Source organism: Pituophis catenifer, unplaced genomic scaffold (genome assembly GCF_029215685.1).
Source record: "Pituophis catenifer annectens isolate HBS135680 unplaced genomic scaffold, rPitCat1.0.hap2 SCAF_9, whole genome shotgun sequence".
Lineage (NCBI taxonomy): Eukaryota > Metazoa > Chordata > Lepidosauria > Squamata > Colubridae > Pituophis > Pituophis catenifer.
In genome coordinates this window covers 10,336,768-10,480,228 of record NW_027256889.1, presented here as the reverse complement: position 1 = coordinate 10,480,228, position 143,461 = coordinate 10,336,768, and the positions used below count along the sequence as shown (strand labels likewise).

General features: G+C 44.6%; 3 protein-coding genes across 4 annotated transcripts; 2 read left to right on the top strand and 1 right to left on the bottom strand.

The window, feature by feature from the left end:
- Positions 1–16,273: 16,273 nt before the first annotated feature.
- Positions 16,274–44,454, bottom strand: LOC139321467 (synaptophysin-like protein 1). The gene is made up of 5 exons (XM_070950191.1): positions 44,338–44,454; positions 29,715–29,833; positions 27,493–27,703; positions 25,079–25,267; positions 16,274–21,879 (listed from the first exon to the last, which is right to left on the bottom strand). The coding sequence occupies exons 1-5, from the start codon at positions 44,404–44,406 to the stop codon at positions 21,748–21,750; spliced, it is 720 nt and encodes a 239-aa protein (XP_070806292.1). The 5' UTR covers positions 44,407–44,454; the 3' UTR covers positions 16,274–21,747.
- Positions 44,455–49,908: 5,454 nt separating this feature from the next.
- KMT2B (lysine methyltransferase 2B) lies at positions 49,909–129,717 on the top strand. Of its 2 annotated transcripts, XM_070950124.1 has the most exons (37): positions 49,909–50,259; positions 62,559–62,634; positions 64,192–66,368; positions 68,260–68,370; positions 68,635–68,797; positions 71,798–72,038; positions 75,905–75,960; positions 82,533–82,778; positions 83,250–83,344; positions 83,703–83,801; positions 84,783–84,896; positions 85,122–85,268; positions 88,697–88,792; positions 89,059–89,176; positions 90,272–90,385; positions 98,881–99,065; positions 101,440–101,532; positions 101,618–101,704; positions 102,037–102,110; positions 103,221–103,345; positions 104,576–104,679; positions 107,046–107,183; positions 108,887–109,045; positions 109,356–109,476; positions 111,526–111,604; positions 113,421–113,581; positions 115,440–115,655; positions 116,755–118,276; positions 121,154–121,249; positions 121,343–121,449; positions 122,964–123,101; positions 124,209–124,283; positions 124,455–124,632; positions 125,816–125,923; positions 127,209–127,292; positions 127,887–128,016; positions 128,778–129,717. In XM_070950124.1, exons 1-37 carry the CDS (start codon positions 49,909–49,911, stop codon positions 129,051–129,053), a joined length of 8,460 nt encoding a protein of 2,819 aa, XP_070806225.1. In that variant the 3' UTR covers positions 129,054–129,717. The 2 variants fall into 2 exon arrangements, with proteins under 2 accessions (XP_070806225.1, XP_070806226.1); XM_070950125.1 differs by lacking the exon at positions 121,154–121,249.
- A 5,510-nt stretch (positions 129,718–135,227) lies between these two features.
- Positions 135,228–141,614, top strand: PSENEN (presenilin enhancer, gamma-secretase subunit). The gene is made up of 3 exons (XM_070949666.1): positions 135,228–135,444; positions 139,209–139,313; positions 141,242–141,614. The coding sequence occupies exons 1-3, from the start codon at positions 135,384–135,386 to the stop codon at positions 141,379–141,381; spliced, it is 306 nt and encodes a 101-aa protein (XP_070805767.1). The 5' UTR covers positions 135,228–135,383; the 3' UTR covers positions 141,382–141,614.
- The last annotated feature ends 1,847 nt before the right edge of the window (positions 141,615–143,461 follow it).

Sequence of the window (143,461 nt, the reverse complement as noted above, 5' to 3'; positions counted from 1 at the left end):
GCATTACTATTAATCTTCTCATCATTCCTATCACTCATCTCCTCCCACTTATGACTGTATGACTGTAATTTTGTTGCTTGTATCCTTACGATTTATATTGATATTGTTTCTTGATTGCTTATTTGTATCCTATGACTATCATTAAGTGTTGTACCTTATGATTCTTGATGAACGTATCTTTTCTTTTATGTACACTGAGGGGATATGCACCAAGACAAATTCCTTGTGTGTCCAACCACACTTGGCCAATAAAAAATTCTATTCTATTCTATTCTATTCTATTCTATTCTATTCTATTCTATTCTATTCTATTCTATTCTATTCTATTCTATTCTATTCTATATAGCATCTATAAAAGTATTGCAGGAAAGGAGGAAATAAAAACTTAATACACATACCTACATCCAATGTCTGTTTAGGATTGGATACTGTAGTAGGAATTATATGTGTAAATATCAATATATAGTATATGCATACAAATTAGCATATTATGTACATATACATATGCTGTTTTCTCTGGACTGACTAGCCCTCAACACTGGTCAAAGATGCTCCCCAACAATACTTTCATTTTTCTTGACTTCACTTTTGTGATGCATGACAGACCAAACTTGAATATTTTTCCTGCAAAGACAATGTCCTAGAGGAGGATTTCATGTGTTGTTTGGTGTAGTGCGGGCAGGGGTGGGCTTCAAAAATTTTAGCAAGGGATTCTCTGCCTGGTTGCTGGGTGGGCGTGGCCATGGTGGGTATGTCCTACTCAGCCTCCTGCACCACAGTGTGGGGGGGAGGGCGTTTTTGCCCTCCCTGGTCCCTGGAGGCTTTCCTCAAGTCTCCAGGAGGGCGAAAATGGCCTCCCCAGGCTCCGGAGGCCCTCTGGAGGCTAGAAATAGGCCCGTTTCCGGCCTTCACGAACATCTGGTAGGCCCGTTTTTCACCCTCCCCGAGCCTCTGTGTGCGCCCTGCTGTTGTGGCCCGCCAGCGGCCTGCGCAGATCGTGGCTGATCCCAACGAAGAGGAGGCTGGTGTGGTATCACGCCAGCAGCCTGCGCAGCCAGCGCTCGCATCGGACAGCAAGGAGGCTGAAGAGGATGTGGTGCCAGAGGCAGAGACTCAGCCAGGACCTTCAGAACCTCCAGAGGTTCCTTCAAGTGAAGAGACTGAAGTGGAGGAGCCTCTCCTCAATGCTCGAGCACGCAGGGCTGCCAAAAGGCAGGAGTGGCTACTCAGGAGGAGGAGGTCTACTCGAGAGTAGGGCTTGAGGATAATTGGTCACTCCCTTAGCCTATTTAAATCACATGCAGCTAGTGCGTTCTTGTTGGAAACAACTCGTATTATTATCAGAGTATTTTGGTTTATCATATCTTGTTTTCTGGGCTGGTTGCCAACCTTTGCCGGTCTTGTTTATTCTTGCTATTTAATAAATTTGATAAGGACCGTAGGTGTGTGTCAATATCCTCGGAAATCCGGAGCTGGGGCAGAACACCTGCACTTACCTCCATCCAAAACGGGAGGGCCAGGGTTGTAAAATTGGATGTGATTCACTTTACAATTTAGCAATAGAAATTCTGGTCCCTAATTGGGTAAATCAAGGACAACCTGCATTGGAAGAGGAAAGGTTCCTCCCCAACCTCCTCACTGCTGGCTGGGGGATTCTGGGAGTTGAAGTCCACCCATCTTCAAGCTACCAAGGTTGAGAAACACTGGTCTTAGGGCAATAAGAAAGGTTTGATCTGATTTGATTTGACCGGATCTATAAATCTAGATGTGCCCTTTTTACAATAGTCATAAAAAGATCATTGATAGAGACTCGATCCTCAAGAATATTAGAGGCACTGTACTGTTTTTCTTTTTCTTTTTAAAAAAAAGTTTTTTATTTTTATTTTTAAACAGGTGGTACATCGTTATTCAATCAGTGTGTCATCTGAGTACAAAATTTTGTGTCATCATATTCAACATTTACCACCATGATACATATACATCTTTGCTTTTACATTTCAATATGGTTTATTACAACATATTCTTTCTTAATTTTTTAAATTTTATTCTGCTTCTTGTCCATATTCAATCTCTATCCATCGATAAAATTGCTCTGTTTTTCTTTTTCTTTTTTTAAAAAAGAGTTTATTTATTATAACACAGTCAAACATAATATTATAACACAGTCAAACAATACAAGACATACAACACTTATATACAAAACTCTTTTTACAGCTCTTTCATAGTGGTCCTTCCTTATTATTTACTATTTCCACGAATTTTACTTTATCTTATTCCAAATTACTATCTGTCCCCATGATTTCATTTACAATATAATTCTCTTTTTCATTTCAATCGCTAAATTGTATGCTCTGTTTTTCTTTTTGGAACATCTATCCTTTGACTCATCAGGGTTGAAGGGAGAAACTGCAGGCAAAATGGAGTTTTTGAACTTCTGGGAAAATCTCTAACTTCCTCATGTGCCTTTGGCAGATGCGTTTTTTTTTTTTTTGAAGTGTAAACTCAGTATCAGCATTCCAAAATATAATTAAAGAAAAACTGGAAGCAGGTTTCGGGAACTGGTAAGGTAACCTTGTCAGTTTTTGGTGGTGCAGTCAGGGACACAATCCAAAAGTGGCTTGGCCTGAAGACATTTTAATCCTCTGCAAACAAAGCAGTAACAGGGGAGTGTAGACTTGTGCATTAGGCATAAAGTATGGTTAGAATTTTTCCACAATCAGTAACGCCAAGACAAACCAACCTTGGTATAATGTTGGGAAATCAACTGCATAGCAATGCAGATATGGGTTGCCCACAAACAGAGTCTTGTTCTTTAGTATACCTCTAAATGTAAGGGACGTGGTGGCTCAGGGGCTAAGACGCTGAGCTTGTCGATCGAAAAGGTCGGCAGTTCAGCAGTTCGAATCCCTAGAGCCACGTAACGGGATGAGCTCCCATTACTTGTCACAGCTTCTGCCAACCTAGCAGCTTGAAAGTACATTTTAAAAAAAGCAAGTAGAAAAAATAGGGACCACCTTTGGTGGGAAGGTAACAGTGTTCCGTGCGCCTTTCGTGTTTAGTCATACCGGCCACATGACCACGGAGATGTCATCGGACAGCGCTGGCTCTTCGGCTTTGAAACGGAGATGAGCACCGCCCCCTAGAGCCAGGAACGACTAGCACATATGTGCAAGGGGAACTTTTACCTTATACCTTTAAATAGAGAACTCTCTGCTATTAAATAAGAATACATGGTTACCCTAAATATAAATAACAGGAGGCACATCTGGTTGGAAACATTTGTCTTAAGTATTGCCTCCTCTCCAGGGGTGAAATCCAGCAGGTTCTGACAGGTTCTGGAGAACTGGTAGTGGAAAGTTTGAGCAGTTCGGAGAACCGGCAGAGGAAATTTTGAGTAGTTGAGTTGGAGAACTGGAAAATACTACCTCTGGCTGGCCCCAGTGTGGGGTGGGAATGGAGATTTTGCAGTATCCTTCCCCTGCCACACCCACCAAGCCACGCCCACAGAACCAGTAGTTTAAAAAAATTGGATTTCACCACCGCTCCTCTCCTCCTCCTCTTCTTCCTTCACCCTCAAATGTCAGTCTTGATCCTAGTGACTCCTTGAATTACTTCCTGCAATTTTCTTGGCAACATTTTTGGAAATGGTTTGCCATTACCTTCTTCCTAGGGTTGACAGAGAGTGACTGGCCCAAGTCACCCAGGTGGTTTCTTGCTTAAGGCGGGAGTAAAACTCAGTTTCCCAAGTCCTAGCCCGATGCCTTAACCTCTATACCAAACTCATGTTCCTTCTGACTCCCTCTCTGCCTTGTTTGCCAGCATAAAATAAACAATGCAAGTGTGACATGCAAATTCAGACAATGGCACTTTGTGCCTTTCATTCATGAATTCATTGCACAAAAGAAGAAACTGGGGCCCTGCCTGTATGACTAGACGCCCCTTTGTCAAATAGGGTTTCCTTTTGCAGACATTCCCTTCATGCAATCAATCTGTGATGGGATCAGGAAGGACTGTCTTGACACCTTCTCTGCAATTAGCGTACCCCAAAAGGGGACCAGCAAAGAAGCCCATAGGCCAGGCGTGTCAAACTCAATTTCATTGTGGGTCACATCAGGGCTGTGATTGACCTTGGGGGGGGCTGACTAGATGAATGTGGCCAACTGGGTGGGTGTGGCCAACTGGGTGGGCATGGCCAGCTTGATGCCACTCCCCAAACTGCTGGCACATTTCCTCTTCGCATTGAGTAGACCGGGCTGAAGCCACCTTGGCCCAATATTTCCTCTTAGCATTGAGTAGACCCGGCAGAAGCGACGTGGGCCAGCCCCTTACTTTTTCCAGGACAGTCCTGTGGGCCGGATCTGACCACATCACAGGCCAGATCCAGCCCGTGGGCCTTGTGTTTGACACCCCTGCCATAGGCAGTTTGTGACAGTCACATCCTGATTTCTGAGAGAAGAATGCAAATCGTGTCATTTATATGAAGTTACCTGCACACGCCTTCTTGCCCCTCCTCCCTCTGTAGAGGATTAAAGAGGAAGAAGGTTAAAAGGAAATCTGGATTTTTTTTCCAAGGATGTTCCTGGGTGAAGGTTGGAGCCAAATCCAGGAAATCCTTTGTCTTACAGGATCAGCTTGTCAGGCTTCAGTATCTTTCATTTATTAAGCACAACAATCTGTCCCCAATTATATTGTAGCCAACACTGGCTTCCTGACCCCAAACCTTCCCTTTCCATTCCCCAATTCTCTGCGTCTCATTGGCCATCTTCCCAATCACTCTCCCCATATCTACTACTTCAGCTCCCAGGAATGTCCCCCCTCCCATCTCATCTCCTAGGGGATATTATCTTCAGGGAAAATAAGTAGGTGAAAAGTCAAGCGTCCTCTTGCCAGCTGCCCCCCTCTTCTCCTCCTTATGTCAGCACTGGAACGAATGTAGTTTGGAGTGTTGACATAGCTATTGCATCTGTGGGAAGAGAGTTTTCCAGAATTAAAAAAAGCCACTATGCATGTTGTAGTTGCAACCTTCCTTCCATTTTTTGCTGTACTGGAGGAAGCGGAAGAAGAAAAGCACAACTGCATTTCTGCCTGATCACCCAACTAGCCTCGAAGGAACAAAGCAGGCATTCTGCATTTTTGCTCAGATACTCTTAAATATCCTGCTATTTGCTCCAAGCAGTATTAGCACATGGTAATTCTTTCCTGGACATGAAAACAGGAGATACCATAATTCCTAGGAAATATGCCTCCAGCGACAGGCTCATTCTGGGAACCTGGTTTCACCCAACAATCAAGACCTGCCTGTCCATGTCAACTGTAGCACCCCATGCTGAATGCAGAGACTGCGTTGGCTGCAACTTCTCCTCTGCTTCCAGTATCAGCAGGTGTCATGGATTGTAAGAATAACCTTGGAAGACAGAAGGAAGAGCTGCAGCTTAAGCCAACAGCCCATAAACGAAAACTTGAGTCCGAAGGAGGAGGAGTGAAGGGATATCTCCATCTCCCTGAGAAGGCATCTCAGACAGGACATCCCTCCCTGGTTTTCAGGAGCATAAAAATAAGGGGCAGGACAGGAGGGTATTTTCAGACTTGCAAGAGTTTGGATAGTCTGGTAGGCAGGAAGAACGAAATACAGACCCACCCTAGCAGTTCACAGATAATAGATCCGTGATGGCGAACCTATGGCACACGTGCCACAGGTGGCACACGGAGCCATTTCTGCAGGCACGCAAGCCGTCGCCCTAAGTCAGCTCAACCTTGCACGCATGTGTGCCTCCCGCTGGCCAGCTGATTTTCAGGTCTCTGCCATGCATATGGGAGACATGCACACATGCCGATGCTGCCCTGCCCCTCCCAGTGGCCAAGCGGCTCATTTTGGATGCCGGGTAAGTACAGGGCTTGCGCGGAGGCCCTGGGAGGGCGAAAAACGGGCCTACCGGAAGTCCGGAAACAGGCTGTTTCTGGCCTCCAGAGGCTTCAGGGAGGCCTGCTATGTGCAAAATGGGGCATGGGGGAAGGGTCGCACGCACATGCATGGGGGAGTGGGGGAGCTCAGGGGGTCGCATGCACCTACGCAGGGGGGCAGGGCAGCGTGGGGGGTTGTGTGCACATGCACAGGGGGCATCATATATAGGGGAGCATTGCATTATGGGTGTGCGCTTTTGGCACCCAAGGAAAAAAAAGCTTAGCCATCACTGTTATAGATTCATTGTCATGCTTCTGGTCTGGACTATTTCAAAGGGCTAACATGACCAGTGACTTTTGGGGGGGGGAAGGTGTCAGGATTTCTAATGAAATCCAAATGAATTTGTTTGATTACTAAATGCTTGGCAAACCAGCAGTTAAGGGAAGAAATGATTTCCACGCCTTTTTTCATGCATTACTGTCTTTGGTTTTGTTTTATGCTCAACTTTCTCCTAGTCTTTCCCGCAGGGTGCTCTCCAAAGTACTGAAAAACTTTTCTGATCCAAACCTCGTCTACCTGTTGTAACAATACTGGGTGTGTGTGATATGTGCACACGTACATGAACTTTCCTCCCATAATTTTGCCTTACAGTCACTATTGGGCCTCACCAAGAAGTACCTTAAGGATTAGTTACTAACCCTAACCCTAACCCTAACCTTAATGCTAAACCCTAACCCTAATCTGTTGTGACCCAGGCCCAAGTAAGTAGTAGGAAAATCAGTCAATGAAAAAAACAAACTTTATTTGAACAGCTGAGAATTACTTCATTCCCAGCGTCGTTCAACTAAATTAAAGCAAATTCCTCCCAACACAAATTCCTCAGTCCTATCGCAAATCTTGGTCCAATTAGGCAAACTCCCAAAGGCCCTTGTTGGCAAACGTTCAGAAGTCACAGATACAAAAATAAATACAAGACATAGACGAAGAAGAAGAAAATGAAGCTACCAACGTTGTTTTCTGGCAAAGCCCAAACGCCGTTGCTGGTCTGTTTGAAGCCTTATGGGAGGGACCAATCATCTCTTGGCCCTACTCCTGAGTTGTCCTCTTTGCTTGAGCTGCTCTTGCCTTCTGGCAGCTCTTCTCATGCGTGCATTAGGAACAGGCTCCTCCTGTTCCTCTGCCTCACTCCTATCAGTCTCTGGAGGCTCCGGAGTCCGCACATCACTCCCAGATGGCCCTGGCCCCATCTCTGCCTCTGACGCAGAGCCCTCATCCGGGCCTTCCCCAGCCTCCAGGACTGGCCCATGTTCTTCCTCAGCCTCATCACTGTCCGACTCGCTGCCAGCTCTTCAGGCTGCTGGCGGACCACAACATAACCCTAAACCCTCACCCTAACCCTTTTTTTTTTCCAAAAAAGTTTTTATTTTTATTTCTCATAAACTTATTTACATGTACAGTCATTTATCCACCATTTTTCATTCATCTTATTTTTTAACTTTCATTTTTAATTTTTACTTATTCGGGGCTGCTCTTTTACCATTTACCCTTCTTTATTTTGCCACAACCTTTCTTCTTCTCCTCCCCTTCTCTTCCTTCCTCTAGCTCCTCCTACTTTCTTTGTTCTTCCTCTCGTTCTCTTTCCTACTTCCCCTTCCCTTCCCCCACTCCTCTCTTCTTCCCTTCTAACCTTCTCTCCTACTCCTCTTTCCCCTCCCTTTTCTTCCTCTCCTTTTCCCTTTCTTCTTTCTCTCCCTCTCCTCTCCTCTCTTCTCCCTTCCTCTCTCTCTTGTTGTTTCCCTTTTCAGTTCAATCTAGAATGGTATTCGAGCAGCCCCAATTTTCTATCTATCTCTATTCTCATTTCAATTTCTTATTTGATTAATATTTATATCTGTTTCATCATTTGTGTACATTTTTATAATAATCTCATTTTTTCCCTTTTACTCCCCCCTCCCCTTTCTCCTTTTACCTAGGCATCATCTGGGTTTCTATTTTTCTGATTATTTTCTCCCATCTTTTCTCTATCTATTTTATCTCTATACCCTTATTCATATTTCCTTTCTAACCAATCGTAAAATTTATCCCATGTCCTGAAATACATCGACTCCTCTTTATCTTTTATTCTCAATGTTAATCTATTCATTTCTGCACATTCTAAAATTTTCTTTATAATTTCTCCTTCCAACGGGATTTTATCTGCTTTCCAATTTTGTCCAAATACAATTCTAGCTACTGTTATTATATGAATAATCAAATAAGTATCTTCTTTACTATAATTCTCCAGTAAAATTCCCAATAAGAATATCTCTGGTTTTAACTCTATATGTTGCTGCAACATTCCCTCTAACCATGCATTTCCAACACTTAGCTGATTTATCTTTAAACATCTTAGCTAATCTTTCTGATGGCATATGCCATCTATAAAACATCTTATACAAATTTTCTCTATAAACTGGTACCATTGTTAATTTATAGTTTCTTTCCCAAAGTTGTTGCCATTTCTCCAGTTCTATAGTATATTCAAAATTCTTTGCCCATGCTATCTTTGTTTCTTCTACTTCTTCATCTTCTAGTCTAATCCACAATAGATAATTATATAATTTCATTATCTTGTTTGATAATGTGAATTGGCAATTTATGATAAAACAGTTGAAAATGATGGATTTTGGGGACAGATTCATAAATATGATCCAAACTATATATATAGATCAAGCGGCAAAGGTGATGGTGAAATGGTGAAATGACAGAGAAAAGAGATATCAGAAAAGAGACAAGACAAGGATGTCCTTTGTCTCCATTACTATTTATATTGACATTAGAGGTTCTATATAGAAAAGTGAGACAGGAAAAGGAAATAAAAGGAATGAAAATCAAAAAAGAAGAATACAAACTGCAAGCATTTGCAGATGATTTGGTGTTTATCATGGAAGATCCAATAGAGACAGTGCCAAAACTATTACAGCAAATAGAAGAATATGGGAAAGTAGCAGGACTGAAAATTAATAAAGATAAGACAAAAATATTAGTTAAAAATATGAGAGTAAATAAAAAAAGGGAGATAATGCAGAAACTGGACATCCAAAATGTGAAGAAAGTGAAATATGTGAGCATTCATTTGACATCAAGATGTGTAACGCTCAAGAAAGATAATTATTATAAACTGAAAAAACAAATTGAAATAGACCTGGAGAAATGGAGAAACTTGCAACTATTATTAATGGGAAGAATAGCATTAATAAAAATGAATGTATTACCAAAACTATTACTATTTCAAACTATACCAATAAAACTGGAGAAAAAATACTTTAAAGAGCTCCAGCCATCACAGCTGCTAGAAAAATCAGTTATAAAATAGGCAACTATTGCCATCTTATGGACAAATATTATATTATGTTTTAAATAGAGAACGTTAACTTCAAATAAAGAACATTAACAAGGACGGTCACTGGAGAACCTCTGGCTTGGCATAAGCATTTTATAATTATAAAAACGAGCATTAAAAAAATATATATGTTGTCCTTCGGTTTGCTATTTTCCCTCCATTTTGTGTGGAAAAAGCATTAATTCTGGGAAAGAAGCCTCAGAGGCAGAGCCATTAATTTCAACAGAGCCAGTTGTGGTTATGGTTACTGACCTCATTTCCTTGCAGAGGTCTTAGATCAGTGTTTCTCAACCTTGGAAGCTTGAAGATGGGTGGACTTCAACTCCCAGAAACCCCCAGCCAGCGCTGCTGGCTGGGGGATTCTGGGAGTTGAAGTCCACCCATCTTCAAGCTACCAAGGTTGAGAAATACTGTCTTAGATGAATAATGTACATCATGTGAACTCCTTTCTTTGAAAGGCACAAATTTGCCTATGATTTTTTAGGCAATATGCATGAAACAGGTATGCAATATGACTGTTGTGGCCCGCCAGTGACCAGTGGAGCTGGTAGCAGATTCAGACAGTGAGGAGGTTGGGGAGGAACGTGGGCCAGTCCTGGAGTCTGGGGAAGGCTCTGATGAGGGGTCTGTGTTGGAGGCAGAGAGAGGGCCAGGGCCGTATGCCAGTTATCAGCTGCCTTCAGAGTCAGGCATCAATGAGGCAGACGAACAGCTGGAGCCTGTTCCCAGTGTGTGCATGCACAGAGTTGTCAGATGAAGGAAATAGCTAAGGAACAAGGGTCGACTTGGGAGTAAGGCCACAGGTGGATGATGAATGGCCCCTCCCAGAGGGAATAAAAGAGGAGCGAAAGGGGAGTGGAGTTTGCAGGAGACAATTAGTTCACTTAATTGGTTCGTGACTCTCCGAGACTCCTTGCCAAGTTTTGAAGGTATCGGCCTGCCAACTTTCCAAGCCAGATAAGGTCTGTGACTGTAAATTCACCCTTGAAAGATTTTGCTGAATGTGAATGAGAGAAATTCACAGTAACTTAATAAAAAGGGATTTTTGTCGGGATAAAGAGTCTGCTTCGTGGTTTGGAGAAGAACAATGCTTACCCACTGCTTCATTTAACAACCGTTCAAAGTCATGATCGTTTTTTAGCCAATCAATCCTTGCATTTATGACCCTCGCAACATCCTGCCATCACCGGATCAAAAGTTATGCGCTTTACTTCCAACAAATAGCGTTGATGGAGAATGAAGAACTAAAGTCACAAGTCATGGTCGCATATTGTATTGCTTAATGACCGAATGAGAAGTGAGGTCATAAACCACTCTGTATCATACTTAGCAACAGGGTTGCTGGTCCCAATGTAGTCGCTAACCAAACAACCTTTGCTTTAACAAAACAATAAAAGCTGTATCAGCAATTGCTGGATTTAATCACCCCCAATTTCCATGACTTTGTTTAAAAGTTCATTGCAGTTGATTTGCAACACTCCAGGGCAATGACGTGTTAGGTGTCATTTTAGATGCTACCACAAGAAGGAGCAGCACACATGTAGGTTTGTCATATATGGAGCATCCTGGTTAGGAAAGCAGGCAAGAAAAATGTCTCTAAGTGTCCACAGTGAAATAGACACACAAATCTTGGATAGCAGCACATCTGGTTGTTTTCTTCAACTCTGCAACTTTCCTACTTTTCTTTTTTTATCAGCAAGACTTTGAACAAATTTCCTTTTTAAATTTCAAATCAAAAGCAGGTTGCTGCTTAGAGGTATTTTTTGCTTATTGGAAGCAGGAAAATCTCATTGGATCAGTCCAGAGATGGTGTTTGCATGATTAAGCAATAGGCCTTTCGTGAGGAAGAGGTTCAGCACAGGGGTGGGTTCTAAATTTTTTTACTACCGGTTCTGTGGGCGTAGCTTATTTTTATTTATTTATTTATTTATTTATTATATTTCTATACCGCCTTTCTCCCGTAGGACTCAAAGCGGTGTACAGTCAAGAAAAATATAGACACACAAACAACATAAAATTGCTAATTAAAATTGTTACTTAGTTTGGTCAATTAAATAAAACCCAGAATTAGATAACATTTAAAAAATCATTTGCATGTTTGTATGTTTAGCCCTGCCTGTTGGAACATCAGGGTCTTGAGGGCACGGCGGAAAGCACGGAGATCAGGGATATTCCGTATCTCCGGGGGCAGTTCATTCCAAAGGGTTGGAGCCCCCACGGAGAAGGCCCTCCCCCTGGGAGTCGCCAGTCGACATAATTTGACTGACGGTACCCTGAGTAGTCCCTCCCTGTGAGAACGAACTGGTCGGTGGGAGGCTATTGGTGGCAAAAGACGGTCTCGTAGGTACCCAGGTCCTAAGCCATGGAGCGCTTTAAAGGTGATAAATTTTGTGGGTGTGGCTTGGAGGTCATGTGACTAGATGGGCGTGGCTAACTGGTCAGAGTCATTTCTGGAAGGTCCTCACACTTACGACCAGTCCTCGCACTTACGACCCGACTCATTTGTTTGCTTTTAACACTGATCAGCTGTAGGACGGCCCTTTGAAGCCCCCCGGCAAGAGTTTAAACAGTTTTTTTCCCTCTAGTCATCAGCTGGGACTCAGGAGGCAGCAACGGATTGGGGGTGGGACCAAATAAAAGGTAAGAATAACGTGGGGGGGGGGGGAGAACTGGTTCGGTGACGTGTCGGCTCAGCCAAACCAGACCGAACCGGGAGGAACCCACCACTGGTTCAGCAGTGGTGGGATTCAGCCAGTTCGCACCACTTCAGGAGAACCGGTTGTTAACTTTCTGGCACCCTGGTTGTTGGAAGAAATCATTAGGGCAGAGAACCGATTGTTAAATTACCTGAATCTCACCACTGAGGTTCAGGCCAGAGGTGGGTTTCAGCAGGTTCTGACCAGTTCTGGAGAACCGGTAGCAGAAATTTTGAGTAGTTCGGAGAACCGGTAGTAAAAATTCTGACTAGCCCCGCCCCCATCTATTCTCTGCCTCCCAAGTCCCAGCTGATTGGGAGGAAATGGAGATTTTACAGTATCCTTCCCCTGCCACGCCCACCAAGCCACGCCCACCAAGCCATGCCACGCCCACCAAGCTACACCCACAGAACCGGGAGTAAAAAATTTTGAAACCCACCACTGGTTTAAAGCATAAGCCATGAGCTATATGCTACTTAAGCTAAGTTTAGGCCCCACCTGCTAGCTTTTGCGTACTGTGTGGGTCCCACATGGACTGGATTCTTCAATAAGGAACTTTCCTGTCCTTCCTAGATCTACCTTGCACTGAATCTGGGATTCTGCATGACACATTGAATGGCAAATTAACCACATATGCTAGGGGAAGATCAGCAGTGGGTTTCACACTTTGTTGCTACCGGTTTGCTGCGTGTGTGCATGCTTGCTTTGCACACGCACCTTCCAGTCTCCCACGCATGTGTTTTGCTTGCGCGCGCATCTTTCGCACATGTATCCAGCCTCAAAAACCGTGCCTAAATAGGACGGCATAGATCCGGGGCAGGTGGGCGGGCCCACTTGCGATTTCCGCTACCAGTTCGTCAAAACTGGTACAAACCGGCTGAATACCACCTCTGGGGAAGATGCAATTGGCCAGGAAGGACTAACACGTTGCATGGCAGCTTCACATCTGTCAAAACTCTCTTGCAGCTATAGCCAAATCGTAAGGCTGTACCTTCCTCCTGTGCTTACTCCTGTATTCCTTGTAGCAAGGAAACAATTTTTCCTCTTCTCTGCCGTCATTTCTCTCCCACGCAAAAGCTGGGCAATCCTTATAACCTGAAAGACCAGTCAGACAACTCGCTTGTTCTTTTAGACTTTAAAGAAAAGCAGAGTGCATGCGTCAGAAAGGAAGAGTCGTTAGGATCTGATAGAAAATGCGACCCCAAAATTCTTCAAGGCTCGGGACTTAAGAGAGGATGGAAGTTGCAGTCCCACGCTTCTGGTGAATACCAGGTCAAGTGAAGTTTCTCCAAGGCAACATGCCTTCCTCCATGCAAGGTTATTGGCTCTTCCAATGTCCAAGGGCGTGAGGGATTCCCAAGGGCATGTTCCAATCACTTTAGCTTCAGACGCATCTGGCTCAAGCATCACTTTCACTTTCCAAATGTGCCATTGAACATAGAATAATAAGAGTTGGAAGGGACCTCGGAGGTCTTCTAGTCCAACCCCCTGCTCAAGCAGGAGACTTTAAATCATTTCAGACAAACAGCTGTCCATCCTCTCTCTCTCTCTCTTTTTTTTTAAATTAGATTTATATGCCGCCCTTCTCCGGAGACTCAGGGCGGCTTACAATGCGTTAAGCAATAGCCTTCATACTTTTGTATATTTTATACAAAGTCAGCTTATTGCCCCCACAAACTGGGTCCTCAATTTACCTACCTTAGAAAGGATGGAAGGCTGAGTCAACCTTGAGCCTGGGGAGATTCGAACATGCAATAATTGCAGACAGCTCAATGTTAATAACAGGCTTTTAGTCTGTTGAGCTATCCAAGCCCTCTTTTTTTGAAAGCCTTCAGTGATGGAGCACCCATCACTTCTGAAGGCAAGCGATTCCATTGGTTAATGGCTCTCACTGTTGGGAAATTTCTCCTTAGTTCTAGGTTGCTTCTCTCCTTGACGAGTTTGCAACCATTGTGTCTTGTGTTTGTATTGCTTTGCAAAATACGTTTGACCCCATTGTTACCACCATCATCTTCCTAATTTTGGTAGGCAGCCTGTCTCTTTTGCTCGGGGAAAAAAGGGCCAGTAGCTGAGCTATACACAGACTGCTTTTGCATACCACAGCCACAGGATTTGCAGCTGACATTTAACATAGCAGATGGTGCAGGAAGTGTGGGATCAACATCCTACCAACACAGCTGATTTTTCTCCAGCAGCTGGCAGAGTGATTGTCGTGGCTCAGGACTCAGCTCTGATTCTGAAGAAGCTGCTCCAGCTGAACCTGTGGAATGTCAGCTTCGGGACGCCTGAAACCAGGAATCACCTCGATCCAGGCACCATCAAACAGCTAGAGCGATCAGATGGTGTAAGGACTCCTCAGTGAGTGGCGAGCGGAGCCAAGACATTGAATGAGGCTCAAGCAAGGGAGAAACTCTCTTGGGTAAAGGAAGAAGGGAGAGCAGAATATAGTCAAGAGATGACAGAATTAATTAAGGACTGCTTATACATGGAGCTCGAGGGATGCGGTGGCTCAGTGGCTAAGATGCTGAGCTTGTTGATCGAAAGATCGACAGTTTGAATCCCTAGTGCCGCGTAATGGGGTGAGCTCCCGTCACTTGTCCCAGCTTCTGCCAACCTAGCAGTTCGAAAGCACGTAAAAAATGCAAGTAGAGAAATAAGGATCACCTTTGGTAGGAAGGTAGCAGTGTTCTGTGCACCTTTGGCATTTAGTCATGCTGGTCACATGATCACGGAGACGTCTTCGGATAGCGCTGGCTCTTCAGCTTTGAATGGAGATGAGCACCGCCCCCTAGAGTCGGGAACGACTAGCACATATGTGCAAGGGGAACTTTTACCTTTACCTTTATACATGGAGCTCAGCCCAGGTAGCAAGAAAACTGGGAAGCAGCATTTGAAATCATTTCAAATTTACCTTAATGAATTCTCACCTTTTACATGCTGGCTGGGGCATTCTGGGAGTTGAAGTCCACACATCTTAAAATTGCCAAGTTTGAAAAACACTGCTTTAGGTTGCTGTTTTTCAGCTAAGCCTACCCGTAGTGAAATTAAATGGGGAAGCAGCCCAGATGCCACTCTCAGTTCTTCTTACCAGAAGTTTACTTCTCACCCATGGACCGCCTTTTCCCCCAAAGGGTTCAACATGTCTGAAAAGGACTTGCCTGCCATGTTAGATCTCTGCAACTTCAGTTACACCAGTGGGTCTCAGTGCCAGGACTGTCTGGAGTAAAAGTGCAGACTCAGTGCTAGGACTGTAGCAGAGGTGGGTTTTAGCAAGTTCTGACCAGTTCTGGAGAACCGGTAGCGGAAATTTTGAATAGTTCAGAGAACTGGTAGTAAAAATTCTGACTGGCCCCGGCCCCATCTATTCTCTGCCTCCCAAGTCCCAGATGATCAGGAGGAAATGGATCCTTCCCCTGGAGTGGGGTGGGAATGGAGATTTTACAGTATCCTTCCCCTACCACGCCCACCAACCCACGCCCACAGAACCTGTAGTAAAAACAATTGAAACCCATCATTGGACTGTAGTATAACATCCCCTTGTCTTGGTCAAGGAGCAAATGATTTTGGGGAGCGGGGGGGCAGAGCGGGAAAAATTAAGCAGGAATACAAGTGGTCCTTGACTTACAACAGTTCCTTTAGGGACCGTTCAAAGTTACAACCGCACTGAAAAAAGGACTCATGTGCAATGGCCCCATGATCCATGTGATCAAAATTCAGACGCTTGGCAACTGAGTCACATTTATGACGGTTGCAGTGTCCCGGGGTCATGCGAAGCTCTCTTGTGACCTTCTGACAAACAAAATCCATGGGGGATCCAGATTCACTGAACAACTGGGTTATGCACTGAGTGAGGAAGCTCTATGGTCCAGATCATTCTTAACTTGGGGGTTACTTTGGCCCCTGTTCAGTTCTCTCTTCTAGGCAAGCCAACTAAAGATAATTATAGAAATGTTCACATATATTTCCCCGTCTCTGCTATTCATAGACCTACACATGAATCAAATCCTCCCCCCCCCCTTCCACCCTCTTTGGCTTCAGGTTTACATTTAAACCTTGCCTACACGCTATCAAATATATCACCATTCCCCTCCCCCCCCCATTTTTCTTTAATGCATTTTTTGTGTTCAGATACTTTAGGAACAAGCACTTCCTTATCTGCTTTCAAACAAAATCAGATAACTGGCAGATCAAAAAAGGGCACAGAAGTGCGATGAAAGAGAAATGTTAAAACCAAATTGTGCCAATTCTTTGAACTAGAAAGCAAGAGCAACTGAAGACGTTTGATCAGTGAGCAAAGTATGTTTATTAAACCAGTTGTGCACAGACACACATACATTTTCCAAATAATTCGGATGAGACGGCGGGAAACTCTCAAGGTGTACATGAACTTCTTTAATATATATATATATGTAACAAAGCATTTGGCCTCTGTCTCCAATATAACAAGATGCAAAAGGCATATATTGGCACATCAACTGCAATTCCAAATGTGTTCAAGCTGATCAGGAATATAAGGCCATAGTTGCAAAACATGGAATTCCCTGCAAATGAATGAATAGGGCAGACAGCTTTATATACAGGGAAGGGAAAACATATACAGTAGTGGCCAAAATTGTGGAAACCTTTTGGGAAAAATGTATTTTTGAGGTTTGATGGTTAATAACACCACTTTTTTTTTTTTTTTGGAGTTTTACGATAATCCTATTCCACTGCTGGAATGGCCTGGGAATAGCCCAGACCTTAACCTAATTGAAAATCTATGGAACCGACTAAAGAAACTTGTTAGTCAGAAGCGACCCAGCAAAAAAAACCCAGTTAATAGAAGCCATCATTCAATCTTGGTTTTACATTATAACAGCTGCAGAACTCAAAAGACTTGGTTCACTCCATGGGAAGATGTTGTAAGGCCGTAATTCATGCTAAAGGTTACCCAACTAAGTATTAACTGACGTGATAATTTTTGTATACCTCGTTTTTTCTACGTGTTTCACTTTTCTTCTTTATACTGTAACTGCTATTCTAATAGCAAATCCTTCATAAAAGTTATTGCATTACATTCTTGATTAAATTATCTTTCCATTGATATATAATTTTATGCTATTACTCTCTCTCTCCCTCTATATATATGCATTATTAGCTAGTTTTAGAAAATACACTTTTTCCAAAAAGTTTCCACAATTTTGGCCAGTACCGTAAAATGAGCTTTTATTTGTGTTACTTACAGGGATTTTGGAGAGGGCTCTGCTTATCAAGTGATTAAAATATACAGTAGAGAAAGCTCTATTTTATTGAAGCATTATTTTCCTTCCAAATATTCTTGCTTTCAGCATTTCAAAGTAAAGCAGCAGCAAATCTGCACAGCTAAATGGGATTTTAATTGCATCCAGTGTCTGAACTGCCTGTACAAGACCTGAATCTAGATGGAGGGTCTCTCTCGTGGTTAGCTTTTGCTCTATACACTGAGTTGTAACTAGCACTTTTTTTTTTGTTTTTGTCATTTCCGTTTGGTGGTAGAAAAACTGCAAGGTATTTTAACAAATAGAGCAGAAAATGGAATTAGCTGAAAAAGAGGACAAGCCAGTTATAATTTTGACATTCCCATAATCCTGCCCCTGAAAAGTGCTGCACCGGGATGACTCATAGGGGAATTATGGGAAGGAAAGTCAACCCGACATCCTAAATCAGTGATTCTCTCAACCTTAGCAACTTTTTATGATGTGTGCACTTCAATTCCCTGAATTCCTCAGCTAGGAGTTGAAGTCCATTCATCTTGAAGTTGCCAAGGTTGAGAGACATTGTCCTAGAGTAGACCAAGATTCTAAATGTCCCCTCACGTCTGCAATGTAATAGGAGATGCAATTTCACCCACCCGTTGGTATTTGCCTTCCAAATTTAGGCCAAAGGGTCTCTTTCAGAGGTGGAATTCAGCCGGTTCAGACTGGTTCACCCAAACCAGTAGCAGAGATCACGGGTGGCCACGCCCACCTGCCCGTTTCTATGTCATCCTATTTAGCCACGTTTTCGAGGCTGGGCGCATGTGCAGAAGTTGCGTGTGTGAGCGAACTGGTGGTAACAATATCTGAAACCCACCTCTGGTCTCTTTGGGATACTTTCACCCAACCCTCAAGAAGATTCATTCAATGTTGGTCAGGGATTTGTGTGAGAAGAGGTCAGTTTTCACAGCTAGGATGGTCACGACCAACAATGTTGTCAACATCCACTTCCTTTAGCACCACCAACTGGCCAAAGAAAGAATTGCAGATATCCAGGAAAACATAGGATGGGTCAGGGAAGATTACTTACATGTAGATCTTACTTAATGACTGTCCTGTTTAGAGACCTTTTGAAGATTACTTACAGGCAGATCTCACTTAATGACTGTCCTGTTTAGAGGCCTTTTGAAGTTTCAGCGGCACTGAAAAAGTCACTTTACACCAGTCCTTGAATCTACAACTGCTGCAATTTCCCATAGTCACCTGCACACTTCACTGCTGGCTTCCAATAAGCAGAAACCAGCGGTAAAATTGCAAGTTGTTCATCATATCATGTTTCGCTTAACCACTGAACAGAAAGCGACACTGTAAGCCCATTGCAGTCACATGATGTTTCGCTTAGCAAATGTAATGGCAAGTGGGAATGACTTTGGGAGAGGGGATGGGCTGGAGAGAGATGCAGCCTTGAGAACCACCAGATAAGAGGGTACAGCCCTCAGCTGCATAACGGGCAGAGAAAGAAACTCAGAAAGGATCCTTCTTAACTTCCCAAGCTGTAAAAGAGACGGCGGGCGAGTTGTCCTTTCAGACTTGCAAGATTCTGTTAACGGAGCCTTATAATAAAGTAGAATTCACTCTCCTGGTTATGTTTCCTTGTCTGTTTTACCAGGAAGGCTGGCAATGACCTCCATTGTGGTCACTAAGTGAGGACTACTTGTAATAAGGTCTGACTTCTAAAAGAGGTCCAGAACTCTAGGGCCTGGTGGCTCAGCAGACTGATAGCATTGTGATTAACACCAGCTGTCTGCAATTACTGTTAAGTTCGAATCTCGCCAAGGCTCAAGGTTGACTCAGCCTTCCATCCTTTCTAAGGTAGGTAAATTGAGGACCCAGTTGTGGGGGCAATAAGATGACTTTGTATAAATATACAAAAGGATGAAGGCTATTGCTGAGCACATTGTAAGCCGCCCTGAGTCTCCGGAGAAGGGCGGCATATAAATCAAATTAAAAAAAACAAAACAACAGGGGGGCAATTTGATTTTTAATGGGAGGTAATTTGAACCTTGTTTAAACCAAATTAATGGCCTTTTAGGCTTCCTCCGCGTGAGTAGAGTTCATTTTTTGAGTAAAGTAAGAATTATATGTCACGGGGGGAGGGGGCATCGGGATGTTAGAGATGCTTAGGTGGGACATGGCCCAAAAAAAGCTGGGAACCACTGGTATAGACTGTTGGGGGGGTGGGGAGATTAGGTGCTGTTCCTAACAAAATATAAAAATTGAAGGTTTAATTGCAACATCTTACTATGAAAACAACTGTAAATCCAATAAAGGCCATGAAGGAAGTAAATGCAAATTATATTAAAAGGGGAAAACTCATACAAGCACCCTAAGATCTAGGCATGAATAGGAATCAAGAGGAAAAATTGATACGTGGCTGATCGCATTGTCCATTACTTTAAGAATCAATCCAAAGAACACATACGTGTCCTTTACGTAAGTTTGCAATTGGAAACTTTTGTGGATTTCCACAACCACATACCTTGGCAAAAGCAAGTTGGTAGTAAAGACAACAACCAAGGCAACAGAAGAGCAGTGAATGGGGCAAATTCCTACACGGCAATGATAAAAGTTAGCATAAATGCATTGATAAGATTACCTAGTGTGGCAATGAAACGTTTACAAGAACATCATCATGCTGAGAGAGCACCAAGGACTCTTACAATTCAACCTTGAACTACAAATATTCTCTATCGATAGTTAGAATAAAAAATAAAAACCATGCAAGATACATTTTCACTTCCAGAGATCCTGCCTTCTCTGTTTCTGGTATTTGACATCGTGACAAACAGAACCTCAACTTCTAGCCAATTTTAAAAGGAAAATTAAGACCAAATATTTGGATGAGAGTTTTGAAACCAAGATCTCTGGAAAATTATGTCAGAAAAACCACCAGCCCCAAACCCAACACCAAATTCTGCAATCACAAAATGTACATTTACCCAGAAAATGTAGGAGATGGCCAGGCTGAGCCTGAGGGAGGGGTCAAACACATCATCAGTCTCGAGTCCTTTCGTGCCCACAAGAGATCTAAGTCCAGCCCAACTTGAATTCCTTCTATTCTTATCTCCCGCTAATTTCCCTTGGTCCTTAGTAGTTCAGATTCTTGTAATGAGCTCAAGCTTACAGTAAAACTTTATACCCATTTGAACTGTCTGGATCTCCTGAATCTCCTGGCGCTTGACAGAAAATAAGCAATTGCAAACTCCTTTGTGGTATGATATTTTTTTTTCATGCTTCTGTACAGTTTACATAAAGCCCTGAATTCTTTGGCATACAGATTTTGCTTTGGGTTGGATCGAACATATTTTAAGAGGAAGAAGCATAAATTCACAGCCTTGAGTGATGCTGATCCCTATTCTACAGGATGTCTTGACTGCCAGAAGGACTAGAAATTAAACTCTTTGTTTAGGGTTCCTTTCAACAAATTGGGAGCCGGGACCAGATATCACCTTTCCTGCAGGTTCCCTGAATTCATCAGCAGAATTAACTGCCTTCCTGCGTTAAGGTTGCACCGTTATTTTCGAATCACGCTAAGCCAGTGAGTGACATTTGAGGAGACCCCCTTCCAGCTTGTGAAAAGAAGCAGAGAAGTCCAGGCCAAGCTAAAACCTAATCTGAATTCAAGTGTCATTAAAAAGCTAATTAAATACAATCTGGAAGATTACTGCCCGTGGGTCTCACAATATTCAACAACATTCAGGATTACAATTTAAGTGGCCTCTTTTAGAACTGTTGCACCAAGGGAGGGAGGGAGGGGATGCAGGTGGCTGTGGAGCTTCAAGTTGTGCCATGTTAGCCAAGTCTTTGCAGGTGAGACTGGGGGGGAGGGAGGGGGGCAGGAAAACCAACTACTAGCATTCTACCTTTTCTAGAATTTTCAAGAGAGACAAATGTGAAGGTTAAGAGTTATTTGGAGTTCCACGTAAACTGACTGCAAAGCCCAGGCATTTTATGCATTCTGGACAGCAGTCACAGAAAGGCAAGATCTGTATAAAACTGGACACTTTAAATGCAACTCCCTTCTGGGGGAATCCAGAGGGGAGATCCTAAGCATGCTTACTTGACAGTCAGCCCCACTGAATTCAGGGGGGACGTCCTTCTAAGGAAGCATACACTGATAAAGAGGTGGCACTTCATAACCCGAGTGGGACAACTCAACTCTAATCACACACAAGACAAGCTGCCTTCAATCAATTGAAATGCTGCTCGCTCAACTTTTTATTATTAACATGGGGGTGGGGGAGCCTTCGAACCTGAGACACGAAACCCTCTTTTTTCCAATGCAGAGAACAAGCTTTTGTGCAGCGTAATGGTTCTCTCGTGTATGGTGTCACTTTTGGTTCTGGCCCCGGCGTGGGAGCGAAAACATGAAACCCATCGATTTTTCACACATCAATTACACAATGGAGGAGGGGAGGGGAGGGGAGGGAACAGCCGTGAGGATCATCCTGAGGTGAGAGGTGCTTTTCCATATCCAAGGCCTTTTCAGGCCCTTCACATCCCTGAAGGAGACTGGGAACTGGTTGCGTTCGGAGAAGCGCTGGAGGGAGGACTATGTAGGTGGGTTTCCTTGTAGACAAACCAAGCGCTGCCAGCCCACAGAATCAGGTTGAGGAAGCCAACGACCTAAGAGGAAACAGAAAGCGGGAAAGGTAAAAGATTTTTAGGTCTAAGCAGCCCAGTTCATTTCAAATGGAAGCACAAAATGTTTTAATGATGGCCAAGTTTTGTTTCTCTCAACAAAATATTGCCGGAGATATTTATTTATTTATTTATTGATTGACTGATTGATTCAATTTATATGCCGCCCTTTTCCAGAGACTCAGGGCGGCTTACAATGCATTAAGCAATAGCCTTCATACTTTTGTATATACCTGCTTAGTAGGGCTTTCGCCCCCCCCCCCAAGCAGTGTTCTTTTTTATACAAAGTCATCTTATTGCCCCCACAAACCGGGTCCTCATTTTACCTATCTCGAAAGGATGGAAGGCTGAGTCAACCTTGAGCCTGGTGAGATTTGAACTTGCAGTAATTGCAGGCAGCTGGTGTTACTTAACAGTGCTTTAGTCTGCTGCGCCACCAAGGCTTTGAGATATTATGTCTCAAAATTGCTGGAACCTCAGAGTCCTACTGTAGAAGGCTGCAGTATGGGAAATAACTATATCTCCGCAAGTACTGCAGTGGCACACGTAACACTTTACCAATGTTCATTGGGGGATGTGTGTGCATGTTCACACCAAATTTCATCGAAATCCGTGATGATCAAGCAGGGAACCCCCAGACCACTTGACATGGAATGACCCACTTTCTGTAATAACTGCCCGTGTATTTCCAGGGGGTGAGCAAATCATAGTTTGCACAAGGTCCCAGAAGCACCACAATGAGGCATCTTAATTCCCCCAGAACTGCATGACCGATATTTGAGTAATAGATGGTTAAAAACACGTGGCATGTTTGCCAGCTGTTTTCACATCAGGAAATGAAAGTAAGATACGCCCTCACCTTGCCCCAGGCTCAACCCATGGAAAGTAGCTAGCAATCAAAATGGAAAGGCTCAGAATATGCTCTTCCTAAAAATAAAATTGGCTCCCTTTATTTGCATGACATTTTGACAGCATGGCCCTCCTGAGTCTTTGCAAGAGCTGCTGGCATCCGTGCCAAAGAAAATGTGTCTCCAGTTACAAAACGTTGTGATGAATGTTATCTGCTTCAGCATTTCGGCATTTCATCGTGGCCACCTTCCTGAGAAATTGGCCTACCATTTTTCCCCTGAAATATTCCTGATTTTAACAAATAAACACATCCTAGATTTCTTTTCCAACTCCAAAGGGCTCTATGTCGAGCCCGAATTTGACATTTGTGTAGCCAATTTATTTAGCTCTCTAGTATACTCATTCATTCCTTTTCTTTCTCTTTACTATGTAGTGGGGGGGTGGGGGGGTTTCCGGGCTCGCTACATTCTTAAGGTGGGGGGAAGGAGCAAATAGATAGTGAGGATTGTTTTGGCTAGGTGACTTTCTTTCCCGTGGGAACAGAGGCTGCTCCTGGTGAGAATGGAAGGTGGAGTTTAACGACCAGGTCATTTGCTAATGACCATGGTAAAAAGCTCATAAAATTGTGACTCGACCCACATTACTTAGCGACAAAAGCTAAGTAAGTCAAAAGAACTACCTGCATATTTTTAAAGTTGTACTTCTTGGGATCACAACAGATACTGTATCGATGTTCTAAAACAATATTTTTCAAATTTGGCAATATTAAGATGCAAGGACTTCAACTCCCAGAATCCTCCAGCACTCACACCTTTAAAATTGCCAAGTCTGAAAAACACCAATATAAAAATACCGGTAGTCCTCCACTTACAACAGTTTGTTTAGTTGACTGTTCAAAGTTACAACAACTGAAACAAGTGATACCAAACATTAATGAACACTATGGGTGTTAAGTTAAACCCAATGTTCGCCGTGGGGCGTTTTTGCCAGAAACTGGAAGTAAATGCCAGTTTTCAGTAAAAATGTCACCAACTGCAGTCACGTGACTCAAGGACGACTGCAAATAGCCATAAATGGGAATGCCGAGTGCCTGAAATGCAATTACTGGCCTGCAGGGGGCAGAGCAGACATTGGAACTTCAAAACTGGGGAATAAGTACCTTTTTGGGGAGGGTGTGTCAATCATAATTTTTCAATGGTTACTAAGTGACCGGTCACAAGTTGAAGACTGCTTGTAGAGTACTTCCTACAAAACTCACGCCACCTTTCCAAAACCATAAAGTTCTAAAAAATTTTAGAACCCAAAAGTTTTTCAAGTTGTGCCTATGGAACCCATCCAATTTTCATATTCCTCACCATGTCCTAAAGAGTTGTGTATGAATTCAAATTTCAAGCATGCCCAAACACGCTCTAGTACAAAACACACCTCAGAGAGGCATGTTCCTAAATAAATACAGAGAACTCTTATTTCTGATGGTTTAGCTAGAGCCGCCTGGGCAACCTGAATAACTTGGTACCTGGAAGCGCCCTTTGCCCACTTCCCAAGCTCCCTCACCCTTTCAAAGAACACATCCCCCCCCGCCTTTTCTGAATTCAGAATTCTGCTCTCTGTTCCTTTCCCAGCAGCAGCTGCTTAGAAGATATATGATGGTCAAGAAAGTGAAAAACATGAAAAACAGGAGGTCAGAATTAAGAAAAAGTCAAAATAAGATAAGGTTCCTAAATTCGTGTTTAACTTCAACCCTACTGCTAGTTTTAGCTAGGGTTAGGGTCAGGGGTGGGCTTCAAAAATTTTAGCAAGGGGTTCTCTGCCCGGTTGCTGTGTGGGTGTGGCCATGTCGGCCTCCTGCACCATAGTGGGGGGGGGCGTGTTTTTGCCCTCCCCGGGCTCTGGAGACTTTCTTCAAGCCCGTGAGGGTGAAAATGGCCTCCCCAGGCTCCGGAGGCCCTTTGGAGGCCGGAAACGGGCCCGTTTCTGACCTTCCTGAACTTCCGGTAGGCCTGTTTTTTGCCTTCCCCGAGGCTCTGCGCGCACTCTGCACTTACCTGCATCCAAAACGGGCCACGTGGGGACTCCTGGAAGGGGAGGGGGCGGGGCCAGCCAGGAGTGGGATTTGGGGGTTCTCTGAACTGCAAAGAAAATTAGCTAGAGGTTCTCCCGAACCCCTGCGAACCCCCAGCAGCCCACCTCTGGTTAGGGTTAGGGTTTCAGCTGCATTATTAGCCTAGTATTCTATCTCCAACAGAGACTGACCAAGAATCTTTGGCAACCTCATATCAATGGCAGCCCTGCCCCTTCCCCGTTCCTTCCCCCCTGTACCCCATTGCCTACGTACCACAGACACATTCAAGGATCCCATCCTCCTGATTTCATTGAAATGGCAAAGCCCAGGTTGTGAAGTACAATAGTCATTTCCCGTAACTATGCTGGGGCCAGTGGATGCTTTGATATCGACAAGTGCCTTCGCCCAGGCCGATGTGCTGACCAACCACAGGAAAGCAATGATGACTGTAAAGATGAAGTCCTGGAGAAGGAGGAAAGATAAGAGGCTTCAGGAAAAAAAAAAAAAAAGATCAAGTAGATCGATTCTACCATTTCAAGGACTAACATTTACCATGTCATAACTCTGGGATCCATCAAAAACTTATTGACCAAAGAATGGCCCAAACTTTCTGAATGCAAAATTTGAGCGGGTGGGCATGCTAGCAAACATCTATCGCAGGCGCTGCCTTGTTGATCAGGATGCATTTTTGATCTACAGAAAAAAATGCCACTCACCACAGTTCCTGGAATCCGGCGGCAAGAGAAAGAGGAAGAAAGATTTACTATTATGGTTAGATATTTCTCTGAAGGATGCAGGATCTGTTCTTAGCATCAGAGTTAACTGTTCCATTGCACCCAGCTGCCTAGGCATAGAGCCTAGGCACACTCACAAAAGGCATAGAGCAAGGGACAGAGATAAGAGGAAAGCTAGGTTTTTACAAAATTCACCAAGAGTGAGCAAGTGAATCTTAAGGCTTAAAAAAAAATATCTTTTGTTGGGGAATTGCCAGTTATGCTGGAAGGAGGGGTAAAGCAAGGCCCTAGCTTGGAGTCCTTGCACAGCAATAAGCAGCATAAGTTTGACCTGCTCCAAGATCCATGAAGCCTTACTTGCTCATTCCCAGTGGAAGGCAAGCAGTCTGGTGAGATTCTTGTAACATAGGCAACAGGCAATAAAGTTGCTGACTTTAGCTATTTACAAGTGGCTCTGGTTGCTTGTACCTGACACTCTTCTTGCTTTTATTCAAAATAACTGTGTTCCCTATAACATTTATCTTCTAATAGAGGGAAATATACTGCTCAAAAAAATAAAGGGAACACAAGGAGAAGGCATCCGAGATCTGAATGAATGAAATAGCCTTATTAAATACTTTGTTCTTTACATACAGTAGTTTATATACTGCTCAAACAACTAAAGGGAACACAAAACTACTGTATGTAACGAACAAAGTATTTAATAAGGCTATTTCATTCATTCAGATCTCGGATGTCTTCTGCTTGTGTTCCCTTTATTTTTTTGAGCAGTGTATATTCGTACTGGAGAAATACCATTAGAATAATGGCTTTTAAAATGTACTTTTAAAAACAGGCTTTTAAAAAGAGACATGTGATTCAGTGGGGGGTAAATGAATGACGAAAGCCCAAGTTATGATAAATCCTTGGACTGCTCAAGATTAATAAAACAGCCTCAGTTAAATAATCATATGTTCGCTTTAATTACCCCACCTTTCCAGCAACAAAGGGCAGAAGCGGGGTGAAATCCGGCAGGTTCTGGAGAACCGGTAGTGGAAATTTTTATTAGTTCGGAGAACTGGCAAATACCACCTGTGGCTGTGTCCCAGAATGGGGTGGAAATGGAAGTTTTGCAGTATCCTTCCCCTGCCACGCCCACCAAACCACACCACACCCACCAAACCATGCCCACAGAACCGGCAGTAAAAAAATGTGGATTTCACCACTGGGCAGAAGCCTTGTTCGCTTTTGAAAGCTTGTTGACAAAAAGAAGGGAGACTAATCCCGCCTTAAGCAAGAAAGCCAGCTGGGTGACTTTGGGCCAGTCCCTCTGTCTCAGTCCAATAAACCTCACAGGATTCTTGTGGGGAAAAATAGGAGAAGGGAGTATTATGTATGCCTTGACTGTTCATAAAAATAAATAATTTGGGATATAAATTAAAAATAAATAAATAAAAATAAAAGAGTTACCTAGTTTGGGTAATGAAACCTCTGCAAGAAAACAAACAAACTCAGAGGTCACCAAGGATCCTGACCCTTATGTCAACCCTGAGCTACAAATATTCTCCTTTATTAGTAAAAAAACCCCCAAAACTATATGCTCAATAAATTAATCTTAGGGATAAAAGACACTCATGTTTTTTTTTTCCATCCGTGAAATATGCACATCAGAGCCACAGTGGTGCAGTGGTTAGAGGGCAGTACTCCAGACTACTTCTGCTGATTGCCGGCTGCCTGTAATTTGACAGTTCGAATCTCACCAGGCTCAAGGTTGACTCAGCCTTCCATCCTTCCGAGGTGGGTCAAATGAGGACCCAGATTGTTGGGGGCCATAGGCTGACTCTGTAAACTGCTTAGAGAGGGCTGTAAAAGCACTGTAAAGTGGTATATAAGTCTAAGTGCTATTGCTATACCTCCAGCCAGTGCTATAAATAACAGAAAAACAATGTAAAAAGCCAAATCATGTTGACTTACAACCATGGGGAGTTTTCCAGCACCTCGATACAAGTGCATGTAACCGAGGTACAGAATTAAGGCTGCAATGCAGTACAGGAACACGAGAACTGCAAAAGTGACGAAGAACTCCGCCGAGGAGGAGAAATCTCCCACCAAGTAGCTGGGCTTGGGCCAAGTATTGTTGCAATTTATTCCTGGGGCCAGAGGTCCAAAGGAAATTTTGTTCAACCTGGTGACAAGAAGAAAAAGCTGACACTTACATGTCTTTGCCCATGCAGAAATATTGCAATTTATTTCAAACATTTTTTTTTATTAAGTATTATAAAATACAAAATACAAAAGTAAATAAAAGAAAAACGAGGAGGGAAGGGAAAGGGGGAAGAGAAGCAAGGAAAGGTAGGGAAAAGAAAAGAAAAAGAAACACTGACCTCCGACTCCCTCTGTTGCAGTAAAATAAGGCATTAGCATCAAATCACAGCTTTTTGTTTTTCCATAATAACATGAACAAGCCATTTCTATAAAGATCTATCAATCTAATCTATAAAACCCAAAGTCAAAAGTACATTCTTTTCCACATCAAGCACGAAATTTCAGAAATGGTTTCCATGTGGAAACAAAAGTACTTATAGTGGTCAGTTTGGCCATTTCCACCAACTCCACCAACTTCTGCAACCATTCGTCCATGGTAGGTATCAAAGTGTCCTCCCATTTTTGCGCATACAATAGGTCTAACTGTTGTCAACATGTATAGTCACAAAGCTCCAAATTTTTTCTCCAGTTCTTTTTCCATTAGTCCCAAAAGGAAAAATTCTGGTTGCAACTTACATACCGGTACTTACCTCAGAGGTACAAAAGTGAGTATACAAGAGCAGGACTTGCAAAGTAATGGGTGTGTCATAATTTCAACATAATTTTGATTCGCTGGGAATGTCCACCTGTTTCTACCAGAATACGTTCCCACAAAGAGGGAAGCTTCTTTGTCTCCAGCAATTTTTTGTACTGATCCAAGTTTCTTTAAGTGTTTTCAGATCAGGTGTGTTTTTATGCAGAAGATTTTATATTTAAATCTGAAAATACTTGGGCAGGACACAGATAGTCCTCAGGTTACAACAGCAATTGGGACCAAGACTGCCGTCACTAAGAAATGCTGTCAGAAAGCACCACATCATGTGAATGCATCGCTTAGCCATGACAATCCTGGTTGCCATCATAATCCCAAGATATGCAGCTCATTAAGCAGGAAATGATGGGAATCCCAGGTAAGGAGCATCCACCGGCCGTTGGGGAGGGGGTGCTACAGGGGTGGGTGGGAGGCTTGCACAGGCCACTTGCAAACTGGGGGAGGCCAGGGGAAAGGATGGTGCTACAATACCGTTTGACCACAGTGATGCCAGGGAAATAAATGGCATCATGCCATGTGAGTGCAGGGAGCCCAGGGAAATGGATGGCATAACACTACACAAATGCAGCAAAGTTTGGGGTCTTATCAAAGTGGCTTGTGACTTCCTGGCTTCCCCATTGACTTTGCTTATGGGAAGATGGCAGGGAAGGGATTAAAGGCGATCCTGTGATTGTAATGTACCGCAACCGTTGTTTAAGTGCCCAAATCATGGGGATGGTGTGACGGCCAAAACTTTGAAGACCGGTTGTTAAGTCCCTCTCGTTCAGCACTGTCACAACTTTGAGTGATCGCTGAACAAGTAGTTGGTAAATGAGGACTCTCTGCATAGTACTCAGCCACTTGGGATCAAAAAGATTGGAAGCAATCCCCCCCCCCCCGATACCAAATGCTTTCCATATGCCAAATGCCACGAGGAAAAAGTGGCATTTGCTAAAAAGTGTTTGAAAATGGATGATGAAAGTTACACTTATTTTTTGGGGGGTTGTGCAACTGAGTTTGAGAATTATTTCCACGTATTCAGCTGCCACAGGATATTGTAACCATGTGTCTCCTGATTACTGTAACCTCTCCAACAAAAATATTTATGCGCTCATTTATCTGATTCAGATCCTGTCTTTCCACCAGGAACTCCAGATGGCTTAACCAAACCTCCAATTTTTCCCGAACAGCAACCACAGAAGGCAGATTGTGGGAAAGGGCAGGACTGGTCCAAGACCAGCTCTATCTCCATGTTGTTATCTTTAAAACTAACTGTCATCTTCCACAATTATTTTTCTTGATCACAGGCAGATACACCGAAGAACAAGCAACTGGATTTTAAAAAGCGGCATGCTCTCACCTGAAAGGATAGAAGAAATCCTGGCTCCAGGTGACATTTTCCTTATTTTTACAGGTGAGCAGTATAGATGTCTTCCCACTGTATCCACCACAGGTAGCGAAGGCAAAAATGGAGAATATCTATGAGAAATTGAGGGGGGGGGGGGAAGTGACATGTTAATGATGTTTTCCAGAGACAGAGGCAAACTTCAGTTCTTTTGAAAGCTTGGTTAGAGACCCATCCCTTGAATCACACTTCAGCAGAGATCTCTTAAGAACTTCAAGAGAGCAGGGAGTGGGTTCATACCTTGTATAGTTTGGCAAACTGATGAGGTTTGCACATGGTTAAGATATTTTTTTTTAATTTTATTTTGAATTTGTATACCGCCCTTCTCCCTGAGGACTCAGGGCGGTGAACAGCCAAGTAAAAACATCAAGTACAAATATTAAAATACAATTAAATATATATATAAATTTGGCCCCATTAATTAAATATAAGCTCCAATGGCTGGATTCACCCCATCATTTATGCCTCCCCCCAAAAAAAATATATAGTGGTACTTCGGTACTTATTGTTATTGATTCTGGGAAGTATGATGAATACCCAAAACGATGAGCACCAAATAATTTTTTCTCATAAGGAATAATGTAATGAGTCACAAGGAAGCTGACACCGACAAGTTGTAGCTTGTGAGTTGAGTACCAAACAAACGATCAGTACTGAGACAAAAATTTTGGGTCAAAATGCATTAAGTACTAAATTTGATGTGTTTCAAAGCAGTGGAGTACCAAGGTGCCACTGTCTTGAAGTTTGAGGCAAAATATTAATGTTTGCAGCATGACGAGGAAGAAAGTAATGTTCAATTGCGGAAGATGTTATCAAAAGCCCTTATCAAACCCAATACAATTGTAGTTCTATTTATGTTATCTATACCCCACCTGTATGATTTTTTTAAACAATTCAAATGTGATAAATATATTCCTCCTCCTATTTTCCCCATAATGACAACCGTGTGAAATGCTTTGGGTTTGTAAGACACAGAGCATGGAGTCCCTATCACTGCTAAAAGAGACTTATCTTTTAGTCCAATTTATCTCCAAGGTCTGTGAAGGCGAACCTATGGCACGCCCTCTCTGCCGCCACGCGAGCCGTTGCCCAGCTCAGCTCCACCCTGCATGCGTGTGCGCCTCCTGCTGTCCAGCTGATTGTCAGGTCTCTGCCTCACATGTGCGAGGGAGACATGTGCGCATGGCGAGACCTGCATGCGCATGTGTGGAAACGGAGCGTGGTGGTCGCCCCCCTCATGCAGCCCGTTTTGGGCCTGGCAGGCCTCCCTGCAGCCTCCTGGGACCAAAAACGGGCCACAGGGAGGGGTTACCGCATACCCTCCCACAGCCCGTTTTGGGCCTGGCAGGCCTCCCTGCAGCCTCCTGGGACCCAAAAGGCTGCAAGGAGGCCTGCTAGGCTGAAAACAGGGCGAGGGGGATGTCACGTGCGCATGCGTGGGAGGTTGTGGGGGGGAGTCATACACGCATTGCATTGTGGGTGCAGGCACAAGTGCGTGCTGTCATGTGCACACACTTTTGGCACACAATGACAAAAAGGTTAGCCATCACTGTCCTAGGTTATGCGTCGGATGCGTCACAAGCTGGCCACGCCCATGCCCGCTTTAGCGAAAGGGGGAAAAAAAGTCCTGATACGTCACGTGACGACGCTATGACATCACGAGTTTGACACCCGTCCTAGGTTTTTCAGTACTCTTAAGGACAGAGTCGAAACTACATGCCAGTTAAGGCAAGCCAAGCTACTCAGATTGACTGCAACCTATGTCATCTCTTCCACTATAAAGAATAACACCCAGAAAATAGTCTCCTGTTGACTAAGGCTGTGCAAGTCCAAAAGAGGTCTTTAAAACACTTTTTATAGCAATTTTCTTCAAATGGCTAAAGCAGCCGTGTTGTCAGCGTCTCACCACTGACATAGAAAGGAAGATTGTACAATTGCAATTACAAGACAAGCCCTGAACTTTTGCCTGCTAAATCCCTTTGAAGCTCGGTCACCGTGGAAATGAAGGGAGGGGGGACATTCCTGTGAAATGACGAGACAAGAAGTCAGGAGAGTGACTTGGAAGATAGCCAATGAGAAGCAGATAATTGGGGATCGGAAAGGGAGGGTTTGGAGGGCAAAAGGTCAGTCTTGTCCGCATCGAGTCATGATCCGGTTGCTGTGCTCGAATAAAGAAAAGATTTCCTTAAAGATTGGCAGTTTGGAAATTCATTTATTTTGAGATAGCATCGAAGTCTGACACGTGTTTTCTTCCGGTGAGCTTGGGAGACGACATGACTGCTTTAAATGACCAAAAAGGCTTCGTTGCACTTTTCCTTGGGTTCCAAATATAGTATGTTTTTCCAAATTATATATATATATATATGACCCTCCAGGCTAATTAAAGCAGGTCGTTTTCCTTTTAAATTCATGAGATTAGATCCAGAAGTTCCTGAAACACACATTTCATTCCTATAAAGAAAAGCCAAGGTTGCTATTTCAAGATCTTAGCCTGCCCCTTCCCTAAGTTATGATCGTGCTTAAAAGCCAGGAAACCTGTTGTGCAACATTTTACAACTTGCTTCAGCTATTGCTTTAGCGCAAAATCTTCCCTCCCCAAAAGGTTGCAGTTTGGAATTAAAACTGTGAAGGGCAACCAAAGAACAATGGAAAGTTGAATGAGTCAACCCAGGAACGGCTCATGATCTTGTATCTCCGCTCGGGATGTGCTACGGATTAAAGGGAGAAGGTAAAGAGAAGGATTTTCCCCGCTGGCTCTGTTGATTTCCTCGTACTATTACAAGCTTCCTCTCTCCACCACAGGCTTGCACAATTATTACCCAATGTGAATAGAAGCGCTGAAATCGAATACAACTAGCCACACCTTGGGCTGCAAAACTAGTGGAAAGACAAAAGGTCCATTTGGATGATCACACGTCAGAATAGCAAACCTAGAAATCTCCACTTACGGAGGCCTAAGGACCCACCCACGTTTTCTGTGAATAGCCCTGAAGTAGAGTAGAGTAGAGTAGAGTAGAGTAGAGTAGAGTAGAGTAGAGTAGAGTAGAGTAGAGTAGAGTAGAGTAGAGTAGAATAGAATTCTTTATTGGCCAAGTGTGATTGGAGACACAAGGAATTTGTCTTTGGTGCATAGGCTCTCAGTGTACATAAAGAAAAAATAAAATATATTCGGCAAGAATCATACGATACAACACTTAGTGATAGTCATAGGATACTGATAAGCAATCAGATCATACTAGCAAACAATAAAACAATATAAGAAGTAAAGAAACAAGCAACATAGATATATTTATTTATTTATTTATTATTTTATTAAATTTCTATACCGCCCTTCTCCCGAAGGACTCAGGGCGGTGAACAGCCACGAGATAAAACACATAAATACAAAAAGTTTAAAATGAATTAAAAACGAATTAAATAATTTGGCTGAATTTAAAATACCTAATAATTTAAAACAGATTAAAATTTACATTTAAAAATGTACATTTAAAAAGGGGAGAAAATTTAGGTCAGGCCAGTTTGATGGAATAGGAAAGTCTTAAGGGCGCGACGGAAGGTCCGTAGATATAGCCATAAGTGGGAAGAGATAGGTACTAGTAAGGATGAGAAGAATAGTAATATGGTCTTAGTAGTTAATTTGACAGTGTTGAGGGAATTATTTGTTTAGCAGAGTGATGGCGTTTGGGAAAAAACTGTCCTTGTGTCTTGTTGTTCTGGTGTGCAGAGCTCTATAGTGTCGTTTTGAGGGTAGAAGTCAAAACAATTTATGTCCAGGATGTGAGGGGTCTGTAGATATTTTCACAGTCCTCTTTTTGACTCGTGCAGTATACAGGTCCTCAGTGGAAGGCAGGTTGGTAGCAATGGTTTTTTCTGCAGTTCTGCAGTTCTAAATAACATTAGAGGGACTTCTAAATCTAGTTTCTAAAGGTAGTCCTCGACTTACAACAGTTCATTTAGTGTCCGTTCAACATTACAAACGGCATTGAAAAAAAGTGACGTTTTTCACTTACGACCATTGACCCATGGTCATGTGATCCAAATTCAGAGTCTTGGTCACTGACTCGTATTTATGACGGTTGCAGTGTGCCAGGGTTATGCAATCCCTTTTTTGCGACCTTCCTACAAGAAAAGTCAATAGGGTAGCCTGATTCACTTAACAACCATGTTCCTAACTTAGCAACTGCAGGGATTCACTTAACAACTGTGGCAAGAACGGGCGTAAAACAGAACAAAATTCACTTAACCAATGTTTCGCTTAGCAAAAGAGATTTTGGGTTCAATTGTGGTTGCAGGTCAAGGATTACCTGTATATAAGAACTCACCTAAGCAAATATCTCCTGGTTTCATTCTTTCTGAAATCTTTCTCTTGGGAACAAAAGGCTTCAGAGCACAGGAGAAAATACAGAACCAATCTGCATCCCTGTTGCATCTGCCCCAGATCTATTTTAAAAATTAATTTTGGCATCCAATCAAAGACAGTGTCATAAACTATTTTATGCTATTATTATTATTTTCATTTTTTAAATGTTATTCTCTCCCTGGAGTCATCCAGCGTAGCATGCAAAAAGAAAATAATGTTTCTATAAATACTGTTTCCCAAAAAAATAAGACATCCCCCGATAATAAGCCCAATCGGGCTTTTGAGTGCATGCAATAAAATAAGCCCTCCCTGAAAATAAGCCCTCTCCGCATGCACAGCCGGTCCCCGCCATTTCCTCTGGTTAGGGTTAGGGAGACAGAGCTGGAAATCAGGTAAGACGGCAAGAGGAGCCCCATCTTGCTCCACGCACCCCAAAATAATAAGATCTCCCTGAAAATAAGGCCAAGCGCTTATTTCGGGGTTCAAAATAATATAAGACAGGGTCTTATTTTCGGGAAAACATGGTAAATAAAATAAACAAAATGATCTATTATTTTTTTAAAAAGCCCAAGAATTAAAAGAAAAACAAAGTTCATTTTTAGAACAAGTCACAAGGGAGTCTGGTCCCCTAGTGTTCGGTGAATGTCTTTAGCTTCTGTTTAAAAGAAAACACAACCTTTGAAGAGGACAATTAATATTCCTTTCTTCCTCTATACTGCCCTCTGGATTTATTTTCTTTGCCATCATTGTTCCTTTGTCTTGTGATATTTTTGTGGGGTTTTTTTTGTCTCTGTTTTTAAAAGGTTTTAACCATTGTAAACCACCCAGAGTCACTAAGAGTTGGGCAGCCTATCCATTTGACAAATTATTATTGACCTATATTTTGCTAGAACAAATCAACGACATGTACAGGTGTACCTCAGAAATGTTGTGGGTTTGGTTCCAGACCACTGCAATAAAGCAATATCACTATAAGGCGAGTCACATAAATGTTTTGGTTTCCCATTGGCCAAACAAGTTATATTTATATTATACTGTAGTCTATTAAGCGTGCAATAGCATTATGACTAAGCATAATGTACATACCTTAATTAAAATGCTTTATTGCTAAAAAAATGCTAACCATCCAGAAGTCGTAATCTTTTTACTGGCGAAGGATCTTGTAAAAAAAACCCAACCCACAATATTGGTGAAGCGGCAATAAAACAAGATATGTGAGTACCTGTCATAAGCTATGATTTACAAATCAAAATACTTGGGTTCAAAGAACCTGTTAAGGTTGCACTGGAGATTTATGCAATGTGTGAGTCCACCTTTATATAGCTGAAAATGTAAAAGAGTATAGGAATAACAGCTGCATCCATATCCATTCCTTTCTTTGGTATGCTTGGAATGCCAAATGAACTCCTGTAGATGTCAACTTCTATTTTATTGAAATCCTGAAGAATTTGGTTGTTTACCTTTGAGCTGTTCACCATGATGTATAGATCATGGTGGATATTCCTGCCAAATGTTTAGACAACATCAAACCACAGGTAGGCCTTGACTTACAACCATTCATTTAGGGACTGTCCAAAGTTATAACAGCACTACAACCAGTCCTCATACTTACGACCATTGCAGTATTCCCCATGGTCATGTGATCAAAATTTGGATGCTTGGCAACCAGCATGTATTTACAATTATTGCAAGGACACTGTCAAGAGCGGGAAATCAGGAAATCCAAGTAGTTCAAATGAATGTAAAGGTTTATTGCAAGCTTAAGTTTTCTACAAGAATCTGAGCTACTAACGGTCCAAGCAAATTGGTGATATATAAGAGTCAAAGGAATTTAAGGTGGGCCGGACTTGTTGTGAATGCAAAGGGACTCGAGACTGATGACGCATTTGACTCCTCCTTCGGGCTCAGCCTGGTCATGTCCTACAGACCCATGGTCATGTCATCGCTATTTCTAACCTACCCAGCCAAGCAAAGCAATGGGGGAAGCCAGATTCACTTAACAGTTAAAGTGATTCACTTAACAATTATGGCCAAAAAAAAAAAAAAGGTTGTAAAATTGGACATGACTCACTTCACAACCTCCTTGCTTAGCAATGGAAATTCTGGTCCCAATTGTGGTCATAAATTGAGGACTACCTGTATTCAGAGTGGAGAAGTCAACTGTGATTGTGAAGAGCCAGAGAGGATCACCCAACAGCAAATTTCAGTTTAAGTGTAAAGCCATTGACGTTCAGGTGAGAACAAGGGATTGTGGGGTCTAACAAACTAGGAAAATGATACTGGGGTCACAGTGGGCAGCTCAGTTAAGAAATCAGCTCAATGCAGTAGTTGTTAGAAGAAGCAAATTCCATATTAGGTATCATTAGGGAAGGGATTACGAATAAAAATGCCAAGATAATGCTCTTACATTGTAGGATACACCCACAAATCTACAGTGCATACATAATCCTGAATAGTTTTCTTTGCCAAACCCTAAAAAACGAAGGAGGATAAAATACAACTGGGAAAAAGGGCAGCGGAAAGCAACCCAAATCACGCAAAACTCGAGTGCTTTCCGTTTCAGAAACGGTTAAAAATATTTTGTGAGACTCAATCCATGTTGAGGGCTGCAGGCTTCCAAATATCGGTTACCAAGCGAAGAATAACAACAGAGGGATTTGTTTCTCTCTTTCTCTCTCTCTCTCCATTGCCAGCAGCCAGAGGCCTCTGGTTGGTCAAATTGAGAGAAACGAAATGCTTGCCTGGAGGCCTCATCTAGCAAAATGATTCTTACATTACGTTCTTGGAAACATCTTGCCCAACATTATCATGTGGGAGATGTTGTCATCTCAGAATCACCGATTTCCTTGGGTTTTCTTCTCCCAGGCATTTCTACGCTATGGGCTCTGCACACCAGAACAACAAGACACAAGGACAATTTTTTTCCCAAATGCCATCACTCTGCTTAACAACTAATTCCCACAACACTGTCAAATTAACTACTAAGGCTGCATTACTATTCTTCTTCTCATACTTACTAGTACCTATCTCTTCCCACTATATACTGTATCCATTTTGCTTGTATCTTTACAACTTATATTGTTTTTATTGTTTCCTAGTATGATTTGATTGCTTATTAGTATCCTATGACTATCACTAAGTGTTGTATCTTACGATTCTTGACGAATGTATTTTATTTTTATTTTTATGCACACTGAGAGCTTATGCACCAAAGACGAATTCCATGTGTCTCCAATCACACTTGGCCAATAAAGAATTCTATTCTATTCATTTTATTCTATTCTATTCTACTGAAGCAACGTCTTTTGAGCTTGCTCCTCAAACTTCCAAGTGCAGGTACAGAATCTGTGCAGGCTATCTATCTATCTGCCCAATTTATATGGCTGCCCGTCTGACCAAGAGATTCTGGGCCTGTGAGGTTGTGCCATCTGGTGCCCGGTGCAAGAAGTTGGTGTAGAGACTCTGAAATGATCCAGACCATCCAAGGAGGTAACTTGGAGGTGGCCAATATAACATTCTATTATTCTGTTCTGTTCTGTAAGTCTGAGTCAAGCTTGAGCTGGCCAGAATCGAAGGAATCAAACTCCTGGCAATGTGAGCAGTTAGCCTGCAATACTACAGTCTAACCACTGCACCATTGCAAATACATGACAAGACTCAGAAATAAAACGAATCCCACAATAAGTGCATTTTTGCCTGGTACCATCAACTGTTGATGCCAGGGTGGATAAAAATCAATGATTTTTTTAAAAAAATCAAAAAAATCGGATTTTTTTTATTTTTATCAAATTTATTTTAATAAAAAAACTTTTGGGGTAAAAATCTATCGTAAGATAATTTTCTATTTAAGATACATAAATAATTTAGTTTATTCAGCATGAAATGGAGCTTAGTTATGTAGCATGAGGCTGTATATTCTGCAACACTGGGACTATCGGTGAGTCAACAGCGGGTCAAAGGAGTAGCAGAGATGACAGTTGCTCTTTAAAAATTATGATTTAAATTGAGTTGATTTAAATCAAGCCTTTTTACTAGTGATTTAAATCATGATTTAAATTGTGATTTAAATCAACTCGATTTAAATCAAATCCACCCCGGTTGATGCAGTTTATAATTTCAAGAGCAGAAGACCTGAAGTGTGAAAAAAAATTGTGCTTTTCACCCGTGGAGCCCCAAATAACTGGGGGTCACCACCCATATCTAATCAGTTACACTGCAGGAGTGAAACAATACAAGCCCAACTCAAACAAGCTTCCTGCTATGGAGTGACTTGTTTTTATGCACAGGAGATTTGATGAAGAGCAAAAACTCATAGAAAGCAGAGTAAAAATGCTATCAAACCACTCTGTCTTCCATTTCCTGTTCAGTGTTTTTAATTCCCCCCCGCTACAATTAATAATAAAGCAAAGGTCAGAACACTAACCCAATGTAAATCAATATTCATTAATTCATTCAATATCATGATTTAGAGCCGGTTTACTCTTGTGTTGGGCTCTAAATCGTGATACTGATTTAATGGACCATGTATTCATCTAAAAATGTTTAAGATCTTTCCCTGCCAAGATGCCAACCCTCCCTGGACAGGAAACAATCTCCCACTTCTAATCTGCTTCTAATTAGGCGTCTCCCATTTCCACCCCTTGGCAAAAATACAGGCAAACTCTCACTTAGAAAGAAAAACTGAAAGCAACTTTCTCTAGCCAAGCTGTATTTTAAATTCTCCTCATTATATTATTATTATTATTATTATTATTATTATTATTATTATTATTATTATTATTATTATTTCAATTTATATGCTGCCCTTCTCTGTAGACTCAGGGCGGCTTACAATGCACTTATAGCAATAGCCTTCATTCTTTTGTATATACCTGCTTATTAGGGCTTTTGCCCCCCCCCAAGCGGTGTTTCTACAAAGTCAGTTTATTGACCCCACAATCTGGGTCCTCAATTTACCTACCTCAGAAGGATGGAAGGCTGAGTCAACCTTGAGCCTGGTGAGATTTGAACTTGCACTAATTGCAGGCAGCTGGCAGCTAAGTGCTACATAACAGCACTTAGTCCGCTGCACCACCAAGGCTCTTAATAGTTCTTCTTTACAACACAAGACAAAGCCTTGGATGCGAGCATCTGCCCCACATCTCTAGCCAGAACAATCCCTGATTCAACAATAACATCTGATTCACAGCCTACCTCTATACCAGGGGTGTCAAACTCAATTTCATTGAGGGCCACATCAGGGTTGTGTTTGAACTTGGGGGGCCGGGGTGGGTGTGGCCAGCTCAATGTCACTTGTGTCGGGGGTACCTATGGTGGTCTGAGTGCTCTGCCAGCGAAAATAGGCTCCCAAGCTCCATTTTTGACTGTGATGGCCTCTTGCAACCCTCTGCCAGTGAAAACAGAGCTTGGGAAGGCCACATGCAGACTTCCCAAACTCCGTTTTCGCTGGCTGGTCCTTCGCTGTTTCCAGGGCAGCCCCACGGGCCAGATCTAAACACCCTGTGGGTCAAATCCAGCCTCCGGGTCTTGAGTTTGACACCACTGCTCTATACCTTTTCTAACCACGTACCCTCCAATTTATTGAAAAAGGCCATCCCCAGCATGACTTGGCCGTGGGAAATAAAGAAGGACCCTCATCATCCATGGTGAACTTCAGTTCTGATTATTATTCTCAGCCAGTTGAAAGTCCGCACCCACCAAAGGGGTTAGACTGCAATTCCCATTAACCCAGGGGTGGGTTCTAAATTTTTTTACTACCGGTTCTGTGGGCGTGGCTTATTTTGTGGGTGTGGTTTGATGGTCATGTGACAATTCTTTAGGATATAGCAGAGGTACTGGTCTACCAGGCTTTTAACTGCTTGCAGAGCTGTACCTGTCTATCCATTTGTTCTTGGAGCGTTCCGGTTTACCCATTTGTTTTTGGAGGCACCGGTCTACTCATTTGTTTTGGGAGGCACCGGTCTACCCATTTGTTTTTCGACCGCACTGGTCTACCACCACACTGCCTTTTAACACTGATCAGCTGTAGGGCGGCCCTTTGAAGCCCCCGACAAGAGTTTAAACAGTTTTTTTTCTTCTAGCCGATCAGCTGGGACTCAGGAGGCAGCTAATAGATTGGGGCGGGGCCTAATAAAAGGTAAGAATAACAGGGGGGGTGCGGAAGAGCCCAGCTCCCGAACAAAGAGAATCGGTTCGGTGACGTCATATCGTCACTGCTACCGGCTTGGCCGAACCGGGAGGAACCCACCACTGCATTTTTTTTAAAAAAAATTGATTTATATGCCGCCCTTCTTAAGCATTAGCCCCATTAACCCTATGAGATGGAGCTGAAAGCGACCTGAATTCACATCACGGAGGACCGTGCTCAACATAAATCTAGGCATCTCAGGCTTCCCTAAGATAGCACTTAACGAATCACCGCTTACAATCCCTACCCTGCTCTGTTTGAAAGGCTTGTGAAATTAATATAATATTAAAAACAGAATCCCATCAAAGCCATGATCAACAATCAGATACTGTACTCGGGTATTTGGGCGTATGATGCTCTTACTCATGCTCAAATGCTTCTCTTGCAAACCTTATTTGTACAGCTTTCCAAAGATGCTGCAAGGACATGTTAGGTTTTGCTGCATCTGTTTGTTGTTTTTACCCAGCATTCGAACATGTTACTCCATCTACTTTTGTCTGAAGTGGTGTAGAGTTTCTTGCCTAAACGGGGGGTTGGACTAGAAGACCTCCAAGGTCCCTTCCAACTCTTGTTATTCTAAATTCTAAATACTTTTCTGGAAGACTCCAGGCAGAATTGATCATTTTGAGAGTTCTTTCTCGTTAAAACAGCTTATCTGTAGGTAATCCTCGACTTACAACCACAATTAGAAATAGAATTTCTGTTGCTAAGCAAGGCGGTTATTAAGTGAATCCTCTAATTCTGCAACCTTTTTTTTTTTTGACACAGTTAAATGAATCAAGCAGTCATTAAGTGAATCTGGCATGGCATTGACTTTGCTTGTCGGAAGCCAGCTGGGAAAATCAGGAATAGCGATCACGACTCTGGTACCTTGCAGTCGTTCTAAATAAATGCCAATTGTCAAGTGCCTGAATTTTGATCATGTGACCGATCAGTCATAAATCCCTTTTTTTTCAGTGATTTCGAAATTTCATGTGGAGTTTAACTCCCAGAATTCCCCAATAAGCAGTTGAAATCCAGACATCTTAAAGTTGCCAAGTTTAAAAAAAACCCACTGGTTTAGAACAGGGGTCAGCAATCTGTGGCTCTGGAGCCGCATGTGACTCTGGAGCCCCTCTGCTGCGGCTCCCTGTCACTCAAAATATGCCGCCAATATGTGATACAATATCGCAATTTATTGAGCTTTTCAACCCCGATAGACCAATCACGGATAAATCCAAGAAAATAAAAGTTTCAGAAGAAATAGAATGTTTAATTCAACTACATATGCTAGTTTTGTGGCCGCTCAAGAAATAGTCAGGCACGGGAAGGGTTTTGTGGCTCCCGGTGTTTTCTTTTCTGTGGGAAACGGGTCCAAATGGCTCTTTGAGTGTTTAAGGTTGCAGACCCCTGGTTTAGAATATATTGTGGGGTCAGCAAATATTGTGGGCCCAATTGGCCAAAAGAAAGCTCAGGACCGTATTGGTTGGAAACATGCAGAAGAGGCCTTCGTCCTGCAGTGGATGCAAAATGGCTGAAATGATGATGATGATGATATTTGTGGGGTAAGATGACTGGTTTAATGTTTGTTTGTTTTTAATGATTTCCAGTGTCTGATTTCTGGGAAAGAAAGCATTTGAATATTAATGAAATCCCCAGAGTTTACTTTGTCGGAAATTTGGGAGTACCTTAAATGCAAAATGGATTGTTATCTCTGATGGAGCACAATTCACATCATCAGGTTCTTTAACATTCCACTGCATTTTCATTCGTAGTACAGTTAGTCCTCGACTTACAACAGTTCACTTAGTGACCTTTCAAAGTTACAACGGCACTGAAAAAAGTGACTTAGGACCATTTTTCACACTTATGACCGTTGCAGCGTCCCCTGTCCCCCCCCCATGGGTCACGGGATTTACATTGGGATGCTTGACAACTGACTCACATTTATGACGATTGCAGTGTCCTGGTGTGTGCGTGCGTGTGTATGAGTTCACATGATCCTTTTGCGACCTTCCCACGAGCCAAGTCAGTGGGGAAGCCGGATTCACTTAACAACCCGTGTTCCTAATTTAAGAACCACAGCGATTCGCTTAAACCAGGGGTCAGCAATCTGCGGCTCTGGAGCCGCATGTGGCTCTTTCACCCCTCTGCTGCGGCTCCCTATCATTCAAAATGTGCATCACAACCGCCAATATGTGATACCTGCTGGCACGCAATTTATTGAGCTTTTCAACCCCGATAGACCAACCACAAATAAATCCAAGAAAAGAAAAGCTTCAGAAGAAAACAGAACGTTTAATTCAACTACATATGCTAGTTTTGTGGCCGCTCAAGAAATAGTCAGGCATGGGGTTTTGTGGCTCCCGGTGTTTTCTTTTCTGTGGGAAACCGGCCCAAATGGCTCTTTTGAGTGTTTAAGGTTGCAGATCCCTGGCTTAAACAGGTCAAACTCACTTAAGAAATGGCTCACTTAAGACATTTTGGGCTCCATTGCAGTTGTACGTTGAGGACTGGCCTGTAGCAAGGACTCCACAATTCAAGCCTGAACTACAAATACTCTGTTTTCTGTTGTCTTAACTTGTTGCACCCTGCAGCCGAACCCGCCAGTCTTTTATCAATAAATCAGACTACGGTACAGAGGAAATACAAACAAGAGCCAGCATTCCCTTGAAAAGGGACACCATCTGGAAGCTGTAGAAACAGAGGTGCCATTTTGCTACTCTTCCCCAAGAATAAACTTACACAACAGCTTCTTCGGGGAAAGGCGCCCATTTCACTCCTCCACAACCCAGGGATCAGACACACAAACACACACACCACACACAGTCCTTTTTCCCCTTGCAAAAAAAAACACGACACAACCCTCTTCCCTAAAGATCCCATGTTAAGCTATTAACCCCAGATCGCTTATAAAACCCTCTCTGGATTCGATCAGACACACACACACACACACACACACACACACACACACGGTCCTTTTTTCCCTTGCAAAACCCCCAAACCAAAACACAACCCTCTTCGCTAAAGATCCCATGTTAAAGCTATTAACCCCCCCCAGATCGCTTAGAAGCCTCTCTGGATTCCCTCCAAGCAACGTATCGGGCGCTTTGGATCCGGTATGGGATTCGAAGGGAATCCCTGGGAAAGAGGCCAGTCGTAGAAAGGGTGGGGGGGGGAGGAAAGGGGGGGGGTGGAAAAACCCCACCCCAACCGATTCAGGTAGCGGATCTGAAAGCGATCCTTTCGAATCGCGGGACCTCTGGCGGGGGGCAGATTCCACGGCTTAGGCACGTGGCTCGCGGGGGGGGGGGGACACAGCACAACTATGGGAAGGGGGGGGAGAGAGAGAGAGAGAGAGAGGGAAAACTCCCAAAAATAGACCGCCGGAGGATTTTTAGGGTGTGGAAAAAGCCATAAGTTTCCTAGAAGGAATCCAAGCATTCAACTTTTGCAGCCCGGAGGCCACGCCTATGTTTATAAATCCGGCGGGCGAATGGCGGAGAGAGAGAGAGAGAGAGAGAGTGTGTGTGTGTGTGTGTGAGGGGGGGGGGAGAACAAGGGGAAGGAAAGGGTGGGAGATAAGGGGGGGAAAAATGCAGGCGGAGGCCCTGGACTGTGCAAGCAGGGCGGGAGAGAGGGAGGAAAAGTTCACCCGATCCTGGCTCGGGACAAGGGGTTGTTTGGGGGGGGGCAAAGGAACCGGCTGCAACCCCCCAAAAAACACCCTCAGGCAGGCGCGCGCGCGCGCGCGCGCGGTGGGGGGGGGGGCGGGAAAGAAAGCAGTGGGGAAATCGCAGAGCCCGGATTGCACCGCGCGCGCTCACTCGTGCCTTGCAATCGCGCGTGGCGTTGTCCCCCCCCCCCTCCCCGCAACCAGGTTTCCTCCTTTTCGCGTTCCGTTGTCGTTGCCTTCGGGTGGGAAGGGAGCGACGGGCCCTGCGCGGCATCCTGGCTCTGCGGTCCGCAGCCGCCCCCACACTCCCGGGACTCTGCCGCCTGGGGGAGCGGGGGGGGGGGAGCGCCTCCCCGTCTCCCACCGCTCAACTTACCCATTGCAGGAATTTGATGAAGCCGAGCGGCTCCTTGGCGGGCCCCAGATCCAAACTAAACCCGGACATTTCCAAGCGGGGAGCGAGCGGAGCGCAAGGGAGGGCGTCTCTTTCGGTTTCTCGCTCCGGGAAGGCGGAGCGGGGCAGGGCGGGGGAGAAAGGGGGCGGTTACGGCCCTAAGGGGCCGCCGGCCTCCTACCTGATTTACCCGCTCCGGGCTGGCGGGATGTCGTGGCTGCTGGCGCTCCGCCCCGCGGCTGCAAGGCGTCGGCCGGCCCCGCCGCTGGTGACAGTCGCCCTTGGAGCCGCGGGGTAAAAAGCGCGCTCTGGCTGGCCCGACAGGCTCCGTCAGGCCAAGTCCTCCCTTCTTTCAGGGCCCGATAGATTTTCTGAGCGCTCCGCTGGCCCCTGTTTTGGTGGGTCGGCCCTCTCAGCCTCTGAGGGCGGAAAAACAACCCTTTCTTTGGCTTGGTGGGCTGACTGTGATCCTTCATTTGCCTAACCCAGAGGTCAGCAATCTGCAGCTCTGGAGCCGCATGTGGCTCTTTTACCCCTCTGCTGCGGCTCCCTGTCACAAAATATGCCGCCAATATGTGATTTTTATTTTTTTTTTTATTATGTGATACCCGGAGGAGCGCTATTTATTGAGCTTTTCGACCCTGATAGGCCAACCACGAATAAATCCAAGAAAAGAAAAGTTTGGGAAGAAAACAGAACGTTTAATTCAACAATTATGTATTTTAATGTTTGGCCTTGAGTCCTTCGGGAGTAGGGCGGTATACAACTAAACTAAACTAAACTAAACTAAACTAAACTAAACTAAACTACATATGCTAGTTTTGTGGCCACTCAAGAAATAGGCAGGCAGGGGAAGGGTTTTGTGGCTCCGGGTATTTTCTTTTCTGTGGGAAACCGGCCCAAATGGCTCTTTGAGTGTTTAAAGTTGCAGAGCCCTGGCCTAACCTAACATTTTTCTTATTTTGGCCTTGTCAACTTGAGGGAATTCACTGGAGAAAGCAATTATATTTGAAAGCTGTCAAAGGAAACTAGGCCGTCAAAGAACTGGATGGGTGGACACCACCAAAGCTGACACCCGCCGGATTCCTTGCCCAAGCTATCATTTGTCCTTTGACTAGATTTTCAGCTAGGTCAAACTCTAATAAAAGTATTTATAAATCTTTGAAATCGAATTTCCATCTTTGGCTTCTAGTAGTTTGTCTAGTCGGTTGGGATTTATTTCAATTCCTCCGTCCTCATTGTCTTTATTATATCTAGTTTGTATTTGTATGTAGGGCCACCAATCTATTTCTATGCCTTGTTCCCTGAGTTCCTGCTGTGTTTTTAATCTTCCTTGGGGATCCAGTACTTCTTTATATCTGAATAATTTATGGGGATCTAATGTGTTGGGGTGTGTTGCCGCCTCCAATGCAGATATCCAGCTGGGAACCTTCATATAATGTTTGTTTTTAATTTCGAACCAAATGCCAATTAGTGAATTTCTTATTATGTGGTCTTTAAAGTGCTTATAGGTTTTGTTCCCGGCATTCCACAAATAGGCTTGCCACCCCTTTAACAAATTGTGACCTTCCAATTTTAGTAGCCTATAGTTCTCCAAATTGACCCACTCCTTAATCCATGTTAGATTCGCTGCCTTATAATATTTGTCCCATAAGAACTGGATGGGTGGACACCACCAAAGCTGACACAGGCCGGATTACTAGCTTTAATATTACTATTGATTCTTATTAGAATTTAACATAAGGGAAAAGTGAATATATTACGTTCAATCTTAGTATGGTACAGAGAATTAATATTAATGTAATGAATACTGTTGTAAATTTTGATTATCACTGCACAAAGAAAATTGTACCCAGATGACACACTGTTTAATGGAAGATGGAATTATTATACTAAAAAAATATTTAAAAATTATATATATATTAAAAAAAGCTGATACCAGCCGGAGTATAGAAAAACTCATAGAAGTAGGGCCAGATTGGAAGATGTGGAGAGAGCTGACCCCAGTAGAATTGTCAAGGGTCGGACAAGACTAAACGGATAACATCAATATTGGAGGTTTTATAGAAGAGATTGGACAACTATTTGTCTGAAATGGTGTAGTAGAGTTTCCTGCTTGGGGGGGTTGGACTAGAAGACCTCCAAGGTCCCTTCCAACTCTGTTATTGTTATCATCATCATCTTCTATTGATGGCTTAATGGTTTTACCAACTTTCCATAGTTAATGAGGTGTTGGTGCTGTATACCAAGCAGGTTCAACCACTTGAGTGGGTAGGAGCTATCTCAACAACAAATAGCTGATCATGTTTTATCTTAGGAAATATTCCTCAAACTCAAAACATTGAGGAAATGAATGGGATTCAGCTCCCAGAATTCCCTAGCCAGTACTATATACTGCCTGAGGAATCGTGGGAATTGAAATCCACACTTCTTAAAGTTGGTGAGGTGGAGAAAACATGGTTTGAGACAACCACAAGTCTGGTAATAACCAGATAATGTTCCAGGCTATTTTCCATGTTCAATAACAGATCAACTGCATGAGCCGTGTTTCTATATCTACTGTAGCTTGAAGCTCTTGAAAACACAGTTCCTGTGGCAGTAAGAGAATCGCTTACTAATCACTAAGTAATTCTGGTGAAATACAAAAATGCAAACTTGTAGTGTGAGTGCTTGTGGTCGCTGAAGGGTGACTGTTTTTTCCCCTCCCTCTTCTCTGGCACTAATCCTTATTAAAGGAGTGAAGTTTCTAATCCCAAATGTCTCAAACCCAACATTACAGCCACTTTCTTAAATTTACATGGAATTGAGGCTCCTTAATAGATTGGTTCAGTAAGGCGGTTGCTGCTTAAAACAAATTGCCAGTATGTTCATTCCTTGTGAAAAATTGTACGCGTTACAGAGGGATTTTGAGATTGTTTAGTCCAGCCTCCTGCCAAATTAGTCCTTCAGAGCTCATTCATTCCTAGTCAATATCCTCCTTCTATTTTCTTAAACTAATGATAAGAAATGTTCAGTCTAGGCCAGGGGTCTGCAACCTTAAACACAAAGAGCCATTTGGACCCATTTCCCACAGAAAAGACTGGGAGCCACAAAACTTGGGTGGGCATGGCCAACTCAATGTCACTCACTCCCACCCAGTCACATGACCCCCCCCCCCCCAGCCATACCCTATCCAGGTTTTGTGGCTCCCAGTGTTTTCTGTGGGAAATGGGTATCTCTCTCTGTGTCTCTCTCTGTGTCTCTCTCTGTCTCTCTGGCTAGGGAGTTCTGGGAACTGACGTCCACACATCTTAAAGTTGCTAAGGTTGAGAAACATGGATTAAGGGGAAAAAAGGCTACTTCTGGGCTATATACTCTCATCCCAACCCAAAAAAATGATATTGGAATACTTCCCTATGCAAAGAATATGATTGCATTTAGTATATTCAACTCAATATCTTGCACATGTATTTTGCTTACATCAAAATAACTCAATTTTTTAAAGTAATCACCGGAACCAACAAACATCACACAATTTTGAAAGTGCCAGATGTCTGATGTGGAAAGTTTTTGACGCTGGAAAATTTCTCTCACTGAAAGTTTTCCAAACTTGATCTCAAAAATACTTCATTTTTTATTTTTGATCTCAAAAATACTTCCAATATTAATTTTCTTAAGTAAACCTGTATTTCCCCAGGGCAGGTTGCTTAACGTTTATTATTTCTTCTATGTAATGCTCTCTTTAAAAAATCAAATATCAACTTTTTAATAAAATGAAATATAAATGTCAACTGTTTCACTCCTTTGGGGGATTTTCTTTGAAATGCTGTAGTCATTATAGTTTTACTGTACACAATTGCATGTGTGCAGATGTGCACAAATTATTTGGATTAGTTGCAATGAACAGTAACTGATTAGGAACAAGAAACAATTTACCTTCATAACAAGCCAAATAAGAGGGCAGGATTGAACCAGGCCAGTGGTGGGATTCAGCCAGTTTGCACCACTTCGGGAGAACCGGTTGTTAACCTTCTGACCAGTTTGGTGAACTGGTTGTTGGAAGAAATCATTAGGGCAGAGAACCGGTTGTTAAATTATTTGAATCCCACCACTGAACCAGGCCTGCATTTATGTGCATAGACTGTGGGTAACATTGTGATTCTTGATAAAAAGGACAACAATGTAACTGCGTTGAGTAGCAATCCCAGGCCAAAAGGTTGACAGAAGTTGAAAATAAGGTGGCAGGAAACAGTCTTCTTTAACCTAATGACAGCCAGTTTGGATTATAAAACTTTCAGCTTGAACTCTATGTGGCTCATAACGATGCTTTTCTCTTGCTCTCAAAACTATTTGGGGCATTTGTTGATATTTGTTAATATGATAGAAATATGAATAATAATAATAAATAATAATATTTGATTTTGTCCGACCTGGCTCTTTTTATGTGCAGGATAATTCTGGCTATTTTGCTCATAGCCTTGAGCTCTGTAATGGGAAACTCCCTTCAAAACTGCCCCTATGGGCTAGGAAGTCAGACGTATCCACCCTCTCTCTTTTCTTGGGAGCAAATAACATAGAATGCCCCAATTCAGAATTTGCCTCTAGTTAGGATATGATCATATTTTATACTAGATGGACGCCTGGTCTTCATTCATTCTTCTTCAACTTTTGACAAGTTTGGAGCGAATAAGCTGGTTGGGACTTGTAGGCACGCTCTGTCTCAAACTGACCCTGTCAAACAGAGACTTGACCACCCGTCACTACCACGACCCCAGACACGTGGGACCCTTTGCACGGTTGACTTGCAAACTCATTCGTGCACGCAGCTTGTCAAGGGGAAAAACCCCTTTTGCAGCTTCTTCCGGGATTACATAGATCGCACGGCCGAGCAGAGAGCCGCGCCGCAGACTGCAATTTCCAGCATTCAACGGAAGCGGGAATCCGGCCTCGCACTGCATCCTGGGACCTGTAGTCTCGTGGCTGCCCCTCAGGCTGAGCGCAAAGGAGACCCTCACTTCCTATTAGCTGTTTTAAAAGACTTCTCTTGCCACAGTTCATGGAGAAGAGCAATAGCACTCCGCGTCGTAAAGCACAGGCGAAATCCGAATTTTATTCTTTGTACAGACATTCAAAGCAGAATCCTCCAACCTCCCTGCCCTCCCCCCCTCCCTCTCTCTCTCTCTCGCTCTCTCTCGCCTAGGCGAGCGACCATTACGCCCGTCTCAATCGTTCACCATGCCTAAGGGCCGTTCGGGCTCGATTGCGGCCGCGGTGCCCGACGGGAAACTTAGTTTTCCCTCTTTCACCGCCTCAGCCGGACTGCAGAGGGCCAAGCCAAAGCCGGGACTCTTTTTCCCACAATTCGCATCCACGTCGGAAGGGCGTTTCCGGCCCGCGGCGCCCGACGGGAACAGCGGTCCCGGAGTCTCGCCCCCTCCTCTTTCTCTCAGGGCACAGCAGCCCGACGCGGGACTCGGACTCCCAGGCTGCCTCGCGCCGCGAGCTGTGGAGGCGCTGGTGGAGGATTGTTATTGTGGTGGCCCGGCCCCCTTAGACTCCTCTCAGTGTTTAAAGATGGCGGCGGCGGCGGCGGCTGCTGCGGCGGGAGGAGGCGGCGGCGGCAGCGGCGGCTCCTCCTCCTCCTCGTCGTGGGCCTCGGTGCCGCGGGGCCGCTTTCCGGGACGGCCCGGCGGGTGCCGCGCGCGGGGAGCCGGGGCCGGCAGCCGCGCGCGGATCTCGCTGCTGGCGCCGCAGCTGCTGCTCTGGGCCGCCTCCGGAGAGGGCGAGCGGGCCGTGGCGGGAGCGGGAGCGGCGGCGGCGGCGGCGGCGGGGGACACCACCCTGGGGAGCCTGCTGGGCCTCAGCCGGAGCTGGCGCCGCCTGCAGAGTCTGCTGGGGGACAGCAGCGGCAGCGAGGAAGAGCCGGTGAGATTCCCGCGGCGGCTTCGCGGCCCTTTTTTTGACAAGGAGGGGCGGCCCTTGGCGCCACCGAGCCCCGCTCCCTTCCCGGCCGGGCGGAGCGGCCCGTGCAAGCCACGGGTTGACCTTTCCCTCTCTCTCTCTCTCTCTCTAACCTCCCCCCCCCCCACACACAAGTCTTTCTCTTCTCTCCCCCCCCCATGAAAAAAAATCGGGCGTCTCCTCCTGGGAGACTGGCAGCAACTGGGCTGCGGTGCTCGGGCGGGGGAGGTTCCCGCGGGGCCGGCGACCGCTCGACATCCAGGCAGGGAGTGTCGTGGCAGCGTTTCCCTTCCTGGATCTCGTGGGGGGTGGGGGGGGGAACCGACGGACGGACGGAGCCGGTTCTGAGCCGGGCCCGCGTCTCTCCTGCACGTGGATTGCGGCGCCTTTTCCCTCAGGGGCGGCCTTGGGGAGGAGGAGGAGGAGGAGGAGGAGGAGGAAGAAGAGGAGGAGGAGGAGAGGGAGGGAGTGTGGGTGGGTTTCCAGCTGACTGGCGCTGCTTGCCTCGCCCCGCGGGCTCCAGAAGTGACTTCTGCTGGCTGCTTTGACTGCTTCCGAGGGGGGGGGGGTCCTCCTCCTGGGTTTTGATAGCCCCCCCCTCATAGCCCCATCCCCAGGAGCCCTTCCCAAGGAAAAATCCCCAGCTCTTTGGGGATTTGCACAGCTGAGCTGGCAAGGGAGCAAAATCCTGGAACTTGGTGGCCCCGGTTGCTTCTCCAAGCCGGCTCCTCCCTTTGTGCCGCTTTGGCATGGTGGCAGTGTGCAACTAGTTCAGGTGTGATGGGGTAGCCATGGTGAACAGATGCTGTCCTCCTTGGGGGGCGAAAAGCGAGGAGGAGGAGGAGGAGGGGTTTGCTTCCAGCCCTTGTTTGTTTGCAGAGGCAGCTGTTCTCCCTTTTTTTTTTTTTTTTTTGCTCCTAGGTGCTCTTTTAATAGGGAAGGTGGCTCTTTGGGAGAGAGGGAGGAGGGCCTGTTCCTGGTTAGTTGGTGGGGTGTGTGGGTGTGGTGCCTTCAGACATATGCTGGCCTTTGTTTCTTCCTGGATCCTCCAGAGTTAACTCTTTGAACAGTCACCTGCCGCACAGGCTTTCTCCTCCTCCATCCTCCTGTATGTATCCTGATCCTTGGAGGAACCAGCTTAACCGGAGAGGTCCTTTCATACAGCTGCTCACAAAGCAGCTTGGCAGATCCTTGCAGGATTCTGAGGAAATCCCTTGATTCCTGAAAGAGCTGGAGATTTCTTTGAAGAAAGATTGTTGCTTGCTTGCTTCCAGGAACTTCAAAAAGTTACTTTGGGAACATCCAGGAAACTGGAAATGTCTAGGAAGTGCCAGAAATAGGCTAGATGGCAGTTTGGCTTTCATATATTTGTGGCAGCTCCTTGAGTATGAATTGCATTTCCATAATCTTATTCTAGAATGATAATGGAGAAAAAACATTCAGCCGAAGCTGAGGTTGCACTAGATCAGTGGTTCTCAACCTGTGGGTCGCAACCCCTTTGGGGGTCGAACAATCCTTTCACAGGGGTCGCCTAAGACCATCGGAAAACACATATTTTCAATGGTTTTAGGAATAATTTTAGGGTTGGGGGTCACCACAACATGAGGAACTGTATTAAAGGGTCGCGGCATTAGGAAGGTTGAGAACCACTGCGCTAGATGAAGGGATATCCCCTCCTTTGGCAGAGGTTATTGATATGAAAGAGCTTTCTGTCATGAGACCCTCTTACAGACATCCAGTCAATATACAGTATAAGTTTCCCCTACTTCGGCTTGATTGGCATCTGAACATTTACAACTTATCTTTCCCCCCCTTCCCCCCTGGAAGCACCACATCAAATAGGCCTTTGCCAGCTATTTTTGTATTTGGAGCAGTTTGCGGTTGCTGATTGCAAAATGATGGATTATGGCTTCCTGACAGGTTTCAGAAGCCGGGTGACATCAAGCACCTAGTCTTCTAGAAGAAGCTAAGGGAATCCAATCCTAACATAAAGTCTATGTGGCCTTTGAAAACAAGGCCACCATTAAAAGGTTTGAGAATTGTTTGGCATGGGTCACTGCTTCCTATGGTGGAATGCTTTACGTCTTAGGATAGACAGTGGCCTCAGGCCTAACATGGCAAAGCAAAGCAGATGCCTAGTTAGTACTTCAAGTGGAGTTTTTTTTTTTCATCACCTGCTGCAGTAACTATGGTCTCTGTGGTCCCAAATGAAAAATGGCAAGCATGACACTCCCCCCCCCCCCCCAAGTTATCTCACACCTTTCACAAAAGATGTGCCCTGTTCGTATTTCTAAAGCCACACTTGTGGGAGTTCTGCTAGAGCTCTTGTGCGGATGATTTTGTCATCAAGGTTTTTCTTCCTCCTCTGATTTTGTCACTTGGGTGTAACTTGATGGTTGGCCTGGTCCTTAGTGACATCACTTAGCTTGCATGAGAAAGACTGTGAGGGTTGGGCCCTTAAGCCCTATTCTTATTCCTTCTCCCGTAGCACTTGACATCTTGTTGACAGCACAAGAAGAGAGCAACGGGGCCTTCGGATTTGTAAAGTGACATTTTAGGTTGATCATGCTAGGTAGGCAGAAGGCACTAGGAGGCTTTGTACTCCCCATCCAAACTGATGAAAATTAATCTCAGTTGTGGTGAGTTTGAATGTAAGTCTCTGCCTCTTAAAAGAAAGGGCTATAAGATTTATCTGGTTTACTGCTGGGCATAATACAGCAGCCAACCCAATGAGTATGAAAAGCTTGCAAACAGGATACAAGGGTGCCAGTTTTCTTTTAAGAATGGCATGATCTTTGATTTTAGAGATTAATATACACCTATCAGAATTAGTGATAATTTGCAGCCCAATCTTCTATTAGTGCCATAGTCCCCTTTATGCTTAAATTGATAGCTATTCGCCACATCTAGTGTTCAGTAGTACATTCCATAGCTATAATTGTGCAAACAAGTATATTTTTCTGAATAGTCACGAATCTTGTGTGTAGCTTCATTAAATTCACTATTTCAATAGGAAGAAAAGTGTTTCTCTACTTTTTCCTTTTCCGTAATTTCTCCCTTGCTTTTTTTTTTTTATATAGTTTGTCCTTTCCTTGCCGATGGCTCTTACATGATCCTTGCTTAGTGTAAACAAGTACTGTATGTAGAAGTTGGGAACTGAAAGATTCAATTGTTCTTTGTCTCGGTTCATCTATGCAGTTTTTGCACTACAGACCAAGCAGCCTTCTGTTAGAGTTCCATTAATAATGGTATATACATTTTTCTTACAAGTTACATTTTCCATTACAACCAACTGCCAGACAATTACACATTTCATGCCACCTGATTCAGTACATTCCAGGATAAAATTCTAGTCCCTAGGAAATATATATTTACTATAGGTCCTCAAACTACAGCATTTTCATAGCTCCAGAGCTGCCTGTGGGCCTTGTGATATAGGAACTGCACCGACACTGCATATCCTTAAGTAGGCCTAACAAGTTTAAAACCAGGAAAGGAAAAAAAATCTATATCAACTTGAAAAAAAGAATCCCCCAAAGCATCTTAGCTCTGACCTTGTGCTTTATAGTCCCTCCACCCATTGCATCTTTTTTAAAAAATCCTGATTATAGTTTCCAACTATCAAAATGTGATCCCCTCCAGAGTTAAAACCCTCAAAATGTGGTTTGAAGGCATCCTGTGTGAATGACAGGGATCATAGAATACATCTCAGAATTCATTTCAATGGACAGATTAAACAGAAAACTTGCAGAGCTAGTAAGAAATGGTCATAGTATTTGGACTACAGTAATACAGGTAGGAGTATTAGGAGCCTGGATAGCTCAACAGACAGAGCTCTGTAATTTAACACCAGCTGTCTGCAATTAAAGTAAGATTGAATCTGGCCAGGCTCAAGGTTGACTCAGCCTTCCATCCTTTCTAAGGTAGGTAAATTGAGGACCCAGTTTGTGGGGGCAATAAGCTGACTTTGTATAAATATACAAAAGTATGAAGGCTATTGCTGAGCACATTGTAAGCAGCCCTGAGTCTCTGGAGAAGGGCGGCATATAAATCAAATAAAAAAAAAAAAAAGGTAGTCCTCAACATACAACGGTTCATTTAGTGACTGTTCGAAGTTACAACGGCACTGAGAAAAGTGAGTTACAACCGTTTTTCACCCTTATGACCATTGTATCCTCCCCGTGATCAAAATTCAGACCCTTGGCAACTTGACTCACGTTTATGACGGTTGCAGTGTCCCGGGGTCACGTGTTCCCCTTTTGTGACCTTCTGACAAGCAAAGTCAATGGGGAAGCCAGATTCACTTAACAACCGTGTTACTAATTTAGCAACTGAAGTGACTCACTTAACAACTTGGCAGGAGACATTGTAAAATGGGGCAAAATTCACTTAACAACTGTCTCACTTAGCAGAAATTTTGGGCTCAGTTGTGATCGTTAAGTCGAGGACTACCTGTAGAGAACCTATAGGATTTCTAATAACAAGTTCCCAGATCATCACCGTCAAGGTGACAGGTATTGCAGAGAAAAGCAGAATCCTTCAATGTATTTCCAGTTTGGCTTAAAGCCTTTACTCTTCTACAAGAGCCTTGGTGGTGCAGCGGACTAAAGTGCTGTTAAGTATCACTTAGCTGCCAGCTGCCTGCAATTAGTGTGAGTTCAAATCTCACCAGGCTCAAGGTTGACTCAGCCTTCCATCCTTCCGAGGTAGGTAAAATGAGGACCCGGATTGTGGGGGCAATAAGATGACTTTGTATAAAAAAGAACACCGCTTAGGGGGGGCCCAAAAGCCCTACTAAGCAGGTATATACAAAAGTATGGAGGCTATTGCTTCTCCGGAGAAGGGTGGCATATAAATCGAACCAATAAATAAATAAATAAGTATAAATAATCCTTAAAATAAAACTATTAAGATCTTTATTTCCTTCCCCATGCCCCCTCAAACGTAACCTCCTAGCTCTTCATGAAATACACTGCTGGTGATATGGTACTACTGGTAGCGGCCACTGAATCTCCATATTTGTTTGTACCATCCAGGGGTGGGTTCTACTTACCTTTACTACCGGTTCGCATCGCGCCCACATGCGCAGATCACTTATGATGGCGTCCGGGTCAGTGGGCGGAGCCTCCCGCCGGTTTTACTACCGGTTCTTGCGAACCGGATGCAATCCACCAATGGTACCATTCCTCTTCTATTGGAAATGCATGAGCATCTGTCCTACTGCGGAATATGTCAGGACCCATAGGCAATCCATCCGCATCTTCTATTTCCTCCGGGCAGTTATATATGGGTGGCAATGGGTATCTCATAAAAATCTTCCCTTATTTTGCAGCTCACGGGAACAGTTCTAGGATGTGCTAGTGACGGTTGATCAAGACTCAAACCAAATAAACTTTTGAGGCAATAATTTTAATTCATCCAGAAATAAGCGTGGATGAGTTTCTCTTATCTCTCATTGCTTGGACTCACCTGTTCTCTTTTATATACATTTCACACCATGCTTCTTTGCCTCTTAGAAACTTTCGCCTTTGCTGTAACTGTAGAACTTTTGCAGGATGAAATATGTATAATACCCACACCCATAAGTAAATCGTTGGAAACATCATAAATTATGCTTGGTGTGTGTATGTATCTACAGTTACAGCAAAGGCAAAATGTGTACACACACACACACACACACACACACACACAAAATTTACTGCTGCATCTCATCTGTGCATGCTTACAGGGGAAAAAAACCCAAGCAAAGATATCCCAACTCACATTTGTTTCAGTTAATAACGTTTTATGTGCTGGTTGCTTGAGGAGAATCATTTACTGTCCTCAGCTAAATGGCTACCTCAGCCTAGCAAACTTTGATTGAAATAAAATTTGCCTAACATTTTTAGCACAGTTGTAATTCTCAAAATTACAACCGTTGCTCAAAGTTTACAACGGCAGTGAAAAAAGTGACTTATGATTGTTTTTCTCACAACCGTTGCAACATCCCCATGGTCACGTGATCGAAATTCAGGCGCTTGGCAACTGGCGTGTACTTATGACGGTTGCAGTGTCCTGGGACCATGTGCTCACCTTTTGTGACCTGATAAGCAGAGTCAGTGGAGAAATCAGATGCACTTCAACAAAGGTGTTGCTAGCTTAACAATGGTAGCGATTCACTTAACAACTGTGGCAAGAAATGTCGTAAAATGAGTCAAAACAATTGTCTTGGTTAGCAATGGAAATTTTGGGCTCAGTTGTGGTAAGTCGAAGCCGACCTGTACTGTCAACTGTGGCAACTTGAAAATGGGTGGACTTCAACTCTCAGAATTGATATTATCCAGTATGTGTAATATTAATATTTCAGGAAGAGAATGTGCTTGGTGTCAGTTCTTATTATGACTGGTTTCAGAAACATTTGCGCATATGAGTTTGAAGATTGTTTCAGTAATATTCTTCCTTTGAGTATTGAATATCCTGTGGTTTACAGCTAGGTCCTTCGATTACTAGACAGAAGTTAAGGAACGGAAAAGAAACTTTTCCCTCTTAATTTTTTGTGCCAAAGAACTGATGGTCTGAAATCCATTCATTAGCCTATGCTAGTGGTGGTGAACCTTTTACTCACCGAGTATCGAACAGGTACGCGCTTCGTGCGCTTCGCACAGGCGTGTGCCATCCGCACTAATGCACGGCTCCTCCCCTGTGCACTGTGCGTGCAACTGCACCATCTGTGAATGCGCACGGCTTTTGTGTCCCCCCCCGTGCGCTGCGTGTGCAACCACACCATCTGCACATGCGCGCAGGTTTCGTGCGGCTCCCCGTGTGCTACGTGTACAATCACACCATCTGCGCATGCGTGTGGGTTTCACGCAAGTACTCGTGCGCATGTGCAAATGTGCGTGCATGTGCAGGAGAGCTCCGAAGACCAGCTGGGTCCCCTGAATTGCACGCATGCGCACCGGAGGCCCGAACACCAGCTGGGGCATGCATATGTGCAGCTGCAGTTGAGTTGGGCAACAGCTCACGTGCCTGGAAAGATAGCTCTGCATGCCACCTCGGACACGTGTGCCATAGGTTCGCCATCACTGGCCTATACAGTAGCATTAATTCTGGCCAGCATGGATGAACTCTATTTGCCTTGGTATTTTCTTGAGCTTATTTTTTTCCCATTTCCAAGGTGCATAAAAGTACAGAATCATGAATGGGTTGAGACATTCAGCAGCCTTGGCCAGCTCAGGCCTATATGCAACAGTGAATGAATAACATTCTTTTTTTTTTTAATTTGATTTATATTTATTCTTGCACTATATCCCTGTTTGTGCTGTATCAGGGTTGGAAGATGGAATAGTTGGAAGCTGGGGTGTCAGCCATGCATTGATGCAATTAATTGGTGCACTGAAATATGTAATACCACCAGAGCCTGGTGGCGCAGTGGACTAAGTGCTGTTAAAGTAGCACTTAGTTGCCAGCTGCCTGCAATTACTGAAAGTTCAAATCTCACCAGGCTCAAGGTTGACTCAGCCTTCCATCCTTTCGAGATAGGTAAAATGAGGACCCGGATTGTGGGGGCAATAAACTGACTTTGTATGAAAAAGAACACCGCTTAGGGGGGCCAAAAGCCCTACTAAGCAGGTATATACAAAAGTATGAAGGCTATTGTTTAATGCATTGTAAACCGCCCTGAGTCTCCGGAGAAGGGCGGCATATAAATTGAACTAATAAATAAATAAAATAAATAATAAATAATATCTTTGAATATTCTGGTAGAACTGGGTTTCTTTCTGTTCCAGGGACTCCTTTGAGAGCCTGGTGGAAATTGCAAGTTCCTGCAAATCCTTTTCAGAAGAGTGAATATAGATATATAAAATGAAATAAAGTTATATTCCCCCCCCCCCCATCCATAGTCATCTGATTATAGAGAAGTTGGTTGATTCCTCTTAAGGAGCTTTCTGTCAGCTAACATTCCTCCAAGAACTGAGCCAACCAGGGTGAATTATCAAAAAATTGATATTTTTTTTTAAAAAATGATTTTTTAAATTTAAATCAGATAATTTTTGATTTTTATCAAATTTATTTTAATAAAATGCTTTTGGAGTAAAAATCTATCCAAAGATAGTTTTTTATTTAAGATACATTAATAATTTAGTTTATTCAGCATGAAAGGGAACTTAGTTATGACGCATGAGGCTGTAAATTCTGCAATATTGGGACTGTCGGTGAGTCAACAGCAGGTCAGAGGTGGAGCCGCTGCGGGACAGAGATGACAGTTGCTCTCTTAAAATTATGATTTAAATCGAGTTGATTTAAATCAAGCCTTTTTACTAGTGATTTAAATCGTGATTTAAATCAACTCGATTTAAATCAAATCCACCCTGGAGCCAACCCACCTATCTTGCTGATACTTAATAAGAATACCTGCAAATTAGTTGCACCTTCCCTTGAATTTCAATAGGGAAGGAAGATAGGATATAAATATAATAAAATCATTTCACATGCATGCCCCCAAACAAAACAATAAACCAGGAGTTCTACTTTATTAAATGGTATTGTGCCCCACATTTCCTCTCCATAGAGTTGGTGAACATCCTGCACAGCTGAATGTTAACAAGAACCTGGGATTATGGTTAAATATGTCTAAAAAGCCAGATTTTGTAAAAATAACAGTGATCCCTGGTTTATAAATCTGCTGCTTTGTAATCCCTGGTTTAGAGACAATATTGTGCTAAATGTATATGATTACTTTATCCATTTACTGTCCATGCTGCTTGCCCAAGGATACACCGTGCAGTTTGCAGCTTAATAAGCCAGAATTCCTAACTTGTTCTGTACGATGGCGCATAATTCTGTATTGATTGATCGATCAGAATACAGAAGACAATAATAAAACTGTCTGTAACATAATAGAGCAAGTAAGAAAGAAAATACAGTTCCTATTTCTGTATCATCTCTACAGTTTTACTTCAATAAGATCCATATATCCAGTTCTCAATTGTGCTGTTTTATTCACAATTCCCCACAATGCTGATTGGGGAATTCTGGGAATTGAAGTCCACAAGTCGTAAAGTTGCCAAAGTTGGACACTCCTGGCCTAAACCCACTTGCCTTTCTTTCTTTCTTTCTTTCCCCAAATCCTGCCATTCAGGGGTTGTAAGTGCTTCCAAATTGTTTCAGAAAGGAGCCTGGCATCTTTCTGGCATCATCATCATCGTCGTCGTCGTCGTCAGGCTAGAGACTTTCATTTCTTGACCTCTGCTTTCAACTGCAGGAGCAGTTTCTCCATTTCTTGTGTTTGTTTTTCAAGTGATCCGCATGCCCCTCGCCAGAAGAAAATGCTGACAGCTCTTTCTGTCCCCGTGCTGAATAATAAGCTCCATTCGGCACTCTGATCGGATGAGCCGGAGGGAGAGAAAAGTTGGAAGCATTTGTTAGCCAGGCAGGGCTCAGTTTTATGCGTATTCCTGTTTTCAGATCACTCCTGAATGACTTTACTGGAGTGTCTCCATTACCAGTGGTCACCAGCTGTAGAGGGCTACTATTCAGTGGTGAAATCCAATTTTTTTTACTACCGGTTCTATGGCTGTGGCTTGGTAGGCGTAGCAGGGGAAGGATACTGTAAAATCTCCATTCCCACCCCACTCCTGGGGGGAGGATATTGCAAAATCTCCATTCCCTCCCCACTCCGGGGGGAAGGATGTTGCAAAATCACCATTCCCTCCCCACTTCTGGGGGAAGGATGTTGCAAAATCTCCATTCCCACCCCACTCCAGGGGAAGGATACTGCAAAATCCCCATTCCCTCCCCACTTCTGGGGCCAGCCAGAGGTGGTATTTATCGGTTCTCCAAACGACTCAAAATTTCCACTACCGGTTCTCCGAACTGCTCAAAATTTCCGCTACCGGTTCTCCAGAACCTCTCAGAACCTGCTGGATTTCACCCCTGCTACTGTTGATTAATGGATCAGTTTTGGAGATGAAGATCTGGTGTAACTCGCAGCAACTGGCCATTGCCATATTATTTGCCATGCATTTTTAAGGGTAGCATCTTGGGAGAATGGAAAGACGACAGGTAGTCCTTGACTTACGACAGTTCATTTAGTGATCATTTGAAATCACCAAAGCAGTGGGGAAAAAAAAGTGACTTGTGACCATTTTTCAACCTTTTGACCAGCAGTAGGTTCTACATATGCTTACCACTGGTTCGCCACGCACACGCTCGCTTCATGCGCGCCTTCCATGCATGTGCCCGGCCTTCCACAAATGTGCATTGTTTGCACACGCACGCCATCCACACATGTGCACGGCTTTCCACAAATGTGCTTTGCTCGCCTGCGCGCCTTCCGCGCATGCACCCAGCCTCAAAAACGTGGCTAAATAGGATGGCATTACATCCGGGCAGGTGGGCGCAGTCTCTGCTACCGGTTCGCCTGAACCAGTACGAACTGGCTGAATACCACCTCTGCTTATAACCATTGCAGCTTCCCCAAGATCATGTGATCAAAATTCACAGAGGTCACGGGATCCCCTTTTGCGACATTCTGCCAAGCAAAGCCAAGGGGGGGGGGAGCCAGATTTGCTGAACAACCCCGTGGCCCATTTAACAGCTGCAGTGACTCGCTGAACAACGGTGGCAAGGAAGATCATAAAATGGGGCAAAATTCACTTGGCAAAAATGTTTCACGTTTGGGCTCAAAAGAGATGCCTGCTTTTTTCTCTGACCCTGCAAACAGCTGCGTTTATCTGCTTTGCCATGTGATCTTTAATCTTTAGAGAATATGGCCTCAAAACAGAAGGAAGAAAAAGGCTGCTCACTTCGGCTCCGCTGTTTCTTTCTTGATTTTCCCCAGAAGCCCTGCCAGCTTTCGCTGAATCTGTACCTGATCTCAGCATACTTTTTTTTTTTTTTTTTAAATTGCCATCTGTTTCCCAGGTGCTGCTACCTTGACTACATCTTGATAGTTGGGTCTGAAATCTAGCGATTTATCATGGATCACCTGTCAAAAGAAAAAAAGAGTTTTCGGTCTCTTTGTAGAATTATTTTCTTCTCTTTGCTGTTGAGGCCCAGGATTGTTTCGCCCTCCGTTTTCAAAACTTAACACCTGCGAGTCTTCCTTTCTGAAACTGAGGACTAATCCACAGGCATTCAAATCTTATTAAAAGCTGCTGCATTGTGTGTGTGTGGGGAGGGGGGGCAGCAGACAGTCGCTGTGATTTGGTCGACCTTTCAAATCTAAATTATAAATAATAAAGGCAATGCAGATCTAATAAAGTTCCATGCAGAATTGTCAACTTGATCCTTTCTTTAGAATATATTCAATCTGCCGTGTGTGTGTGTGTGTGTGTGTGTGTGTGTGTGTGTGTGTGTGTGTGTGTGTGAGATCCGTGTGTTAAAATGGCCAACCTTTTCTGCTGTATGTACACCTGGGCCTGGGGTATTTCCCAAAGATAATGGGAAAGGTATCCCATTAAGAGCCGTGGTGGCGTAGTGGTTAGAATGCAGTACTGCAGGCTACTTCTGCTGACTGCCAGCAGTTCGGCAGTTCGATTCTCACTGGCTCAAAGTTGACTCAGACTTCCATCCTTCCGAGGTCGGTAAATTGACCCAAATTGTTGGGGGCAAGATGCTGACTCTAAACCTCTTAGGGCTGTGAAGCAGTATATACTGTGTTTCCCCGAAAATAAGACCCCGTCTTATATTTTTTTGAATCCTGAATTAAGCACTTGGCCTTATTTTTGGGGTGGTCTTATTATTTTGGGGCGTGTAGAACAAGATGGGGCTCCTCTTACCGTCTTACCTGATTTCCAGCTCTGCATTTAAATATTTTTGGGGATGACTTATTTTCGGGGAAACAGAGTAAGTCTTAAGTGCTATTGCTATTGCTATCCAGAAGTTGTTCCTGTTTCAGTAAATGTTGGAGGAGCTTCACAATCATCCAGATCATGGTTGTCCCAAAGGTGCTTTTTCAAGAGGCAACTGAACTTTTTCTTTTTTCCTTGAAGACGTTTCGCTTCTCGTCCAAGAAGCTTCTTCAGTTCTGACTGAATTGTGACTGACCATTCTGAATGAGAACTGAAGAAGCTTCTTAGACGAGAAGCAAAACATCTTCAAGGAAAAACAAAGGAAGTCCAGTCGCCTTTTGAAAGAGCACCTATGGGAAATCCCGTTTTCAGTAATGCTGGGTTGGGGGAGGGGTATGACTGACCGCATTCTGCAATGTTGCCTGTGATAAGTATGGCGTCCCCTCTTTCTGTTGGAATGACCACGGTTACTTTTCTTTCTCCTGGCAGGAAGAGTTCCTGGGCTTCCATTCAGAGGACGACGCTTTTCAAAGTTCGCTGCGTGCTGCTCTAAGATCTAAAAGAGGTAAGGAATTTCTGGAGGCATCGATGGGTGGTTTGGGTCCTACCTTGGCATGGGCCAAACTCAGAAGATTCTCGTGAGAGTTTGGCCTTCCATCTTAACATCTTGTTGGGGAGTTTTAGCGTTCTCGCCTAAAACTTCACGGAGTATCAGTTAAGAGCAGAGCAATAGTTGTCAATCTTGCAAAGTGATAATTCCAACTTTTATTTGACATTTATGCTTTTAATTGATTTTGAGTGTCCCACAGATTTTTCCCCCCCTGCTAATGGGATCATGTATGGGAGTTGTGGTTTAGTATGTTGTCGGAACTAGCCCATCACACTCACGATAAGATAGTTTCTCTATAATATATTGTGTTTTGTCAATTTGAGTTTTGGATCAAAAGGTCTGGACTGAGCCAAACTATAGTTTCTGTATGTATCGTAACGTTCAAAGGCAGATTCCCAAACAGAGTGTGATCCCATTTTTTTAGTCTTCATGTGAAAGTCTTCAATTCCGATGCTGTTAGTCTGAGTTAAAGAAATAATATTTAATCATTTTAAAAGACGAGTTGCTGTCCCCTACTTATATGGCACCTGGCTTCCTTGAAATTGGATATATTGTATTGCAATATAGGAAGGACGTTGTTCAGAACAGGTCCAAAAATCCTTCCATTTTCCAGCAGTTGTATCCATGCATAATAATCACATTAGTTATGACACTATACTTGAAGCAGTAGCTTTTCTAGTGGGTCTAATACTAGGATCTGTTTTGTGTGTGTATGAATGAATGAATGTGGAATGAATAATTCCAAGGACTCTGATACTGCCATTTTTAAAAAACTCACTTCTAATACCATTTATTGATTCTTCTGAGACTTCTGAGGCTCTTCAGTTTTATAGGATTCCCAGTATTTTAACACCTTTTGTGACATTTGGCGCAGCTTGGTTTGGCTTGTATGATCCCTCGCCAGATGTGAAGTTTTTTGCCACTGTTGTTAAGTGAATGATGGGTCGGGTAGATGGGACCGGCAAGAGACGGTCCCTCAGATAACCTGGTCCCAAGCCACGAATGGTCGCTAAACCAGTGGTTGCAAGTTGAGGACTACCTGTATGAACAGAATAGGGCAGGGGTGCCAAACCCAAGGCCCGTGGGCTGGATCCAGCCCGCAATGTGGTCGGATCTGGCCCGCGGGGCTGTCCTGGAAAATAAAAGGAACCGGCCCGCATCACTTCAGCCCAGTCTACCCAATGCAAAGAGGAAACATCGGGCCCAGTGTGGCTTCGGCCCAGTCTACCCAGTGCAAAGAGGAAACATGCCAGCAGTTTGGGGAGTAGTGTCAAGCTGGCCACGCCCACCCAGTCAGCCACGCCCACCCCGAGGTCAACCGCTGCCCTGATGCAGGCCCTCAATGAAATTGAGTTTGACACCCCTGGAATAGGGCAATCTTCAACTGGTAATGGACTTTTTTTGGTAGCCTGCGGGTAGGAAATTGCAGTTGACCAGCAGTTTTTGTGAGTGAACCCCTGTAGTTGAGTCATATTTTTTTTTTACAGCTAAGATTTCCCTCTCTTTGCACAGGTACCTCTCTGCTTCCGCATGGCAGGAGGAAGAGGACATTTGCTGAGGACTCCGTTTCCAAAAGGTTGGCCAAACAAAAGGCTGTGGAATCCCAGCGGGAACGTATGGTGAAAGCTTTGGCTGAGCTGCTTCAGAGGACCAAAGGGACCCCAGCAAGGATAGGCCGGCCAGCAACATCTGGTCCAAAAGTGCTCAGGATGCTTCCTAAGCAGACTCAAGCTGACCCATTAAAATCCACCGCTCCTCCCCTTCTTCCACCACCACCGACAGAGAAGACTCTCAATTCCACTGCCTCACCCAGGCCACGAGGCCGGCCACGTGGCTCCTTCACAAAAAAACCAGTTAGACGACCTCCTCACGAGAGCACCAACACTTCAACTTCCATCCCGGAGCCTAACAATAATATACAGCTTCCCTCATCGTGCGCAGAAGAAATCAGCGCGTCTTCTGAGCCGGCCGAAGCTTTGAAGAAACCACCGCTCATCCTCAAGTTCTTCTCCAAAGCCAGGCGGCATAAATCTGGCCAGTTGGTGGTGACTCACGTCCGGCTAAAGACCCATGGTCACCGGAGGGGCCGGAAGAGGAAGTGGAGCGTGGTGCCAGAAAAAAAGCTCTCCCCGCTTCCTTCGGAGGCCGTGTCCGAATCGGAAGCAGTTTTGTCGGAGCCAGATACCTCTGACCCAGAACCCAAACCGAACGAACCCCCTACTCCACATTTGCTGCCAGAGAATCCTGCCCCCGACTCCTCCTCACCTCAGCCCAAATCCCCAGTCTCGAAACCAGAGCCACAACTGGAAGCAGTCGTCCAGGAACTGCAGCCGGCCCCGGAGGCACCCGTCCCAGAACCGGAGGCCTCTGTCCCAGAACCAAAGCCTTCTGTACCCGAAGGCGACGTTCTTCCTTCTCCCAACCAGGGATCTCGGAAACAGGAGCCACAGCAGCCCTCTCCGCCAAGCGATGGAGCTGCCCTCCTTTCCCAGAAGGGGCCTTCTAGGGTTGCCCTTTCTATCAGGGCACAGCGTTTGAAACGGGGTCGTGGGCGGCGCATGGCAACTCAGCCGTTGCCAGGCAAGATGAGGGAGGAGGCTGGGGGAACAGCTCAGCAGTCAGGCATCGCTGGCTCCGAAGAGGTCCCGGCTCTCAAGACCACCTTCCTCAAAAATATCCGTCAGTTCATCATGCCGGTGGTGAGCGCCCGGTCATCTCGTCTCATTCGGACCCCCCGTCGCTTCATGGATGAGATCCCACAGAAGGCAACCAAGCTTTTGGAAAGCCCTGTCCCTGACGGGCCTTTAGACAAGCAGGAAGCTTCTTTGTTGCCGTTGCAGGGGGGCCCCCAGCAGCTGAACCCCTCGGTCCCCGGTTCTCCAGAAAAAGATACCTCCGGGGCTCCTTCCTCCCCATCTTCCCCTAGCGTGCTCCACATAACTTCCACGGCACCGGCCCTGCCTGAGAAACGACGATCTATCCTTCGGGAACCCACATTCCGATGGACCTCACTCAGCCCCACTTTGTCCCCCAAAGATATGGGAAAGGCTCTCTTTCAGGTGCCTAGTGAAGATGCGTCTCTTGTGCCCAGTGCGCCGGCCCCCGTCCCTTCCACCCCAACCAAGCGCACTCCCTTGCTACGGGCTCCCCAGTTTACACCTAGCGAGGCGCACCTTAAGATTTACGAATCCCTCTCGGTGTCTCCCGAAGAGTCTGACTTGGTGCCGGCTTCCCCCGAGGTCAGAAGGGACCCCCCGGTGCCGCTACAAGAAGCTACCTTGCTCTCCAATGAGCCCGTGGTTACCCGCAGTGGCAAAAAGCTGGTGGGAAGGACCAACCACCTTGCTTTGCCCCTCTTCACGGAGGTTCCCAAACCCCTCGAAGCTCAGAGCAAAGAGCTCATCACCATGGAGGACGTCAATTCTCCCGGCGTGGTTCACAAGCTGGCCATCCGGAGAGTCGTGCCTCCCTCCACCCAAGTGGAGGAGCAAGAAGAGAAAGCGGCGGACAGTTCGGAGAGCGAAGCAGAACCCGCAAGCCTCTCTTTGGAGGAAGCGAAGCCCCCCGTGCAGCAGCCCAAGCCCATCGTCACGTCGCTCTCCAGCATGGATAAAGTTTACAGCCTGCTGACTCGCGCCAAGGTGCAGCTGTACAAGATTGACCAACAGAAGCAATTCAAATTCATCCCGGTAAGAGAAACCCTCCAAGTTGAACGATGCAGATTTTGGAATCGAGGCAAGGGTAGGCCAGGTCCATCGGGGTAGGGGTGACAGGTGCAAGAAGTCAGGATCCAGGATAGAGGTCAAAAAGTCCCTGACTTACGACCACCATTGAGCCCCAAATTTCTGTTGCTAAGCGAGGTATTTGTTAAGTGAGTTTTGCCCCCCCCTTTTATGACTTTTCTGCAGTTGTTAAGTGAGTCGCTGCAGTTGTTAACTTAGTGACAAGGTTGTTCCGTGAATCTGGCTTCCCCATTGACTTTCCTTGTCAGGAAGTCGCAAAAGGCGATCGCATGACCCTGGGACACTGCAACCGTCATAAATATGAATCAGTTGCCAAGCATGTGAATTTTGATCATGTGTCCAGGGGGATGCTGCAATTGTCACAAGTTGAAAAACAGTCATAAGCCACTTTTTTCAGTGCCATTGTAACTTTGGTCACTAAATGAACCGTTGTAAATTGAGGACTACCCGTGCAAGTTTATTTCATGCTACCTTTGCATAAGAATCTAAACTACTAACGATCCAGGCACATTGGCACCAGATAAGAGTCAACAGATTTCAAGTAGGGCTGGATTTAGGTGTCTTAAGGGGGCGTAGAGACTCCAGACTGATGATGCATTTGACCCCGCCCTCAGGCTCAGCCCGGTTGTTTCACACACGGGATAGAGAGTTGTGGTTTTCAGGTTGTTGATGGTGTTTGAGCACAGCACAGAGTTCCATTTTGATACCGAACAGATGAATTACTCTATGAATGCACCCCAGGTTAGAAGTCTTGATATTTCCATCCTCTGTTTTGGAGAATTATCAAGGGAACATTTTGCAGATCTAGCACTCAAAATGGTATAAAAGTGGTGCAGAATCCGAAGAATTGGGTTTATTGTCCCTATCTTTATTTAAGTTCTGCCCCTAGGAAAGAAATCAAAAGGTTCTGAGATATTCTGAGCAGTAAATGAGAAGAATGGGGATTGGGACAAGCTACCACCTACGGTTCGAAGGTGATAGCTACTTTGAGGCTGGGCTTATATTTTGCTCTAAAAGTTTAAGACTTGTGGACTTCAAGTCCCAGAATTCCCCAGCCAGCCTCAGAACATGGCTGACTAACTTGGAAGTCCACAAGTCTTAAAGTTGGCAATGTTGGACACCCCTGCTCTACATCAGTGGTGGGTTGGCCGGATCGGGCGAACTGGTAGCGGCGGGTGGGCGGAGCCTCCCTGGACGTCTCTGCGCATGCGCAGAAGCGTTGAGCACGTGCGCATCCACAAGCGAACCAGTAGCGACGGGATTTGAAACCCTCTACTGCTTTACACCGTAGTAGCTTGCCTTTATCAAACATGCTTAAGGTGACCAGTGCCAAAGCTAGCGGTTGCATGCACACAAGTATGCCATGTATGACGACTGTCAAATCTTTTTTTAGTGGGTTTTTGTGATACCGTTTTTTTGTGACATAGCCTGAACTCTGGCCATTTGGTAAGCTTATGGTTCGGTGTGTTTTGAAAATCCTGCAATTGGATTCCTACGTTTAACCAGGTTGAGTGTGCTACATGACGAAGACATGTTTTGTTTGGTTTTGGCTTGACGTTGTTGTGTGAACACAGCCCATCTGTTGTTTATTCAATTAGCCACAGTGAAGCATCGGATGGTTTAGCGTGATTTGAGCGTGCCCTTGGGACTCTGCGCGCCTGGCCATAGCTGTGCGCACCATGGGAAATGATTGGTGCCGCTGTATTGAGAGATTTCTGGAATGAAAGCTGCCATTGTGTTGGAAAATGGGCAGAATTGTTTGGGGAATTAAGTATCAAAGGGGAGTGGGGGGGTCCCAAACCATGTGGGTTATAATGCTTGCGTCCTTTTCTCCTAGGGGTGTCAAAGTATCAAGGCCGAGGCCTTTGAGACTCCAAAAATCCCAGCTGAGCAAGAGACGACCGAAGACCTCAACACGACCGAAGACAAAAAAGAGGTTAGAAAACAGGTAATTTTGCCGCCATGTGGCCGTGTTCCAAATACAAAAGCATGGGAAATCTGGGCACTGTGCTTGATAACCTAGTTATCGTGGCTCACGTCACGGTTTGTGGCTTAATACTATGCGTGAGCTCAGCCACTCACAGGCCTGCCAGCGCGACGTGGCTCAGCACGACGCATGGACCACGGCCAAACCGTCGGAACGGTTTCGAAGAACCAGCTCTGCTGCTTGTCACTCATGATAACGGGTGTTCTTCCTGCACGTTCTTGACAGGGCCAGGAGTCCCCCGTGCAGGGCCCACGGATCAAGCACGTTTGTCGGCATGCCTCGGTGGCCTTAGGGCAGTCTCGTGCGATGGTGCCAGAGGATGTGCCACGCCTCAGTGCCCTGCCTTTGCGGGAGAGGGAAGAGATTGCTGGATCGCCCACCATAGAGGGTGAGTATTTGTGGAAGGGATTGGCTAACAACTCTACTTGTGCCTTCTGGACTCGGTTTGTCCCGCTGGGTAAACGTGTTTCTTGGGTAAATTGTCTATCTTAATATGTAATGCCTGCTAATGACATCATGAGGCAAAGCTTTTATTCAACCTTGGGTGGAATAAACATAGAAAAAGACTGGAACACCTACATAGGCTTTATTTAGACCGGATATACCGTATTTTTCAGAGTATAAGACTCACTGGATTATAAAACGCACCTACCTTTTTTGGTGAGGAAAACAAGAAAAAGAAATCTGCCTCTGCCTCCCAGCAATTTTGCCTCCTTGCAGCAAACAGCAAACAGCCTGCTTTACTTTCATTTTCATTTTCAGCGTAGCTTGATTAGCACAAGGAAAAAAAAAATCTGGTCCAGCAATTTACCTCCTTGCAGCAAGCAGCAGAGGCCCATGCAAAACAGCTGGGAGTAAAACAGCTGAGAGTCGGGAGGCAGATCCAATCAACTTGCGCTAATTAGGCTGTGTTGAAGCTGAAAGGACCTGTTTCTTCTTGCTGCTTGCAGCAAGGAGGTAACTGCTGGGAGGCAGAGGCCAAAGGGTGGGGGACAGTGGGTGGGTGGGGCTACATTCGGTGTATAAAATGCACCTAAATTTTCGCCGCCTTTTGGGGGGTGGGGTGGGGAAGGTGCATCTTTCGGTATCTGTTTGCTTGTTTGTCCGGAGAAGAGGAATCCTGGCTTAGTTTGAGTGGGGTGGGGGTGGAAGTGGCAACAAGGGAGGAAGGAGCACTATTGAAATACATAGCTTTGGTTTCCTCCGTAGGCTTACAAATCAGTGTGATGATCCCTGCAGGTAGAGGTAATGCTGATCATGTTCCCAGGGCCATTTTGTTAATTTCTTAGCAACTCCCTTTTGAAGATTGAAGCGTATGCATGACAATTTTTTTTTGTTGAAAGTGCAATTTGAGCCTGTATTAGGAACACCTTGCAAGCATATCTGAACCTTTTTTTTTAAAAAAAAAAGCCAGGCTCTAAGTCTCATGGTCTTGGCTCTTAGGCCAGGCTAGTTACCTGTTATATAGGGTTCAGATGGGTGTGTGTGTGTGAGAATCTAAATGTGTGTTGCTGTGGTTTATACATGCTTCAAAGAATTTGCTTAAGCTGCATCGTCCCTGCACCTGAATGTGCAATTTCTACACTTTTGCTTTACAAGCAAAACTCTATAATATGTAAATGCAAAAAGTCCTTTTATGGGTCTCTTATAATTCGAGTTGGACTGAAGCTTCTTCAGCCTGTTCCATCCACCGTTCCATCGTGGCACTTTTTCCTCTAAGGAAATCAGACTTCTGCTACTCCCCAGATAAGATAGAAATAACAGAGGTAGAAAGTTTTGTCTAACTCACGGGCTCCCAAATTCCTCAGCTCATTAACCCCTTCATGAAGTTTCAGATTGTTCGACTCCCAAACATTTATTATATGAAAATAATTCAATAAATACAATTTTAACTAACACTGCTAGTACTACTACTAGTAAGGACTATTCAAGACCAGTCTTGCTGGCAGCTGACTGTGCATCTGTGGGTAATATCTCTCACTGCTGGCTACTTCATCTTCAGGACTACCATGTTTCCCCAAAAATACAACCTATTCAGAAAATAAGTCCTAGCTTGATTTTTACATGTGGACCCAATATAAGCCCTACCCCCAAAATAAGCCCTAATTAAGACCCCGCCCACTCCAGGGTGCACGGGGAAAAATTAAGCTAGGGTAGGGATGGGGGGGGAACTGCCTTACCAGGGGTGAAATGCTCCTGGTTCGGACCGGATCGCCCGATCCAGTAGCGATGGCGGTGGGTGGTTCGGAGAACCAGCAGCAAAAATCCTTGCCGCCGCGCCCCCCCCCCCCCCCCCCGGCAATACCCAGCTGAGCCGCACAATCATCAGAGTTTTTTTTTTTTTTTTACTTTTAAAAGCATTTTTTCTACAACCTATTCCGACAAAAAAATGCTTTTAAAAGTAAAAAAAAAAAGCCTCTGATGATCGCGTGGCTCAGCTGGGATTGTCAGAGGCTTTTCAAAAAGCATTTTTTTCTGCAACCTCTTGGCCAAAGAGGTGGTAAAAAAATGCTTTGAAAAGTCTCTGACAATCCCAGCTGAGTTGCCTGATCGTCAGAGAAACTTTTCAAAGCATTTTTTTAAAAAGCCTCTCTGACGATCCCAGCTGAGTTGCCTGATCGGCAGAGGCTTTTCAAAGCATTAGAAAAAATGCTTTGAAAAGTTTTTTTTTTTTTAAACTTGGCCACGCCCACCCAGTCACATTACACCTCCCCCCTCCCACCAAGCCATGCCCACAGAACCAGTAGTAACAAATTTTACATTTCACCCCTGTGCCTTACTACTTACTTTCGGACAATTGCAGCCAGCAAGGTTTTCCTGAAGGCCTCTGTAGCCGATAACAGAGCTCCAGATCGATCTGGAGCTCTGTTATCGGCTACAGAGGCCTTCAGGAAAGCCTTGCCGACCGAAGAAGTTCCTGAAGGCCTCTGACAGCGAAAAGAAGGCCGGGGGCGAGGCGCACAAGTGAAGTGAGTCAGTGGATGACATCCCCCCCCCCCAAAAAAAAATAAGACCTGGTAACTTTTTTGGTGGCCAAAAAAAAAAAAAAAAAGTAGAAGACGGTCTTATTTTCAGGGAAACATGGTAGTGTGGAGATCTACAGAGACCCCAGAAGATTAATTGACCCCAATTGGCCTTCTATCATTTATCAGTTACCTCTTGACCCCAAGCCATTTACCACCCCTTGGGTGGTCCCATTGACCCTTGGAGGCCAATCTTGAACACCTTGGGGAACTCTGATCTAACCTGTCAAGTCAGAATCGTACGTCAGCTAATCATCGTGGGTTCATTTTAGCTGCAGTCTGGGATGAAGTTCAAAGAGGCTTACAGGATTAGGTAATTGCAGCATCGGGCGTACAGTCAGGTTAATGTTTGGACTGTTCCACAGAGACCTCGTCAGCGTCCGAGAACGAGTGTGGCCAGCAGAAACAAGTGAAGCCGGATTCCGCCGTCAAGGCTACGCCGCCCCCTGTGCGTCGCCATGTCTCTCACCATCACGGCAAAAAGAACCGAATGACTCGCTGTGGGAAGTGCAAAGGATGCCTGAGGCTCCAGGACTGCGGCGAATGCATCAACTGCCTAGACAAACCAAAATTTGGCGGGCCAAACACTAAGAAGCAATGCTGCGTGTGAGTGTGTCTGAGAAGTCCCCAACTCCAGCTCCTTCCGTGCTTGCTGAGCATTAGAAAGCAGGGCTTCAGGGTTTTATCCATAGCCGAGAAGAAAGGCTAAAATCTGTAGCTACTTGCTGGGCTTCTTCGGAGGAGAATCATAAGTCAGGGAGTCAGCAGAGAGGGGACCACAGGCATTGACATAGTAACATCTTTGCTTATTGGCTTGATTTATATCCTGCTTTTCCTCTAAAAGCTCATAGTGGCTTTTATAGTCCTCATGCTATCAGTTTCATCCCAGCATGGACTGAGTGATGGCGACTGGCCAGAGTCACTCAGTGAGCTTCCATTAAATTGTGGGTTTTATTAGGAGATTCCCTTAACAGAGTTAATACCTAAACGAAGGGTCTCCAACCTTGGCAACTTTAAGACTTGTGCACTTCAACTCCCAGAATTCTGCTGGCTGAGGAATTCTGGGAGCTGAAGTCCGCAGGTCTTAATGTTGCCAAGGTTGGATTCCCCTGCCCTAAACTTGACGGTATATTACACTTACACATTCTGAGACCCCGGTTTAAATGCCCTCTAAAGGTGCACCTAAGGTTGAGTCAGAATACTGAAATATAAGCATGGCGTGTTATATTCTCTATAAATCTGTATCACAATTAATGTGCAAGTTAAATACAAGGAGTCCTCAACTTACAACCACAATTGAGCCGAAAATTTATATTGCCAAGTGAGAAATTTTTAAAGTTAATTTGCCCCATTTTACGACTTTTCTCGCCACGTTTGTTAAGTGAATCACTGCAGTTCTTAAATTAGTAACACGGTTGTTAGGTGAACCTGGTTTCCCCATTGACTTTGCTTGTCAGAAAGTCGCAAAAAAGGGGTGACATAACTCCAGGACACTGCAACCGTCATAAATGTGAGTCAGTTGTCAAGCATCCGAATGTAAGTCACGTGACCGTGGGGATGCTGCAACGGTCGTGTGAAAAATGGTCACAAGTCAATTTTTTTCAGTGCCGTTGTAACTTTGAACGGTCACTAAATGAACTGTTGTAAGTCAAGGACTATCTGTAAATGCAAACTTCACCATGCCACACAGATTGTGATAAAGATCCCAAACTCTTATCAGGTTGAGTTGGCTAAGTGATGGGATTCAGCCGGTTCGGGCAGGTTTGAGTGAACCGGTTGTTAAATTCCCCTCCCCTTCCAGGAGTCCTCACGCGCCCCATTTTGACTCCCCAGATAAGTGCAGGGAGGCCTACTAGGTCCAAAACGAGGCCCGGGGAGGTACAATGCCCTCCCCCCTGCAGCCCGTTTTTGTTCCCAGAGGCTTCAGGCAGGCCTACTAGGCCCAAAATGGGGCGCAGCGGGTATCCCCCCCCCTCCCGGCAGCCCATTTTTGCTCTCGGGTGCCAGAGGCCAAGTGCTGCCTGTCACACCCCCTGGCCACGCCCACCCAGCTGATCATTAGGGCAGAGAACCAGTTGTTAAATTATTTGAATCCCACCACTGGGATAGCCCGTTTCCTTTTGTTATCTTGCCTTTTTTCTAGTCTCATAATTTGGCTCTGAGTAGGTAGTGTGTCACTTCTGAGTGCTCTGAAGCTGAACAGATGCCACCCTACCAGCATCTAACTCACTGCTGGAATTCCTTTCTCTCTTTCCAGGACTGTCTTACAATTTTCTACAACTGGATATTGCCTGCTGTGAGTCTTTGGACTCTTATTATTAATATGTGCGATAGGGCAGGAAGGAGAAGGTGATTAGGCAAACTCGGTAGCCTTGTTTTCTTTTTCTAGTCTCAGGAGGCTAGCCCTGATGATGTTACCGAGTTGGATAATGAAACGTCTGCAAGAAAACAACCAAGCTCAGAGAGCACCAAGGACCCCTTTGTTTTCTTATACGCACTCACACAGTCCTTAGAGTTTAGAAATATCCTGTTTTGGGGCATGATCTTCCTGGAACAGAAAAACAATAAGATTGCAATGAAAACGGCAGAAGTGTAGGACGGAGAAAATAATCCCTGAAGAAAACTCTTGGAACTCTATAGAACTAGAACCACTCTTTTTCAATCTAGGTAACTTTAAGATGTGTAGACTTCAATTCCCAGAATTCTTCAGTCAACCTGTCTTAAGGAATTCTGGGAGCTGAAGCCAACACATCTTACAGTGGCCAAGACTGAAAACACTACAATAGAATCTCAAGTCTTCTCCCTCATGGGACAATGCATACTTGTCAAGGAGGATGAAAATTCTTTTTCTTTTTCATAGGTGTGGGGGAGGGGAATAGAAATTTACAAATTGTGCAGGCAGGACATTGCATTTCCCCCAGCAAGTCTTAGAGGTTTCATTTTAAGCATAAGCCATCCTTCTCCCAACCTGGTCCTGCCAAGAGGTTGATTTTCAACTTCTACATCCAGCCAGCCAGTGGGAGGATTCAGATACCCAATACATTTGGAAAGCTTCATGTGTCCAATGTCAGGGTTCCGATGGATGCCCTAATTAAATCATGAGCGTCGAGCCAAGTTTCAAAAGAAACCCAGTTATTTATTAGGAACTTCATGTTGGCACGTTCCAAGTGAAGCCAACTCTGACCCCACATAATTTACAGCGCAGACTTGACTCTGTTTCCCCCCTCCCCCCAGGGTGTGTCATCAGTCACATTCTCCAACGGAGCAATTTCGCGGATTGTAGAGATCACTCCCCTCTGGCCACTGTAGGAAGCCCTGGGAGACAGCCTTGAGAGAGATATGTCTGGAATGTGCTTTTGTTTTTGGCTGCCATGCTGCTTTGCCATTTTCTCATCTCCCTTGCCTATGGCAACTTGAGAGCAGGCCAGGGATGCTTTATGAGTTGACATCCAAATTATTGTGACACACGTGGGTTTCCTAATTTTAATCGGAGTCATTGTTTTCCTGTCTTAGGACACGTGTCTCTCTTGCTTCTAGCAGAGTGATGTGATAGAAAGACCAATTTTCTACTTAATTTCTCCAATGAACCCACCTTGTCCTGAGGAAGGCCTAGGGCTCTGCTGCTGGCTTTGCTTAAGGCTTGCGTCTAACCTATTACAGAATAACAGAGTTGGAAGGGACCTTGGAGGTCTTTTAGTCCAACTTCCTGCAGGAGACGCTATATCATTCCAGACAAGTTGGCTGTCCAGTCTCTTCTTAAAAGGCTTATAAAGGCTTATAAAAAGCCTCTGGTCTGTATGACTTACGTTTCAATGGCTGTCAAATGTGAATTCAGTTAGGGTGAGAAAAAAGGGGCTTCAGGCATCATGAGGCATCCAGAGCCCACCCACTCCGCCTGCCGTTTAAAAACATCTTTTAAAATAATTACAGGAAGTTGGCATTGCTGCCAAACAAAACATCAGATTCTGGCATATTTTCAGGAACGATCCTGGTTCCCCACAAAAGGCTTACCGTGACACTAGAGAATTCAACATTTAATCAATTGGTATTTCTACTTAATAGTCCACTGTGGCAGCCATGTTACCCTTTGAGCCGTGGTTGCATAGTGGTTAGAGAGCAGTACTGCAGGCTACTTCTGCTGACTGCCGGCTGCCTACAATTTGGCAGTTCGAATCTCACCAGGCTCAAGGTTGGACTCAGCCTTCCATCCTTCCGAGGTGGGTAAAATGAGGACCCAGATTGTTGGGGGCAATAGGCTGGCTCTGTAAACTGCTTAGAGAGGGCTATAAAGCACTGTAAAGCAGTATATAATCTAAGTCCTATTTCTATTGCTATTGTGCTCTCCTAAAGTCCAGATGTGTCCCCCTCCCAAGCTTGTGTCCTTGCTTATTTCTAAATCCCTGGGCTGAAGAGTCTGTTGGAGGTAGTTTTTCTTTTTTCCTCTACTCTGACAATGTATGTCTGGCTGACAGGTATCGGAAGTGCGACAAGATTGAAGCACGGCGAGTGGAACGGCTGTCTAAGAAAGGTAACAGTTGAGTGATTGAACATGGCTGGACTAATGTGCTCCTGTGACTTGGTTGCGTGATCATGTGTGGTCCCTTCTCTGTGTGTGTGTCTTTGGTTTTCCTGTTAGATATTCTATGACCACCTAGTCAGGGGCATATATATTTTTTTTGGAATATTTGTATACCTTTGTATAACCATACTAGCTAAAGTCCAGCCCATACCAAAGGGCTGGAATTCTGCACTGAATGTCCAAACTTGGATGGCGAGCACTGATTTCTACATTATGCCGGAATGAATAATAACGTTTGATGCTTCACATCCCAAGTGCCTGTGTTTAGACAGGCTTTTTAATGTTCTAGTAGTTTTGCCTTTGAAAAGTTTTGTATAAGTCCAAAGCTAATGTTTCTACTGTCTTTAATTGTAGCTTTTTGCAATTGTGTGTTTTTGATACACTTTCATTGTTTCCTCGATTCGGCTTTGTTTGTTTTATCTACCTTCCTGTTAAACCACACGGGGCGTAAATGTTTGTGGAAAGGCGGGTTGACCAATGGAAATGACCATTGCTAATGACTCACTTTGTATATTGGCGGGTTTCTATTTTACAACCTGTGCAGATTGAACATATTAAATTGTAACACGGCACGATTTTGTGAAGAAGTTGAAATGTGGTATGTAAACCGTCAGGGATGGGGAAGAAGCATTAAGTCCTATGAGACGAATAAAGGAAGGGTCCAAGTTTGGGGGGGGGAGCATGTAGTATTCTTTGGAAGAAATGGTACCTCCCTTAAGAAAAGCTCATTTCCTTGGACCATAGAATCCTTCCCTTTTGGGGCTGTGGGAGGAACACATTCCTCTTTATGGTACATTTCTGTGCTGCAGTTCCCTACATATTTGTTGAAAATACATGCTTGTTGTAGAATATTATCAACAAGCCCCCAAAGGTGACTAGCCTGCTCTTAAGGTTGAGGGCTTTCAAGGTGTTTTGTACTGGTCACAGAAGAGGTGAAACCAATATGAAAACCAAGCAGAGAAGGAACTCAAAGTCATGTCCTCTCCTGCCAGCCCAGTCAGTCACCTTGGATGACCAAGGCAGTTATTAAATATCAAGGTCATCAAGTGAAGGTGAGCTCCTGAGGATCTGTGTACAGAATTTATGCCAGAAACCAAATCATGCATTATGTGGCTTGATGATAAACATACAGAACATCAGATGTCCCACTCGGGAGGATCCAAACTCATCTTCTGCCCTCCCCCCCCAGGATACTGCTGTGCTGCTATTGAACAATGTCTGCTCACTCACACTCCCCCGGGCCTTTTTCATGTTTCTTGGAGCAAAGTCTGTTTCATGAAGAGTAGTTTCCAGAGAATCTTTAAATAAATAAATTTCTATTGCAGTTTGCTTCAAGAATATTGAGGTGGGGGGGGGTGGGGGCAGAGGCCCTATTGAGTTAGGATGATTTAATATTGGGCTGCTTTGTGCAGTTAGGCCTCAACACAGAGCCTTGGTACTACAGTGGTTTAAAGCACCCTGTTATTAACACAGCTGCCTGCAATTTACTGCTGGTTCGAATCTCTCCAAGGCTCAAGGTTGACTCAGCCTTCCATCCTTTCTAAGGTAGGTGAAATGAGGACCCAGTTTGTGGGGGCAATAAGCTGACTTTGTATAAATATACAAAAGGATGAAGGCTATTGCTTAACGCCTTGTAAGCCGCCCTGAGTCTCCGGAGAAGGGCGGCATATAAATCAAATTAAAAAAAAAAAAAAAAAAAACACTTTAGAAGCAGCTCATTACTGTTGGGACTTGGCCTCTAATTTTGCTTTTTATTTCTCGATGAACATTGCAGTCGGTTTAGCTTTGTAGGCTGTCCAGATCCAAAGATCTGAGGCCAGAGAGCTGACCTGTTCTTGGCTCAAAGGTGGGGTTTTTTTCCAAGTGGCAACTGAACTTCCTTTATTTTTCCTTGAAGGTGTTTCGCTTCTCATCCAAGAAGCTTCTTCAGCTCTGAACTGAAGAAGCTTCTTGGATGAGAAGCAAAATGCCCTCAAGGAAAAACCAAAGTCAAGTCCAGCTGCCCCTTGAAAAAGCACCTTTGGGACAGACATGACCTGGATGACTAAGAACCTTCATAGACATAGACCTATTTCTTAAGATTTTTGCTTTCTGAAAAAACGTGCTTGATTGCACACAAGCTTTATATTAAAATGAAATAAATTCCAAAGACCTGCTCTACCTCCACAGTCACAGTTGATCTTTTCACCAAGGAAACACTTTCATATCAGGTCAGACTTTTTGACCCTCATGTCTTTGGGCTGTCAGCAGCTCTCCGATGGCCAGCCTTTCCCCTCTCCTGCTGTTTCCCTCTGGAGCTGCCAAAAATTATTTTAGGAACTTTCTACAAAGCATGACCTCTTTATCACTGAGTAGTTGCCCACTCTTGAGTGGATGCTAACTGGTCCAGTGACCTGGTTGAACGTATTCCCAGCTCTGTATCTTGTTTCTTCTTAATGTGTATTGTCCGTAGCCATTACACTGAATTGTGCTTGTTTCCCCCTAGAATGTGCTGTTCCTTTCACTCCCCTTGTTTCATGCTGTGACAAATACACCTAAGCCCTGAATCATGAACTATTGGTACCTGTTTGCAATTTGAAATATTGTTCCATCTAGTTGACAATCTTGGGCAGGCTGTCTTTCACTAATTCCATGAAACCTGAGATTGGTGCCCCAAGGTTTCCCATCCGGTCCTTCTTCCAAATGCTAACTAGGGTTGGTCCCGCTTAGCTTAAGGAAGATGGCTCCATCACACAACCTCCAGGCCACGTCTTCGATCCTGGGGACATAAGCTCCTTACTGTTTTCTCTGGAGATACATATTTGGTTTCACGGAAATATAGCCATGAAAGGGAATGTAATTTAAAGAGATACCCTGTTTAGGTCATTGTCTCCTGCCCCAAAGCTATTTAAAACAGGCCCTTTGGCCTCAGATTTCTTTCCTCCTAGCACCATTTCTCCAGTCACCTGTGTCCCCAACGAAAGAAATATGATACTCATCTTGGTCTTTTGTTTCCTCAAGCGAGGGATTCCAAAAACAAAAATATTTGGCAAACCCCCGGGCTGTTCTTCTGCTGCCCTTCCAATGGGAACGTGGAAATCTGATCTGCTGCAATTTTAAGTTTTCATTATTGGTGAGGATATAAGCACTTCTATGATATTGCCAAACGGTGCAGATTTTCTACCGCTGACATTAGCCGTGCGTCCATCTTGACCCTCTCTTGCCCTTCAGAGTTCAGTTTTTTTGTAGGCTCCTGTCATATGGAAACATTTACCCTCTTAAAGCGACTATTAAAATGCTATCTAACCTTTATATCCTGCTTTCCAGTGTTCTAATTGCTCTTAAAATGCCTCACGCTCTACTAATCCTTAAAAACGGCCTTGGGAAATGGGATATGTGGTGCTCTCTGTCCTGCACATGCGTGTTGGGGTTGCTGAGGCTCGCAGCGGGAAAACTTCCCTAAAGTCACCTTGAAAGTAAGACCATCCTGAGTCATAGCCTAGAATAGGCGGTCTAAATATAAGAGCTCGGTTTAAACCCAAGTTCCTTGATTTGGGGTGGACGTGAAAGAAAAAAAGTCACGCCAATCGGTGGGCTGAATTGGTCCCTTAGTCCTGATATTCCCACTTCCTGTTATCTACTGCAGTTTTCCCCTAACCTGTGGCCTCCTCAGATGTCTCGATCCTGGCTTCCATCACAGTTGAACAGGCTTGGGACCTGCAGAGGTTGATGCATTGATTACTGGAACGAAGCGTGTGGGAGTGGCTTAGTTCTATGAACATGCGCGAAGTCCGAGTTTACAGCACACCTTTGACCTTCGTACCAAATTAACCCATTTCCTTGGCTCATACAATACGTCGAAGCCTATGCTAAGGAGAAATGGAGCTAGGTTGCACAAAATGCTAACCACCACCACCACCAACAACAACAACAACAAAAAGTACCAAATGGGAAAACTAAATAAACTTTGCTTACTGGGCCAGTGAAACTACTAACTGGCCTGAATAAGCAGGTTGTTCGGACATAGGTTGCCTCTGAGCCCAGGAATTGGGGACGGCTCTCAAACCAAGCTCACACCACTCTCCGCTCTCACAATAAAACATCCGGAAGGTTAGAAACAACCAAGTTTTTGTGATGCAGTTCTTGGAACAACATAAGTAGGAAACCTTTGCTGTTCAACGAGCAGATTCCTAGTCCTCCTGTTTATCCCTAATTAATGCTGTAACCCAGCCTAGCTGAAATTACCCATGCTTGCTGCTTGCTTATAAACCCATGTCTTCCTTCTCCTTCTGTTGTTTCCCCCTGGTGCTTAAGCTTTAGATCAGAGGTCTTCAAATTTGGCAGCTTTTAAGACTTGTGGGCTTCAACTCCCATTCAATTCTGGGAGTTGAAGTCCACAAGTCTTAAAGCTGCCAAGTTTGGGGACCCCTGTTTTAGATGCTTCTCAACCTTGGCGGCTTGAAAGGTTTGAGGACTTCAACTCCCAGAATTCTCAGAACCCTGGGAGTTGGAAGTCCACACAACCAGGCTGAGAATCCTAGCTTAAAACTTCGACCATCTGTAAGTACCACTTTAAATGCACTTTAGGAAGGAGTCTCAGGCAGCAATTTGCCTCATTCTCTCTCCTCCCCTCCCACCCACCCCCACACTTTTCGATGCTCTGGAAGAAACCCCGCCTTTAAAAGTAGACTGTAGCCTTCCCCAAATTGGCATCATCCAGAGACTGGCTGGGGAATTCTGGGAATTGCAGCCTTAAGTACCTCTGGAGGCCCCCAAGTGGAAAAAGGCCCTTGTTAGGCGGAGGGGAATGCTGTAGGTTTGTTAAAGACTGGGATGGGTGGAGCCATGGATACCATAGATAATGCTGGAACCATGGGAGGGGGTGGAGGTCCTCTCTTTCTTTTTTCGGATTATGGGGAGGAAATGGGCAGGTACTAGGAAGGGGCTGGGCTGGGGAGGCCATTGTGATCTGAGGGGGCATGACCAGAGGAGAGCCTGCATGCCTATGAGAATGCCCTCCCTTGCTGTGCAGACTGAAGAAACCTTGCTTATGTGAGCAGAGAAATCTGGGAAAGGAGGCTGAAGGTGGGGAGGTGGCACAAGGAGTGGGGTGGGGGGGAGAGGACCTCTTGCTTGTTCTGCTCTTGGGGTGGGGAGAGAATTGGGGCTCAGATTCCTGACTTCTTCCGCTCAGTTCTGAGGGTGGCTTGGGAGAAATGCTATATAGAAGGTGCAGCCTCATTTTGGGGAATTTCTTTGGAGCTGCTGAATCTTTTTTTTTTTTCAGCTTCCACAAAGGGAGCAGAGGCAGGAAGCTTTGGCCTTCCGCCTCCCCCCCCCCTTCCTTTGAATTTCCAATTCATTTGTACTTCTGAACCAATTAATTAACAATGGGAGAAGCACACACACAAAAAAACCCTCTTAATGGTACCTTCAAGGGGGGGGAGGGGTTGGGATCAGAGCCTTCATTTCGCTTCATCTGCATATGAGAAAGTAGACAATGAACTGCTAGAAAGGAAGAACATTGCTCCTTGGGTTTCCTGTAGCAAAGGAGAATTACAATCCATTGCAGGTTTTATTTTTTTACCTCTTGAGTAAAATCCATAGTGCCTGACTAAAGTTGGATCTACATAGGAGCTGAGAGCCTTGAGCCAAGGTCCTCAGTGTGATAGGAACAATGACCTAGGTAGTAATCTGGGCTTCTGAAATCCCATCTACTTTTTCTCCCTCTTATCTCTCTGCTCCTGGCTGTAGAATGCTTAAATCTCTTTTGTATTGGAAATGAGAAAGTAAAGAGGAGGAACCTTTATCAGCCTTTTAGATAGGAAGACTGGGGAGGGGGGGGAGGAGTTGCCTTAAACAGCATTTCCCTCAGGGATGGGTAGTGATTGTAAACCTAGATTGCTGACAGGAGGGAGGGGGATATTAAAGCATTGCCACCATAGATGGAAGATGAGCTGTAGCTAAGGTAAGTGAGCTCATGAAGACTTGGTCATGGGAAGGGGAGACCCTTAGATGGGTCAGCGGCTAAGCAAAGAGCCACAGCCGAAGGTTGAGGCTTCTTCCACAAGGCAGGTCAGAGTTACCATCTCTCACCAGTACTAAATCTGGGCTGCTAAAACCCAAATGCCCTTCTGGTCGCAGCAAAGAGATACATAAATATTCTTTTGGCAACTCGAGATCCTTTCTTGGCCCTTGTCAGTCCTCCAGCGCTGAGCAGTAGGTTGAGCTGAAAGTGGATGCTGCTGGTAGAACCACCTAACTTGAGCAGGAGAAGCTTTTGAATTTTGGGTCTGGTCAAGATGTTCAGAGCGTGTTGGGACTGCAGTCAACTGCACTAAGTAACATGCCTAATAAGTTCAAGGGTTTGCATTCATTTTTTCTCTCCCACCTCCCCACCCCTCATGATGCATTTATAACAAGTCTTGGGGAGAGTGCAACGGGGGCTGGAGGAAAGGGGAGGAAATGGTCCTTCTGCCCAACATCCATTTGCCGTTAGAGTTGGGCTGCCGGGCTCCGCTCACCCATGCCTTTGTCTTCAGGCCGTACAGTAGTGAAGCCCATCGTCCCCTGGGATTCAGAGGATTCTCAAGAGGAGTTTCCAGCCCCCTGGGAAGTCATGCTGGGGGCCACAGAGACTGCTGAGCAAGACTCTCTGTTGCAGCGTAAGTCAGCCCGGCGCTGCGTCAAGCAGAGGCCCTCATATGACATCTTTGAATCCTCTGACTCAGACACAGAGCCGGCCTCTGGCTCAGCCACTCATCGCCGGAAATCTTCCCGAGACTCAGGTGAGCTGTGAGCTTTCGGGTTGCTTGGTCCATGATTTCCACACACAGAGATTGTGCCCCCTGCCATGCCTATCCGTACCTTCCATCTACGCCAGTTGCACAAAGCAATAAGCTCCCACATATACTGTATCTGAAACTGTGGCTGTGGTTATTGGTGTGCCCATCATGGTCACAATTTTCTTTTTAAGAGGAAGCTCTTGATGGGATGACCCAAAAAAAATACACACGGGACCTGAGAGGTGGTCTCATTTTGGTCTGATGTGATGTTACAGCAAGCCAGAAATTTTTGATGCTCAGTGATAAGATAATCCAGTAGATTCTGATATATTGTTGATTTATAGCTTCTCTGAGGTAAAAATTAGCAGATTTACCATGCTTTGTGCTTTCAAGGTGAAGAATAAAGTAGCTTCTCTATCCTGTTTGAGTCTGATGCAAAGAAAATACGCTTTTAAGATGCTCGTATGTTTCCAGATTTGCTTCCCGTGGACTCCGAGGAGCAAAGTCGGCCCCGTAAAAGTTCTTTGCAGCCTGTGGTGCAGCTGAAAGCCAGGAAGAAACCAGAGAAGGTGAGCCATCAAGAAAAGGTGAGAGAGGCAAAGATGCACATCTGGGCAAGGTTTTATTGTTGTTTGTATCGTAACTCAGGAGGATGCACAGTGCCCATCAGGGACTTCAAGGAATCCACTGTGCATTGTGTTCTTTAAGTAGGATATGAGCCAAATGGCAAGTTCACCAAGATTCATTTCCCTTGTAGCAAAATATGCCGATTTTTCCTTCATCCTTCCTTACCCTCCCCCATATTTATTTCTTCTCTCGTCATATTCTAATACCAGCATTGTGCATCCCACAGGCAACCGCAGTAAACGTCTCAGAATATTCTGTTAATCTGCCGTTATCTTTCCTTCTTTTCTCTGTCCTTCGTAGGACATCCCTCCTTCTGCCTCACTCCCCTCCATCTCCAATGGCTGGAATGGGAAACAGAAATCCACGGATGGAGTCCACCGTCTCAGGGTTGATTTCAAGGTGAGGCAGGAACATCTGTCTCACAGACACCCAGTTGAAAGAATGCCATATGCAGCGAAGTCATGTTGGCAATTGCTAGACTCCAAAGCGTATTCCCTGGTGGAACAAAATCTCAGTTGGCACTTGTTCCTAAATCTGTTATTTACAGCTTCATGCCTATTAAACCCAAGTGGCTCTATAGATGTTATTGAACCAGACCCAAACAATTTTGGTCTAGGCTCCTGCAGCATGCTATGCACAGGGCTACCCTAAGAGATGGTTCTGCAGTTTCAGCAGGTACAAGGTTTGGATGCTGATCTATGTACCAGTGCACAGTTTTGTAAGCTTGTTTGTCCAACATTAAAGGATATGTGATGGTTCTTGTTTTTATGATTCGGTATAAGATGTTCATTTTAGTTTTAATTTTTTGAATAGATTCTGATCTCTAAATCTAAGTTCCTAATTAGTCTTGTTAAGTGCACAGGAGGATTTTTCTTGCGTCGTTCCCAAACTGCAGTACAATTCATGCTGATTGGTCCCCTCCCTCTCGCCCCCTCTCTTTCTCCTTCCCTCCCTCCCTCCTTCCAAGTTGTGAATGCTCCAACACTGGAAGTTTTTAAGAAGATGATGGATAACCATTTGTCTGAAGTGGTGTGGGGTTTCCTGCCTAAGCAGAGGGTTGGACTAGAAGACCTCCAAGGACCCTTCCAACTCTGTTATTCTATTCTATTCCTTCCCTCCTTCCTTCTCTCCCTCCCTCCCACACTTCCTTCTTTCCTAATTTCTTTCTTAATTTCTTTCTTTCTCTCTCCTCTTCTTCCATCTGTCTGTCTGTCTGTCTCTCTCTGTCATTGTCATCAGAAGAAGGTATACCTAGCCTAGTACAAAGTTACCTTTGTAAATTTTGTAAGATTTGTAAATTCCCTTTCAGTTCACTGATTTAGTGCGTGTGGCTCTGTAGCTTTTAGAGCAAACTGTTTCCCTCACTTGTGTGCCCTATAGGAAGACTGTGACTTGGAGAACGTCTGGCTGATGGGCGGTCTCAGCATCCTCACTTCAGTACCAGTCACCACGCAGGTGGTATGCCTGCTCTGCGCAAGCAAAGGTTTCCATCAGGTGGGTCCGAGGAGCTGAGAAGTACCGAAAGGTGGGGGCGTGAGTTCCCCTAGGCAGGAATTTGAGGAAGGGGTTTACTTCCCATTTGGAATCGTTAAGGTGGAAGTTGCATAGTGGGGTCTTTTTACCCTCAGAATTGGGTGGGATTTGGGGATTCAAAAAGGACTCCTGTGGCCTGTTTTCATGGAGGTAGGATGGCTAACAAGACTACTGCCTGTTCTTCAGCTTGTGTACTGCCAGGTATGTTGTGATCCTTTCCATGTCTTCTGCCTGGAGGAGGATGAACAGCCACTGCCCGAGCAGGAGGACAGCTGGTGTTGTCGCCGTTGCAAGTTCTGTTATGTCTGTGACCGCAAAAACAAAGCATCCAAGGTAAGGAAGTGTGTGTGTGTGTGTGTGTGTGTAATGGCCTGTATGCCCCTTCTGCTAACAGCAAAATAGCTGTCCATCATTGCATCACCCAACAGCTCTTTTCTAAGTGGGGCATGAGGAGTCAGCATTCTGGAAACGGCAGTGCTCTTCGCTTTTTTCAAGCTCATGGAAGGAGGATTTGAAGGGTCAGGAAAGTGACATTTAATCAATTGCTCCTTGGTCTTTATCTCCAGTTTCAGGATTAATGAGGAGAGAGTTTGCAGGGCATCATTCCCCTTCTTTAAGCCCAGACTCGGGCAACGTAACCAAAAACGGGCATATGTAGCAATAGCAGAAGTGGCAATAAACTGAGGTTTCAAGAACACCATAATCCCATCCTCCTTTGGCTTCCTCTTTTGCGCCCAAAACCCTTCCTTCCTTCCTTTCTTCCTTTTTCACGAATGTGCGCTCTCTCTCTCTTTTCTTTTTCTAGAGCCATCGTCCTATTATTTTCTTAACTCTTGATTTCTTTAACATGAGTAGTCCATCTCCCAAATGGCTTCACTGGTTCCCTTTTAGCTGATTTGAATCTTGATTTGTCTCCCTGGTGCTCTCCTCCGCCCCCTTCTCTCTCACCCAGAAAAAAAGTAACTTCTTTAGTATTTATATTCCATTTCTCTGGCTTGGTTCTGACCTAGGCTCCCTTAAGAAGCAGGAAGCAGGAATTGGTCCCAGCAAAACCTCTTTTATTTACACAACTGTGAATTACTTTCATTCACAGTCAGCAACGCTTGTCCAAACTGTTTTTCAAAGGAATATTTATCAACATACCTTATCTCGTTTGGCAAGCTGCCACGTAACTTGTTTCCAAATGCAGAGTAAGGCAAAACTTGGCACAGAGTGTCTTAGAGTCACGAACAGAACTTTTCACTCTTGAAACTACCGAACAAATGAATTGCTTCCTGCAAAAGCCTCCTCCCTGTTCGCTCCTCTTTTGTTTCCTATGGGAGGGGCCAATCATCTCCAAAGTGTGGCTTTACTCCCAAGTTGACCTTGCTCTTGTCTTCTGGCAGCTCTGCGCATGCGCACCCTGTGAACGGGCTCCAGCTGTTCCTCTGCCTCACTGCTGTCTATCTCCCTCTCTGCTTCCAATGCAGAGCCCTCATCCGAGCTTTCCCCAGCCTCCAGGACTGGCCCAAGTTCCTCCCCAACCTCCTCACTGTCTGACTCTGCTGCCAGCTCAGCTGGCTGCCGGCGGGCTACAATGGACTTTTGTGTGCTTAGGACAGCGAACAGTTGACCAAATGCTGTATTTCAGATCGCTCCCTCACTGTGTCTCAAGACTTTATGGTTTTTTTGTTGCCCTATCCCAGTGTTTCTCAACCTTTGGCTTCTTTAAGATGATGGCTGGAGGATTCTGGGAGTTGAAGTCTACCTACTTTAAAATGGCCAACGTTGGAAAAACGTTGTCTGTGCCTTTGATTCCTACCATCTCGGGTCCTTTCAGCGTCCGCCAAATTGTAACTTCAGTCAGGCTGGCAATGATCCCATCTCATCTCCCTGCACATGTTTGCGGCATGTTCTCGGCTGCCACCGTTGTCATCCAATAACCCATTCAGAGTTTGTAGCAACATAGAAGCCCAGTAAATAAACAAAGCACATTGGAGGTTGATTTGCAGTGCCAGAAGCACAATAACTGATGTTACAGTTAGTCCTCGACTTACAACCTTTCATTTAGTGACCTTTCAAAGTTAACAGCGGCATTGAAAAAAAAAAGATTTATGACCATTTTCCCACACTTAACGGCCGAGGCAGCATCCCCATGGTCACATGATCAAAATCCAGACACTTGGCAATCAACATGTATGTATGATGGTTGCAGTGTCCTGTTGTCATGTGATCCCCTTTTGCAACCTTCTGACAAGCAGTCGATGGGGAAGCCACATTCACTTAAGAACTTGGTAGTACAGTGGTTTAAAGCACCCTGTTATTAAGACCAGCTGCCTGCAATTACTGCAGGTTCGAATCTCCCCAGGCTCAAGGTTGACTCAGCCTTCCATCCTTTCTAAGGTAGGTGAAATGAGGACCCAGTTGTGGGGGCAATAAGCTGACTTTGTATAAAATATACAAAAGAATGAAGGCTATTGCTTAACGCATTGTAAGCCGCCCTGAGTCTCCGGAGAAGGGCGGCATATAAATCAAATTTAAAAAAAAAAAAAACCTGTGTTATTTACTTAACAACCGTGGCAAGAAAGGCCGTGAAATGAGGCAAAACTCACTTAAAAAATGTGTCGCTTAGCGACAGAAATTTGGGGATCCATTGTGGCCGTAAGTCAAGGACTACCAGTAAACAGCCAAAGGATTCTCAACTGGAGAGAGGTATTTCTGCAAGTTTCTTTTTTAATCAAAACATACAGGAAAGACAATCAGAAGTAAGGGAAGGGTGTTAAACGAGCAAAAAACCAGCAGTATTACAGCTGTGCATGAAGTAGGGGAATGAAGGTGCCAATTTGAACAAAAGGCAGGTGGATTCAATAATCACAGCATGGCAGGCCGGATAGGCATTTGAGTAGAAGATGGAGAAACATCCTTATAAATATGAGCCAGCAGTGTGCTGCGGCTGCCAAAAAAGCCAACACAGCTCTAGGTTGCATAAACAGAGGGATGGAATCAAGATCATGTGAAGTGTTAATACCACTTTATAATGCCTTGGTAAGGCCACACTTGGAATACGGTGTTCAGTTTTGGTCGCCACGATGTAAAAAAGATGTGGAGACTCTAGAAAGAGTGCAGAGAAGAGCAACAAAGATGATTAGGGGACTGGAGGCTAAAACATATAAAGAACGGTTGATGGAACTGGATATGTCTAGTTTGATGAAAAGAAGGACTAGGGGAGACATGATAGCAGTCTTCCAATATCTCAGGGGCTGCCACAAAGAAGAGGGAGTCAAGCTATTCTCCAAAGCACCTGAGGGCACGACAAGAAGCAATGGATGAAAATTAATCAAGGAGAGAAACAACTTAGAACTAAGGAAAAATTTCCTGACAGAACAATTAATTAGTGGAACAACTTGCCTCCAGAAGTTGTAAATGCTCCAACACTGGAAGTTTTTAAGAAGAGATTGGATAACCATTTGTCTGAAGTGGTGTAGGGTTTCCTGCCTAAGCAGGGGGTTGGACTAGAAGATCTCCGAGGTCCCTTCCAACTCTGTTATTCTATTCTGTAAACTAAGATTTAACATTTTTTTAAAGAAGAATTCTAAGGATCTGGTTTTCTTAACATAGTTTGTATGTTTAGCTCCCTGCTTTTGTTTTCCTCTGTGCATTTTTGCATTTCTGATCAAGAGTTCTCCTTTAGGAGATGTGAAGGGTTCCAAATACAGGGGTAGCAGCTCGACTTTTCACGCCCCCTTACTCCCTTTCTCTCTTTCTTCTATAACCCGTGACAGCAACTGCTGGAGTGTGAGCGCTGCAGGAACTGTTATCACTTGGCCTGTCTTGGCCCCAACTATCCCACCAAACCATTCCGTAAGAGGAAGGGCTGGGTAAGTAGAAAACGTAGGGCGGTGTTTCTCAACCTCTGCCACTTTTAAGGTTTGTGGACTTTCAACTCCCAGAATTCCCCAGCCCGCTATGCTGGCTGACTTTCAGTTCTGGGAGTTGAACTCCACGTACCTTAAAATTAAGTTGCCAAGGTTGAGAAACACTAGAGTAGAGGATGAGAGTGAGTCAACTCTACAACCTTTATACTGCATGCTTAACTGTCCCTATATTGCAACTGTGGAATCCTTTGCTTTCTACTTCTTTTCAGATCTGTTCTGCCTGCATCCGCTGCAAAAGCTGTGGGACAGCGCCGGGGAAGAACTGGGACACGGAATGGTCCAGCGATTACAGTCTCTGCTCTGCCTGCTCTGTGCTGTACAATAAAGGTGAGCTCAGTAAAATCCTCTGAAAAGTTTCCCAAGTTTCCATTATAGCCACAGCACTTAGACTTATATACCGCTTCACAGTACTTTGTACAGCCCTCTCTAAAAGAAGTTTACAGAGTCAGCCTATTGCCCCCAACAATCATGTTATCGATCTCAGAAGGATGGAAGGCTGAGTCTACCTTGAGCCGGTCAGGATCGAACTCTTGGCAGTGGGCAGAGTTAGCTTGCAATACCGCACTTTAACCACTGCGCTACTATGGCTCATAATCGTTATCAATTGAATGCTTAGCAAATGGTTCAATACAAGGATATATGTTTAATCAATGTATGGACCATTAGTCTCTGGTGCCAGCCCATCCTTTTAACCATTACCCCATACTCACTTTCCAAGGTAGTTCTTGCCTATGCATTACCTGTATTTTTACAGAGGTATAGATTACTCCTACCAGTTTTCCCCCATAGGAACAGCCTTGTAAGGTAAGTTGGGCTGAGAGTGAAAGGCTGCGCCGTAGACTTGAACCTGAATGATGTAACTTCAGAGAGATTAAAATATATCTGTGTTTACAACTGCTGTGAAGAATATTGGAAGCCACTTTTTATATCTTTTTTTTTTGTTTTTCTTCACCTTTTTTTCTAGCAGTTTTTGCTTTTTTTTTCTTTCCTTGATTTATTTCTTTTTCTTTTTTTTCCTTACTTTATATTACTTTGTATTGGTTTTTAATCCGCTGGTTTAAACATTTCAATGACCAATATATGTATAAAAAAAAGAACAGACTTCGAGCTCGGTCTCCTCAGTTCTAGCCCACATTTTCTCCATTCCACCAGACTAGCTATTTAAAAAATGGTTTAATTTTTCAACCTTTTAGGCATCTTAGTTTTGTTCTCTTCCTACACTGAGGCACAGTTATAATTCTGCTTTATGGCCAACAGCTTCTGTTCTGTTTTTATAGGTGTTTCAGTTTTTTGTTAACTGAATATTATTTGGATACTGAAGTACAGGGCATCAGTGGAGCAAACGCTGAAATCTTAACATTTGTTTGAAAAGCTGGAGGGGTTTCATCGTATCTCTTCATGTGGTCTCTCTTCCTCCTGCAGGGAACTACTGCCCAATCTGCTTGCACTGTTACGAAGACAATGACTACGAGAGCAAGATGATGCAGTGTGCCAAGTGTGACCACTGGGTTCATGCCAAGTGCGAGGGACTTTCAGGTTTGTTTTTCTGGAGCAACATGGTTTAGTTCACGAGGCTAACTAGGGACAAGCATTTTTGTTGTCCATCCACATTTTGAAGGGAACTAGAGCTAGGCCTAAGAAGATGGATCTCATTGTTGTTACATCAAAATCTCTTCAAGACTGGCTTCACGCATTACACTATTACAGGGGTGTCAAACTCAAGGCCTGTGGGCCGGATCCAACCTGCGATGTGGTTGGATCCGGCCAGGGGTGAAATGTAAAATTTGTTATTACCAGTTCTGTGGGCGTGACTCGGTAGTGGTGGGGGTAATGTGACTGGGTGGGCGTGGCCAACTTTAAAAAAAAAAAAACTTTTCAAAGCATTTTTTCTAATGCTTTGAAAAGCCTCTGCCGATCAGGCAACTCAGCTGGGATCGTCAGAGACTTTTCAAAGCATTTTTTTTACCACCTCTTCGGCCAAGAGGTTGCAGAAAAAAATGCTTTGAAAAGCCTCTGACGATCCCAGCTGAGCTGCACAATCATCAGAGGCTTTTTTTTTTTACTTTTAAAAGGATTTTTTCGTCGGAAGAGTTGTAGCGAAAATGCTTTTAAAAGTAAAAAAAAAAAAAGCCTCTGATGATCATGTGGCTCAGCTAGGCATGGTGGGAGGGGAGGGGGCAGGGATTTTTGCTACCAGTTCCCCGAACCACCTGCCGCCATCGCTACCGGATCAGGCAATCCGGTCCAAACCAGGAGCATTTCACCTCTGGATCCGGCCCACGGGGCCATCCTGGTCTACCCATTGCGAAGAGGAAAGATCGGGCCAGCATGGCTTCAGCCCGGTCTATCCAATGCGAAGAGGAAACATGCCAGCAGTTTGGGGAATGGCCTCAAGCTGGCCACGCCCACCTAGTCGCTGTGCCACCCCCCCTCCCCTTTGAGGTCAACCACAGCCCTGATGCGGCCCTCAATGAAATTGAGTTTGACGGGACTTCCGGTTGGCGATTTGCTGTGACAGGGTGTGAGTGAGTGCTTGCTGCTCCTCAACACCCTTTAGCATCGCGTTTTGGGGATCCCCTTGGGGGACGCGGGACCCGGAGAGCCCTGCGGGCAAAAGAGGAAGCCGGACGAGCGGGAGGTGGGTGCGATCACCTCTCGCCGGACCAGGCGGCTCTGCCTAGCCAACGCGGTGAGCGGCCATTCATGGCGGGCACGAAGCAGCAATAACCAACTAAGACGGGAAGCCTAGAAGAAGATCGGAGGTGCGGTGACGGACTCAAGCCTATTCCCTATACCTGAGATCGTGCGGTAAGGAGGAGCTGGGAGAGGAGCGCTCGGAGCGGCGAGAGGCAGTGACAGAAAGGACAGAGCAGCCTGTACTCCCGGCGATTCGATCTGATAAGCCGAAGAGCAGACGAGAAAACGGAGGGAGTGGATCGTACCTGTAAAGAGTTTTTGGAAGGTGTGGTGTGGCGAGGGAGTAAAGGAGAAAAGAAAGACCATTGCTGGGACCGGCGTTTTATATTGGGATCGAGGGGAAGAGAGCAGGAGCAATACAGTGACTGGCTGTTTGAGGCTCCTATCAAACAGGAAGTACGTCCATTAATCCGGAAGAGTGGATGAGAAGTGGTTGAACAAGAAGACGTTCTGGCAGAGACTAATATCATAGAGTTTGGCTGGATCCCAGCAAAGCGGGAAATTGAAGAAACGGAAGACCTCCTATTTAAACCCCATAACTCCGTAAAATAACATACTTATACCCACATTTTCATATATGTCAACATTTTCTTTATCCTTCTCTTGAATATCTGGATAGTAATAATTGAACTCTGTTTCTCTTTTCAAATTGATAAATATTAATAATTAGATTTGTTAAGCTATCTTATAGATATATACAAAAGGAAAAATTACATATATATATATATATATTTAATATATAAAAAAAAAAAGGGGGGTTGATTATATATGAGAATTCAGATCTCTATCAGTATTACTAGATAAAAAAGAAAAAAAAAAATAGGGTCTGATCATATACAAGAATCGGGAATTGTATCCTACTAATTAATTACTATATAGTGTTTATATTCATAGTACAGTAATATATAGTATTTCATATTTATTTATATTTATAGTAATCTATTTATTCCTATTTATATTTATCATATTTATCTATATTCAATTTTTATTAAGATTTGAACTCAGACTTCATTAACTTATTATCTTATTATGGTCAACTTATATAACTCAGAATGTCTATTTGTACTTACCTACACCAATACTCTTTATTAGGATTAGAACTTAGAACTTAGAATTTATTAACTTAAAATAATTATTTGTACAATCTAATTATATTACTTATTTAATATTAAGAGTGAATTTAGATTCTTATAAGTGATTAATTGATTAGGATTGATATTTTGTTTAATCTATTTAGAGGAGAACTATATAATTTTAATTACATAATTATATAATTATATAACTAGTGACTGTTAATCGCTGGAAAGTGTATAGCAGTCTACCACAGTAATTTAGAAATCTAGAACTTACTATTAAGTGGAAATTATTGAGACTGTAGGGAGGACTAACAAAGGAGTGAAATAAAGATATAAGAAAGCTCCTCAGAGAAAAAGTGGCTAGTGCCACTGGATGAGAATCTGGAGAAAGATAGAGGAGATATTAAAAGACCAAAAATCGGTCCTGAAAGATATGGCAAGTCTGACCTCCACAATTGCGAAAACCGGTAAAAAAGCGACATCTATACCTACCCTAGCGATGTCTTCCCCAGCTACCCAAAAATCAGTGGAAGGTCTTCAGAAACTAGACAAACCCCCTGCAACTCCTACATTGCAAACGGTGCAAGCATCCCTCCAGTCAATTCAAGAAACAATGCTTGCGATGCAAGAAAAACTCTTGAATAGCCACTCTGAACTAAAATCAGACATCCATGCTCTTGATTTTAAAATGAACGAAATCCAAAATGCTATTGCTAGTAACGAAAACAGAATTTTAAAAGCAGAACAAAGAATTGAAAAAAACGAGAAAAAACTGGACACAGTGGACCAAACCTTGTCGGCACAAAACAAAGAAACAGAAGACGCGCTGATCCAACTTGAGATGGATAAGGCCTCGTTTTACTTGCGTTTCCAGAACATCTTGGAGGAAAAAGAGGAGGACTTAGGTGATAAGATGGCGGAATTGATTGCAGAAACTCTGCAGCAAGATAAGCAGGAAATAATTCGTGAGATTGACGAGGTGTACAGAGTTCAGACGAATTACGTAAGAAGGAACAGACTCCCCAGGGAGGTCCATGTGCGTTTTGCTAGGAAAAAAGTTAGGGACATCCTGTATAACATAGCCCGGGAGGAAAAAATTACCTATGGAGGAAAAGAAATTAATATTCTGAAACAAATTCCGAGAAGAGTGAGGGAAAGGAGGAAAAATTATAGGTTCCTGACAAACCATCTAAACAGGAGGAATATAATTTTTAGGTGGCTTTTGCCAGAAGGATTGCAAATTTCCTGGCAAGGGAGGAAAATAAGAATTGACTGTCTAAGTGATGCTCAGGACTTTTTAGAACAACTAAGGGGAGGAGAGGAGGAGCAAACTAGTAAGGAGGATAACGAGATAGTAAATACGGAAGAAGAGATATCCCAAGAGCAAATTACTAGAGAAGATATAGAAGAGGAGAAGAAAAAGGAGGATACTGAGGAAAGAGGAAAAAAATCAAGACCAGTGAGAGCCGTAACTTTAAAAGGCAAGTAAGAACAAGAGACTAGAAACTAATTTTAGAAATGAACGATACTAAGATCATATCGGTAAACGTGAATGGTTTAAATGATTACAAAAAAAGAAGGATAATATTGTCAAAATTGGCGAAACAAAACCCCGATATTATCTGCATCCAAGAAGTTCATATAAAAAAAGATGAGGCTGATTATCTAAATTATTGTAAATTTGGTAAAGTATTCTCCTCATTAGCTGAGAAAAGGAAAAGGGGGGTCGCCATCTACGTTAAGAAAGGAATAATGGCAGAATGCAAATATAAAGATGGAAAAGGGAGAATACCTATAGTTGAAATAACGAGAGGCAATGCTAGGCTGTTATTGGTAGGGGTTTATGCACCGAATAAAAAACAAGGGAAATTCTACAGGAAATTGCAGGAACAGTTGGCAAATTGGGCACATCTTGAAATTTGTATGCTAGGGGACTTCAATGGAATTGTGGATCCAAAGCTTGATTATAAGAGCGATATAACAAAAAAGAATAAAAGATCTCCCCTACCAAAGACCTTCTTTGACTTAGTAGATGAGATAAATTTAATTGACATGTGGCGTACCTTACATCCCCAGGACAGACAATTCACATTTTATTCCATCCCACAGAACTCCTGGTCCCGAATCGATATGGTTTGGGCTACCAGAAAATTGGCGTTAGAAATAAAGAAAGTTAATATGGGCTCTAATACTTGGGCAGATCATAAGCTCCTAGAAATCAGTTGGTCCCACGATATGAAGAAAATACAACAGAGATGGAGTTTAAGGACCAATCTCTTAAATGAAAAAGAGTTTACACTAAAATTGAATGAAGAAATCAAACGCTTCTTCTTAGAAAATGGGAATCGAGAGACAGCCAAAGAAATTGTGTGGGACACTATGAAGGCGTATGTCAGGGGAATAGCTATTTCATATACTGCCTTTAAAAATAAGGAAAAAAGAAAGAGTAGAGAAGAACTTACTCAAAAATTAATACAAACTGAGGCCGAATTACAGCAACGACCGGGAGACGAGGAGACGAAACAACAGTGGTTGATGTTGAGACACCGATTGAATTTATTGGACCAGGAGGAGATGGCTCAAAAAATAAGAAGATCTAAGCATTATTGTTTCGAGAATGCTAACAAGTCGGGGAGATGGTTGGCGTATAAATTAAAAAAAGAGAAGGAAAAAAACCAAATATTAGCTTTAGAAGACCCGCAGGGCATCTTGTTGACAAAGGAAGAAGATAAATTAGAAAGTATAAGAAAATTTTATGAGTGTCTTTACAAAAACGAAGGAATTGAGTTAAATAAGGTAGAACAGTATTTGTTGGAAGCCAACCTCCCTCAAATTTCGGAAGAAGAAAAGGAAATGTTAAATGAAAAGATCACCATAGAGGAGTTAAGATCTGCCTTATCTAAAATAAAGAAGAATAAAACCCCAGGCCCTGATGGTCTCCCTGGGGAACTATATCAAAAATTTGATGATGCCCTGAAATTGGAACTGCTAGAAATTTTAAATGATGTTATTGCTGGTATAACAATCCCAGACTCCTGGAGGGAAGCCTACCTGACGATCATTCTGAAAGAAGGTGCCGACCCGAAACAGATTTCCAACTATAGACCCATCTCATTGCTTAACGCAGATTATAAATTATTTATGACTATAATTGCGGAGAGATTTAAGAAAATTCTAAACCGATGGATACACAAGGATCAAAATGGTTTTCTCCCTGGGAGACAGATTAGAGACAACTTGAGAACAGTCTTAAATACTATTGAATACTATGAACAACACCCTGAAAAGCAGATGGCTTTAATGTTTGTTGATGCCCAAAAGGCATTCGACAATTTAAATTGGACCTTCATGATAAATCAAATAGATCTTATGGGATTCGGGACTAACTTTAGGAGGATGATAGAGAATATCTATCATAATCAAAGGGCAAACATACTAGTGAATGGAGACAGAACTCGGACATTTCAGATCCAAAGAGGAGTCAGGCAGGGATGTCCACTATCCCCCTTACTTTACATTCTAGCACTAGAGGTCCTACTTAGAAAGATTAGAGCAAATGAAGATATCAAAGGCTTAAAGATTAGGAAGGAATCATTTAAAACCCAGGCTTTTGCGGACGACGTCGCCTTTATAATTGAAGACCCATTAGACACCGGCTCAAAATTAATGCAGGAAGTTCAGAACTATGGAGAAGTCGCGGGCCTTAAACTTAATAAGAACAAAACTAAAATAATCGTGAAAAATATGACAAACCTACAAACGAAAGAATTAGAAGATCTACTAGGCCTCCAGGTAGTTAAGAAAACAAAATATCTGGGAATATGGATTACCGCAAGACTATCTTCATTAAAAGATGATAATTATATTCCCTTATTGCAGAAAACCAATCAAGACCTCGATAGGTGGAGGAGACTTAAATTGTCCCTGACCGGGAAAATTGCGGCGATCAAAATGAATATTCTACCGAAATTTCTATTTTTATTTCAAAACATACCAGTATCATTGGATAAAAAATTCTTCCTGGATTTGAATAAATATATCAGGAATTTCTTGTGGGAGGGTAAGAAATCAAGGATATCTCTTAAGACACTTCAAGGGAAAAGAAATTTGGGAGGGTTTGGGCTCCCTGATTGGGAATTATACCAAAAGGCGGCAAAAATAATTTGGATAAAGGAGTGGATTAAATTAAAAGAAGGGAGAACTCTGACACTAGAAGGACATGACCTCCACGAAGGATGGCATGCTTACCTCTGGGATATAAAGGATAGGAGGAAAACGTATTTTCATAAACATAAAATAAGAGAGACATTGATTTGTACGTGGCGGGAAATTAGGCAGAAGATATATACCAAGGTTCCTAGCTGGTTGTCGATTATGGAAGCTCTAGTGGTCCCAAATAGGAGAGGAAACTATAAAATGGGCACATATAAGGATATCTTGGACGAAGAAGGGAAGCTCAAACCTCTGGAAGCATTGAGGGACCAGGGGTTCAATCTGGATTGGTGGAACTATCTCCAAATTAAGTCTAGATTTCAAGAAGATAGAGATAGAAGGGGTATTGAAATGAAATATGGATATTTTGATAAAATTATTTGGGGTCCAGATAAGAAAATGCTATCCAAAATTTATAACTTTATATTAGATGAGGATAGAGCGGAGATGATAGCTAAAAAACAGTTAAGCATTTGGGAGAAAAACTTAGGATATGGCCTTAATTTCAATGACTGGGAGACAGCTTGGAATAGGAATCTCAAAATAACAAAATCGTCAACATTCAGGGAAAACCACTACAAAATGTTGCATAGGTGGTATCTAGCCCCGGACAGGCTGGCTAAAATATTCCCAAACTCTTCTGCTTTATGCTGGAAATGTGGAAAAACGGTCGGCACCTTTTATCATCTTTGGTGGACTTGTCCCGAGACCAAAAAGTTTTGGTTAAAGATCCGACTCTGGCTCTCTGAAATAATGGGACAGGAGATAGTCCTGGCCCCGGAATTCTTTCTCTTAGGTATGACGGAAGATGGTCTCAACAATAATAAAACCCATTTGGCAATTCAAATCATTACTGCGGCTAGAATAGCCTTTGCGAAACTTTGGAAATCTAAATCTACCCCCTCTGAGGAAACATTAATAAATAAAATCCTAGAGTGCGCAGAGATGGCTAAACTGACAAACGAGCTAAAAAATGAAGAAAATTCTAAGCACTATGAAGTATGGGGAATTTGGTATAATTGGTTAAAGAATAGGATAAAAGTATGATAATAGGCTATAGTTGCTTAAACACCAGAAATGGACTCAATTGTATAGAAATGTAGAGGATTATATAGTATTGTATAATATAATGTATAGTGATAGTTATGGATGGAATCCATCCAATATTTGACTTATGAAATGTGTAAACACCGTACCCCGGATCAAGATTGAGATTGTATTTTGTCTTTTTAAATATTGGAAAACTCAATAAAGTATATAAAAAAAAAAAAAAAAAAAAAAAAAAAAAAGAAATTGAGTTTGACACCCCTGCACTATTATTTCAACCAGGGTATTCAACAAGTAGGTTAGATCAGGCAGCATAAATGATCATTTTCAAAGTCACCGTTAATTTTAGACATTGCACGAAACTTAGCATAAAATCTGAATCCAGATATTGTAGGTAGTCCTCAACCTACGGCCACAATTGAGCCCAAAATTTCTGTTGTTAAGCGGGACATTTGTTAAGCGAGTCTTTACGACCTTTCTTGCCATACTTGTTAAGTGAATCACTGCAGTGGATAAGTTAGTAACATAGTTGTTAAGTGAAGCTGGCTTCCCCATTGAGTTTGCTTGTCAGAAGGTCGCAAAAAGGAAATTGCATGACTTTGGGACACTGCAAGAGCCATCTGAATTTTGATCACATGGGGATGCTGCAACGATCTTAACTGAAAAACGGTCATAAGTCACGTTTTTTGGTGCCGTTGCAACTTTGAACGGTTACTAAATGAAATGTTGTAAGTCGAGGACTACCCGTATGTGTACGGAAAACCGTCAGTGGTATCAGAAGAGTTGCAGCAGGGGTTATTTTGTTTTCTTTTAGAATTGCGTGTCCTGTGGGGTGTTTTCCCCTTTCTTTGTGTGGGGGTTTCCCCAGCTGGATTTCATATTGCATAAATGCAGCTTAGTAAGGCAAGCCATTGCAAGAAGACAATGGGGAAAAAAATGGGAGTGTCAATCAGCCTAGGAATGAACATGAGAGATGTCCTCCTTTCCTGTCTCTTCCAGACGAGGGCTATGAGATCTTGTCTAACTTGCCGGAGAGCGTGGTATACGCATGCCGACCCTGCTGTGGCAGCGATAAGACCAAGTGGCGAGAGGTCCTTAACTCAGAGCTGCGCAAGGGACTGCGGCAAGTGTTGCAAGGGTTGCTAAGCTCCAAGTGCGTGGCGCCACTGATGCAGTGTGCACAGGTATGGTTTCTGGGGCATCCGTGTGGGAGCACCTCTTCTCTCTTTTCCTCGCTTTCTTTCCCCAACAAAATTTTTTTGGGGCTCAGTGTGGATGACCCAATGCACTGTCTGCCAATTAGTTAGGCAGACGTTCTCCCAGGGATTGGGCTAGGGAAGTTAGAGCCCTTGTGAGTGTACCAGGGGTGGGCTGCTGGGGGTTCGCAGGGGTCCGGGAGAACCTCTACCTAAGATTCTGTGCAGTTCAGAGAACCCCCAAATCCCACTCCTGGCTGGCCCCACCTACCCTGCCCTGCCCCTCCCAGGAATCCCCATGTGGCCCATTTTAGATGCAGATAAGTGCAGGGTGCGCGCGGAGGCTCGGGGAGGGTGAAAAATGGGCCTACTGGAAGTTTGGGAAGCTCCAGAGGGCCTCCGGAGCCTTGGGAGGCCGTTTTTGCCCTCCCAATGGCTCAAGGAAAGCCTCCAGAGCCTGGGGAGGGCAAAATTGCACACACATCCTGCCACCATGGTGTAGGAGACCGACTAGGCCACGCCCACCATGGTCACGCCTACCCAGCAACCGGGCAGAGAACCCCTTGCTAAAATTTTTGAAGCCCACCCCTGGAGTGTACAGTTTGTTTCTCTGGTGGATTGGTTCTGCCATCTGGTTATTGTTATCCTCCCATGCTCTTTGTATATCTGTGGTTTGCTTTTATGTGATGAGCCACCCCAAAGTTGATTTGGAGTTGGGTTAAGGTTAGAATTTGTTTTGCAAATTTCTCTTCCTATGGAAGAAGCTTGTTGTTCTGAGCCAGCCTTTGCAAGTAGTCATAAGACGTTTACTCGCAAGTAAAACAATCCCTTTTTAAAAAAATAACAGGGCAGTAACAGTCTTTTATTCACAAAAATGATGAACAAAAAATCAAATGTAATTAGTTCCCAACAAACCTGGGTTTAGGCAAGAAATCAGAATTGCTTGTTGTATACTAGAAACAAACAGTTGTCTGCGACAACCGGTCACTCCCAAACCCCTCCTATTTATTTTTTAGTCAGGGAGGGGCTGGCTATCATCTGCCTTTCCCTGAGAGCCGGCTTATTGTTTTCCTTTGCTCTCCTCTCTTTTTCTCTCTGCGCATATGCACATCTGAGATGGGTCCCATCTGTTCCTCCCCCTCACTCAGCTCAGGCCCCGAAGACAGCTGCCTCTCCACCTGGGGGAGAAAAGGAAGGCCCCGCCTCAGCCTCTGATGCTGTTTCCTTATCAGAGCTTTCCAAAGGCTCTGAAGCCGGCCCAGGCTCTCCCTCAACCTTCCCCTCATCGGATTCTGCAGCTAGCTCTGCTGGCAGCCGACGGGCCTGCAGAGGACAGTGATGGCGAACCTTTTCGGCACCGAGTGCTGAAAAGGGAGCGCGCACGGGCTTGTCTGAGCCACAACCCGGAAGAGGAGCTGCCCAGGGCGCATGCGTGTGCCCGAAAATGAACTTCCGGTTTCCAGCGTGCGCACCAGCCAGCTACTCTTCTGGGTTTCTGGTGCGAGTGCGCGCACGACAATCAGCTGGCCAGCGCACATGCTCACACAGGAAAATGCAAGACCAGCCTTTCCAGTTTCCGGCACTGCCGCATACAAAAAGGCCAGCTGATCATCGTGTGCGCATACGTGCCAGAAACCCGGAAGAGGAATGGTTGACGTCACACGTGCCAGGCAACATGGTTCCGGGTGCCTAAGGTTCACCATCACAGTCCTGTTCTGTCCCCGTACCATGCACACACCCAACCAGCCAGCCGAGGGTTAAATAAACTCTTCAAACACACAACATCAGTGATAAGGAACTTGGCAGCAACTCCGTGGCTGCCTGCCAAGAGTTTTTACTCCGATAACACAGACAAAAATACAGTTTGAATAGTCCAGTTTGTAATTAATTCCACGGCAAATAGATGTTGTGTCCGAAGGTGCAAGTGCCTCGCCAGAGATTAGCTTTGTCCGTCACAGAATCCGAATGGCCACCACACTCCCTTTTATAGCCTGTGGGGTGTGGTCCAGTGACTCAGCTTAATCTCTGGCACGCCTCCTTTTCTGCTGCTCACGCTTGTCTCTCCGACGCTGGCGTGGGTCCAACCACAATGTTTCTTCATCACTATCCAAAACACCTGGCTCCTGGCCAATCTCTTCTCCTTTGGGAGACACCTGAGGCATTGCCAGAGAGGAGGGTCCTGGAGAGGGAGGCCTGGCCGTCTCCTCTCCTTCATGTTCGGAGCCTTCTTCCTCCGATAAGATAGGCTCGGAGGACGGAGCCACAACAAGTCCTAGGAGAACGTGGCTTATGGGCAGCAGGTAGAAATGGTAAGCCGCATGACAGCAGCAGCACCTTTTCCTCACCTGTTTGCTCTCTGCAGTGCTGTCCGGATGATGGCGTGAAGGTTCACCTCCGGCCCTGTGACCTACGCACCGTCAACAAGCTCTTTGAACAGGGACATTACGCATCCGTGGTGAGTGTGGAGAAGAGCATTGCGTGCTAGAACTGGAGAGCGGCAGCTACTCGTGACCTCCATTGAGCTTTTCCTCTCTCTGCAGCACAGCTTCAATGAGGACATAGTGGGAGTCCTATTGGGACAAACAGAGGAAGAACAGGTCGCCTCTGCAAGGGAACTCTATGTTGAGGTACTCATCTCTCCTCACCTGTTGGGGGCGGAAGATGCTCTCTTGAAGTTGACATAAGGGTTGAAGTGTGCATGTATGCATAGAGCATCCGTTCCATCTTAGCCTCACCTACTTTCTCTCCTACAGTTACGTATAACCTCTGTCAGGCTTAGGCAAACTGTTCCAAGTTAGAACAGCTGCCTGGACTGCATTTCAGGTTTGGAAGTCAGTATATCCGGGTTTTGCAAGTTTTTGTCCTGAGATTGGAGTACAGTTCTTGGTTTTGTTTTGCTTCATGGGAACTGCTGCCTGTCTGCATAGCCTTCTGAACAGCTCTGTCTTTGTCTTTCCAGCTGATGGGAAAGTATTTCAGCTGGTTTGATGCTCTGGACGCAAAGCACTGGACTCGCAACAGCTCCCTTCCCAAGTGAGTGTTCGGAACCAAAAAAATACAGAAGTCTTTTTGCAAAGTCATATTGGGTGATGTGGAATCTTATCAAACTGGGGCTGTTGGAAGCAGAGAGTCCCTTAGTTTAGTGTTTCTCAACCTTGGCCGCTGGACGATGTGTGGACTTCAACTCCCAGAATTCCCCAGCCAGCTCTGCTGAGATGAATTCTGTGCACCACATTAATTGTGGTCCCCAACCTTTCTGACTCTGTAGACTGGCGGAGGGGAAGGGCATGGTTTTGCACACGGGCATGCGGTTTGCGCAAATGGCACCTGCCACCTGCGTGACCCAGTTGCCAATGGGCCATGGCCTGGTAGTGGTGCATGGACCAGACGTTGGGGACCTGTGATCTATAGTATAGAAGTTCCTCCACAGAGTTTAAGAAAACACCAAGGCTTCAGAGGAACTTTTTTTTAAAAAAATACCACCAATAGAGTTGTCTTTGTCTTCAAAAGTCCCAGCTAATACAAAGAAATTGAGCAGAGCTTGGATACAACAAAGAATTAAGTATAGACATGTAATCTTTCCAGTTAAAGTAATGTTTAATCAGCCACCTTCTTGTAACTGTATCCTAATGCAAGATGCCAGTCCCATTTTATGGATCTGGAACTGAGGCCAGCAAATGATTGCTAGTGAAGCCATAGCATTAAAGGATAGTTACTGTGCAAAGGACCTCTTAAGAAGGGAGTGAGGTCCACAGTAAACAGTTCTTCTGTTCCATTTCATTTCAAATGTTTACACTTGTTTCCCCAACTTGTCTTTTCATAAAAAGTGTAAGTAGAGATGGGGATGGGGTGGGGTGGAGAGCAAAGCCCAGATGCAAGAAAAACGTGTTTTATTTTCAGTGCTGAATCTTACATTTTTCAGACTACAGTTAGCAAGTCCCCTTGAGCGAGATTCCTGAAACCTTTTCCCCTCTTGCTCACCTGTAACTCTCCTCAATTACAACAAGCTTGATCCACAGTGAGGGATATGAAGGACAACGGTTGGGTGGCCTAGTGCAGCCCTTACCTGTTTGAAGAAATCTTGTTGGATAGCTTCTGCAGCTTCTGATGGCTTCCTGTTTTCTTCCTCCCTTCTTCTGATAGTGGCATGCTTCCCAATGCAGTCCTGCCTCCTTCCTCTGACCACATCTATGCTCAGTGGAGGCAGCCACAAGAGGTCACCTTAGTTGCCAACAGCCATCTGACTCCTGCTGGCCCTGAAAACATAGGTAAGGCTTGGATGGAAAGGCCTCAAGGCTCAGGCCTTTTCCCTTTGCTTCCAGACACGGTCAGGCCAACAGTTGCTAAAGGGGGCTTTCTTACAGGGGTGAAATCCAGCAGGTTCTGACAGGTTCTGGAGAACCGGAAGCGGAAATTTTGAGTAGTGTGGAGAACCGGCAAATACCACCTCTGGCTGGTCCCAGAGTGGTGTGGGAATGAAGATTTTGCAATATCCTTCCCCCCAGGAGTGGGGAGGGAATGGGGATTTTGCAGTATCTTTCACCTGCCATGCCCACCAAGCCACACCACGCCCACCAAGCCACGCCCACAGAACCGGTAGTAAAAAAAAATTGAATTCCACCACTGCTTTCTTCTCACACCATATCTCCCCAATACATAGACACTTCCTTCTTTTGAGCCAGATTTCTGTTCCAATGCTGTCTACAGCAGCCTCCTGCCATCCAGCCCTCTCCAAATATTTATTGCTTATTTGTTAAATTAATTTGCTGCTTGTCTCTATCCATGGGGCTACTTTAGACGAGTCAAAATAATTAAAAAGAAGAAAACGAAAGGGGTGTAAACAGGAGTAAAAGAATAGAACCATGAAATAAATAATGAAAAAGGACAAAAAGAGTACATCAAGATGATGATAAAAAAGACGGTCCAGTGGAAAGCATTGCACAAGGGGGTGGGGGTGGGGAGGTGGAGTCTGCCATCAGATTTACAGATTTACATATTAAGAGTTGGAAAGGACCTTGTAGGTCATCTAGTCCAACCCCCTGCCCAAGCAGGAGACCCTACGCCACAAATACCCTACAAATGGCAGTCCAGTCTCTTCTTGAAAGCCTCCAGTGATGAAGCTCCCACAACTTCCGAAGGCAACTTCTGTTCTATGGGTTGATTGTTTTCAGTCCATCGATTGTTCTCAATCAATCAATCAATCGAGCAACCAATCACCTCCAGCATGGAACTGTCCCATTTGGTCATCAGGCCAACCAGCAGATAAACGCTGGATTACAAACTCCCAACTTTCCACCCAGCACCACGCAATCGGAAGAGTAGGAGAGCTATCCGTCTGGCCTATTAGAAGGGCAGAAGGCTGGCCTTTCTGATTCTGCTCGAAGATACTCTGGAGTTTCTTCTGTGGAATGAAGATCCTGTCTCCTTTTGAGGATCTCCTGTGCTCTAAGGAAATAATGGAGATCAAGAGCCCATGTTTTTCCTTTCTCTCCATGCAGTTGGGAAAGATGCAGAACACATCTCTCCACAGCAGCCGTTGACGGACCCTGAGGATAAAAGACAGTGTGCTCTCTGTCTTCAGTTTGGAGATGCTCCTTCCAAGGTAAGAGTTTATCCCAAAGTCCTTGGCTCTTGGAATGCCCAACCTCAAGAAATCCTACAAGGAAGACCTGAACTGTAGATCAGTGATTCATAATGTCTATGGAGATTCTCAGTCCTTCAAGTCATGGTTGCCCCATAGGTGCTTTTCTTCAAGAGGCAACTGGACTTTCTTTGTTTTTTTTTGAAGATATTTCGCTTCTCATCCAAGAAGCTTTTTCCGCTCTGACTCATTCTTCACCCCCACCATCCTGTCAGAGCGGAAGAAGCTTCTTGGATGAGAAGCAAAACGTCTTCAAAACCAGAAAGTCCAGTTGCCTCTTGGAAAAAAGCACCTTTGGGACAGCGTGTCAGGCTCCAAATAATGCATCCCTCATAAATCAAACTCCCAAGGCATAACTATTCCTCAAAGATCAAATTTATTTAGATACATCATATTGGCGCTACTGGTGAAAAGCCAGTACTAACGTTCCTGGGCTTTTCACTTCAATATAAGTTTTTAGTTTTTCCAGTTTCCAAAACATTGGTCACATTGTCCAACCAAGATGGGAGCTGGTTGCTCAGCGACATTTCTCCTCCGGTCAGCCAGACGGTGGAATGTGGTTGACTCATCAGCTAGGAATGATGTTTTGACTGAAGGCTCCATCCCACTCCAGCTCCAAGCTGTGTCAAGCTGAATTCACGCTAGGATGTCCAAGGAAACAGACAATCCCACACCCCAATCAAATTCAGGCTTGACACAGTGATTCTCATGTATTCTTCACCTTTTCTGGCCATGTACCCCCAAGACTTAACTCAAGATTTAAAACAGAACATTTCTTCAGATCTTCATGCCCCCCCCCCTGTGATGACATTGTGGCCCCCCCAGGGGTCCACAGACCACAGGTTGAGAATCTAGTGTAGATATACTGTCTCCTCCCACAACTGATAATATTCCATAGCATGCCAGCTCTGAACCTGAAGATACCATGTTTCCCTGAAAATAAGACCCTGTCTTATATTTTGTTTGAACCCCGAAATAAGCGCTTGGCCTTATTTTCGGGGAGGTCTTATTATTTTGGGGCCCATGGAGCAAGATGGGGCTCCTTTTGCCATCTTACCTGATTTCCAGCTCTGCGTTTAAATATTTTCGGGGGAGGCTTATTTTCGGGGGAGGCTTATTTTAGCGCATGCGCTCAAAAGCCCGATTGGGCTTATTATCAGGGGATGTTTTATTTTCGAGGAAACAGGGTAGTCATTGTTGGAAGGAACCACTGCATGTTAGTATCCCTTGGCTGTCCCTTGAACTCCATAAATAGCATTTGGAATTTAAAAAAAAAATAGGTGATTGGGTACCATTTGGTTTGCTGCTACCGCATGGTCTGTTGAACAAGCCATAATGTCCAGGTTTACACATACAGATAGACTTTGACTAACCACCACAGTGGAACCTAACATTTGTTTCTAAGCACGACAGTTTTAAAGTGAATTTTTGCCCCATTCTGCAACCTTTCTTGCCACGGTTGGTAAGTGAATCACTGTAGTTGTTAAGTTAGTAACACGGTTGTTAAGTGAATCTGGTTTCCCAGTTGACTTTGCTTGTCCGAAAAAAGGGATTGCATGACCCCAGGATACTGCAACCACCATAAATATGAATCGGTTGCCAAGCATCCGAATTTTGATTATGTGACCATAGGTAGGCTGCAATGGTCCTTAAGTATGAAAAATGGTCATAAGTCATTTTTCTCGGTGTGGTTGAAACTTTGAACGGATGTTGTAAATTGAGGGCTAACAGTAATGCTAGGCCAGGGGTCTGCAACCTTAAGCACTCAAAGAGCCATTTGGACCCGTTTCCCACAGAAAAAAACACCGGGAGCCACAAAACCTGGGTGGGTGTGGCCAACTTGATGTCACTCACTTCCACCAGTCACATGACCGCCCCCAGCCACGCCTACCCAGCCGGTCATTAGGACAGAGAACCAGTTGTTAAAAACCACTGGGAACCACAAAACCCTTTTGACATATCTCTCTCTCCCTCTCCCTCCCTTCCCCCTCTCTCCCTCTCTCTCTGTATCTCTCTATGTCTCTCTCTCTCTCCCCCTCTCTCTGTATCTCTCTGTCTCTGCCATGGCTGCTTCTCCATCCCCCATCGTCGCCCTTACCTTCTCAGGCCAGGCGAGGAATGACTGGGAGGGGAGGGCGAGGGGCAGGGACAGCCAGTGGTGGGATCACCCAAAGGGGCGCCACAGCAGAGGGCCCAAAGAGCCGCATGTGGCTCCGGAGCCGCAGGTTGCTGACCCCTGTGCTAGGCAGTTGACTGATGGGATTCACAAACCATATCAAATCAAAACCAAACACACATCCCTTCTCCTCCAAATTCTTTCTCTCTAGGATGCAGGGAGGCTGCTGTACATTGGCCAAAACGAATGGACTCATGTCAACTGTGCCATCTGGTCAGCAGAGGTCTTTGAGGAGAACGATGGCTCCTTGAAGAACGTACATGCCGCTGTGGCTCGTGGCCGGCAGATGGTGAGTTTGGGTCATTCCTGCTCTCCCCTCTCTGCTCTCCCCTCTTATTTGAAAGGGGAGCAAGAATGAGCCCTCTCCAGAGGAAGCACACCTTGAAATCCTTTTTGGCTTTATTACAGATCACTTTATCAGTGCATCCTGGTACATTTTGTACAGGATGTCAGTGTTATAATGTGGATTCTTGCGCCAGAGATGGGAGTGGCGGCCTCAAAACCAGAATTGTTATGTTAGATCTGTTGTTCAGACTAGATTTTCCAAGTCGGGTAACAGAGTAGTATCCTAGCCACTGGAAGATCTGCTCTGGGTTCCAACAGGAATGCTGGTGTAAATTCTGCCTGAGCCCCAAAGACTCAAAAGTGGATCAGAACAAAGGTGTAGTTCAGGGGTGAAATGCTCCCGGTTTGGACGATCCGGTAGTGATGGCGGCGGGCGGTTCGGAGAACTGGTAGCAAAAATCCCTGCAACCCCCCACCACCACCACCACCACCATGCCCAGTTGAGCCGCACAATCATCAGAGGCTCTTTTTTTAACTTTTAAAAGCATTTTTTCTACAACCTCTTCCGACGAAAAAATGCTTTTAAAAGTAAAAAAAAAAAAAGCCTCTGATGATCGCCCAGCTCATCTGGGATCGTCAGAGCGGCTTTTCAAAGCATTTTTTAAAAAGCCTCTCTGACGATCCCAGCTGAGTTGCCTGATCTGCAGAGAGGCTTTTCAAAGCATTAGAAAAAATGCTTTGAAAAGTTTTTTTTTAAAAAAAGTTAGCCACGCCCACCCAGTCACATTATCCCTCCCCACCAAGCCACACCCACAGAACCGGTAGTAAAAAAATTTACATTCCACCCCTGGTGTAGTTGTATCCAAAAGGCAGCATTTCAGTCTGAACAAAAGCAAAACTTGCACCCTCTGGGTGGGAGACCATTTTGAATCCTTCTATTTTCAGAGTCTCGACCTGGCACTATTAATCTTAAGAAGTTGAGTAGACCAGTGCTCCCCCCCAACCTCCAGTTCCGTGGAGAGAGATGTTTTCCTACGGACCAGAGGGGCCGTGGTTTCATGTGTTGCCTGCATCCTGTGGATGGGGCTTCACTTGTTTGCGTGGCCCGATTTCTGGCATGCTGCAGACTGGGGGTTGGGGACCCCTGGAGTATACTACAACAAGGTTCCCCCAACCTGTGGACCGCAGCCTACTACTGGGCCGTGGGCTATTTGCAACCGGAGCGTGTTTGCAGCAGGCGGTTGCACGCTTGTGAGCTGGCACGGGTGCTCGCAGCGGGTGCCAGCACTCAGCCCCACTTGCACTCGCAGTACGCATACGCGCCTGCCGCTCACACAAATGAAGCTGTGCGCGCGCATTTGCCCCTCACACAAAACCATTCCCTCTTTTCCCCTATCCCTTCCCCGCGTTAGGCCAACCCAGAAAAGTTGGGGAATCCTGGACTATGAGAGTGCCAATGCCATACCTACTTATGTAGCTGACTGGGCTTGCTTAACGATGTGGGAGAGATCGTGGGGAAAGGAGAGCGTGGCAAGCACAAGACGTCTGTGCTTAGATGTCTCCCTTGTTTGCACACACTACAAAAAAATAATTAGATGGCAGCAAACTGCTGGGCCTTTTACGTAGTTTTGGCCTGCTGTACTGACATGGCTACCTTGTCCTTGACCTCTCTCTCTCTCTCTCTTGCCTTCTCTTTTCCTGCTCCAGCGCTGTGAACACTGTCAACGCACTGGGGCCACAGTTGGCTGCTGCCTCTCTGCCTGTCTCAGTAATTACCACTTCATGTGTGCTCGCCTCTGCCATTGTACTTTCCAGGAGGACAAAAAAGTTTTCTGCCAGAAGCACGTTGACCTCCTGGATGGAACGGTAAAAGGGGGAGGGGGGGAGGGGCAGGAGAATTGCCAGGGGGAGGAGTGGACAATGCAGGAATTTCCATTAATGCTGGGTTTAAAAGGTCACAGCTGGGAGAGTTTCATCGCTTCCATCTGGCCTTTGAAAGCTGGAGGAGTGAGCTGGGTTTTCTAGAAGGTGTGCAATCTGCAAAGAGTGTGGCATTGGTGTGTGTGTGTGTGTGTGTGTGTGTGTGTGTGTGTGTGTATGTATATGTATGTATGTATACCGGTGACACAATTATGAGTAAGCGGTGTATGAAGCTGTCATTCTGCCTTCCCTCTAGGAGATCGTCGCTGAAGATGGGTTTGACGTCCTACGGCGGGTCTATGTCGACTTTGAGGGAATCAGCTTCAAGAGGAAATTTATGGTGGGCTTGGAGCCGGATACCATCCACATGATGATAGGTACTTGAGGGGAGACGAACGAGCAGCGGGTGGGCTAAGGAAGCCTTGGGATCCAGAGTTAGATGAGCTTTTACTTCTCCCATAAGGTGGAGGTTCTCGTGATAGATGTGGGAATGAATTTAAAGGCTCAGAGGTAAAGAAGGCCTGATCTGAAAATGTCTCTGCAGCCCTCGTGTTCATGCCTCCTGTTCTGGCAGTGCTCATCCTCAGATTGCGTAGAAGCAAAACGGGGCCATACCTGAGAACATTGCATGCTGGAGGAGGTGCAATTGTTTCCGAAAAAAACAGGTTCCACTCCCTAGTAGTCCTTTTTTTTTTTCCACATGGAAATTAATGGACACTGGTTGACATCGCTGGAATTAGAATTAAACCTGGTCTTGGTGGCTTCCATGGCTTTATATGTATAGGAACAGGTGGATGAGAATATGAAAGGAAACGTTTTCTCCAAGGGCTGCACTGAGAGCCAGGCTGGTGTCTTTAAGTGAGCCCTGGTGGGCACAGTGGTTAGAATGCAGTATTTCAGGCCTACTCTGCTCACTGCCAGGAGTTCCATCTTGACTGGCTCAAGGTTGACTCAGCCTTCCAGTCTTCCGAGGTTGGTAAAATGTGGACCCAGATTGTTGGGGGCAGTAGGCTGACCCTGTAAACCACTTAGAGTGTGTTGTAAAACACTGTGAAGCGGTATATAATTTACTAAGTGGTATTACTCCCTAGTGCTGCATAACGGGATGAGCTCCCAACACTTGTCCCAGCTTCTGCCAACCTAGCAGTTCGAAAGCACGTCATGCCGGCCACATGACCACAGAGACATCTTCGGACAGCGCTGGCTCTTCGACTTTGAAACGGAGATGAGCACCGCCCTCTAGAGTCAGGAACGACTAGCACATATGTGCTAGGGGAACCTTTACCTTTACCTTATTACTAGTAATATCTAGAGGAGAACAGAAAAGAAGTTCTTCTCTGGAGAAGTTCCTCAATTATGGAATGGCATTCTGAAAGATGCACCATATTGTTTCAGGATAAAATATTTTCATTTGGGCTTTTCAAACTACTCTATTTATGGCAAGGGGCATGCTTGAGTCCCTCTTGATTTTATTGTATGTGGCTTGGCCCTTTAATATTTTAACGATTTTTAAATTTGTGTGTCATCTATTCCTGAAGTCTCTTTTTAGACCACAATAGTCTCACAAATAGAACAGTCCCCAAATATTGTAAGTAAACGGATAGATCCCTTTAAATACCTGCCTGGGATTATACCCCTTCACCCCTACTTTCAGTTCTCCGCTATCCAGAATTATTTTTCAGGTGGCTTTTGTTTAATTTTGTGGGTGGGGGGCATTAAATTCATGTTGCAAAATGAACAAAATTCATTTTGTGGGAAGGCGAGGGGGGGAGGGATTGGGGTCTCCATTGCATATGGGGAGAGGCTAACTCAACATCCGTCTTGGCATCTTTGGATAAAGCTAGGATGCTGGCCAGCCTTCCCCCCCCAACCCCCCGAGAGTCTCTCCCAACAAGTGCAGGCAGTGTTGAGTAGCATGACAGAGGGCTCCGACTCTGTTGAAGACTGCTTCCTATGTTCTTTTTGCAGGAAGGGCTGTAGCTCAGTGATAGAGCAGCTGATTTGCATGCAGAAAGTCCCAAGTTCAGTCCCATCAAATCTCCAGGTAGGGCTGGGAAAGTCCCCTGCCTGACACCTTGGAGAGCGTCTGCCAGTCAGAATAGACAATACGTAGCTCGATGAACGAGCGGCCTGGCTCTCCACCAGGCAGCTGCTTTCTCTCTTTGTATTTGCCCTGCAGCATTTACCATCATGACTAGTCTGAGGTAGAAAGCTCTCGCCCGTTCTTCTCATTCTGCCCACCCACCCCATTTATTTCCATGGGCCACCACCCTCCGGGACTTCCTTGGGGGCGAGCCCCATGGAAAACCAGAAACTCCCACAGCAAGAATTTCACAGGGACTTTTTGCCCAATTGGCGAAGCGTGTTGGATTCTTCTCCTGCTTGGCAAGCCTTGACGGCTTCTCAAATCTTATCTCTGCTGCCAGGCTCCATGAAGATCGATAGCTTGGGGATGCTGACGGACTTGTCTGAATGCGAGGGACAGCTTTTACCTGTCGGCTACCAGTGAGTATCTACTTCCGAGTTGCTGTTTGCAGTGACACGTTCCATTCTTTAGTGGGGTCCTAAGAGAGCCAGAGTTTTGACATCGGGGTTGTATGCGCATGCATATGCTGTGGTCACGTGTCTGTGTTTTATGACAGTTTTGCCAAAAAAAAAACCTAGCATTTACTTGGCTTGCTTAATGACTGCCGTAACAAAAGGTCCTAAAATCAGGTCAGTCACCTTTTATGACTACAATGGGTATGCTCCATTATGGTCATAATTCGAGGACTACCTGTATAGCAAATGTGTTAGCTAAAGCGGCTTCTTCACCCAACCTCTAAAAAGCTCCCTGAATGGCCACATTAGCTAGAATGCTGTGAGGTGGAACCATAGAGAGCCACGGTGGCGCAGTGGTTAGAGTGCAGTACTGCAGGCTACTTCTGCTGACTACCGGCTGCCTGCAATTTGGCAGTTTGAATCTCACCAGGCTCAAGGTTGACTCAGTCTTCCGTCCTTCCGAGGTGGGTAAAATGAGGATCCAGATTGTTGGGAGCCATAGGCTGACTCTGTAAACCACTTAGAGAGGGCTTTGAAGCATTGTAAAGCGGTATATAAGTCTAAGTGCCATTGCTATTGCTATACACCTCCAGAGGGTACCAGGTTGGAAAAGGGTGAGTGTCCTTTTAGACATGGAAAGGCATACCTCTGGTAGCATTTGATGGGATATTTTTTTTTTCCTAATGGAATCAGACCAAGATTTTATTTTATTTTTTTAATTCTTCCCCTTCCAATTTTGTGGCATGTTGGAGATCCTTATTTTTTTTAAGCACTTTAAGCTTGTCTTGGAACAGTGGTGGCAAACCTATGGCACACATAACAGAGGTGGCACTCAGAACCCTCTCTGTGGGCACACGCGCCATCGCCCCAGCCCAGCTCCATCGTGTTTCTCCCACAGGGGGCAGAGAGGGAGGGAGGGAGGGAAAGAGAGAGAGAGGGAGGGAGAGAGGGGAAGAGAGAGAGAGAGAGACAGAGAGAGGGAGGGAGGGAGGGAAAGAGAGAGAGAGGGAGGGAAAGAGAGAGTGAGGGGAAGAGAGAGAGAGAGAGACAGAGAGAGGGAGGGAGGGAGGGAAAGGGAGAGAGTGAGGGGAAGAGAGAGAGACAGGGAGGGAGGGAGGGAAAGAGAGAGAGAGGGAGGGAAAGAGAGAGTGAGGGAAAGACAGAGAGAGAGACAGAGAGGGAGGGAGGGAGGGAAAGAGAGAGGGAGGGAGAGAGAGGGGGAGGGGAAGAGAGAGGGAGAGAGAGGGAGGGGAAGAGAGAAATGACATTACAAAAGTTTTTCTGTTTTATTGTTGCTAAATGCAATATTTCAAAAGCAGAAAAAAAAATGAAGGGGCATAAAAGTGCATTTATCACGTTTTACTTAGAACAATTAGCTGAACTCTGCTGTGTTTATCATTATTTTAGGTAGTAAAACCTCAGTATTCAGGTTAAATTGCCGTGTTGGCACTTTGCAATAAATAAGTGGATTTAGGGTTGCAGTTTCGGCACTCGGTCTCTAAAAGGTTCGCCATCGCTGTTTTAAGAGCTTAAAACGAGCTTAAGGCTCGATTATCACATTGAATCATTTTGCAGGATCTTTTAAGAATTATTTTCTTTCTCTCCTGACGGCAAGGAAACCTCGCTACAAAATTTCAGCGATAGTATTTATGGGCTTGTTAGGGATTTGCAGGTTGCCCACCTTTCTCTAAGCAGGAAGGTGCCTGACTCCTAGGCCTCCTGCCACTTAGACGAGAAGGTACAGAGATCTTTTGCTTCCTTCTGAACATATCCCCATCAGATGTTCCAGATTATATTGGAGCACAGTGGATGCCCGTAAGCGGTGCGGCTATACATGCCGGGTCCTGGAATATCGGCCAAAGCTGAGCCAAGAAGAGCCAGATGCCTCAGGAATGCAGGAAGAGAACCACACTATTGTGCACAGCCCTGCTGCCCCTGTAGGTAAGTCTGATCTGGGCCGTTCCTCCCCCCCCCCCCCCCCCGAGACTTATTTTGCATTTTACTTTTCCATCTCAATGCAGTAATGCGACAGAGGATTTTCTGCATCCCTTAACGAGGGGAGACAGAGGATTGGAGTCAGCTCAACAACTCATTGGATAGTTCTGCAGTCCTTCCACCTCCTAGATTTCTCAACCCTGGGAACTTCTAAGATGTCTTATTGGACTGTCCCTTCTCCTCCTCCTCCTCCTCCTCCTTATACTCCAGTGAATTAGGGAAGCGTCTGCCTGACTCCCTTCCAGATATCTTCTTGTATGGATAGAAGATAATATTAGTACCGTGCAGGGTGGATAAAAATCAATGATTTTTTTTAAAAAATCAAAAAAATCGGATTTTTTTTATTTAAATTGGATTTTTTTGATTTAAATCAGATTTTTTTTATTTTTATTGAATTTATTTTAGTAAAAAACTTTTGGGGTAAAAATCTATCGTAAGATAGTTTTCTATTTAAGATACATAAATAATTTAGTTTATTCAGCATGAAATGGAGCTTAGTTATGTAGCACAAGGCTGTATATTCTGCAACACTGGGACTATCGGTGAGTCAACAGCGGGTCAAAGGAGTAGCAGAGATGACAGTTGCTCTTTAAAAATTATGATTTAAATCGAGTTGATTTAAATCAAGTCTTTTTACTAGTGATTTAAATCATGATTTAAATCGACTCGATTTAAATCAAATCCACCCTGGTACCGTGTTTCCTTGAAAAATAAGACTGAGTCTTATTTTCTTTTGGGTCCCAAAATAGGCACTGGGGCTTATTTTCAGGGGGTGTCTCATCCCTTCCTCCCTCCCCCCATGTACAGGAGGCCCACTTCTTCTGCTTGCTCACGGTGGGGCAGGAGGCTGGCTGTGCAGGCTCTTAAGTAGGGCTTATTTTGGGGGTAGGACTTAACATTAGGCACATACATAAAAACCCGGCTAGGGCTTATTTTCAGAGAAACAGGGTAGCTGAGGGTTGAACTGTGGAGTCCGTGGTGCTCTCGGAGTTTGGTGGTTTTCTGACAGAGGTTACATTACCAAACTATTTTTTTAAAAATCTTTTTATTATTTTTTTTAATTCATAAACATTTTGAATACAGTGTATCATCAGGGTATATCATTTCCAAAAGAAAAACAAAGGAAAGGCATTAAAAAGTATTGACATATATCAGAGGTCTTCAAACGTGGCAGCTTTAAGACTTGTGGACTTCAACTCCCAGAATTCTCCAGCCAGCTATGCTATGCTGGCTGGAGAATTCTGGGAGTTGAAGTCCACAAGTCTTAAAGCTACCACCTTTGAAGAGCTCTGACATATATATTGGTAACGGTAGTAATAATGTAACAGAGTAATTTACCTCAACTTCTCTTTATATTGGCGTATTTATAATTCTATTAAATATATTGACACATGTATAGTTATAAACCATCTTTAATTCAATAATAAGATAATAACATATTATAAGATAAGATGATAAGATAAGATAAGATAATAACAATAATCTTCCTTCATCTAACCTAGTTTCATTACCAAACTTGATAACGTCATCAGTGCCTTAACATTCTCTTGTTGTTCTGGACTTGGCTTCAGCCCATTTTGGCTAAGCTTCTTGCACATTTCTGCCAAAGATACCTTCATTACTCTCTACACTCCCATCAGCCAGATTTGGAGTGGCATCATAAACCTGGAGGTTTTATTATCCTGAACTTACAAGTAACACGTCGCTAATAAAAGTCTGGTTAAGGCCCTCACCCCTTAGCCATTTCAGGTCCCTGGGTTCTACTGCTTCTGGTTTCTACTTCTGACATGTTTTCTGTTTTCAGACCCTAACCTCAGAGACAAGCCACTTCAGGAGGCACCTTCTCCTGTGCCACCACTGGAACGCCACTCTCCAGCACAGAACCCAGGACCTCTGCCACCTCCAGAGCCTGCTGTCTCCAAGCCTAAACCTCTCACCGGAGCTCGCATCAAAGTGCCCAACTACTCCCCTACCCGCCGGCCCCTAAGCGGGGTGTCGTCCCGCCCGTTGCCTTCTCCCGGTGGGTACTTGGCAGTCCACATCCATAGGGTGTGGATCACGCAATTACAAAATCAAGGGTTGGCTCTTGAACCAACTCCTGGGACAAAACAATTCACAGAGAGGTAGCACAGAAGTGGTGGGGGTCTCTTTCAGGGGTGAAATGTAAAATTTGTTACTACTGGTTCTGTGGGTGTGGCTTGGTGCGGAGGGGTAATGTGACTGGGTGGGCGTGGCCAACTTTTTTTAAAAAAAACTTTTCAAAGCATTTTTTCTAATGCTTTGAAAAGCCTCTGCCGATCAGGCAACTCAGCTGAGATCATCAGAGAGGCTTTTTAAAAAATGCCTCTCTGCCAATCAGGCAATTCAGCTGGGATCGTCAGAGACTTTTCAAAGCATTTTTTTTAACCACCTCTTCAGCCAAGAGGTTGCAGAAAAAAATGCTTTGAAAAGCCTCTGACGATCCCAGCTGAGCTGCGCGATCATCAGAGGCTTTTTTTTTCCTTTTAAAAGCATTTTTTCATCGGAAGAGGTTGTAGAAAAAATGCTTTTAAAAGTTAAAAAAAAAGCCTCTGATGATTGTGCGGCTCTGGTGGGGGGGTGGCGCAGGGATTTTTGCTACCGGTTCTCCGAACCACCCGTTGCCATCACTACCGGATCGGGCAATCCGGTCTGAACCGGGAGCATTTCACCCCTGCTCTTTTTCCTTTTTAGTTTTCCGATTGACTTGGATTCATTAATCACGTTAGACCACAATCCAGGGTTGGTTGCATGTGAAACACAACGCTAGGCTCAACCCATCCCAAATGTAGGAGACGGGATGGCAGAACCTGGAGGTGGAACGAAAAGGGGAATCAGCCTAAAATCTCTACATAGCTGTAAGAGAACTAAATCCAGCCCTTTGCTGTTGACCCTGATCTAACTCTTAACAGTGTCACGCAGGCGTAAATACTACTATAAATGTCCCCACTGAAGTGGGGGGAAGAGTTGAAAACTGGGGTGATAGGTTGGGGGTTTGTGTCCACAGCACATTCTTGACCAGGAGAGATCCCAGCAGCCAATGCACCTTCGCTCTTCTTAACACCTCCTTTTTTTCCCTCTTTTCCTCCCCTGTTTTGCAGGAAGCGCATCATCCATGTCCCATCATATCTTGACTGTGGGTGACCCCGACTTCCCTCCTCCGCGCCGCACACAACGCCTCAGCCCCATGTCACCTAGCAGCAACTCTCGTCCCCGCCGGTCCCCTCTCCCACCCCAAGCCCCTGCTAGCAGGACTAGCCCCCCCAGCACCTCTCTCAGGGCAATGCCACCTCTCCCAGACTACCCCACAGCTGGGAACGGCTTCAGGCATCCTTCTACCTCAGCCGGGTGTGATGAGCAGCGGCCCGTAGCTACCTCACCCCCTCCCTCGTCCCCCCCTGTGCCGCCAGAGCTGGCCTTTGAGCTCAATGTCTCCGACTTGGAATTTGACGACAGCCTTCTGGATGAGCCTTTCCAGGAAGAAGAGTTGGGAGGGCCACGGACATGTCCCCCTTCACCCAGCCTGGGCCTGCCCCAGTTAGATGGGCTGGGCGACGGCGAGAGTGAGGAGGAAGGAGAGGCCGGCCGCTACTTCCGCTTCCCGCGTACGGTGGTAACCCGAGACCCACCTCTGCCGCCTTACCCGCTGGACCTCCCTCTGCCCCATATCCACCAGCTGGATGGCATAGACGATGGCACTGACAGTGAGGCGGACGCAACGGGGGGACACCCTTCCACCAAGGGCAAGCAGCCCGAGCCGAGGGTCGAGCGAGAGCTGGCTGGCCCCACTCCAGCTCCAGAGGACTTGCCCTCGGACATCGTGGACTTTGTGCTGAAGAACATGGATGCCCCCGAGAGCAAGGCCAGCCCACCTTCTTGCCTCAGCCCGATGCCCCTGCCACTGGCACCTCCTACCTCTGCCAGCCTCAACGGCACTGAGTCAGCCCATCCCAGCCCTGCTCCGGATCCAGTTCCAACCTTAACCCTCAGTTGTGCCCAAGTGCCCTCCACCCCTGAAGTGACGACAGTGCTGGGACCTGAGGCACAAAAGTCCAATTCCAGAATCATTCTGGTGAACAAGCTGGCCCAGGTGTGCATGAAAGTTCAAGGCGAGGAAAGCCCATTGGCCACTCAAGACGGGGAGCAGGCTTCCAAACCAAACCCCACACCGATGTCCGCTGCTCCCAACCTTGGCACGGTCATTCTGCGGGCACCTCTGGGCCTGACTCCTAACCCCTTGCCCACTTGGACGATCCGGGGCCCGGTACTTAGCATGGTACCCATGATGAACGTGATGGGCACCACATCTCAGGCTGTTGGTGGTGGGCAGCTGGCACTGAGTACCCCAGCTCTGGTGACACCTTCCCTGGGACTCCAGCAGACTTGTCTTCTTCAGCCTGTCGCCATGAATTCTGGCGTGCTTAGTATCCCTGGCTTGGTGTCTTTGCCCAGCCCTCGCCCAGCCATCCGGGTCAAGAGAGTTTCCACCTTTGTCGGAAATGTGCCCGTCAAGAAGATGAAAGTGGATGGAGTTAATGAGGAGGAGCTCCCTCCTGTATCCCCAACAGTTACTCCTGATCACTTGGCAAATAATTGCATTTCTGGCAGTACAATGGGTTCTGGGTAAGTATAGGCATCTTAGCTATCCCTTTTCTGTTTCTCCCATGTTAATTACATAGAAGTTGTGTTGAAATCCAAAACCACACATGGTTTTGTAACCAAGACCCAGCAGATCAAGGAGAGCATGCTACAATAGCAGTGAAATTTTTTACTACCGGTTCTGTGGGCATGGTTTAGTGGGCGTGGCTTGGGTGTGGCGGGAGAAGGATACTGTAAAATCTCCATTTCCACCCTACTCCAGGGGCAGGTTACTGCAAAATCCCCATTTCCTCCTGATCAGCTGGGACTCGAAAGGCAGAGAACAGATGGAGGCGGGGCCAGTCAGAGGTGGTATTTACCAGTTCTCCGAACTACTCAAAATTTCCGCTACTGGTTCTCCAGAACTGGTCAGAACCTGCTGAATACCACCTCTGTACAATAGCGGTGAGAGCCATGTTTCCAGATGTCCATCTTCTCTGAGCTCAATGCTAGCACAGTGTTAAATCTAGCATCTAGCTTAGTGTCCAAACTTGGCAAATATTAAGATCTGTGGACTTCAACTCCCAGCTGGCTGGGGAATTCTGGGAGTTGAAGTCCCCAAATCCTAAACTTGCCCATGAACACCCCTGGTCTAGACACTATCATTTTATAGTGTTGACTATAAAGGTTGACTCAGCCTTCCATCCGTCCAAGGTGGGTAAAATGAGGACCCAGATTGTTGGGGGAGTGATATGCTGACTCTGTAAACCACTTAGAGAGGGCTGTTAAGCACTGTGAAGCAGTATATAAGTGCTAAGTGCTATTTTAATATAGATACAACAGGGGTTGGTTTTTTTCTTTTTTGCAGTTCCATCTAAAGTTATCGCCATGTCTAACACCAGATTTCCTTACATATGGTTTTTCTTTAAGATATTAAGTATTCTGCCACCATCCCAAAATAACACCAGACAAAGCCATTCTACACATAATAATCTTGAGTTTAGATGGTCCTCAAGGAGGAGATGCATGGAGAAAACTAGGATTCAGAAATAGGTACCAGTGAATAATGCCCATCCTACCAGCTTGGACTATTTTCGATATATCTGGTTTCTTCCTTGTTTTGTAGTTCCAGTTCGCTATTTAACGGGAATAAAGCAGTAGCTTTCTAGGATTAAAAACAATCCTAGTGTGAGAAATCTAGTGATTGGGTGGCAGATTCCACCAGAGCCATGGTGGCGCAGTGGTTAGAATGCAGTATTGCAGGCTAACTGCCCACTGCCAGGAGTTCAATCCTGACCGGCTCAAGGTTGACTCAGCCTTCCATCTTTCCAAGGTGGGTAAAATGAGGACTCAGATTGTAAACCGCTTAGAGAGGGCTGTGAAGCACTGTGAAGCGGTATATAAGTCTTAAGTGCTATTGCTATTAGCTTTTGCACTCAGCTTGTTTGTGGGCACAGTTTATCCCAAATCCAAAAGGCAGCTAACTGCACAAATAACATTAAAAGATAGGAACAGGATAAAAATACAAAGAATAGCTTAGACTCTATGCTTTCTTGATGATCGGGGATCTAGAACAGGGCTCTCCAACCTTGGCAACTTTAAGGCTTGTGGACTTCAACTCCCAGAGTTCCTCAGCCAGCAAAGCTTCATTGTTTGAAGGAAGCTCAGCTAGAGTTGCAAGGATTTTCTAGATGCTTTTATTTGATTTTGATCTCATCAAGAGCCTGTTAACCTTCCTTTCATTTTTCCCTCTGTTCATTTTTGTTTTTGATGCCGTGATGGTGGCATCAAGGTGGCACACAGTGCCCTCTCTGATGGCATGCAAGCCGTCGCCCCAGCTCTGCTGTGCATGCGCGCACACCTCCCGCTGGCCAGCTGGTCTTTGGGTCTCTGCCGCACATGCGCATGGGGAGGGGCGCATGCACATTGCATTTTGGGGGTTCGGGCACGCACACGCTTTGGGCATTGGGTTTGGAAAAGGTTAGCCATCACTGCTCTAAAGGAATCAGGAGTTGGGTACTCCCCCGAATATTCAGTTTATAAATAAAAATCTCTCTCTTCATGGTGGAGGAACAAGTGATAACTAAATGGAGACACTTTTATTACGTGTCTTTACAGCTTTCTTTCTTTTTTCTCTCTCTCTCTCTTCTAAATCATAAATGGTCTTGGAACCAATTTTGGGGAAGAGAACCTATTTATGTTTTATGTTAGTAAAGAGAATGCGTCGGGAAGGTTTTCCATTCCAGTGGCGTATACAAATTTCTTCTATCACAATATAAACCAATTTTTAAACATCGGGGGGGGGGTGTGTGGAATGTAGGAAACCCCAATTCCCAGTCACCTTGATCTCTCAGTCAGCTACTGGGTGTTGGGAGCCTTAGTTGCTCGCAGCTGCATGATTGGCTGAAGACAGCTACACCATCAATCAGCGTCAGTATCAGCAGCCTTGCAGAAATAACTAAATCGCATTGGTTTCCCTCGCACAAGTGTCTACAGGTAGTCCTCGACTTACGACCACCATTGAGCCCAGAATTTACGTTGCTAAGTGAGAAATTTGTTAAGCAAGTTTTGGCCACGTTGAACGCCTTTTTTTGCCCCTTTTATTATAAGCGAATCACCGCAGTTGTTCAGTTAGTAACAGGATTATGAAGTGAATTCTGGCTTCCCTGTTGACTTTTGCTTGTCGCGAAAGGGGATCACATGACCCCAGGATACCGCGGCCATCATAAAGATGAACCAGTTGCCAAGCGTCTTAAAATTTTTGATCACGTGACTATGGGGACGCTCCGATGGTCGTACGTCACTTTTTTCAGTGCCGTTGCGGTCCCTAAATGAACTGTTGTAAATCGAGGACTACCTGTATTTATGCAAGCGTGTGTGCATGCGTATGTTATGTATTGAAATGGCCCCTTTGCCCTACAGCATTGGGAGGGTACGGATGAAGACGCCCACAACAAAGGGCGTCCTAAACCTGGATGCATTCAAAGAGGAGACGAGCATCGTCAGCGAAAACGAGCTGTAAGTGTATTGGCTTCAAGCTATAGGAACTCTGGCGTTTGCTTGCTTGCTTGTTTGTCGACCCTTAATCTTTCATTTCCGATGTCTCTGCAGGTCTCCGATGGAACATTCTCCTTCCTTGGCAGCGTTGCATTCCCATCCTGGATCCCCGGAGCAGATCCAGAAGTCTGTGCTGGAACACGTCTGGCATAGATACGCAGGTAGAGCCCTCTGGCTTACATCCGGTTTAGTGAAAGGGCTCAAGAAATTGTTGGGAGGCTCTTGATTCATTCTTGATAAATATATCCAAGGACACTCGCATCAGTCTTCGTTATGGTCCTACACCAGCATAAATTCAAAAATAAAATGGCAAGTTTTACCTAACCCCTGGGGATAACCAGCCTAATGTGGAAATTATCGTATTTTTCGGACTATAAGACGCACTGGAGAATCAGACGCACCAAGATTTGAAAGAGGAAAACAAGAAAAAAAAAAGTTTTTGGCTCCCACGCGTCTGGTTTTTGCCCTCCCCAGCCTCCAGGAGCACTCTGCAGGCCTCCCAAACCCTCTGTGCATCCCGTTTTTGTCAAAAACAGGCCCGTTTTTGGCCTCCCAAACCCCCCATGCGTCATGTTTTTGCCCTCCCCAGGAGCACTCTGCAGACCTCCCAAACCCTCTGCGCATCCCGTTTTTGGGACAAACCGGCCTGTTTTTGGTGAAAATGGGGCGTGTGGGGCGGGGTTTCAGGAGGCCAAAAATGTCTGTATTCGGCGTATAACCAACATTTCCATCCTCTTTTAGGGGGGGAAAAGTGTGTCTTATACTCTGAAAAGTATGGTACATGGAGGTCTGAGAATTGAAATCCCTATTTGCTCGTAAAATTTAATGGGTAGTCCTGAAACTGCCATTCAGCCTAACCAGTGTGTATCCTCTTGGACCCACCTTGTGCCTCCTTCACACACCCCATTCACCCTCCCCAATCCTCACTATGCCTCTGTGACCCTCACTGTGCCTCCTTCCACTCTACTTTCTTTGCATTCCTCTGCACCCCGGCCTCACCACACTGCCCTCACCCAGAATCAGCCACTCACCTCCCTGCCATCCTGCTTGCAAGCCATCTGGGACCTTCAATTTCCTGTCTGCTTCCCCAATGATTTGCCTATGGGGAAGCCAGCAGGAAGTTGCCTTGCCTAGCAATTGTGGGATTCAGTTAACGACAGCAACGGGACTGCAGGGATTTCTGACGCTAAGCAACGCAGTCGTGCTTTGCAATCACATCACTTAGCAACGGAAGGGATGCTCTGCAAGTTGACCTTATGCTTTGTGAGATGACAGTTCTTGGCAAGCCACTTTTTTTTATCAAAAGATCCTTGAGTTTTCTTATTTTTCCCTCTGCTCTCATATATAAGTAGTCCCAGTTCATTCACCTTTTGCAATTTTCTGACAAGCAAAGTCAATGGGGAAGCCAGATTCACTTAACAACGGTGTGGCTAATTTATCCATTGCAGTGACTTACTTAACAACTGTGGCAAGAAAGGTTGCAAAATGGGGCAAAACTCCACAGTGACAGAAATGTTGGGCTCAATTGTGGTCGTAAGTCGAGGAATACCTGTATTTTTTGGCCCTTCCGTGTTCCATTCCATTATCCAAGATCTTGACACAGGAAATCTCCACAGAGTATACAAAAAAAAAAAAAAAAAAACCACCTCGATTTGGGCCTCTCTTTTGCCTCTAGGAGATCTGTCCAGCTCAGACGAAGACAATCTGAAACAGGAGGACAAAGAAAATGAGATGCCCCGGAAAACGCAGCCCCACTTGTGCTTTGAGATCACAAGCGAAGATGGCTTTAAAGTGCAGGCTGACAGCATTGATGGTGAGGAGGAAACCAACCTTGGCAGAATTCCTTTTAACTGTTCTCTTGGGTGCTCTGTACCGCCTGCAAAGCTCCCTCAATAATGGTGGATTACTACGGATGGGTTGAATTTTCTTGGGGTGCTGGTGGAAGTCAAGGGAGGCTTGCTTGAGAATCCTTTGGAGTTCCTAGAAGTGTTCTGGCCTAGGCTTCCCCAGCAGCACGAAGCCTAGTCCTTGTCCCGATAAACCCCTTTTATTTAATTTACAGTGAATTCCTCTCCAGCAAAGTCTTCCCTCTCCCACAGTCTTTCAAGATAGTTCACAAATACCGACCTTTATCAGGCTTGGAGAGTGGCCAGGCCGATATCTTTCAGACTCCACACTGTAACCGACAATACTTGGCAAGAATGCAGGAACAGATCTTCACCCAAATGAACTAATTGTCTTCTGCAAACTCCCCTCCCCTTCGCTCTTTATTCCCTATAGGAGTGGCGTTACTCCTGAGTCGACCCTTGTTCCTTAGCTATTCCCTTCTGGCAGTTCTGCGCATGCGCACAATGGGAACAGGCTCCAGCTGTTCTTCTGCCTCACTGATGTCCGATTCTGAAAGCACCTGACAACTGTCAGATGGCCCTGCCCCATCTCTGCCTCCAACACAAAGCCGTTGTCAGAGCCGTCCCCAGACTCCAGGACTGGCCCATGTTCCTCCCCAACCTCCTCACTGTTCGAATCTGCTGCCAGATCCACTGGCCGCTGGTGGGCCACAACAAGAAGTACCCCAAGTCACCCTCTGCCGATCCCCTTACATTGATAGGCGATTACATTTGCAGTGAATTGTCTCTCCTAATATAATAATTCATTTGTTGTTGTGCTTAATGACCCCGTAATCCCTTGTGGGGTGGAGTCGGTGAAACTGAATGGAGCTGGGTGTTTACTGGCCAGATGCCCTTCCTGTCACCAATGTGGAGTTTTTGCAGCAGTTAAATTCTCATTGTGTCCAGAGAGAGAAGTATCAGCCTCTACCTAGAATCGAACTCAAAGCCTCCTGATTGTGAGGCAAGAGCTCCACCTCTAGGCCAGCGCACCACTCAATATAATAATTCATTTGTGTTCTGTCTATATTCAGGTGCCTGGAAAGCAGTGATTGAGAAGGTCCAGGAAGCTCGCACCAATGCTCGGCTCAAACACCTGTCCTTTGCAGGTAATAAAAGTTCTATACTGGTTGGGATTTTTCAGCGTTTTCCGTTTGAAGGGAATAAGCTAGAGGAGGGAAAGGTAGATTAGCATAGCTTCAGGCTTTTTTCCTGTGCAAGCAGGACTTCTTGGGATCAGACCTGGGTGCTGAATTGCACGCACCTATTTTTCCTTACAGGAATGAATGGAGTGAGAATGTTGGGGATGCATCACGATGCTGTCATCTTCCTGGTGGAGCAGCTGTACGGTGCCAAGGCCTGCCACAAATATAAATTCCGATACCACCAGCATGAAGGCGAGGAAGAGGAGCTGCCTCTCAATCCTCACGGTTGTGTCCGGGCTGAAGTTTATGTCAGGTGGGCGAATAACTTTCCTTTTTATTTGGTACAGGGTAATAGCCAATACAGGTACTCCTTGACTTAGGACCATAATTGGGGCTGGAAAATTCAACGTTAACTGGACTGCATTTTGCTGCAGCCGTTAAGCGAGACATCACATAATTAGGATTTGCGACCTTCCCGGCCAGCTTCTCCATTGTTGTAAACCAGCGGAGAAAGTTGCAAATTATAATCGTGTAAACCTGGGACAGTGCCGTTATCATAAATATGTGTTGTGTTCCACCAGTGGCCAGCGGATCTGGCAGCATATTCGGACAGTGAGGAGGTTGAGGAGGAACATGGGCCAATCCTAGAGTCTGGGGAAGGCTCTGATGAGGGCTCTGCGTCAGAGGCAGAGATGGGGCCAGGGCTGTATGCCAGCTATCAGCTGCCTTCGGAGTCAGACATCAGTGAGGCAGACAAACAGCTGGAGCCTGTTCCCAGTGTGCGCATGCTCAGAGTTGCCAGATGAAGGGAACAGCTAAAGAACAAGGGTCGACTTGGGAGTAAGGCCACAGGTGGACGATGAATGGGTCCTCCCAGAGGGAATAAAAGAGGAGCGAAAGGGGAGTGAGCTTTTGCAGGAAACAGTTTGTTCGGTTGGTCAAGGAGTGTGAAGATCTGTCCGTGAATCTCAGAGACTCTGTGCCAAGTCTTTCCTTGCACAGCACTGCACTTTGGAAAATATTTACATGGCAGCTTTCCAAGCTAGATAAGGTCTGTAGTCATAAATTCACCTTTGAAAGACTGTTTGCCAGGCCTTTGCTGAAGGTGAATGAGAGGAATTCACTGTTTGTTTAATAAAAGGGGTTTTGTCGCGACCAGGAATCTGCTTTGTGTTTTTTGGGGAAGTCTAGGTCAGAACAATACGAGCCAGTTGCCATGCACCCAGATTGTGAACACTGGCCACCAGAATGCTGCTACGGTTATAAGCGCAAGCACTGGTCATAAGTCACCTTTTTCATGTGGTTGTAACTTCAAGTGATTGCTAAGTGAATAGTCATAAGTCGAGGACTACCTGTACTTGAAGCCTATGCAGCGATAGAAAGGGGTTCCTGATCCAGTAGATTTGGAAAGCAGGCTAGAATGCGTGAGAAAAAGCAATCGAAAGGACAGAGAATCCATTTGGGTTCTGAACAATCCTCTATTCCTTCTTCTTCAGGAAATGCACCTTTGACATGTTCAACTTCTTAGCATCTCAGCATCGTGTGCTTCCTGAGGGTGGCCCTTACGATGAAGAAGAAGATGAAGTGCAGCTGAAATCCACCAGGTAAAGAGGCCCCCTCGGTTTCATTGTCCTGGAGCTGTAGTAGACATCATATCAACTGTTCCGATTCTTGTTTTGGGTAATGTCATGTTGTGTACAACCAAGACAGCTCGATTCACACCATCAGACTTATAGAAAGGAGAAAAAGGAGGTTATGTTACAGAAAACTTGGCAACTGGGTTTTAAATATTCCATTTGTCTTAAATTTGTTAGGATGAAAATCCCTTGATCTTCTTACTAACCACTTGTTAGCAAGTTAATTATTAGTACAGAGTTTCCTAATAAAGAAGGAATGTGTTAATGTTTCAGATTTGACAATTTTGCAATCTCCCCCTCCCCCCCCCACCCCAGATTTTATGGCATTCATTATAGACACAGATTTATTCATGAGAGCAACTATTGAAATCAGGTTAATTAACTCTTAGATTTCTGATTTCAATAGAGCTGCATGATAGTTTATAATTAGACCTGGATTGAGCCCAATATCTATTACTATAAAGATAAAGGTTCCCCTCGCACATATGTGCTAGTTGTTCCCGACTCTAGGGGGCAGTGCTCATCTCCGTTTCAAAGCCGAAGAGCCAGCACTGTCCGAAGACGTCTCCATGGTCATGTGGCCGGCATGACTCAATGCCAAAAGTGCATGGAACACTGTTACCTTCCCACCAAAAGTGATCCCTATTTTTCTACTTGCATTTTTTATGTGCTTTCAAACTGTTAGGTTGGCAGAAGCTGGGACAAGTAACGGGAGCTCACCCCGTTATGCGACACTAGGAATTTGAACCGCCAAACAGCCGACCTTTCGATTGACAAGCTCAGCGTCTTAGCCACTGAGACACCGTGTCCCTTTCTATTACTATAGAACCTGAAAAATCCCAATTACTGATGAGATATGAAACATGTAAAGTGTTTTTTCTTCTTTAGCCAATAAAACTAAAAGCCTGAATATCCTGTATCCCTAAGAACAATCTTTCGTCACATCTGTACAAAAGTATTGCTCTAAAAGGGGGGGATATTTCCTGCCCAAAATCTTATTTATTATTTATTTATTTATTAGTTTGATTTATATGCCCTCCTTCTCCGGAGACTCAGGGCGGCTTACAATGCATTAAGCAATAGCCTTCATACTTTTGTATATACCTGCTTAGTAAGGCTTTTGCCCGCCCCCCCCGCCCCGCCCCAGCGGTGTTCTATTTTATGCCTGTTCACAAGATCCTATATAATAGCTTTGAAAGAGCCAATCATATGCTGTCTGGTTTAAGGCCTGATCTGATTTATTATATCTTAGGCGAGCCACCAGCTTGGAGCTACCCATGGCCATGAGGTTTCGGCACCTGAAGAAAACTTCCAAAGAGGCTGTGGGAGTGTACAGGTAATGCTTAAAAGGGATCACAGAATATAGAGTTGGAAGGGACCTTGGAGATCTTCTAGTCTAGCCCCCCCCCAAAAAACAAAACAAAAAAAAAACAGGATACCTATACCATTTGAGGCAAATAGTTGTCCATTCTCTTCTTAAAAACCTATAAAATTGTTATAGCACCCACAATTTCTGGAAGCAAATTGATCCACTGATTAAATTGTTCTAACTATCAGGCAATTTCTCCTTAGTTCTAGGTTGGCTCTTCCCTTGATTAGCTCCCATCCATTCCTTCTTGCCCTGCCTTCAGGCGCTTTGGAGAATAGGTTGGCCCCGTCTTCTTTGTGGCAGCCCCTGAGATAGTGGAAGACTGCTATCGTATCACCCCTAGCCCTTCTTTCCATTAAACTAGACCTATCCAATTCCTGTTCTTCATATATTTTAGCCTCCGAATCATCACTTGTTTAAGTCTTCCAGACAAAGTGCAGGCAAAGCTGTGTCCTGTCATTTTGTTCCAGGATCTCAGAGAGCAAAAGTCCTACCAACTCCCCGGGTTCATTCGTATCCCCTCCATTAGTTTTCACCTGTCCGATGTTCTCTCCATTTTAGGTCAGCCATCCATGGGCGGGGCCTGTTCTGCAAGCGCAACATTGACGCGGGTGAGATGGTGATTGAGTACTCCGGCATTGTCATCCGTTCGGTGCTCACCGATAAGCGTGAAAAATACTACGACAGCAAGGTACGCTGATGAAGAAAGGGTAAAGGAAAAAGGGATGCATGCTGGGAAGGAAGTATCATGGTTGCCAGCTTGTCCCAAAAATGCTTTTTCAAAAGACAACTGGACTGTGTTTCTTCCTTGAAGACATTTTGCTTCTCATCCAAGAAGCTTCTTCAGTTCTGACCTCATGAACTTCCTTTATTTGTTCCCTGAAGATGTTTTGCTTCTCACCCAAGAAGCTTCTTCAGTTCTGACCTCATGGACTTCCTTTATTTGTTCCTTGAAGATGTTTTGCTTCTCATCCAAGAAGCTTCTTCAGTTCTGACCTCATGGACTTCCTTTATTTGTTCCTTGAAGATGTTTTGCTTCTCACCCAAGAAGCTTCTTGGATGAGAAGCAAAACATCTTCAAGGAACAAAGAAAGTCCAGTTGCCTCTTGAAAAAGCACCTTTGGGACAACCACGATCTGGATGACTGAGAATCTCCATAGACGTGATGCCAACTTGTTCTCCTCTTAGCTCTGTTGGGTGCTTGATGTTCTCTGAGCACACTTCTCTTCCTGCAGGCATTTATTATCAAATTAGGTAACCTTATCATCGCAAGCTTGTGGTTCCCCATTCAAACTTTCTGTCCCTTGGGCTGAACTCATTTCCAACTCTTCTCCTCCTTCACGAGGACTAGGGCCCCAAATTCTCCCCAACCAAGAATCCAACAACTCAACCCTGAGCTCCGTGGATTCTCCAATTCGAAGCCCCTCTTAACTCTCCTTTCCTTCCTTGCAGGGCATTGGATGCTACATGTTCCGCATTGATGACTTTGATGTGGTGGATGCCACGATGCACGGCAACGCCGCCCGTTTCATCAACCACTCCTGCGAGCCCAACTGCTACTCGCGCGTCATCCACGTCGAAGGCCAGAAGCATATTGTCATTTTTGCCCTGCGCCGGATCTTCCGGGGTGAAGAACTCACCTACGACTACAAGTTCCCCTTCGAAGACGCCGGCAGCAAACTCCCTTGCAATTGTGGAGCCAAACGCTGCCGTCGTTTCCTCAATTAAAGAGTGGTCCCTCACCTGGCTTTCCAGATCCATACGCTTGCCCAGTCTTTTCCCGGTGTCCGCGGGTGTCCGGGCCAAGTGGATGGAAGGGGAGCTTAATCATGGCATAACTTTTTGGCGGGCTGCCGCATTGCTGACTCATCCCTTTAATTCCTTGAAGCGTGTGACTCCAAGGGCCTCAATCATCTCCAAAGAGCATCAGGGATGCCCGTGTTGTGGGTGATGAGGGAAAGCTCTTAGCGGCAGCTCGGTCCTTTTTCTTTTCTTTTCTTTTTCTTCTTGTGGCTTGAAATTATGAGATGCAGAGATCCAGGGCAAAAATGTGGGAAGAATCACCTCTTATTTGTGCCCCCCTTCTGCTTCATAGACCTCTTTCCCTTCCTCCTCTTCTTCCCCCCCAGCACCTCCCCAATCCTGTGGGGCGAGAACAATCTTTTATTTTGTACTTTTAAATTTTTGTGGTTTTTTTTTCCTCCTTCCTCCAAGATGATCCTCTGTTTTAAAGAAGAAGAAAAAAAATACATCAAACCCAGGAGGATGTAAATAGTTGTACAAATTTCTAAACCTGTTTATTTTCTATGCACTTTTTTTATTTAAGATGCTCAGTCAACTCAGACGGAAAAGGGTTGGATTCTTGTTGGTATAATTTTAAATAAAAAGCAATTTTGACACAAGATTGTGTCCTCCGTGGCTTCGGTTGCTTTAAATTTCAGGATGAAGGAGATTGTGTATCCTCCAAGTGTGAATGTAGAACAAAACCTCTCTGCAGAGGGACAATGACAGTTCTGTGATTTAAGGAACTTTCCTTGGTTATAACAAAATTGAAAATGCAGGTAGTTCCCAACTTGCGACTGTAATTGAACCTGCTGTTTACAGTGACTGTTGTGAATTAAGTTAGTGTGTGAACATGCACAATTTTACAACCTTTTTTGCTGTGGTTGTTGACGGGTAGTATTCACTTACCTTCCCTACCGGTTCGCAAATGTGAGCGCGTGCGCGATCTCGCTTCGCTTGCCTGCGCCCCATCCACGCATGCACCCAGCCTTCTGCGCATGTGCTTTGCTGGCGCGCCTGTCTTCCGCGCATGCATCCAGCCTCAAAAACATGCCTAAATAGGGTGGCATAGAGCCGGGGGAGGGGTCCACCCACAATTTCTGCTACCGGTTCAGGTGAACCGGTCCGAACCGGCTGAATTCCACCTCTGGTTGTTAAGTGAACCCGTTGTTCACTATGGGGTGTTTTTCCCCAGAAACCAGAAGTAAACACCAGTTTCTGGCAAAAAGATTATAAACTACGGTCATGTAACTGCGGGACACTGCAAAAGCTGTGCTGTAAATGCGGACTGATTGCTGAGCGCCCAAAATGCAGCCAGAAGAAGAGCATAGATATTGGATCTTCAAATTCAGATCAAAAGAAGCTTTTTCTGGGTCTGTTGTAGCTTTGTACAGTTGATAAGCGATCAGTTGTAAATCGAGGATTACCTACTGAATTTTCTCAAGTAAGCCTCAATATAATTGCTGCCTGAAAGTACTTACAATGTCCTCCTTCCACTAAATGCAGCTGACCAGACAAGCCTTGTTTGAACTGGCTTCTCTAGGTTGTTTCCCCTAAAAAGAAAACCCTCGGAGCAATGAGCCAGGATTTTAAAGAATTCAGACATTACGAGCCACACAAACTCAAGTGACATACAGTTGTACTTCCAAACATTTTTGTACAACCGGGCTGGCATTTCCACATTACTTGGGAACATAGGTACATATCCTCTCTAGTACTAGCTGGCTGGGGAATTCTGTGAGTTGAAGTCCACAAGTCTTAAAGAGTTGCCAAGGTTGGTCAGGCCTGATGTACTCCCACCTTTCCCAAGTTCTGAATGTATTGCAACGTTCATCACAACTGGCAAACTAGCATTGCTTTGACCACATTTGGAGTCAAAGGTTAAGGCATACTATTGAGAAGTAGCAGAGGCAAGGCACAGGCAGGGAGGTTGAAAAAAAAAGAACACAATGGCAAAACAACAGCTTCCACAACCACGCCAAGTGCAATGACCACATGCACACTCAGCAACATCACACAAGCAGTAGTACCCGGGTTGTAGCACTGATGCGACTGATACTGCTCCCGAAAGACACTATGGCAGCCTTTGCGAGGTGTCATTGCAAAGGTCAGCATTTGGACTCTGCAGACACACATGTGACAAACTCCTTCCACAGGGAATCATAAAAACTGCAGGGTTATAAAAAGTGGAGATTTTACCTTCATTTTTAGATGAGCCTTGGTAGCACAGTGGACTAATGCACTGTTATTAACATCTGCTTGCAATTACTGCAAGTTCGAATCTCCCCAGGCTCAAGGTTGACTCAGCCTTCCATCCTTTCTAAGGTAGGTAAAATGAGGGCCCAAATTGTGGGGGCAATAAGCTGACTTTGTATAAATACACAAAAGTATGAAGGCAATTGCTTAACGCATTGTAAACCGCCCTGAGTCTCCGGAAAAGGGCAGCATATAAATTAAAGCAAAAAAAAAAAAAAAGTCACATATACCCATTGTTTTTGCAATTTGGAGCTGAAACAGAATAACAATAAGTTGGTCAAACTCCCTGCTCCAAAAAAAAAAAATGACTTATGATCTGTTCTCGCACTTAGGACCATCATAGTATCCCCGGGGTCACATGATCAAAATTTGGGCACTTGGCAACTGGCATGTATTTAGGATGGTTCTCATTTCCCAGGGTTATGTATATAGCATTCGTTCAAAATAGAGTTGGAAGGGAACTTGGAGGTCTTCTAATCCAGCCCCCCTATATCTGGGGTCAGCAACCTGCATGTGGCTCTTTCACCCCTCTGCTGCGGCTCCCTGTCACTCAAAATATGCATCAGAACCGCCAATGTGCGACACCCGCCGGCATGCGATTTATTAAGCTTTTCAACCCCTGGTAGGCCAACCATGGATAAATCCAAGAAAAGAAAAGTTTAAGAAGAAAACAGAACATTTAATTCAACTACATATGCTAGTTTTGTGGCCGCTCAAGAAATAGTCAGGCACGGGAAGGGTTTTGTGGCTCCCAGTGTTTTCTTTTCTGTGGGAAACGGGTCCAAATGGCTCTTTGAGTGTTTAAGGTTGCAGACCCCTGCCCTATACCATTTCAGGCAAGTGCAGTCTCTTCTTAAAAACCTACAGTGATGAAGCACCCATAACTTCTGGAGGCAAGTTGTTCCACTGGTTAATTGTTCTTTTTTTTTTCCCTCAAAAGAAACAATTTATTTAGAATGAAACAAAATCAGCTGGTCTGTGAGCGCATGTTTTGAGTGACAGCTATTTTAAGCTGTGTGAGGCATAAAATTAATTAATTGGTTAATTAATTGTTCTGTCAGGAAATTTCTTAGTTCTAGGTTGCTTCTCTCCTTGATTAGTTTCCACCCATTGCTTCTTGTCCTGCCCTCAGGTGCTTTGGAGAATAGCTTGACTCCCTCTTCTTTGGGGCAGCCCCCGAGATAACGGAAGACTGCTATCATGTCTCCTCTAGTCCTTCTTTTTCATCAAACTAGACATACCCAATTCCAGCAACTGTTCTTTATATGTTTTAGCCTCCAGCCCCCTAGGTATACCACTTTTTCTTTCTTTTTTTTTAAATGATTTTTATTGAGTATTTTACATTTTAAAACCAAACACACAATAGCAAAAGAAATCAAGAGACAAAAACAAAAAACAAAAACACACGTACACCAGACGTTACAATACAACACTAACAACAGATATATCCAATTTTACAACTTTCTACATTGACTTTTGTCTTGACTCTTAGCTTTTATCCTCCCGCTCCACTTTTTCAAATTAGGCAACTTTTGAGATGTGCGGACTTCAATTCCCCAGAGTCCTGCTGGCTGAGGAATCATTGAAGTTCACGTATCATTAAAAAAAAATGCCTCTTTTGATAAATATTACTTTAAAACACCGATGCGGGCCTCACTCGGAGAAAAGAGCGGGGGAGGGGAGGAGACACAGTTCCGCACGACTCCCTTTTTTAAAAAAAGAACTACAACTACCAGCATCCTTTTCTACGACGAGAAATAAAATCCCAGCATGCGGCGGGGTGGGCGTGATTTCGCCCTGTTGGATTTCAACAACTAGACCTTGCAAAGTTGTAGAACCCCCGAGGACTTGAGCTGGATTCGGAATAATAATAATAATAATAATAATAATAATAATAATAATAATAATAATAATAATAATAATAATAATAATAATAATAATAATAATAATAATAATAATAAAATCCAGGACATTCCAATGACAGCCTTCTTGATTTTTATTTGTTGGGTTTGCTTTTGTCTAATTGTGACCTAGAGCAATTTGTTGGTAGTTTTATTTTTGTCGGGGTGAGCTTGCAAGATTGCTACGCCTTGTCTATCGTTCGGATTGGCTTCCTTGCTTTCTGGGAGCCAGAGAAGACAACCGGGTGCGGCATCTCCTCGGGGACTTTGCACTACAAGTCCTATAAACCAGGGGTGGCCCTTTTACAACCTGTGGACTTCAACTCCCAGAATTCCTGAGCCAGCTTGGCTTGGCTGTCTCAGGAATTCTGGGAGTTGAAGTCCACAGGTTGTAAAAGGGCCACAGTTGCCCACCCCTGCTATAAACCACAACATGTGTGTGTGTGTGTGTGTGTGTGTATATACACACACATATATATATACACACATATATATATATATACATATATACATATATATATATAAATGTGTGTGTGTGTGTATAGATTATATATGGCTTCAGAAAGCAAGGAAATATATCTGCAGCCATATATATCTATAGACATACACACATACATATAGACACATAACACACAGACACACACACATACATACACACATACATAAATATATTTTAAAAACTCAGCAGAGGACTTGTAGTCCAAAGAGACCTGCGAGATCACTTTAGACCATTTAAGGTAGTAAAGAGCATGTGCCTCTATTTACGTCTTAGGGCCTCTTGAAAAAGCACCTTTGCAAAAAAAAAGCACCTCTTATTTGCAAAACACGCTTCCGCTGCTCCATTCCTAACAATGGGACTGCTTTGTCCGTTTTAACCTGGGTTTTTTTTAACCCGGGTTGGGGCTTCTGCAACGGGCGGCCTAGACTGCGCCTGGTGGTTCCCCTCTGCCTGCTCCCACGTGTGGTGCCCACCCAACCAGGGGTGAAATCCAGCAGGTTCTGGAGAACCGGTAGCAGAAATTTTGAGTAGTGTGGAGAACCAGCAATTACCACCTCTGGCTGGCCCCCGAGTGGGGTGGGAATGGAGACTTTGCAATATCCTTCCCCTGCCACGCCTTCCAAGCCATGCCCACAGAACCGGTAGTAAAAAAATGTGGATTTCACCACTGCACCCAACCCCAGAAAACTCCCATTCCCAACAGGCGCGTTCAGAAATTGGGGGGGGGGGGGGACGAAACGTTTTGCCACCGAATGGCCAAAAAGCTCTGGCTACCAACCCGAGCTACGACTTATTCAAAGACGTTTCAATTATATAAATTTGAATATGGAAATCCAAAAAATAATGGTATAATCAAAACACATAGATCTCTAAAGGGGGAAACCCAAGGGGGAAAAAAAAATAGGAGGGAGCGGAAAAGGGAAAAAAAATTGACTAGGCTAAGAAAAAGGGGAAGAAATGCAACAGTATTAGTTGGAAAACCACTATGAAACAATGCTTTAAAACAGTGTTTCTCAACCTTGGAAGCTTGAAGATGGATGGACTTCAACTCCCAGAATCCCCCAGCCAGCAACGCTGGCTGGGGGATTCTGGGAGTTGAAGTCCACCCATCTTCAAGCTTCCAAGGTTGAGAAACACTGCTTTAAAAGAACAATTAATTTTTATGTCGTATGTTGTGTAAATGTTTTATTTGTGTCTTAATAAAGTTTATAAATTCTTACAAAAAAAAAAAAAGACGTTTCAATCAGAAGAGCCTGACTGACTGACTGACTGACTGACTGACACACAGCCGCGTCTGAGGCGCCTTCCTGTGGCCTCCCCTCTCTCCTTTGGCGTTTCCCAGCAGCTTGCGGGACTACAACTCCCAGAGTTCCTGGCTGCTGGGGGGGGGAGGTGGAGGGGAGGGAGGGGTGCGGTGGGGCGGGGCTTTCGGCCAGGAAGCAGCTGCGCCGGGAGGGCGAGGGAAAGAAAGGGAGGGGGGAGGCTCTTTCGGGCGGGCGTCGTAAGAGCGGGGAGGGTCGGGTCAGGTCCCCTTCTCGAGCCCCGCTGCGTCCAGTCTTCAGCGCGGGGCTTCCTTTCATTCTGCGGCGGGGCCGGGAGGGGCCGCCAGCCGTGGGCACCATGAACCTGGAGCGCGTCTCCAACGAAGAGAAGCTGAACCTCTGCCGGAAATACTACCTGGGTGAGCCGCGGCTGGAGGGTCCAGCGCAACCGGGGTGGGGTGGGGGGGCTGGAGGAGCGGCCTCGGGGGATTCTCCCCCCTTACAATCCCCTAAATGCAGCCCTCGGTCTCTGCAGGGCGCCATGGGGTGGGGGTGGGGGGGGTGGAATAAGACTGGGGTCCTTTTTAAAAAGAAGGGGCCAATAGGCAGGATGCTCAGCGGAAGTGGGTCAGTGGGTCTGAAGAGGCTGGCTGGGGGATTCTGGGAGTTGAAGTCCAGGCAGCTTTAAGTGATTTGAGTTTGAAAAACATTAGGCTAGCTCAAGGAAAATAGATTCAGGGTAGCTGACTGGGGGATTCTGGGAGTTGAAGTCCAGGCGGCTTTAAGTGGCCGAGTTTGAAAAACATTGGGCTAGCTCAAGGAAAATAGATTCACGGTAGCTGGCTGGGGGATTCTGGGAGTTGAAGTCCAGGCGGCTTTAAGTGATTTGAGTCTGAAAAACATTGGGCTAGCTACCTCAAGGGAAATAGATTCACCGTGGCTGGCTGGGGGATTCTGGGAGTTGAAGTCCAGGCGGCTTTAAGTGATTTGAGTTTGAAAAACACTGGGCTAGCTCAAGGAAAATAGATTCAGGGTAGCTGGCTGGGGGATTCTGGGAGTTGAAGTCCAGGCAGCTTTAAGTGATTTGAGTTTGAAAAACATTGGGCTACCTCAAGGGAAATAGATTCAGGGTAGCTGACTGGGGGATTCTGGGAGTTGAAGTCCAGGCGGCTTTAAGTGGCCGAGTTTGAAAAACATTGGGCTAGCTCAAGGAAAATAGATTCACGGTAGCTGGCTGGGGGATTCTGGGAGTTGAAGTCCAGGCGGCTTTAAGTGATTTGAGTCTGAAAAACATTGGGCTAGCTACCTCAAGGGAAATAGATTCACCGTGGCTGGCTGGGGGATTCTGGGAGTTGAAGTCCAGGCGGCTTTAAGTGATTTGAGTTTGAAAAACACTGGGCTAGCTCAAGGAAAATAGATTCAGGGTAGCTGGCTGGGGGATTCTGGGAGTTGAAGTCCAGGCAGCTTTAAGTGATTTGAGTTTGAAAAACATTGGGCTACCTCAAGGGAAATAGATTCACCGTGGCTGGCTGGGGGATTCTGGAAGTTGAAGTCCAGGCGGCTTTAAGTGATTTGAGTTTGAAAAACATTGGGCTAGCTCAAGGAAAATAGATTCAGGGTAGCTGGCTGGGGGATTCTGGGAGTTGAAGTCCAGGCGGCTTTAAGTGGCCGAGTTTAGAAAACACTGGGCTAGCTCAAGGGAAATATAGAATTCTTTATTGGCCAAGTGTGATTGGACACACAAGGAATTTGTCTTAGGTGTATATGCTCTCAGTGTACATAAGGAGAATAAAATGCATTCATCGAGAATAAAAAGACACAGCACTTAGTGATAGTCAAGGTTACTAATAAGCTATCAAATCGTACTACGAAACAAATAAAAACAATATAATTGAAAGATACAAGCAACATGATTACAGTCATAAATGGGAAGAGATAGAGACTAGTAAGGAAGAGAAGAATAGTAATACGGTCTTAGTTAATTATTTGACAGTGTTGAGGGAATTAGTTGTTAAGCAGAGTGATGGCATTTGGGGGGAAAACTGTCCTTGTATTTATTTATTTATTTTATTTATTTATTAGATTTTTATACCGCCCCCTCTCCCGAAGGACTCGGGGCGGTGAACAGCCAAAATTCAAAAACATACAATATAAACATTAAAAATACGTTTAAAACAGAATTAAATCCAAAATGGCTCCCCAATTTAAAATGCCTTACCCATACCCCTATAAATAAGACGAATTTAAAATTTAAAAATTTAAAATTTCCACATTTAAAAAGGGGAAGATTTAGGCCAGGCCAGCTTGATAAAATAGAAAAGTCTTAAGCGCGCGGCGGAAGGTGCGCAGATCCGGGATCCTACGTATCTCCGGGGGGAGCTCGTTCCAAATCGTATCTAGTTGTTCTGGTGTGCAGTGCCCTATAGTGGCGATAGAAGTTGATATAGTCACCATGGCTGGCTGGGGGATTCTGGGAGTTGAAGTCCACACATCTTAAAGATGCCCAGCTTGATAAAAATCGTTCTAAAATATAATTTACTATTTGACTGCAGGGATTTAACATTATTTATTTATTTAGCGTATGGCATATCATACGTGGACTAGCAATGTAAAATAATATTTCTATTAGATTAGTGGAACCCAGTAAAATAAAAAGGTCTATGTTCAGATATCAATGTCTAGGGCTATCTAACCATTGAAGTGTAGCATTGTTTATATTAAAAAAAAATCAGATACTGGACCCATATACGTTCTCAGTTTATAGCCGGTCTCGGTGTGATGCACACATAGCTTCCAGGTAGAGAAACAAACGTTAAATTTTGACTGGTTGCTTATGAGATTGTTATCCTGCTCTTTATATCTCATCAACCCCAGACAGGTTATGTTCTTAATACTCCTGCCTCCTATTTTTCCTGTAACAACAATTCTGTGAGGTAGGATAGGCTGAGAGAAATTGGCTCAAAGCAGGGTGGATTTGATTTAAATCGAGTTGATTTAAATCACAATTTAAATCATGATTTAAATCACTAGTAAAAAGGCTTGATTTAAATCAACTCGATTTAAATCATAATTTTTAAAGAGCAACTGTCATCTCTGCTACTCCTTTGACCCACTGTTGACTCACTGATAGTCCCAGTGTTGCAGAATATACAGCCTCATGCTACATAACTAAGCTCCATTTCATGCTGAATAAACTAAATTATTTATGTATCTTAAATAGAAAACTATCTTACGATAGATTTTTACCCCCAAAGTTTTTTATTAAAATAAATTCGATAAAAATCAAAAAAATCCGATTTAAATAAAAAAAAATCGATTTAAATAAAAAAAAATCTGATTTTTTTAAAAAAATTTTTTTTAAAAATCATTGATTTTTATCCACCCTGGCTCAAAGCCTCTCTACGGGCACTCATTCCTAAATAAGGACTGGATCTTAGGAGTTCCTGTTTTCTAGCTCAGTGCCTTAGCCCCTTTACCAAACTTGCAAGAGTTATTTTAGGTTTCCTCATTCACTCTCAATTTTGGTGCAGTGGACAAAAGCACATTAAAATAGTGCACAGTGGGAAGAAAGTTGCAATCAATTTCATCCTCAAGTGCCCAGGAATCTTAAAAAGGCTTATGCCATGGAGATCTGTGTGCAGATCCCCCACAGCTTGTCGCAACTTGGTCACTCATTCTGGCTCTGTTGCTCTTCTTTTATCCTCATCTACCTCTAAGCATTGTAGTGGTGAAAATGTGGAATGGGCAGGGAGATAGTTGGGGGAGAAAAAATCTAGACTTTGCGGGGTAAGGAGCGCAGGCATCTGAAAATGTAAGTCACTGGAAAAAAAAATGGACTGTCATTCAGACAGTCTTTACTTTCTTTCTGAAATGGAGTTTGTGAAGAAACCCAGTTTTGGTCACCATGATGTAAAAAAAGATGTGGAGACTCTAGAAAGAGTGCAGAGAAGAGCAACAAAGAGGATTAGGGGACTGGAGGCTAAAACACATGAAGAACGGTTGCAGGAATTGGGCATGTCTAGTTTAATGAGAAGAAGGATGAGGAGGAGACATGATAGCAATGTTCCAATATCTCAGGGGCTGCCACAAAGAAGAGGGAGTCAAGCTCTTCTCCAAAGCACCTGAGGGCAGGACAAGAATGTTAGATCCCATAGTAGATAATGTCTTTTTCCCATCTCTTTAGGTGGCTTTGCTCTGCTCCCTTTCCTGTGGCTGGTGAACGTCATCTGGTTTTTCCGAGAGGCCTTTTTTGCACCAGCATACACTGAGCAGCTTCAGATCAAGCGCTGTGAGTTTCCCGTTTGAGGGGGGGGGGGCGTAGGTGGGAGGGTATTCTAGCGTGTCCAGCAGAGGTTCCCAACCTTTTTTTGGTCATGCCCCACCTAAGCATCTCTAAAATCCTGATGCCCCCCCCCCGACATATAATTCTTACTTTACACAAAAAGTGAACTCTACTCACACAGAGAAAGCCTAAAAGGCCATTAACTTGGTTTAAACAAGGTTCAAATTGTCCCCATTAAAAATCAAATTGCCCCCCTGTAGGGCATGGGCCCACGTTGGAAACCAGTGGTGTACAGTATGTCCTAAGACAAAAGTCCTGACTGGAACTCAGTTTTTTTTTAATCAAGTTTTTTTATTTTACAGTATTTTTCGGAGTATAAGATGCACATTTGCCCCCCTAAAAGGGGGTGAAAATTTAGGTGCGTTTTATACACCTAATGTAGCCCCGCCCACCCACTGCCCCCCACCCTTTGGCCTCTGCCTCCCAGCAGTTTACCTCCTTGCAGCAAGCAAAACCAGCTCCTTTCAGCTTCAGCGCAGCTTAATTAGCACAACTTGATTGGATGGGCCTCCCAACTCTCAGCTGTTTTGCTCTCAGCTGTTTTGCGGGGGCCTCTGCTGCTTGCTGAAAGGAGGTAAATTGCTGGAGCAGATTTTTTTCCCCTTGCGCTAATCAAGCTATGCTGAAAACGAAAATGAAAGTAAAGCAGGCTGTTTGCTGCAATGAGGCAAAATTGCTGGGAGGCAGATTTCTTTTTCTTGTTTTCCTCACCAAAAAAAGCAGGTGCGCCTTATGGTCCGGAACGTCTTATACTCCAGAAAATACGGTATTATTACATATATAAATATCAATGCATGGACATTGTGACACCTGGGTGCCATACATTACAGTATAGATAAAATAGTATTATTGGTCATAGTTATCACATTCCTCCAGCTTATATATTTCTAGTAGCAATACACATTTTTATCAAATTATAATCTTTCATTATTTAATATTGCTTAAACATACATAATTCTACTGCCATTCAGTTTCTAAACCTCCCTCTTATCCTTGCACTTGTCTTATTTTATAAAAATGTATCCACTAATATTCCCTTATTCTCTTATTTCTGTCTTTAGTCTAACGTTCATTCATGTCGCCATTATATTAAAAGACGTTCCCTTTGTGTTACAATACTATCCTTCATTATTTCATTGTTCAATATTTAAATATACAATTCTAATACCAGTCACAATATCTATCAACTTAATAATTTTAAATTGGGGTATTTTAAATTTTTGGGGTTTTAAATCGGCCAAATCTATTTAATTATTTTAATTTTTAATTATTGTTGTGTCTTGTGTTTTTAAATTGGCTGTACACCGCCCTGAGTCCTTCTGGAGAAGGGCGGTATAGAAATAAAATTATTATTATTATTATTATTAATATTATTTAAACCTGCAAATTAATTCTATTCGTATTCTTTACATTCTTCCAATCTATATTTCGCTGCGCACTGAAGACCCTGTTGTTCCACCAGGCCGGGCTATCAATATAACAATTTTAAATTGGGGTATTTTAAATTTTTGGGGTTTTAAATTCAGCCGAATTTATTTAATAATTTTAAATTTTTAATTGATGTTTGTCTTGTGTTTTTAAATAGGCTGTACACCGCCCTGAGTCCTTCGGGAGAAGGGCGGTATAGAAATAAAATTATACTAATTATACTTATACTACTATATGATTCCACTATTAATATGCCTGTTTATATTAAAATAGGTTCTTTCATCATGTTATTACTCATAATTTCACTTTATTCTTCCACTGCAAATCAGGGAACTCAGTTCTTGATGAGGAGCTGGGACGGGAGATAAAGCAGTGGAGGTGGGTGGTGGGTGGGTGGGAAGGAATGCTTAATTATTTTCTGGTCATTTCTTTCCACCTCTTCACAGATGTCCAGCGGTCAGCCTTAGGTCTCCTTTTCTGGGTGATTGTGCTCACAACGTGGACCTGTATCTTCCAGGCACGCCGCGCCGAGTGGGGTGAACTTGGCGACTACCTTTCCTTCACCATTCCGTTGGGCATCCCCTGATACACCTTCTTCCTTAAGGTCCTCAAGATGGACTTTTTGCATTTTACTGTCGGACTCCTTGAATAGCCTCCCTGGCTAATTTTTTCCTAATATCTCCTTTTCATGGAATCCAGGTTGGGATTCTACTGTGGTAAACTATGGCGGGGGCCACCTCTTCTCTGTGGTCCTCTGGATCATCATCTCCGGCTCTCCTTGACTGCAAGAGATGATCAATAAAGATAGGATGATCTCTTCCTGTTGGCCTCCAGCGTGATGGTGTTGTGAGAGAGCGATGAGTGGGGTGGGGTGAAACCTCTCGTTCAAAACAGGTGTCTGAGTTAGTGCGTGAACCTTGTTTCTTCTTGTTTCTTCTTGACCTTGGCCATTCTTTATCACAGAGTTTCATGTGATGTGAATGTGGATCGAAAGGGCTCTGCCCAATCCAGTGTTAAAGTGTTGATGCCACTTTATAATGCCTTGGTAAGGCCACACTTGGAATCCTGCATCCAGTTTTGGTCACCACGATGTAAAAAAGACGTCGAGACTCTAGAAAAAGTGCAGAGAAGAGCAACCAAGATGATTAGGGGACTGGAGGCTAAAACATATGAAGAACGGTCACAGGAACTGAGTATGTCTAGTTTAATGAAGAGAAAGACTACGGGAGACATGATAGTAGTGTTCCAATATCTCAGGGGCTGCCACAAAGAAGAGAGAGTCAAGCTATTCTCCAAAGCACCTGAGGGCAGGACAAGAAGCAATGGGTGGAAACTAATCAAGGAGAGAAGCAACTTAGAATTAAGGAGAAATTTCCTGAGAGTTAGAACAATTAATTAGTGGAACAACTTGCCTCCAGAAGTTGCAAATGCTCCAACAATGGAAGTTTTAAGATGTTGGATAACCATTTGTCTGAAGTGGTGTAGGGTTTTCTACCTAAGCAGGGGGTTGGACTAGAAGACCTCCAAGGTCCCTTCCAACTCTTCTATTCTATTGTCTTCTATTATCTCCAAAGCTGGTTTTCATGCTCTAAGTCAGGCCCAGAACTCCACAGTCTCTTGGTTTCTAGGACAACACCTTCAGCACTACACCAACTGCTCTCTTTGATTGTAGTTGTATGTAAGAGAAGGGCAAGAGTTACAGGGCAGATAATATCTTTGGTGAGCTTTATAAAAAACTACATTGAGCCTGTTTTACCACTTTTCACTATACTTTTCATGTCTTTCCTGCCTCAGGGTGGTAGAGAATTGTGCTGCTGATCCCTTACTGTTCTGATGGGAAGGGACCGGAAAATCCACAGCTAATTACCTCAGAGAGCCTTACGTAGGTTTGTGGCTTTCGCTTGCTCACACTTGCTTAAGGGATCAAAAATTGGAAGTTGTGTTGGCAAAGGATAATACTTTTTTGTCCTAGATGGCGGCCTTTGGATATGTGCGTGTTCGGTGCTTTTAAGTAAAGCCAAATGACACAAGAAGATAGAAAGGAAGATAGTTCTGATTTTGGCAGACGAGTAGAATTACGGGAGCTTCAAAACAAAATTCCCATTCTTGTCTCACCACAAATCTCCCCGGCGTGTCCTTTTTAAACACGTAACGTCTGTCGGCAAGCCAAAGGCACACAGAGCTGGGATGATTTTCACTCCCTTCCTTTCAATCTACCCAATGAAAGTGGTTCATTAAAAAATGACCCGAAAAATTGGGCAGCTTCTGCCAATGCAAAATTAGGGCCAGGATGGCTGCAATCTGAGTTTTAACTTTTGGCGCTGAAAACAACTTGTGTGGGAAGAAGCAGAATGAGTCACAAGTTTAGACACGGTATAATTTTCTCATTTGCTAGATAAGTGTGTGTGTGTGTGTTTGTTTTTGTGTGAAAGCTGTGCGGGGATTGTATTACGGCCTTTTGGTTTTTCCTGTGCACAGAGATAAGAACTCAGGGAGAGGGATTTTACTGACTTCAAAATCGGCACCCTTTTCAGCACAATGTGGCCATTTTGATGGTGGGCACAAGGCATCCTTTGTTAATTCAACGATGATCATATCTGCTTCAGGCAATAGCAAAGCAACATGCCTGGACTCTGTCCCACATCTGTCCGGGCAAACAGACGGTT

Excerpts from the sequence above, each read along its gene's own strand:
- LOC139321467 (XM_070950191.1), bottom strand. The coding sequence starts at position 44,406 with ATGTCCGGGTTTAGTTTGGATCTGGGGCCCGCCAAGGAGCCGCTCGGC. Across the intron at positions 29,834-44,337 it reads TCATCAAATTCCTGCAATGG|ATATTCTCCATTTTTGCCTT; the intron begins GTAAGTTGAGCG and ends AATTTCTCATAG. Across the intron at positions 25,268-27,492 it reads CTGGAAAACTCCCCATGGTT|GACTTCATCTTTACAGTCAT; the intron begins GTAAGTCAACAT and ends CTCCTTCTCCAG.
- KMT2B (XM_070950124.1), top strand. The coding sequence starts at position 49,909 with ATGGCGGCGGCGGCGGCGGCTGCTGCGGCGGGAGGAGGCGGCGGCGGC. Across the intron at positions 101,533-101,617 it reads AGGGACATTACGCATCCGTG|CACAGCTTCAATGAGGACAT; the intron begins GTGAGTGTGGAG and ends CTCTCTCTGCAG. Across the intron at positions 111,605-113,420 it reads CTTTTACCTGTCGGCTACCA|ATGTTCCAGATTATATTGGA; the intron begins GTGAGTATCTAC and ends TATCCCCATCAG.
- PSENEN (XM_070949666.1), top strand. The coding sequence starts at position 135,384 with ATGAACCTGGAGCGCGTCTCCAACGAAGAGAAGCTGAACCTCTGCCGG. Across the intron at positions 135,445-139,208 it reads CTGCCGGAAATACTACCTGG|GTGGCTTTGCTCTGCTCCCT; the intron begins GTGAGCCGCGGC and ends CCATCTCTTTAG. Across the intron at positions 139,314-141,241 it reads GCAGCTTCAGATCAAGCGCT|ATGTCCAGCGGTCAGCCTTA; the intron begins GTGAGTTTCCCG and ends ACCTCTTCACAG.